The sequence below is a fragment of the Spinacia oleracea genome, chromosome 3 (assembly GCF_020520425.1).
Source record: "Spinacia oleracea cultivar Varoflay chromosome 3, BTI_SOV_V1, whole genome shotgun sequence".
In the NCBI taxonomy this organism is placed as follows: domain Eukaryota; kingdom Viridiplantae; phylum Streptophyta; class Magnoliopsida; order Caryophyllales; family Amaranthaceae; genus Spinacia; species Spinacia oleracea.
In genome coordinates, this window is record NC_079489.1 from 156,154,619 (window position 1) to 156,298,480 (window position 143,862).

The window sequence follows — 143,862 nt, forward strand, 5'->3', positions numbered from 1 at the left end:
TGAAATTTTGCCTTTGTGTACGTATAATAATACAGTATGTATATTGTATTATACTTCATACTTCGTAACATATTTAGTCTTTTTTGTCCACGCGCTAGAAGCGCGTGACGGAGTATCATTGTTGCAATTGTACGTAGTATGTGAAATATTATTCAATTTTTAAATTGTTGATGTTGAATTGTTGATATTGTTGATGTTGATATGTATTGCGATATTACACTCTCCGTTCCTGAATGTGTATAATAGTTAGACTGATACACTTATTATTAGACTAGTTTGGCCGTAATTGTATGTAATATTATTAAAAAATTGATATTAGAAAAATATACATTAGCACATCCAACAACATATGGAGTGCAAAAGGTCTTGCGCGCACAAGGTGTACAATAAATTTATTGTACACCAAGATAACTTTAATCCATTTTTTTATAACTTTAACCTAGTTTTGATTAACTTTTATATTAGTAAAAAAAGTTGATAGATAAACATTTTAATGGGTTAAATGATTAATGTTAGTGATTTTGAAGAAATAAGTTTTACTAAAATGAAAAAATTTATCACTAAAAAATAGATAACTTTTACATATATAAGCTTAACTTTTAAGCATTTTGAGTTAACTTTTACTTTGGTGTACAATATTTATTGTACGCCCATTGTAAATAAGAATTTGTGTATGGAGTATTACACAATAACATTTGAATTTTATATATTAGTAAGAAAACGTGATCAAATTTAGTGTATAAATAATGCAAAAGTCAAAACGTTGCAAGTATTTATTAATGCGGGGAGTGTTATTAGGACGCTTCCCTCAAATTAAAGTTGCTTCTAATGACCATGTCAAGACTACGGATTAGTTTTCATTGCTTATTAAGATTTAATGCATTGTGTAACACAACTTAAACAAATTGTTAGCTCTTTTCCAGCTTGAATCATCGAGGAACGTGTAAATTATTGTAAAATATTGTTTGAAGGTTAAGTAATTGTCAAATCGCATGTCATGTCGCTTATACTCCTACTTAGTTGATAAACTGCTGAGTGTAGATGGCCCCACACAACTTAAACAATTTGTTAGCTCTTTTCTAGCTTGAAGTAACAACTAACGAGGAAGTACAAATTATTGTAAAAGATTGTCTAAACGTTAAATAATTGTCAAACCACATGTCATGTCGTCTAACTCCTACTCAGTTGACATATTACTGAGTGTGGACGGCCTCAAGATATGCAATTTGCTTCTAAATACGAGTGGATAGGCAAATTTTCTCCAATCATAGAAATATATAACATAAAAAATATGAGTGGATTTTTGGGATAAGAGCATAAATAAGATTGGTGCATTTTAACAAAAAAACATAATTAAGTTTCCTAGTTGATACTCCTAAAGTTGACAATTACCTTAATCTTGAACCATCTAATATCATTATTTGGTGTATTATATATTTAGTGAATCACTGAAAAAGAAATAAGTGGAGTACCAATAATCAAAGTATCACTTTCAGCCAATAAATCAAGCTCCTTGGATTAAGATAATGTCCAACTTCAGTTTGTCATGTCTCATCTAACATTTCGTCTCTTGTTATTTTTGTGGTCTATGATGATGCACTGTTTTTATTATCCTTTTTAGTGTTTCAATTTTTTGGGTGTCCTCTCTTAGTCCAGTTCGTGGACTATGGATTATGGTGCACAATAAGCATGGTGTACCAAAAGAACACATGTGCATAAGCAAAATAACATGATACTATGACAAAAGAACATGCGATATAATATTTCACTTTTTTGTTATAAATAATAATATATTCATGTTCTTTTCACGTAACCAGATGTTCTTTTAATTATATACTAATGTTCTTAAGGTGCACCATATTCAACTTTTTTTTTGGGTGCAAACCATAGTCCACCTTCTAAATTGTGCTCTTAGTCTCTTTTCTTTTAGGCCTTGTTTAGTTTGGCGAAAAATATTAACAGTTCTTAAAAGAAAAAACGCAATTTTAAACTACTCTTTCCATTTCAAAACAGTCACAACCCTTGCACTTGCGTATAATTTTAGGAATGTTTGTGGGTAGTACATGAATATTAATAAACTAATGTGCAATTGGGGGTGATGTTTTAATTTTTTATGTGATAGAGAATTAGAGATATATAAGTAATAAAGAATTGATGTAAGTGGGGTAAAAAATAAAGGAGAGAAAAAAAACTAAGAATTAACGGTCTCATACCAAAAAGGGAAGTGTTACAATCAAGTATTTAGAAATGACCGAAATAAGTAAGTGTTTTTAATTTCGAAGAAAAAGTTGATTTATTGATGAAGATTTGTGCGGTGTTACAACGAATGTCAGTTCTATGTCTACAAACAATTAAATCGAACTTAATTCAATCCCATTACTACAACATATCGAAAGACCCTCTCGTTGAAGGTTGTATCAAACATCGATGTGAAAGAGGGTATTCATCATTGTCATCATTGTCAGATCTCATCCACACCGATCTTGGTTTTGCAGGATTAGAATTTCGTTTGATCCTAGTTGTTTTGTATTTGTTAGTTTTTATTTCTATTGTAAATGTCGTATTACTATTTTATTAAGAACTAATTTTACCTTAAAAAAAAGTTGTAGAGAAAAGGAAAATTGGAATAAATGTGTGAGGGTTAATAGGACGAGAGAGGAGAGAAGTAAGGAGGAAAAGTGGTTTCCCTTCATTTTAAATGGAAAATATTTTCCACTCATTTTTCATCGTTTGAAAATTATTTTACACTTAGGCTCCACTTGGTTTGGTGTAAAACGTATTCATAGAAAATGATTTCCCCCTTTTCAATCACTTTACGTTGTTTGTTTTGACAAATGATGACAAACAATTTTTCATAATTCTCTCAAAGGTGGAAACACTTTTTTCATTTAAAAGGAAGGGAACCCCTTTTCTACTTCCCTTCTTCATACTCCGTATCAATCTTCTCCCATTTTCTTTTTTCTATTAATTTTCTTATAAAAAATCAAACAAAGGAAAACTAGGTTAGAATTTTGTTTTTTCTTGAAAAATGCTTTCCTATAGAAAACACTTATAACGAAAAAACACAATTCCAAACTAATTTTCCTTTGTTCGGTTTCTTACAAGAAAAGCAAAGTTATAGGTAAAAGGAAAATACGAGTAGATGAGTTAGAAATTAGAATTGATATGACAGAAAAATAGGAGGAAAGTAAGGAGAAATGTGATTTCCCTTCTTTTCAAATGAAACATATAATGCGCTCGTTTTTCATTATTAGAAAATTGTTTTACACTCGAAGCCAATATAAACAACGATTTTTTTTTTCTTTTCATGTTATGTTTTCTTTTTAAAAAAAAAAAAAAATGCTTGATCAATAAACAAGTGTGTGAAAGTGAGATGTAGTTAGGTACGGAGTAAATAGGTAGGGTTGTCCCGTGTGGGGAGCCATTTAAATATGACTTTGATGCTTCATCTTTGTGACAATAACACTCTTTTCTTTCTCGATTTCAAACCAAAGAAAACAACTCTTCAAATGTTGTACTCTTTCATATTCTCTAGTCAAAGGTTGTTTATGTTTCTCTAACATCAACTACCACAACGTAAACTTTGATTCTTTCTATAATTAACTTATTAACTACTAAATATGGACTTGGTTTTGCTTGCTTAATAGCTTCATATTATGTGTCTAATCCAAAAGAAATTTGCACCCAAAATCTTAGAATGCAAACAATCTTTTAATAGTGAAAGATACAACAAACACTACAAGAAATAGTACTATTAACGACGGGAAATCCCGTCGCGAAAGGCCAATAATCGTTCATTAACGACGGGATTTCCTGTCGCGAACCCGTCATAAAAGCGGGCCGTCGTTAATAGAAATCCCGTCGTAAATCCGTCGTAAACCCGTCATAAAAGACATTTGCGACGGTTATTCCCGTCATTGTTTGGTTGTTAGCCCCGTCGCAAAAGGCTTTTGCGACGGGATTTTTAACCCGTCGTAATTAGGTTGTCGTTAAAGATACAAATTCTTGTAGTGAAATAAGTAACACAAAACTCAGTGTTTTGTTGGGCTTAATTCGACTTTATGTAATACACAATAATTTCAGATAATTAAGAGAAAACAAGTTTATTTTTCAACTATGATGTATTGTATGTATTTGTATTATGTAAGCCAACTCATGAGTAGTGGTGGACACGAATATAACTCTAACATGACTCGGCTTAGTTTGGTTAACATTTTTCATGTTTGAACTTGAACTCACCTCAAGTTTAAAAATCTTTATCAAGCTACAAGAATTCTTCGAGTTTTGAGTCTTGACTTGATGAACTGATAAACCATATTCCAATAATAAGTACAATAACATATTCATAATTTTCTTAATTAACATTATACTAACATGTTTCTTGGACAAGTTACGTAAAATATTATCCTCTCTTTGTCATTCAATTGATAGTTTTGGCATTGGTATTAAATGATAGAAGTACATAACAATCTCATTAATATGCATTGTTATTCTTAAATTAACGAGCTCGCAAGCTTTCAAGCTAAACTCCATTGAATTTGAGTTTGATTCATTTAATTAATTATCGAAACATACATTTAAGGTCAAGTTTGATTAATTAACAAAAGAATCGAGCTCGAACAAAAAATTTATCGAACCACTTATGGATATGAGGTTAGTGTCCAACCCCTACTCAGATCATGAGAAGTTTGTGCAGTGCCTAATCACTCTTACTAATTGTTAGGTTATGATACATATGACATTACATAGATCATGCGGAAACAACCATTAACCCAGGACAACATATTATTTACACATAATCATATGGCATAATTTAGATGCATACTCTTTGTTGCGTGCCCTCCCTAGCTGCGCCCGAACCAAACAAGAACAAGTCTTTAGGACTCCAAGTGTCGTCCCTCCGTAGATAGTCCACAGCACGTCCGGATCCGCCTTAAGATTGACCAACTAGAATCACCCTTAAGGTACTAGAAAATTTCGGCACTTTTATGAGCAAGATGTGTGTTTTAATTTTCTCTCAAAAAATTAACTTTTGAATACTTTGAAACTTGTTATAAATTGTGAGCCCTAGCCTCATATTTATAGGGGTATGGAAAGGGAATCGAAATCCTATTCAGATACAAATTAATTAAACCTAGAATCCTACAAGAACTCTAATTTAATTAATTTATCAAATAGAATTAGGAATTTAATCATTAACCGAACTCTGCATGTTTTAGGAAACGTGCACGAACACAAACACTTGCACACACACGCACGGCAGCCACGATGGGCCCCATGCGTGCGCGCGAGCAGCAGCCCACGCAGCGCCTGCGCGCGCTGCGCGTGCTGTGCGCGCTGTCCGCGCTGCGCAGCCTGCTGGGCCTGGCCTTGCGCTGGGCCTGGCGTGGCTGTTTGTGCGGCGCGCTTGGCTTGCTGGGCGATGGCCTGGCTTCGTGTTGGGCCTCGTCCGGCAGGCCTCGTCCGATGCTTATTCGTACGATGCGCTTCCGATTAAATTTTCCGATTCCGGAATTCATTTCCGATACGAACAATATTTAATATTTCCGATTCCGGAATTAATTTCCGTTTCAAACAAATATTTAATATTTCCGTTTCCAGAATTATTTTCCGATTCCGGTAATATTTCCGATTCTGACAATATTTCCGTTTCCGGCAATATTTCCGATTCTGGCAATATTTCCATTTCCGATAATATTTTCCGATACGTACCATGTTTCCGTTTCCGGCAACATCTACGACTTGGATAATATTTATATTTCCGATACGATCCATATTTCCGTTTCCGGCAATATCATCGTTTCCGGAGTATTCATTTCTTGCCTGTGACGATCTTAGCTCCCACTGAAACCAAGATCCGTCGGTTCCGAATATTCATAGATGGAGTATTTAATGCCATTAAATACTTGATCCGTTTACGTACTATTTGTGTGACCCTACGGGTTCAGTCAAGAGTAAGCTGTGGATTAATATCATTAATTCCACTTGAACTGAAGCGGCCTCTAGCTAGGCATTCAGCTCACTTGATCTCACTGAATTATTAACTTGTTAATTAATACTGAACCGCATTTATTAGACTTAACATAGAATGCATACTTGGACCAAGGGCATTATTTCCTTCAGTCTCCCACTTGTCCTTAGGGACAAGTGTGCATTTCCTAATTCCTTTGTCGCTCGATGCTTGCTCTTGAACATAAGGTAAGAGTTGTCATCCTTATTATGTCCAGAGGTGTTCCTCGGTTTCAGAGTTCAACTGATCAAATAAACAGATAATCATAGCCTATGATTCATCCGAGCACGGCCATGCATTTCACAGTTTCTAGCTCTCCGAGTGGCCTTGTACAACTTTTAAGCATCTCATCCCGATTTATGGGAGGACAATCCCAATCTTGCGATCTTGAGATTAGACTTCGTTTGATAGGTGATTACCTGAGCGTTGCCTTTATAGCCTCCTTTTACGGTGCGACGGTTGGTCAACGTCAAAGCAACCAGTTCTCAAACAAGTAATCTCAAATCACTCAGGTATTGAGGATTTAGTGTCTAATAATTTAATGAAATTTACTCATGACAGATTTTCATCTCTTACAGTAAAGTTTCATAGGTCTTGTCCGATACTAGTCTTCCCAAAGTAAGTATCTATGCAAATGATTATGACATTGCCATGTCCACATAGTTCAAGAAACAGAACTACTAGTCATCTTGCATTCTAATCGTCTAACGTTTTCTATGCGTCCAATTTTATAGAAAACTCCGATTAGGGACCATTTTCAACCTTTGACATTCAAGTTCACTTGATAGACATTTCTTAGTCACAGGACTGGTCCTGACAGTCTATCTTGAATATATCGTCAAATTGAAGGGACTCATCATTTAATAAACCACAAATTAAATGGAAAAATGAATTCTTTTCATTTATTGTGAATGATTAACCAATAATGTTTTACAAAGATTTAAACTCTAAAACTTTAAAACATTAAACAGAGACATCAAGGCCATTCTCCAATATGCTTGATTCCCATAGCTGCAGTGTGCGAGTTGTGCTTCGCTTGCGGCAGAGGTTTAGTTAATGGATCTGATATGTTGTCATCAGTTCCAATTTTGCTTATCTCGACTTCTTTTCTTTCAACGAACTCTCGTAGAAGGTGAAATCTACGAATTACATGCTTGACTCTCTGGTGGTGTCTAGGCTCTTTTGCCTGTGCAATAGCTCCGTTATTATCACAATACAGGGCTATTGGTCCTTTAATGGAGGGGACTACACCAAGTTCTCCTATGAACTTCCTTAGCCATATAGCTTCCTTTGCTGTTTCATGTGCAGCAATGTACTCCGCTTCAGTTGTAGAATCCGCAATGGTGCTTTGTTTAGCACTTTTCCAGCTTACTGCTCCTCCGTTGAGGCAGAAGACAAACCCAGACTGTGATCTAAAATCATCTTTGTCGGTTTGGAAACTTGCGTCCGTATAGCCTTTTAACAATTAATTCATCATCTCCACCATAGACCAGGAAGTCATCTTTGTGCCTTTTCAGGTACTTCAGAATATTCTTGGCAGCAGTTCAATGCGCCTCTCCTGGGTCTGACTGGTATCTGCTCGTAGCACTGAGTGCGTACGCAACATCCGGGCGTGTACATATCATAGCATACATTATTGAACCAATCAATGATGCATATGGAATCCCATTCATTCGTCTACGCTCATCAAGTGTTTTTGGGCACTGAGTCTTGCTTAGAGTCATTCCATGAGACATGGGTAGGTAGCCTCGCTTGGAGTCCGCCATCTTGAACCTATCAAGCACCTTATTGATATAAGTGCTTTGACTAAGTCCAATCATCCTTTTAGATCTATCTCTGTAAATCTTGATGCCCAATATGTACTGTGCTTCTCCTAGATCCTTCATCGAAAAACATTTCCCAAGCCAAATCTTGACAGAGTTCAACATAGGAATGTCATTTCCGATAAGCAATATGTCGTCGACATATAATACTAGGAAAGCAATTTTGCTCCCACTGACCTTCTTGTATACACAAGATTCGTCCGCGTTCTTGATGAAACCAAAGTCACTGACTGCTTCATCAAAACGTATATTCCAGCTCCTGGATGCCTGCTTCAATCCGTAGATTGACTTCTTTAGCTTGCATACCTTTTTAGCATTCTTTGGATCCTCAAAACCTTCAGGCTGTGTCATAAACACAGTTTCTGTTAAAACGCCGTTTAAGAAAGCAGTTTTGACATCCATCTGCCATATTTCGTAATCGTAATATGCAGCGATTGCTAACATTATTCGAATAGACTTTAGCATTGCAACTGGTGAAAAGGTTTCATCGTAATCCACACCGTGGACTTGCCTGTAACCTTTTGCGACCAATCTAGCTTTGAAAACTTCAAGTTTCCCATCCTTGTCCTTTTTCAGTTTGAAAACCCATTTGCTTCCAATGGCTTGGTAGCCATCTGGCAAATCGACCAAATGCCATACTTGGTTTTCAGACATGGAGTCTAATTCAGATTGCATGGCTTCTTGCCACTGCTTGGAGCTAGGGCTCGTCATAGCTTGCTTGTAAGTCGCAGGTTCATCACTTTCAAGTAATAGAACGTCATAGCTCTCGTTCGTCAAAATACCTAAGTACCTTTCCGGTTGAGATCTATATCTTTGCGATCTACGCGGGGTAACATTTCTAGATTGACCATGATTCTCACCAGATTCTTCTAAAGATCTCTGAGTTTCATCCTGAATGTCATCTTGAGCATTCTCTAGAGTTTGTTGTTCGACTCGAATTTCTTCGAGGTCTACTTTTCTCCCACTTGTCATTTTGGAAATGTGATCCTTCTCCAAAAAGACACCATCTCGAGCAACAAACACTTTGTTCTCAGATGTATTGTAGAAGTAATACCCCTTTGTTTCCTTTGGATAGCCCACAAGGATACATTTGTCAGATTTTGGATGAAGTTTGTCTGAAATTAATCGTTTGACGTATACTTCACATCCCCAAATCTTAAGAAAATACACATTTGGAGGCTTTCCAAACCATAATTCGTATGGAGTCTTTTCGACAGCTTTAGACGGAGCTCTATTTATAGTGAGTGCAGCTGTATTTAGTGCATGTCCCCAAAATTCTAATGGAAGTTCGGCCTGACCCATCATTGACCTGACCATGTCTAGCAAGGTTCTGTTCCTCCGTTCTGACACACCGTTCCATTGTGGTGTTCCAGGAGGAGTCAATTCTGATAGAATTCCACATTCTTTCAGATGGTCATCAAATTCATAGCTCAGATATTCACCGCCTCTATCAGACCGCAGTGCCTTAATCTTCTTGCCTAATTGATTCTCTACTTCACTCTGAAATTCCTTGAATTTGTCAAAGGATTCAGACTTATGCTTCATTAGGTAGACATAACCATACCTACTGAAGTCATCAGTGAAAGTGATAAAGTAGCTGAAACCACCTCTAGCATTTGTACTCATTGGTCCACATACATCTGTATGGATTAAACCCAATAGTTCATTTGCTCTTTCTCCAACTTTAGAGAAAGGTTGCTTTGTCATTTTGCCAAGTAAACATGATTCGCATTTACCATAATCCTCTAAGTCAAATGGTTCTAGAATTCCTTCCCTTTGAAGTCTTTCTAAGCGTTTCAAGTTTATATGGCCTAATCGACAATGCCACAGATAGGTGAGATCTGAATCATCCTTTTTGGCCTTTTTGGTATTTATGTTATATACTTGTTTGTCGTGATCTAATAAATAAAGTCCATTGACTAATCTAGCAGATCCATAAAACATCTCTTTAAAATAAAACGAACAACTATTGTCTTTTATTAAAAAGGAAAATCCCTTAGCATCTAAGCAAGAAACTGAAATGATGTTTTTAGTAAGACTTGGAACATGGAAACATTCTTCCAGTTCCAAAACTAGCCCGGAGGGCAACGACAAATAGTAAGTTCCTACGGCTAATGCAGCAATCCGTGCTCCATTTCCCACTCGTAGGTCGACTTCACCCTTGCTTAACTTTCTACTTCTTCTTAGTCCCTGTGGATTGGAACATAAGTGTGAGCCACAACCTGTATCTAATACCCAAGAAGTTGAATTAGCAAGTATACAGTCTATAACGAAAATACCTGAAGATGGAACGACTGTTCCGTTCTTCTGATCTTCCTTTAGCTTTGGACATTCTCTTTTGTAATGGCCTATTCCATCACAATAAAGACAGCTTGATGTGGACTTGTCCTGCTTTGATTTAGCATTGCCCTTGGACTTTCCACCTTTCTTGAACGGTCTCCTTCTAGCCTTGAGTAAATCTTTGGCTTCACAGTCCAGTATTATTTCAGCCTTTCTGACAAGGTGAACAAATTCTGCAACTGTTTCTTCTCTTGTTTCACTTAGGTATAGTTGCTTGAAGCGACCAAACCCACTGTGTAGTGAATTGAGCAAGATAGAGACTGCCATCCTTTCGCTTATTGGTGTTCCTAGTAGACTTAGGCGATCAAAGTATGAACGCATAAGATCCACATGGAACCTCAGTGGGACGCCTACCCTCTGTTTAGTGCGAAGGAGCTGAACATGTGTTTCTTGGACTTCCATCCTATAACACCTGTTGGGAGAACTAACCTTTAGACCAGACATTGATTCAATCAACTCATGGACGTTCAGGTCCCTGTCCTCCGTGCTTCCACGACAGATATCCCTCAGATTCTTGATGAGCGTAAAAGGTTCATAGGCTACAAACCTTTTAGCCCAATCATCAGGGATATTGTTCAGCATGAGACTCATAACCTTTTTGAGATCCGCATCCCAGGCGTAAAATCTCTCAGGGGTCATGTCTCTGGCATAGTAGCTTGGCATGGGATGAGACAGTACATACTCAAGTCGATTGAGTTTGACTATTTCAACTAGCTTAGCTTCCCATTCAAGAAAATTTGCCAGGTTCAGCTTGACCATAAGCTCAGAACCCATGATGATGTTTTGATTGTTGTTTGCCATATTAAAACTACAATTGAAAAGAATAAACAAATAAATAACCATTCACAGTTTCTCTTAATAAACTTAAATTCTAGCATACATGCATAATTCAATGTTTATTAAGCATTTTATTCAAGTTATGTGTTCCGGCAGGTGTGAATAAAATGATTCCAAGATCCTAAAATCATTGAAGAACTAAGCACAGTTTGTCGACTTAATCCTAGAACATCTTAGGTAAGCAAAAGCCTTTTGCTAATAGTCTAGAAACTATTCTTGGTTGATAGGTACGTCTAAGAACTTATTAGGTAAACCTATCGAATTTGCCACGACATAAAATGACTCCTTACTTATATCGTTGAGTTTCACCAAAACTAACATGTACTCACAATTATTTGTGTACCTTGCCCCTTTAGGACCAATAAGTAACACCTCGCTGAGCGAAAACTATTACTAGATTGATGTAAAGGATATCCAAGCAAGTGTATATTTTGGCATGGCACCTTTTAACTCAATTTTTAAGTTTGGAACTTAAGGCTCTTACTATGTTGGTTAGATTTTAAGTGAACTAAAATCCTTAATCATGCAACATAATCAAGCTTTTGATCTCATGCATTTTAAGACATATTTAAAACAATAAATAACTTAAAGCATGCATAAGATAAATGTGATCTAGTATGGTCCGACTTCATCTTGAAGCTTTGACTTCAAAGTCCGTCTTGAAAATCTCCGTGGGAGGCACCATTTTCTTCAAATAGGATAAGCTATAACTAATTACAACTATTTGATGGTTCGCAGACCATATTTGAATTGAAAAATAACTTTGGTACTTTAGACCAATTACATTCAAATTAATGGTACGCAGACCATATTTTCTATCCTATTTGGCCATACTAGTCACTTCATAACCTGCAAAACAGTACATATACAATATATATACCATTCACCCATTCATTATCATGAATGGCCCACATAGCTGGTTAGTAAAACACATTATGCATCATGTAAACATTTGCAGCAATTAATCAAGGGCACCAATAATCTACCAATTATTCAGTCCTTATTAATTCTAATCAAGTTGTTTTAACCTTAAGGATTCGTAGACCTAATCAAGAGTTTATGACTAAAAAGCGCTCCCACTTAAACCAATAAATTTATATGCTTTACTAATTTTAAACATAAAAATGTATTTCTAGTCCAACCGGAAACATACAAATTTAATTAAAATTTAATGCTCATATCAATTTATAATTGAATCCAAAAGTTTAATTTAATTTCAGTCGTATTTAAATTAATTCATGATTTTAATTTTAGTAAAATAATTAGAATAAATAAAATTTATTATAATTACAATATTCAAAATTAAAATCCAAGAAAATAATTTAAATTATTAATTTTAAAATTAATTAAAATCACGTGAACTGAAATTCTCAAATTAAACATTCAAAACGATCTTTAATCGTAACGCAAACACCCTACGCGTTGCACGCCCATGGGCCGCACGCACACAGCCATTGCTGGCCATGTGCGCGCAGCCCATGCGCTCGTCGCATAGCTGCTGCATCCCCATCGCAAGCCTCCGCACGCATTGGTGCTCGCTGCGCGCGCCAGCGCTCATCGCACGCGAGCTATCGCTCGCAGTGCGCGCGCGACATCGCTCGCTGGGCGCGCGACATCGCTCGCTGGGCGCGCGACATCGCTCGCTGGGCGCGCGACATCGCTCGCTGGGCGCGCGAGCCATCGCTCGCTGGGCGCGCGACATCGCTCGCTGGGCGCGCGACATCGCTCGCTGTGCGCGCGAGCAATGCTGGCTGTGCGCGCGAGTCCTCGCTCGTTGTGCGCGCGAGCAATGCTGGGCGCAGCGCTCGTGGCACGCGAGCTTGCGCTCGCTGCGCGCGAGGCTGCGCGCTCTTGTGCGAGGCAGCGCGCGTTGTGGCGCAGCTCGCTTGCTGCCCACACGCGACTGCCTTGGCTCGCCCTTCGCCCATGCCCATTCGTCCATTGCTCGTGGCACACGACACAAGGCAGGGCTGCTGCCTTGTGCTCGTGCACTACGCCCTTGCTCATTGCATTCGTGCCACACGGGCGACGAGCTCCCTTGCTCGTCGTCGCATGCCCGCATTATACAACACCCCTTAAGGGTAACACGAAGCGTCCATTGCTTCGTGCGTGCAAGTTTTATGAACGAATCGCATAAAAATTTAAAATTTATATTTAAAATTAATGACAAATTAATAAATAATATTAATTTCATAATTTTTAGGGCGAAAAAATCGAAAATTTATTATCCAATTGATTTCCGATTGTTATGGATTCAAGTCTAGGTCATAAAAATTTAAAATTTATCATAAATTTACAATTTTTATGGTGGTTTTTAATCATAGGTTTCTAATTAAATTACAATTAATTATGAAAATCAAATTAATTCTAAATTATTCTAATTTTCAACAAATTAATCATAATTACAAATTAGATTGCATAATTAACAAGACTAGGCATTCAAACTTGTTAAACATATGCAGTAGGTCAATCAAAAATTCAAGATTTATCAACAAGAATCGCAAATATTTAATTTAACATCTTAAATTTACGAAATTTTGCATTCGAAAAACTAAAACCTTCGAAAAGTCATAGTTAGGCTTCGAATTTGAGAATTCTGGGTTCGGCAGAAAAATAATATGTTTGTCAAAATTTTAGAATGCCTTTTACATGCGGAATTGACACAAAAATCACTCAATTCGGATGAGTAACGAAGAAACTGCCGAAAAACTGCGTACGTATAATTAAATAAACGCAATTTGCAATTAATTAACAATTACGAAAATTAATCACCCCTTTTAATTCTTGCAAATTTGTAATATTTAATCATGTTCATGCAATTTAGATTATGAAAATAATAAGGGGCTCGTGATACCACTGTTAGGTTATGATACATATGACATTACATAGATCATGCGGAAACAACCATTAACCCAGGACAACATATTATTTACACATAATCATATGGCATAATTTAGATGCATACTCTTTGTTGCGTGCCCTCCCTAGCTGCGCCCGAACCAAACAAGAACAAGTCTTTAGGACTCCAAGTGTCGTCCCTCCGTAGATAGTCCACAGCACGTCCGGATCCGCCTTAAGATTGATCAACTAGAATCGCCCTTAAGGTACTAGAAAATTTCGGCACTTTTATGAGCAAGATGTGTGTTTTAATTTTCTCTCAAAAAATTAACTTTTGAATACTTTGAAACTTGTTATAAATTGTGAGCCCTAGCCTCATATTTATAGGGGTATGGAAAGGGAATCGAAATCCTATTCAGATACAAATTAATTAAACCTAGAATCCTACAAGAACTCTAATTTAATTAATTTATCAAATAGAATTAGGAATTTAATCATTAACCGAACTCTGCATGTTTTAGGAAACGTGCACGAACACAAACACTTGCACACACACGCACGGCAGCCACGATGGGCCCCATGCGTGCGCGCGAGCAGCAGCCCACGCAGCGCCTGCGCGCGCTGCGCGTGCTGTGCGCGCTGTCCGCGCTGCGCAGCCTGCTGGGCCTGGCCTTGCGCTGGGCCTGGCGTGGCTGTTTGTGCGGCGCGCTTGGCTTGCTGGGCGATGGCCTGGCTTCGTGTTGGGCCTCGTCCGGCAGGCCTCGTCCGATGCTTATTCGTACGATGCGCTTCCGATTAAATTTTCCGATTCCGGAATTCATTTCCGATACGAACAATATTTAATATTTCCGATTCCGGAATTAATTTCCGTTTCGAACAAATATTTAATATTTCCGTTTCCGGAATTATTTTCCGATTCCGGTAATATTTCCGATTCTGACAATATTTCCGTTTCCGGCAATATTTCCGATTCTGGCAATATTTCCATTTCCGATAATATTTTCCGATACGTACCATGTTTCCGTTTCCGGCAACATCTACGACTTGGATAATATTTATATTTCCGATACGATCCATATTTCCGTTTCCGGCAATATCATCGTTTCCGGAGTATTCATTTCTTGCCTGTGACGATCTTAGCTCCCACTGAAACCAAGATCCGTCGGTTCCGAATATTCATAGATGGAGTATTTAATGCCATTAAATACTTGATCCGTTTACGTACTATTTGTGTGACCCTACGGGTTCAGTCAAGAGTAAGCTGTGGATTAATATCATTAATTCCACTTGAACTGAAGCGGCCTCTAGCTAGGCATTCAGCTCACTTGATCTCACTGAATTATTAACTTGTTAATTAATACTGAACCGCATTTATTAGACTTCACATAGAATGCATACTTGGACCAAGGACATTATTTCCTTCACTAATTTCAACATATAATCTGAACCGTCATACACGTTTTCAATTGTGAAACACGTATCGCGTGCACTTAAATCTAGTAAATTTATAAAGTACCCTCTCTAGCTGTATTTTATTAAATGGTGCACTTTGACTGCCACAAACTTTAAGGAAAGTGATTGATTTTACTAAATACTCAGTAAGATACAAGTGAGATAAAGTGGAGAATAATTAATTGCAATAAAAGATAATGGAGTACTAAATTATTCAAAGAATGTAAAAGGTAAAAAATAAATAATAAAACAGGCGAAAGTGAAGACCATGGGAGGAGAGATATATATTATAAAAAGGTAAAAGCATACCAAAAATGAAAAACACTATTTAATAAAATACGACCGTTTTAAGTAAATATACCATTTAATAAAATACGGGTGAAGACAAATTGGACTGTCAAAAACTGACCCGATCCAACCGAATTCTGACAAAAACCAAAGTGACCCGAAAAACAAAATTCACACATTCAATCCGCATAAGCACAAAAACCCCGTACAACTCTATTATCCGATTATTTCCGAACCGGTTATACCCAAACCATTACCAACCGATGACCCGATTTGACACCCTGTATGCCACCAGGGCAAGAGGAAGAGTTGCCACAATTGAAATTCATACTCTTGGTTGTAGCATGAACATGAAAACAGAGGGTTTTTATTTTATTAACTCCCCACACATATGAAAAGGGATGTTTATTCTTGGCACCTTTTGCCTTTTTGGTACGGTAATGCCCGTCTTTTGTTCAAGTCCTTGGTTGGGCTTTTCAACTTAACTTATTTATGGCAAAGAAAACGAGAAAACGTGATTGGCAAACTGCTAAAAGAAATGTGAACAATTTGACAAGTTACAGACTTACGTAAACAAAAGCCACTTTGTACATTCAAACATAACATGAACTTTTCACCAACCCGGCGAGGGCCGAGGGCCCCACGCTCGACGTCCCATCGGAGAAAATTAAATACCAAAAAGTATAACACAATGAATTAATAATGATGGATATAGCATAATACTTTGTACATTGCTACAAAAAAGTGTAACATATTCCATACTCAGTACTATGTTAAGGGAAATATATATTTCTAAAAAAAAGAAACCAAGGGAAAAAAGAGCGATTTTCTTCAATATTGCTTAAAGATCTAATAATTCTCAAAATACGCCACTTTCTAACTTATTTCCCTCCATACGGTCCACGTCAGCATGGAAGAAAGAAAAGTACTTTTTTTCCTGGTTCAGCTTACAACCGCCAATTGAAATGACGGTTTCGTTTTAAAAAAACCGCCATTTGAATTGGCGGTTCAATGGTATAAACCGCGAACTCAAATGGCGGTTTGCTCTAAAACTAAACCACGCGGTTATATAAGAGCTCTTTAACTTCTTCTGATTTGATTTTGTTGTATTATGTTTACCGCGATTTACCTCTTTAAACCGTTGTTTCAGATAGCGTTTTATTGTAGATTTTACAAAAAAAAAATTAAACCGGCTTATTTGCTGATGTGGACGATAGAGTGGAAAATAAGTGAAAAAGTAGCGTATTTTGAAAATTTACGAATCTTCGAGCATTATTAAAGGAAATCGCTTGGAAAAAAATCGAAAACAAAGCTTAGAATTAACAGTCACCGACTCATCGGCACAACCACACAACCAATACAAGGTTGTATAAGAGGTGGTCGTATTGACAAATATCATAGTTGACAAGTTATTTATGGCAAATGAAACGAGGAAACGTGATTGGCAAACTGCTAAAAGAAATGTGAACAATAATTTGACAAGTTACAAACTTGCGTCAACAAGAGCAACTTTGTACATTCAACATAACATGAACTTTTCACCAACCCGGCGAGGAGCCGAAGCCCCCACGCTCGACGTCCCACCGGAGAAATTAAATACCAAAAACTATAACATAATGAATTAATAATGATGGATATAGCATAATACTTTGTACATTGCTACAAAAAAGTGTAACATAGTGATGGATTATTCCATACTCCGTACTATGTTAAACGAAAAAAATATTTCTAAACAAGAAAATCAAGGACAAAATGAAAAGATGATGAAAAATGACAACAAAGCTTGTACTGGTTTTTTTTTTCTTTTTTTTTGTACTAATCATCAGAAATTTAATGTTTAAACAAGGGACTATCCAACATTAAATTTAAAATGCAGTAATTCTAGCCAAAGAATTAACAGTGACCGACTAACCGGCACAACCAATACAAGGTTGTATAACAGGTGGTCGTATTGACAAATATCATAGTTAAGTGAAAAATATATTTCTAAAAAAGAAAATCAAGTTAAAAAAAATGTAAAGATGATGAAAAATGAAAACAAAGCTGTAGTACAACTTTATACTAATCATCAGAAATTTTAATGTTCAAACAAGGGACTATCCAACATTAAATTTAAAATGCAGTAATTCTAGCCAAAGAATTAACAGTCGCCGACTCACAGGAACAAACCAATACAAGGCTGTATAAGATGTGGTCTTATTGACAAATATCATAGTTAAGCGAAAAAGATATCACAAATTCTTATTTACAATGGGTGTACAATAAATATTGTACACCGGAGTAAAAGTTAACTCAAAATGCTTAAAAGTTAAGCTTATATATGTAAAAGTTATCTATTTTTCAGTGATAATTTTTTTCATTTTAGTTAAACTTATTTCTTCAAAATCACTAATAATGTATAAAATTAATCATTTAACCCTTTAAAATATTTATCTAACAATTTTTTTTACTAATATAAAAGTTAATCAAAACTAGGTTAAAGTTATAAAAAAAAAAGGTTAGAGTTATCTTGGTGTACAATAAATTTATTGTACACCTTGTGCGCAGAAGACCTTTTGAAAATATATTTCTAAAAAAGAAAATCAAGGAAAAAAAATGTAAAGATGATGAAAAATGAAAACAAAGCTTGTACAACTTTATACTAATCATCAGGAATTTTAATGTTTAAACAAGGGAATATTCCAACATTAAATTTAAAATGCAGTAATTCTAGCCAAAGAATTAACAATTAACGACTCACCGGAACAACCAATACAAGGCTGTATAAGATGTGGTCGTATTGACAAATATCATAGTTAAGCGAAAAATATTTCTAAAAAAGAAAATCAAGGAAAAAAATGTAAAGATGATGAAAAATGAAAACAAAGCTTGTACAACTTTATACTAATCATCAGAAATTTTAATGTTTAAACAAGGGAATATTCCAACATTAAATTTAAAATGCAGTAATTCTAGCCAAAGAATTAACAGTCACCGACTAACCGGAACAACCAATACAAGGCTGTATAAGAGGTGGTCGTATTGACAAATATCATAGTTAAGCGAAAAATATATTTCCAGAAAAGAAATCAAGGAAAAAAAATGTAAAGATGATGAAAAATGAAAACAAAGCTTGTACAACTTTATACTAATCATCAGAAATTTTAATGTTTAAACAAGGGAATATTCCAACATTAAATTTAAAATCCAGTAATTCTAGCCAAAGAATTAACAGTTAGCGACTCACCGGAACAACCAATACAAGGTTGTATAAGAGGTGGTCGTATTGACAAATATCATAGTTACAGAAGTTGCAACAACTAAAGAATTGGTACTAGCGTAAAAGTTTACGGTGTATTTCTTTTTATACCATTTCTTCATCCCAACAGAAGTGGATAAAAAAAAACATCCACAACTGTTGCCTGTTAACCTGTTATATTTCCTTAAATTGCAGTAAATCTTGTGGAAAAACCTAATATATTTCCTTAAATCGCAGCACGAAGCAACAATACAACATGATCCAAGTTAAAAGTCACCTTGTTAAAAGACTAATGAGAGGGATATGCAGGTTGAATAGGGTGACAAACTGACCATAGATAGCTTGCTCACAACAAGATTCGCACCACAGCGAGGCCAACAGCGGAGATTGAAACAAGAGTACCTATGCAGTATTTGATCACATCATATTTTGCAGCTTCCACTTGTGCCCTTAATGCGTGAATTTCCTGAAAATGAAACAATTAAAATGTGAGCACAATAATATGTAAACACCAGTCAATCTGTGATGAGTTATCACCCCCGCTTAATCTTAGGTCCCGTTCTATTCGACTTATTTCGTATGAACTTATATTATCTGAACTTAACTAAACTTATTTTATCTGAATAAACTTACTTCTGTGTTAAAATGTCTGAAAAGAACTTATTTTTTCTAAACTTATATTATCTGAACTTATTTTGTCTGAAATGAGTCAAAATAAGTCGAACATATCTTACTAGCAATACTCACCCTATCAAGCTTATTGGTGAGATTGTTTGTTTCTGCAGTTTGATTTGCCAATTCATCCCGTATCCTCCTGCAGTATTTGGCATCAATAAGAGCGTAAACTACAGAAAAACCCCCCCAAACCAATACATATAGATGTTAGGTCAATATTATGTACCCTTTTTCAAGATTCAAATCCAATCGCTGCCCAGCAGTAACTTTGTCAATCTCATACCTACATTAGATATCAGCACATTTAGAACATGACGATCAAGGAAAATACTGGATGGTGAGAAGAAACAGAGAAAACAAACAGCCTAAAAACCACGTTCATGTTTAGGTCATAGGTGTTGCTGAAATAACAAGACAAGTTCCTTTTACCAGATGTTTCTAACCATGTAACACAACATAATTCAAAACAGATCATAAATAAAATCTTCCAATGACATACATATAACAACCCTGTAATCTGGAAGGAAAATAGGACAAGCCAGAACTGTAACTATCAAAGACTTCCTAACATAATTAAAAACAAGTATATCACACAAATCAGATCCGTAATTCTCTACATAGAAGGGAATAATTATTTTTTAAGCAGCCCAAGAAAGAAGTTTGTCAGAAGTTCTAATTGCCCAATCAACCCCACCTTATTTCTTTGAACAAGTTCATTACAATCTAGAGAGAAGGATTATCAAGATAGTATCTTGGCCTGCTCAGAAGTTGGAAGGAGATAAATCTCACAAATGCCAGGGTAAATAAGGTACCTTATCATTTACTCTACGGATCAACTCTTTAACCCGAATAATACAATTTACGATAATATTTCTTTTGAACTTAAGCTGACCTCAATTCACTACGCATCTTCTCTATGTCACTCTGGAGTTTCTCGGCCTCCCGTTGCAACAGGGAAAAATGATGTTCCTGCATTAAAAGTTGTTTCAAAAACACCACGTGAGCTTAACAAATAGTGATCATCACATGCATACAGTAGAGAAAGAACAATAAATATATATGTTAAATGAAGGTCTTGATGTTTAAATCATATAACTATGTTAATACTAAAAACGGTAACCCATGAAGTTTTTTTTTTATGTTTGATTAGACAATAGAATTATCGATTTGGTTTTGTGAAGACACAAATTGCCAAAGACTAACCAGCATAACTATAAACAAACATTTTTTTCACCTGATCTTGACAGGATTTATTAAAGTTGCCCAATACTGAAACCTCAAGAATCAAATACTTTAAAGTGAACAACAGAACAAGAACAGAAAAACCAGAGACATTATAATTCCCAACAGAATCGAGTGTGTGAATGAGCAACATGTCACACTTGTCTTCTAATCCACTGAGCATCAATTTTGGACATAAACAAGTGTTACAGATATGATAGACTCATATTAGTCATGTATCATGAGTTGAGCAGTAAGCTGCTGAGCTCCTAAAATGTCCTAATTGCAGTTAATCCTTTTAGTCAAGTTTTTTTATAGTCAGTACCCCTCTTTGGAATAAGGAATGCGAGGCAGTTAACTCTTGCTAGCCCTAGTCCAAGTGAATATACCGAGGAAGTGACAAGAGTTGGTACTCAAATTCAGTATATGGAACTGGTTCTTTGTTACATGGCTTGTATGATAAGAAAAGGTAAAATAAAAATCAACAGAAATTTAGAAGTTATCATTTGAGAAAACTCAAGGGGTCATTAGAATTTTGTAGAGAAATTTTGCGTCAGAAATCAGAATCGAGAATTTAAACAAACCAATGTCCATCCTCAATGGTGAATACGGAACAAATTAGCTGTAACCGAAGATCTAAAATGATAAGCACTCTGCACTCCAAGTACGCACTTCAAGAAGGACATTACAACAACAACCAAGCCTTAGTTCCCAAAATGATTGGGTCAGTTAACATGAACCGTTATAAGGAACCATGTACGAGACGTAAATTAAGAGAACAAAAGATTATGTTAAAAAGAGTAGACACGAGAACCAAAAAAGAAGGAACACAAAAACAAGATAGGCAAGCTTAAAGAAGAGGCAAAAATATGTTTCGAAAAAGTAATAAAAAAAAAAAGAAAACGAGAAAAGTTGCAATAAAAAAGAAAAGGAGAAAGATATGGAAAAGAAGTCATGTTGAGTCGTCTAACATGTATTTTCTCCCTCCACTCCGCCGTATCTAACACCATATTTTCCTCAATCCCCAATAAACTCATATCACTCTCAATCACCCCCCCTTCCATGTTTTCTTTAGTTTTCCCCTACCCCTTAGTCCCTTACACTATCATCCGTTTTCCACTCACCAATCCTTCTAGCTGGCGCATCAATCCTTCTAACTCGCTCCCAAAGTTTCATAGTATGACTCATTTGTTTGATCCCTCGATAGTTGGCACAATCTAGGATATCTCCTTTATTCTTGTACAAATCTATCAAATTTTCCTCCACTCCAATGGCATCTTGTTGCTTCTCCAAATCTTCTTGAAGAAAGTTGTCAACAAATCAATTCCTCTGTCCCAAATTCTCCAAGTCTCGATAGTGATGCCATCATAACTGTTTTCTTCAATCCCATCTTTTCCAATGCCATTTTGAATTCTCCGCATAAACTCACGATTGACATATCGTGAGAGATACTTATATCCCCCCCCCCCCCCCCAATCTCCATTAAATAGATTGTCAAAATACGACTTCCATCTTTCTTTTATCTTCTTATGTCCACCAAAACTCTTTGTTCCACATCCTTTACACACCTAGCTTTTCCAAGATCTCGCGTCTTCCGATCTCTCATACGAGTCAATCTACTACATCTCCCCAATATTTTATAGCATTCACGTTTGTGCTTTATCACTTGTTGCACTTCTTCGTTCCACCAAGATCTTTACTCAGTAGCATGCTTCTTTTAGATTCTCCTAGAACTTCCTTTGCTATTTCCTTTATGTTATGCTCCATTTTAGTCCACACACAATCTAAGTCCAACTTCATGCTACAAGACTAAATACCTATTGTTGCAATTTCCGCCACTTAAAATTAAGCTCCGCTCGTGGTATTCGGGTCCTTACACAAACTTCGAAATCAAGCACTACTAGTATATGTTGGGTTGGCGGCTGGCGTACTCTCACCCAGAATCACTTTACAAATTACAATCAATGTAACCCTTTCTCCAAGCACTCCTTACTAAAAAATAGTCAACTTGACTCGCATCGGCGCCACTCCTATATGTCACTAGGTGAGAGGTCCTCTTTTTAAACCAAGTGTTCATGATCCCCAAGTCGTATGCCAACGCAAAATCCAGAATACCATTTCTTGCTTCATTCCTGCCTCCAAAACCAAACCTCCATGAATGCTCTCAAGAACATCCCGCGTAGAGCCCACGTGCTCATTGAGGTCACCACCAATGATCTGGGAATAATACTACCTAATATTGATGGTTGCAACTGATTTGTAAATTTATCAAAGGAATTCCAACCGTTATAAGCCCTTTAGAAAGTTAGTCTACAAACCAGGAATAATAAGAGAATGAACTTGTGATTCTTCTATTAGTAGCAAAATCACAATTTTAGATAAGATTTAGAGATTAGATTCATAAGTAAGGGATAGGAATGAATAAGTTACTATTACCTACTCATCGATGTTGGATATAACAAAATCAAATTGGAGGATATGGTTGAAGCTAAATATGTTAGCATAATCCATCAATTCATACAAAGAAAGGGGAAATATTAAGCGGTGTGACAGTGAAGTAGATAAAAAGGGTAATGAGGAGCAAACAAAGACAAGGAGCTATGAAACTATAGAATTTGACTTAGAATAAGATCGAGTTATATAAAGTAGAATAGTGCAAATACAAACTGCAGAGAAAGGATGAGTCACGAGGTAAGCAAGGTTGAATTTTTTTTCTTTTACTAGCAAGGAGGTGGAAGCAAGGGGAAGGAGCATGAGACCAAAAAGTTTATGTAATACTTATACAGGGTACAAATATGGAGTCCTGAAGTTATCACTATTTTCCATAGGATGGCCGATATCACCCTTGGTAAAAACAAATAACACAACAAAGTAACAAACACCCCAAGTCTCCAAGAGGGCATCACTAGAAACTAACAAAAGAAAAAAAACACCTATCCTAATATAGCAAGGAACCTACAGTCCATGGTGATCACCAAATCTACGCTACCGTATGACTATAAAAGCTTGAATTAGAATTTAAATTCACATGCAATAGCCTTAAAGGATCTAGTTGCTTCACTAAATATCCTACGATTTTCCCTTGCTCTATGGTTCATAAATTGTGACAGCTAAGACACACCTCTTGTTTCTGGCCTTCATGTTACATCTCTAAGATCTTTGGAACAGTATGTTTTGTTTTATTATCTACCAGGTTTTTAGAAAGTTCATTCAAGACTGAGAGAAATTTTATCAATTTATTTTCCAGAAAACCTTATAACTTCTCCAAGTTTCATATGTTTCCTTCAAAAAAATTGCAAATAAAATAACAGCTAGTAATATAAAGTAGAGACTTCCTAAAAAAGAAACTTGTTTCAAATATTTTGTGTTGCGATTCTCCAAGAATATGGCCCATCAACACCAGTACCAAGACAAGAGGTAAGCGCCGCTTACCAAGGGCAGTGAAAACAAAAGTAAAGCCAGAATAGGCATGCATCCATCCATCCAAAATGGATTTTGACTCTCACACTACCAAGTTTATGATTCATTCTTCCTATAATTCTTACTCCAGTGGTTCTGTCATGTTTGCTGTCAATATTTTTGTTTCCGTGCTAGCTAACACTTGCTAAAATCCTTGTGCCTCTGCTGGTGACCTCAATCAGTCAGCAGGCCCCTTCTCAAACGTCAAAGCATGATGTCCTTTACATGAACTCTTTTCTATCAAATACAGTACGAAGAATTTATTCTATTGTTAGTTTCTCTTGCTGTGGTCTGATACCAATTCATCTCAAACCAATACAAATTGAAAAGTAAATCATAGAAGATTCAGTCGTAAAAGAGAATAGGTCAACAGTAAAGAAGCTCTCCTGCATTATTACTAAACTAGCATCAGATACTACCAGGCAAAACTAGCTTGCATTAAACCCAGATCATAGGAGCATCAGTCATCATTTCAAATACGTAATACACACATTTCCAATCAGATTTATATTGAAATGTATTTTTTCCTTCAATTGAAGAACAAGAGACTTCTAGAAATTTCAAGGTTCAAGGCTACTGAAATTCTCATTCTTACTAGCAATGTCAAGTGATTATTTTATAGCTCTTTTTCCCCATATTTACCAATTAATATAAATCTGTCACAGCTTCCCATTTACAATTTCTCCAGACTCTTTAACTCTTGTCATCCAAAGCAAGCAACAGCCAAGTTAGCTCCTTGAACATTTATAGCAAAGTGACTAGACAGCAAGCAAAAAGCAGTGCCTCCCGGAAACATCTTAGAACAGATAATTCAGATATTTCAGATATAGGAAACCAGTAAATGCTCCAAATAACAGAAATCTACCATGTACCTGTGAGCTCTGTACTTCAGATTTGAACTTTGCCAAGTTTGCCTCCTGCATCATCTCAAACTACAAAGAATGCGGAAACACTAGTGTCAGGATGGCCTATAGATGAACAGCACATATTATCAAAGTATTAAGAAAAAAACTTCAACTGCAAAGGTTCGACAAGAGTAAGTAACAGAAAAAAAAAATCCAGTTTTAGATTCTTTTGATTGTCATTTACAAAATTATAGCGTATATCTCTGTTCTCTTATATAGCAATCTTAACATTGTACACATCAGACATCTCACTGAAGTATCCAACTTTTATTGTTGCAAAGCAGCGAAACAAAAACTTGGCTTGTAGTCAGAGCTGCAATTGCACTTTTCATGTAATCAGTAATCACAGAGGTGATCACACCCCTTCTAATTCTCTTCTCCCTCTCACACCAACAAAAGAAGGCTCATTAGAGGCATTGGGCGGCGGCGGCAGTGGGCATTCCGGGCACGAAGTATTAACAGCATTGGAAATGCTAAGCTACTTTTTATCTCTTTTTCCTCCCCTTCCCTCCTTAATCCTCTCCTGTTTCTTAACCTCTTGTTAGATGTTCATCCCCATGAGCCCATCTTCCCCTCATACTCAGCCAAAATCTGATACAATCATACAATCATAAACTCCACAGCTCCACTGCTTCTATATCTAAAAGATTATTCAGCCATCAATCGTCCAATTCACTTACCAAACTACCGGAACAAAAGAAGCTTTTTGTTCTTTCTCTACTCCTTTAATGAAAGACACAACAACCACCCCATAAGGCCATAACTATCCGTGGTGTACAATTCTAAGTGCTTGTTTGGTTCACATAGGAATTAAATTCCCATGGAATTATTGTCATGGGAAGTTACTTCCCTTGTAAAACTCTTATGAAGTTGCTCACACTTGTTTGGTTGGCGCAAGACATTTGCTCTTCCTAGAAATTGACATGGTAATTGTGATTTACCAAGGGAAGGGTCAATGGTGGGAAAATCACTTCCCATGTCCCATGGGAAGTCCAAATTCCCAAGGAAGTTCTACTTATAACTTCTCCCATTTCATCTATTTCATGCCAACCAAACAATATGACACATGTCCAATACCTAGGAATCACACTTCCCCTCTAATTAATTGCAACCAAATATCACCTAAGATTTCCAAAGGGAAATGGTGACATTTGTCATGAGACACATGGTAAACAAGCAGCAGAAGCCTCAAAAGAAAAATTCTTATAACTAGATAGCAAATTAAGAATCAGTCTACATTAGTACATTACTTATACTCCAGTAATCGTATCAAAAGCGGGTTCCATGTCCAAGTGCTCGGCTATTTTGTAAAATATAACAATGATTTGGGCCAAAATGAAGTGTGGGGATGTCAACAATTAAACACGGGTACTTGAGCTAAAATGAAGAGTACGATTAACATTAACCAAAAAATGAAAAGGAAGAAAAGAAAACATACTCTTTGCATCTCAGCCTTAGACATAAAGGACTGAGTTACATTTTCCAGACTATCATTCAAAACTTCCGTAATTACACCTGTAATCACCTCTGCTTGCTTCGACGGTATACCTTCCGCTTCTAATTTCCTTACCTAATTACAAACACCAACACCAAATTAAACACCAATTCAACAAATTCAACACCAATTCAACAAATTAAACACCAATTCAGAAAATTAAACACTAACTCAGCAAATTAAACACTAATTCAACAAATTAACACCAATTCAACAAATTAAACACTAATTCAGAAAATTAAACACTAATTCAACAAATTAAACACCCATTCAACAAATTAAACACTAATTCAACAAAATGATTGAAATGATTATCATATAAAGAGAGGTAACTTACAAGTGCTAACGTATCAACGAGAAACAAGCGTCTACCATTAGAACTCACGAGCTGAGAAATAGATTTCGTGTCAGTATACCTAGCACCGTAACGATGATGCAGAGACAACGACGAGTACGATCGATTATCGCCATTCGCATAAACCGCGGCATTCAGAGCACATAAATCCCTAAATCTAGTCGAATTTAGAATTGAATTAGTGCCGCCGATTTGATGAATTCGCTTGCAAAATGTAGCAGCCGCCATTCAATACAAATGAATCAGTTAATCAATTTGAATTGTAGGATCTGTAATAACAGATTAAACAGCTCCAGAAACCCTAATTTCTCTCTCCAAATCTCCAGTTACAGGAAAAGGGCGAGGGAGGAAGATGAGAAAGGTGATCGAATGTTGTCTTGGAATTTGTGAGCTTTTTGGGAGTTCTCCCTAACGATGGCAGTTCCGTATTATTAACACTAATCATACAGAAATTGTCATTTGGTGTTGGGTGATGGATAAATTTGGTCAATAAAAAGGGTATTTTCGTAATAACATGAAAATGTGTGTCCTAAATAATTGAATATAGTAATATACAACCGAATTCACCTACACAATTTGGTGGAGTTAGTGAAAAAAACTCGCCAAATCCGTGAGGTATATCTTAAAAATTTTAAAATTTTGTTGAGTCCTTGAAATTTGTCATTGTGTGTGTGGATATCTTATCCGTTTCCCGTGAAAAATTGATATATTCCAAAAAAATTTATAAGCAATCTTTTGTTCCCCTTCTCCGTTAGGACAATTCGTCAATTGGGCTATTAGTACTTTAAGTGATCCACGTATCTGCTCCGATGATGCAATTGTTGTGTACATTATGAGTGAAGATCCGACTAAGAAATGAACTTCTTCAGGAATATAAAGACTTCACTTGCTAGTTTGGTCAGAAATTCTATAACTCTTGGATATTCAATTAAGTCCTCTTTCTTAACTATTGAATGCACCTCTATAGTCCCATGTTTAGTAATTCCCGAACTCTTTCTTTGGTGTCGAGGATCATCGAAATAAGAAAAAAAAAAACAATTTCCACGGAAAATAAGGTTGCGCTTATCCGTGGCATCATACTCGTATAATTTAATACTTTGTATTTGTTTTTTTTATGGCAAATATATTTTTAAATACACAGAGTACAAAGTATAATTTATTATATATAGTATTACTCTTTTTTAATATGCAACCAATAAATCTTGAGTGGTTTCATATTTCATTAAAGGAGATTGATTGCGTAGAGCTCCTAGTAAAGATGACACTGAGCTAGGCCGACTTTTGGCACAACCGAGCATGAAAAAGGCAAGGACAAGGGCATGACAAAGGCAAGGTACAACGCTTATTTGGCCATTGGCTACATTTTCTTTGGGCAAACCCGACACGATAAAGCACACAATAATAAGTGAAATTTGACTTGGTCACGTAAAAACGACATATCATGGCATGGTGACACGTGCGCAATGATCGTGCTTCACCCTCCCTAATGAGAATTTTAGCCGGACAGATACCAATATGTCATGTACTCATGTTTATCTGCCCCAAAACGCGCAGGCTCAATAAGACATACGACCCACAACCATATTTAATGCCTCATAATCACATTCGATTAGTCCCTCATTTATAAACCATTTTTGACGGTGATGTTGGTAATAAAACGTATTTAGCCCATACGCCGAACATTTTACCGGTTATCCAAAATGTATACTTCACAAAATTTAGACAAGCTAGTTAAAATAAACCTTCTTTTGAATAAAAACCCTTGAATAATGCTATGAAAAAGTACCAAAAGGGAAAACTTTTTATACCTGCAATTCATAACGGGCCAGACCTAATCTTATTTTTTTATGCAACAGGCGTAAAATGGATAACCCAAGCCCTATTTTTATTACGGGCTTGACCTTTTATCCATACCCGCCTATTAAACGGGCCGGAAAACCTGGGTTGCCAAACATGAGAAGAAAACTAACTTTCCTCCACCACTTACACAGAACCAGAAGTCAGAGATTTGGAACATTAGCTCAAATTAAGGAGCTTATTACATTTCAAGTCTAGGTTGCAAAAATTTATACATTGAATCACTTATATTACACGGCCGAGAACAGCCCGGGAACAAAATCATGCATATACACTTTCCTGACATGAAAAATAAAAATTCAGGGAAAAGGGTTACAAAACTAAACACTTAACAATTGTTGATGCAAACTTGTTTCTGCATTCCTGTAAATTAGAAGAGGCCGTTTTATTTTGGACGTCTATAGAGTATATCGTCAACACTTTCTTTCACGTAATTCCCTACTTTTCGCATGTTTCTAGCTACTCCGGAGGCAACAAGGCCTGCATTTCTTGAAAATCTGCAGTGAAGAGTAACATATAGTATTAGTGCAATAGCAACAAGAGGTTTGTGTTGAAGTTTAGAGGTTTGTCTCCAGGTTTGTAGACATCTACAAACCTCACTATTGTTGAAAAAAGTTGCAAAATCAAAGGTTACTAAAGTATACTCCCTCCGTCCCTTAATACTCGACCCGGTTTGACCGGCACAGAGTTTAAGGGACTTGAATTGACTTATTATTTATTTTAATAGGTAGTAGTTAACAGTGGGGTATTATTTTAATGTAGTTAGTGGGAAATGTATGGAGTAGGGGGTAGGTGGGTTAAAAGTGGGGGAGTGAGAAATAATATAATATTGTTAAAATCTTTCCATTTTTAGAAACAGGTCAAGTATTAAGGGACGACAGATAAGAAAAACACGTCAAGTATTAAGGGACAGAGGGAGTAAGTGGTTTGACTTTGCCATGTATGCAAAACATTTTAATTTTAATTTTCTTTTTTGTTTTGTTTTAAGTGAGATGAATGTTTTTGGGCCCTACATATAAACCTTTGTATAGGTTGGTTTATTACAATGAAGGTTTGTAAATGGATATGGCATGGAAACAAACCTCATTTAAGTTTATTCTATTGCTATTGCTATTGCCCTAAGTGCTTTTACCAAATCACACTTCAAAAAAATGACGGTAAATTGAAACTTACCGCGTAAGGAACTCCTCCCCCATAAGATGAGTTGTTTTAGGCGGCCGGGATTGAGGAATCCCGCGATCATCTGTAGGATAAAGGACATATAGACAAAGTTATTCCAAAGATCAGGCATGACTTTTGTATGATATTGTTTTTTTATTAGTGCAAATGAGCCAGAAGGGCAATACAAATTACAAATGATGGGAAGGGGGATCATTAGGTTATGACATCATTGGTTTGTGTATGATATATTGTGAATCAATGTGCAATTCAGTTTAGCCCCTAACATGTAAAGGTCTAGACACATTTACACCAGACGGGAGATCCCACTATTGAAATATTTGTGATCATCCTCATTGTGAGTCGCGACATATTCACGTATTGTCCATGAGACAAATGATGCATACACGAAACTACAGAAGTACTCATCTATATTTACCAGAGAACCGTATATAGCTATCAAAAGGCTTATAATATATTTCCTTCGTTTCTAAACGGTTGCATCACTTTGACTTTCACGTTCACCAGCGCATAACTTTAACCATCAATATTTGGAATTATGTATTACTAAAAATTATAAAAGTTGATATATATAAAATATACATTGAGACAAACCAATAATATTTTTACAAAATAATATTTGTTTTTATTTATTAGTAGAAAATTATGGTCATAATAAGACAAGTGAATAGTGCCAAAAGTCAAAATGGTGCAACTATTTAGAAACGGAGGTAGTATGTGATTGCACAATCATTTAAGTCTTACTACCCAAGTCCTCTCCTTTATTACTTGGCGTTTTGGGGGAGGGTGGAGAGGAGGAAGTTCTCTTGTCATTTTTTATCCGATAATCATGCAAATTTGCAACAGAAGATGACTACGACAATTGGCTACAACATCAAAGCTTGATAAACTTCAGACTAACACACGTAACAAAACACCATTATTCAGTAATCGCCTTTGGACTGCAGTTCATATTAAAGCAACTGATCAACTGAATACCATATAACAGCATGATTAGGCCCTAGTATAAAGGGAAATCCGAGAATATGACGAGGCGTGGTGAAATATTACACCTAACTTGGCAGCTAGCCACAAAGCTGTTGCCCAATCATAGTCCTACACCTGTCACAACTCACAAGTCACAACTGAATATTCTCCTAATATGAAAATCTATAACCACTTCACAGGTTACCTAATTCTCTAATCAGCCCACGAACCGAAAAGACGAATTATAATATGAAAATGGTACAGGTTTGGTCTAAATAAAAAAAATTAGGTAGCGAATTGTGAACCCGTACCCAATCTCGAAATAGCAAATCAGGTAACAGTGCCTCTTCATCGTCAAAAGCGAACCTCTAGAAGCCTAGAGCGAATAGAGTAACATACAAAGACCACAGCCTAGGTGTCCAAAACAAAACAAAACATCTAAATTATAATCAGTCAAATAACTTCAACCCTAGAAGGCCTAGATAGATAATGAGGCTGAGAACCACAAACTCAATGGAAGCATTTAAGGTCGAACTTAATGAGGAGTGAAAGACAAATCTAGGGGAAGCAACCTAGAGCCAATTATGGCAGCACTGAGAATGAAGAGGCATCATTCTCCGTAAAGCTATAATTCCCATACATCATAATGAAGCTCCCCAACTAAGTGAATTCAGCAGTGAAAGAGTTTCTCAAATTAGTGAAGGAGAGCTAATTCAAGGATGAAAATGCAAATCTTGAGATGAAATAGTTCTCTCCTCCTCCTTCATTGAATGAAACTAATAACTATATACTTTCTCCGTTAATTTTTTTACTTGCACCATTTTCCTTTTGAAAGTTGCACATTACTTGCACAATTTACTTTTAGGTTGTGTTTGGAAATATGTATTTCATTTCAAATAATGGGATTCAATTTCTGGAATTGAGATTTTGAATTCAATTCCTAATTTAGTGTTTGGGAAACATAAGAATTTCAAATCCAGAATTTCAAATTTTAGTAAGTTGTTTGGAAAACAAAGGAATTTTAATACCTAGAATTTTGATTACATCAAATGTTTGGCAGGTAAACAAATTATTTCATTAATGAAAAAGAATATTACATCCCAAAAAATCATAAATAGTTGCATTCAATTGAATCTGACAAACCTAGATAATACAGTCAAAACGAATGAAACTGTGACAATTCAACAACAATTAAATATGTTAGTTCTTGAAATTATTTGATTAATCAACATTTTAGAACATAAATCAAATTAACTTGCTAATTAGAACCATTAGAATTTGGGGAAACACTAAACCCTAACTTTTCAAATTTCATTGCCTAATCTTGCCATGGTGTCCGGAAACGGTGGTGACAAAGGTTGCGAATCGGCGGCGGGCAAACAATCTGATGCCTTGCGGCGAATCCCCAAAATAATCAAAACCTAATTTGACGAAGACGTCATTGTGTATGGCAGAGGAGGGGGAAAATTATACGGTTCAAGAGCTCGAAAGATTATTACGCGTGAATCGGAAAGCCATGGAAGCGTGGTTATCTTCTTTACGGTCCTCTAGGGCCTGGAAAAACAACACTTGTTGCAGCCATGGCTAATCTTCTCGACCGCGACATCTACGATATTGAATTAACAACAGTTTAGAATAACAAGGAGTTACGAAGGTTGTTGATTGACACAAAGAAGATGTCGAAGAACATTAAAAATGATGAGAGCAAGCCGATCGCAAACTTGATTACTTCATCTTCAATGACGTCCATTTGTTAATGGAGCTTGGAGAGTTTGGGGGGAGCAGAGGAGAGAAAGGGGAGAGAAAGAGAAGTTGTCTTTCTTGGATTTCAAATGACAGCAATTGTAAATGGATTTCAAATGACATCAACTTGGGCTTAATTTGCATAGGGTTGGATTTGGGCCAAATCCAATTCCAAATCCTTTTAATTCCCAGACAAAGTATTGGGCCAATTCCATCATTTCATTTGAAATGATGGTATCCAAACAGGCCATTGTGGTATGCATTCACATGCTTTTTGGTGTGTTCACACACCAAATACCCGATTTACCCTTATGGCTTGTTTGGAAACCAGAATTTTATTCTGGATTGGACCCAATTCACTTATTTGGAAAACTGTAGAATTTGGAATTGGATTTGGCCCAATTCCAAGGCTCTTAAAAAATAAGTCCAATGTAAAGAATTTGAAATACCAAATGTAATGTGTTAATTTGAAATCCATTTATTTTCTCTCTCCTCTACTCTTAGCCGACATTTCTTCTCCTTCTTTATCTCTTCACTTTCTCTCCCCTCTCCCATTGATGCCATTGATGAACTGCAAAAATCACTCGACCTTCTCTCTCTTCCCTTCATCTCAGCCTCCATCTATTCTCTCTCCTTCACCTACCACTCCTTAGCTGGCTCTCCTCAGTCACCCTCGCCCTCACAACCTTGTTATCGCCACCGCTTTGCAACCACTTCGCAACCTTGTTATGGTCGTCGGCCACCTTGTAAGTTGTAACCTTATTGCGACGCCGACGACACTTCCGTTCTCCTTAGATCAATATGATTGCGGCCCCATGAAAAGATTGAAGTGAATACAACGAAATTTCAAGAGTTAGGGTTTTGTTTTCCCCAATTTTGAAACTTGAAGCTGACTTTGATTTTGGTAGTATATTGTTGATTAATATGGTAATTCCATGACTTATCATGTTTAATTATTGTTGAATAAACACAATCGAATTTGGGATTCTATACATTGTTTATTTTTATAACACCATTATTTTCCTGATTTAAATTTGATTTAAATTTGTATTTACTAGGGTTGGTTGTATTGTTGTAATTGTTCTTCATAGTCAGTTGAAATTCAATGTATAGTTTCATTGGAATTTTTGGTGTAATATTTCTTTTTAAATAAAATGAAGTAATTAGTCTACTTGCTATACAATTAATATTCTAGTGGTGAATTGAAATGTCTTTTATTGTCAAAATAACATACCAAGAACTTCAAATTCAGGATTTCAAATTCGCATATCTCCCAAACACAAAATTTGGAATTGAATTCTCGAATTTCAATTCTAGAAATTAAAATCCCTCATTTGAAATGAATTCCATGATTCCAAACACAACCTTATACATATTTTATATTTACAATTAATACCAAACCTTATCTAACTAATTTACTTTTTATCACATAGGCATTCTTGATATTCACCTCTTTTCTTAATGTTTGTGCCCAACCCAAATGGCGAAAGTAAGAAAAACGAAGGACGTACTTTTTTTGGACCAGTAGATGATAGATAAAGAGATTCAGCCAAATATCTAGCAGACTACCGGTTTTGGTTAAAAGAGGGCAAAAACAGTTGGAGCTACAAACGGGCAGCTGAAAATAATTCTCTCTCCCTTTATAGATGTTTTTTGATAGACTTGCACAAGATATAACAGATCCGTCTCCCCTCCTGCTTCCGTACGTTTCCTAACATTCTTCCTTCCCTCTCGGAAGCCTTAGAGCAAGAAACCTTTAGCTAATGTGTGTATGAGAAATAGGTCATTGGGGGTGTTTGGCAAATGGCTTTTTGGTGGCTTTTTCACTAGCTTTTTGTTGTTGGCTTTTTATGTTGGTCAAACAGCCAAAAAAAGTGTTTGGTAAAGTGGCTTTTTGGTTAGCTGAAAAGCCAGCTTATTCGCCAAAAATGAAAAGCTAGTCTTACTGGCTTTTTTGTATGGCTTTTGGCTTTTCAATCTTCAATTACTTTTCTATCCTTAACTTTGCACTAATCAACAATGAATAATGATATTAATAAATAATTAGCAATTAAAAAATTAATACGGACAACAATTATTATTTATGCATTAGAACTATTAATTACTAACTCATTTTTTTTAATTACTACTAATTTTTTAGAGTGGGATTAATTACTACTCCCTCCGTCCCGTAATACTTGACCTGTTTTCCTTATCGGGCCGTCCCTTAATACTTGACCTGTTTCTAAAAATGGAAATATTCTAACAATATTATATTATTTCTCACTCCACCCCTATTAACCCACCTACCCCTACTCCATACAAAAAATAATTAAAAATTCAACCCATACTCTCCCCCAACCCCACCCCTTTACACATTTCCCACTAACTACATTAAAATAATACCCCACTATCAACTACTACCTATTAAATTAAATAAGTCAATTCAAGTCCCTTAAACTCTGTGCCGGTCAAACCGGGTCGAGTATTCCGGGACGGAGGGAGTACTAATTAAGAACTAATTAATTAGTGATTATTTAAAATACAACTAGTTAATTAATTTATTTAAATAGTAATTTTAATTAATATATTTTTTATTTACTAATTACATTTTTATTAATTTATTAATAGAGAGTATTCAATGATTAAGCATGCATTAACAATGATAAATTAAGAACTCATAATTTTAATTAATACTAATTAATAAATATTTAAGTTAATAATTCTTTGAACTAGAAGTAAATAACAGTTATTTTTGTTATTCATTTATTTTATTACTAGTTTATTATTTATTAATTAGATTATGTAATAATTTATTAAATAATAATTTAAATACTAATTAACTTGGTTAATTAATTACTAAGAATGTAATAAATGGTTAATAAAACATAATAGTGTCCATAAGTATCATTTTACATAGCCACAGCCAACCGCCAACAAATGAGTTTACCAAACATCTTTATAAGTCAAACAGCCAACTGAAAAGCCACAGCCAACAGCTAGTCAAACCAGCCAAGTAAAACAGCCGACAGCTAACCGCCAACAGCCAATTGCCAAACAACTCCATTATCATTCCCGTTATCAACAGAGGATAGAAATACTAACACCAAAACAGTACTGGCATGGTTCTGTGACTATTTGACATAATTGTCACCATACATTACATGATAGAAGAAACATGAAAGAACACTGAAGCACCTTAGACATACTTCTGGAATAAACTACTCAATAAGTTATGGTTAGCCTGGTTAAATCGAAAAGGCTCAAAATATAGACAATTAAAACAGAGAGTTGAAACGACGCTGCACTTAATAATCAGGTTACAGATATGCTGCATGATTTCAGGGATATAAACTACATAGGTATGGCCAGCTAAGCAATAAACATAGCATTTCCACAAAGAAAATACTTAATGCAGAGTAAATAATTACGACAATTTAGTGAACAGCTATAAAGAAAACAGGTGAAGTTTTATCAAGTACACAGACTAAGAATGACATCCAACAAAATCTGAAAAGCTATTTCATTCAAGACAAGGCAAGTAGCAGTAACTGCCTGCCATACTAGATTGATATTCCATTTACTTTGACTCTTAATATCTCAAAATATGTATTAAGTAAAATTATAAAAAAAAATTGATATTTAGAAAATATATATCGATACGAATCTAACATGACCACACATAACGACAATTTTTCTTACGTATGAATCACAAAAATGGCCAAAGTCGTGGTTTGAACAGTGAAAAATCAAGATGGTGCGATATTTAAGGAACGGGGGAAGTATAACAAATTGAGACAGTGGGATGTACTCATCTTACCTTCCTTGTTTTGCGCATGGGCGGTGGCAGGAGCAGGGGCGGTATGATCAGCAGGCCTTTTGTCCACCAAAAGCTGCCAAAACAGTAAACCTCATGAGTAAATACTAAACAAAAGAATGCCAAAGACATAGTATTGCCATAAAGCCTAGGTGGAATTCAAGTGTGATAATTCATGACAATGACCATATTATCATGTAGGCACTTAAATCATGAAGCAGCAGATTCGGGGGATATGTATGGATGCCAATTAGCAATAACAATACCGTACAAAATATTATCTATTGTTACATTTACAAGCAAGATGGTTTTCATCTTTTATACACTACTAAAATATAAGTTTAGTTTAGTTCGAATAAATTCAGTTAAGTTCAGATGATTTCAGAAAAAATAATGTGTTTTCATACATTTTGACACACAAATAAGTTTATTTTAAACAAAATAAGTTTTTTTCCGATAAATAAGTTCAGATAATATAAGTTCAGACAAAATAAGTCGAATAGAACGGAGCCTAAATACATAAGGGAAAGAAAAGACCCCACCTCAACACCAACACAAACAGGAAGCTCTGCTCGTGGATTTTGTTCGCCATTTGGAGGAGTATTTTCGTTTTTATTATTCAGATAAATGGAGTAACCAACGCAAGCATACTTGAAATCTGTGAGACTTCGTCCTTCTTTCGAGGCTTCCACTTCAGATTCACTTACAATATAGCTAGGCACTGATCAAAACAAACACTAATCACAAAAATGCCAGTTTCATTTCATTGCCATTGAATTCATTCCACCATTAGAACTAAAAAGAATGCTAAAACATCGAAAGTATCACGATTCATCACCCAATTCTGAATATCAAACACGCATAAGCCCGTATTCAGCTCGAGCACCCGCTATTACATCCAAATATCATTCTTTCAAGAAATGAGTGAACTTGCAACAAAATTATAAGCAAAAGGTACAATCTTTACAATCTAAAAATGTGGTATATAAAGGGATTATCCAGTTTCTACTTCAATTAAACACTTAACAAGCAGAAAGTCAGAAACCCAATTAAAATTCAGAAACATGAAACAAATTACTTGATCAAGAAAACCTCATCTCCCCACACCCAATTAAATTTTTTTAAAAAAACCACCTAAAAATTCACATACAGCCCTAATTAACAATAAAGATGAGACCTTAATCAACCAAAAACCCTAAAAACAGTGACCAAATACAACCCTAATTAACAATAAAAATGAGACCTTTATCAATTCAAAAAAATGAAATATACCCTAAAACATAAGGACAAATAACCTTGTTGGAGGGAACGAGTGAAGCCAACACAACGAGGATTAATGCCTTTGGATTTGAGGAGGGAAGAATAGTAGAGGGTGCCTTTGCAAGATTTGCCCCTTCTTTCTTGGTTTTGTGATGCCGTTTTATCTTCTTCTACTTCTTCTTTTTCTTCCCTTTTTCTCTTCACCTCCATTTTTTCTTCTGTGTGTTTCTGTTCTTCAATTCCGGTGGACATCGCCGGAGTTATGAAATCGAGGAATGAGGATTCCGATCAGCTGTTGAAGAACATGTGATGTAATAAGTGGAAGGAACGCTCCGCTCAAGGAAGGTTTTTTTTTTTTTTTTTTTTTTTGTTTTACTAAAATCTAATCGTGAAATTTCTGCATTTTCCAAGTACTTTTATGAATTAGTATCATTACTTAACACCTAGGCTCCATTTAGCTAGCGGTTGTTAGTTGTTAGCGGTTTGTATTAATTGGTTTGACTAATTGGTTTGGTTTGGCAACTGTTTGTGTGAAAATGTTTGGTAAATTAGTTGTTAGGCCCTGTTCCTTATTTCACTTATTTCAGGAAAAATATGTTCAGTTAAGTTCAGTTAAATTTAGATAAGTTCGGGAAAAATAAGAGTTGATCAAGTACAACTTACAACTAATTTTTTTTTTAATAAGTTCAGACAAGTTATAGATAAGATAAGTTAAGAAAAAATAAGTGAAAATATGGTGAATAGAACGCACCAGTTGTTTAATATATAAAATGATCATCAAGAATATTGGCATTATTTGTTGTTGGATACTTTGTTTCGTATTAATTAGCTTTTTTACATCTCAACCCTCTCATTGCAAAAGGCTCTTATATAGCGCTTTTCCATAATTAGCCTTTTCGCCCTAAAACTCTCTTCTAAACCTCTCATAATCAAACACTTTCATTAGCTTTTTTAAAAGGTCAAACTATTTACCTGAAAAAGCTATTTTCCCCTCAAAACTCTCCTAACCAAACACCCCCTAGTAAATTCACAATATTTTCTTTAGATGCATACTAAAAGTTATAAGTTAGATTGAACGACTTTCAACTAATGGTAGAAGACGACAAAATCTTCGAAATACGCCTCTTTTTATAGATTTTTCTAATATTATTTTTTTGCTATTATATACGATGATTCAGACTTCTATGAAAAATGGGTGTTTTGATAACAAGGGGCTAAAGGGAACTTTTTCTCTCCGATCGTTGCAAAAGCTTCACAGGTTTGGAACTAATGGAGGAGCGCTTAGGTCCACATAAGCCAATTCTGTTAAGATAATTTAAACGTCTGGAAGTCCGTCTGAAAGATTGATGCGAGGTTTGGGAAATTCGACAAAGCAAGAAAAACCATAATCCTAACACGAGAAAGGTATGAGTGTGTCGGGTTTGGGTCATGGTTTACGTTGTATGTCGCCTGCACAATCACTAAAGGAGTGATTCAAATCTTTCGAATACTAACTTTCTTTATACAAAGGAAAATTTGGTAATATTAATCCAACCTTTGACCGGTTTTCTTTAATTAAGCCTACATATGAGATATTATTTAATAATCCGAACTTTTATACCCATTTTCTTTTGTTGGTCCCAACAGGTAATACACCTGCTATAGAAGGTTACCTGTACACGTGTCACTTTCTAATTTATCCAAAAAATCCATTTTTTTCCTTATTATTCCATTGCTCTTTCCTCCAACTGTCCGTAGGTAGCCCTCCTTCCTCGTGCTGCCCAGCTAGCCAGCTCCCACAAAATCAATGCAACCATGTTCCCCATTTCTTTTCTCTCTCCTACGGGATCCCTCAATCTCCCCTTCTCATATTTGGTTGTTCTATTATCATATTCCTCTCTCCTGTAATCCCGTAGAACACCATTGTTTTTATTAACTTGAGATTTCTTTGATGTATCTCTAATTCATCATTGATCTATCTCAAGTATAATATCTCTTAAATGTATCTCTAATGGACTCCCAACGTATTCAATTTTTTTCTCAATTCATTTAAATCCAAAAATCAATTTACTCAAATTAATCCCAATGTGTGGTACTGTTCTATGGATTTCGAATAGAAGAACATCTCTCCATTTCCTCCTCGTTCTCTCTCCTTCTATGTGCGGTCAGCGAGCAACAACCACCCACGACCAAAACTACCACCGATGACCACCGGTCTTCCGTGAGCCAGCCGTTGTTGAATTCAATCCACATCGGGATATTATAAATGGTATGACAGTAATGGTTGTAGCCAAATTGGTGAGAGAACTAACAGCAAAAATTTCAAAGTAATAGCATTGTAAAAATAATTATATAAATGAAGGTTCTTGAGGAGATCAACAATGGTGTGGAGGGAGGAAAGAGGAGAATTTAAAATTAGAATTCATTGTTTTTAATTATCAAAATCATAATTTATTTCAGTTATGTTTAGTTTAATGCATATTAATTAAGTAGTAGGAGTAGCTTGGATTAGTTTTGAAAGTTGATGACTGAGAAATTGAGAAGCCATTAACGACTTGTAGCAGAGGTGAAAAAGGGAAATTAAAAAATAGAAAAAAGAAAAAGAAAACATTAATGAAGGGAAGGTGGAGGATTTGACAATTTTATCCGGTTACCGGTCAATGTGACCCATCAAAAGAAAATAGGTATAAAAGTTCGGATTATTAAATAATATCTCATATGTAGGATTAATTAAAGAAAATCGGTCAAAGGTTGGATTAATATTAACAAATTTTCCTTATACAAATTACTAGGTTTATATTCATGCTGTGTGCGTAATTGTTTGACAAGTGTAATTAGCAAAAATGAAGTTGATTTTTATAATTGTTTTTCTAATTTAAAGTAAGGGTAGATTGGATAATTGTCATTTTTGCCGCCGCCTCATGAATTGAATTATATAATAGAGTAATTTAAACTAATATTTAGGCATGTGCATTGTCCTCATATTATTGCAATTATGTTTTTGAGTGTGTCTTTTGTCAGACGGTCTAACCAAATATTATAATTCATCAAGCTAGTTAGGTTTTTACCTTCACAAAATTCTGCTCTTTGTTTAACTACTATTCGACTTGACGAATAAGAACACGTGGGACCATCTTTTATAAGAAGTTTATGCTCTTGTGTATGAATTTAATGATTGAAAATTTACCCTTTCAAAATCAATCATTGTGTACAAAGATAACCACCTAACCCTGTAAAAGGTACCCATGATTAGGGGTGTCAATTCTCAATCCGACCCAGTGAACCCGATGAGTTTGTCCGACCGTTTAGAATCCGAACCGTTTAGAACCCGCGAGTTAAAATCCGAAATCCGATCCGATCCGATTATATTCAACCCGAATCCGACCCAACCCGTTAGTATTGATCCGATTAAGATCCGAATCCGTTAACAGACCGATCCGTGACAATCCGGATCCATTTAATCCGATCCGAAGCGATCCGAAACCCGTTTATGATCCGATCCGTTTCAATCCGAATCCGTTCCAACCCGAGGAATATCCGTTTAATCCGATCCGTTTTTAACCTGTGACCCGTTTAATCCGACCCGTTTCAACCCGTGACCCGTTAGATCCGATCCGTTTTTAATCCGTGACCTGTTTAATCCGAACTAATTCCAACCCATCGATATAATAATATATTCAATAACTTATATTACTAATCTTAAATTCTTATTACTTTTAAAAGTTAGTTATTATTTTCGTCCCCGGCCTAATTAAGTCATCGATATGATAATATATAATTTGGAAACGAACTGCCCCAAATTCCAACCCGCTACCAAATAACCCGATCCGATAATTACCCGAACCAATATAAAACTGAATCCAATGTAACCAGGCTAAATTAGTTTCAATCCAACCCGTTTTAGTCTGTTACCGATTAATCCGATCCGATATGAATCCGATCCGAAATGAATCCGATCCGATATGAATCCGACCCGATATGAATCCGATCCGATATTAATCCGACCGACATGAACCCGAACCCGTTATAGTCCGACTAAACCCGTTAACAATCCGTCGTATTCCAATCCGATCCGATCCGACCCAAACCGACTACAATCCGACCCGTTTACAACCCGATCCGATATGAATCCGTGAATAAAAAATCCGACCCGATCCGGTCCGTTAAGTTTTCAATCCGATCCGATCCGACCCGTTAGCCAAATTAATCCGTTCCAATCCGATCCGTTTCAACCCGAATCCGATGAGTCCGACCCAAACCCGATCCGTTGATCCGATTTGACACCCCTACCCATGATACATAAGACCTTTTGTTTCAAATAGGACTAGTTTTATTTTGCATATTTACACTCCAAATACTACCTCAAACTGTTGTGATTTCTACTTCAAAAGTTCAAAGATATATGCAAATATTCAACTTCATATTACATTTGAGTTTGATATACTCAATACTGTACTGCATATTAGATTTGAGTTTGATGACCTAGTAATGTAGTATAGCACACTATTTGACTGAAACGAATAAACATACACTTGTATATACTCGTATGTATCTCTTATTACAGTTTCCTTGCTCTTCTAACACGTTACTTTTTTTTTATCTAGAGGTCGATCTTTTATAACAACAACATTCTTCATCGCATCTACAAGACTATACATCAGTAGAGGAAGCCAAACTTAGCCATCAATGTTCAGCAAAATACAGCCCGGAAAATTTACCAAGGCATGATGTTGAAAATCGAGCATTTGGGAGAATGATGCTCTATTTTTTAGTAGCTGAGCCTCTGAAAACTGGGAAATAGGTATCCAGCTCAAGTTGGTCCATAATCTCTTGTGTTGCCCATAAATAGGACGAATGGCCTTCGATGATATCAGTCGCGTCCACCTGTAGGGTCAAGAACTCCAAAGTCATAATAATATCAGTTGCGTCCGTCTGCAGGATTTTTTTTCATATTTACCACCTTTTAAGTTTCAGGTTTTTGTATTTACCACCTTATAGAATGTAATTTCATATTTTTAACACCTTAATTTTATGAAAAGTTTCGTATTCACCATCCTTTAATGGGTTTCATTTTTGATTTTTCATCCATGTGAGCTCCACTTAACCGACTTCTTTAATTTCCCTACACTTTCATTAGGTTTTCAATTAAAGAAGTTGGTTAAATAGGGTTCACATGGACCAAAAATTGGATGAAAACCGTTAAAAGGTGATGAATTTAAAACATTTCATAAAATTAAGATGGTAAATATGAAATTACATTTTATAAGGTGGTAAATACAAAAACATGGAACTTAAAAGGTGGTAAATATCAAATTATCCTATCAGGTATCAATAGCAACTCCCTTCAAGTGTACAAACTAAAAAGCAGAGAACCTACATTCTCGATACCCGGAGTATCAACTGCTTGGATTCCAGCTAGACCCTTTGACAGAAGGCTGTTCCATGAAAGATTATCAGCCTCAACACCAGTATCAACAAAGTTGTCTATTCATGAAAATTATGTTTTGGATGAAAACTCTACAAGTCCAACCTCAACATGCACGTGAAATTTACTAAGGTTTTGTTTTGTTCACCTTATTTTCACTTATTTTAGGAAAAATAAGGGTTGACCAAGTACAATTTATAACTAAAATAAGTTTTGATAAGTTCTAACAAGTTCAGAAAAAATAAGTGAAAATCAGGTGAATAGAACGCACCTTAAATGATATTCTCATTAAGACTAAAAACTTAGAAAGTCATGTCATGAATACAACATACACCAGCCAAAGTTGCGAAGGGAAATGATGCAGAATACATCTGACCAGTATTCACCAGTGTGCATTACCGGAATACTAGACAACCACAAGTACATTTTGCACTGGGATTCAAAGTTGAAGGAATGTGCGGTGTGACAACTACTTAAGAGAAACATATACTTTCACAAAGTTTCCTAGTTATCAACTTATCATCATATAAATCATTTTAATAGAGTGGAATGTGCAGCTTTCTTTGTGATAATGCTAGAAGTTGTATAGCATTCCCATTGATTATTTAAATGATTAAATCCATACCTTGCACGGAAGGCAACACCAAGTATCCAGTCATTTCGGGAATAAACATTGATGAATCTCCCAGCAACAACCTGCATGATGATGTGACAAAATCCAAGAAATCACCATGACTGAGAAGTAAATGGGCATCACCAATAATTGGAGGTAACTGAAAGAACTGTTATATATGCATGGAAACTTCAGATAAGCAATACAAAAGTATAATGGAAGACAAATTCGGATTACCTTTCGAGCAGTTTCCCAGTTCTCATCTTTGATTGGAATGGGAGCCCCAAGAAGAACAACTCTCTCAACAAGATTAGCTGCCAAAAAAGTGAATGCACTTTCAGAAATCAGAATGTTCAAATAAGCACTCATCAACTGACAAACGCGCTCCAAACTTGCGCATTTTGGATCCGTTTGGTTGGGAGTAAAACATTTTTCAATGTAAAATTATTTTCATGGAAAACAATTTATAATGGAAAACACAATTCCAAAATTAGTTTTACGTTGTTTGGTTCCATGTTAGAATAATGATGAAACGAAAGGAAAATGAAAGGGAATGTAAGCAGATAGTGAGAGGAGTGTACAAGAGATGTACGGAAAAGGAAAGGAAAACAGGTTTCCCTTCATTTTGAAGGGAAAATGGTTTTACATCATTGGGAGAGCGATTTTACTCCTAGGGGATATGGTTTTGCACTCCTTTGCAAACCAAACAATGTAAATTTGAAAATAGAGGAAAACTGTTTTCCAGGAAAATGTTTTACGCCCTACCAAACGGAGCCTTTGTCAACAACCATTTTGCAGTTTTGTATTCCCTTCTCTTTGGCGTTTAGGGGATAAGTTGTGAGAGCAAGGAACTGACCTTGATGTTCAGTTTTAGACAGATGCTGGAGGCACCTGAAAATTACCCTAGCTCCTAATGAGTAACCTACAAGTGTGACAGGCCTGAAGAAGATTCAGCAACCAAGTAAATAATGCAGAACGTAATTGGCCGGAAAACTACAAACAACATAGAAAAGCTTATCCTTAGATTTGATACAAGTATATAATATACCTGTTCCCTTGCAATCCTTTTAATAGAACTTCAGCAAGTAGCTTTCCAGCTTTGTCAGATCTAAAATGTCACAAAATGGACAGAGGCTATGTCATTAACCTTTTACTGATTATAACAGCTATAAGAACTGAGAAAATAGATCATATAAATTGATTCTAACAAGAAAAATGTCATTTAAAAAGAAAGATAATAAATAAAGATAGGTAGAGAGAGACTGCTATCCTTCATCAGTAACCCTGTTAGAAAGAAATCATTCATATTACTAAGTCAAAGAAAGGTGTGTTAATTGTGTATTTGTGTTCATGAAGAGGGTAAAAACTTTGACCTGAGTATTCAATTCAATTGTAAAGTTGTTATACAATCAAACTAGAGACGTAAGAGAGAATAGAAAGCAGGTAAAAAAGACTAATTTTTTGCAATGGCCAATCAGGAGAACAGCCAGTAAGCTCATTCCACAAAAGAAAAAGAAAAACTAAAATCATAAGAGCTTAATGGATTTAACCCCATAAGCTGGATTTCTAGACTGATATACAAGAGATAACAGGTAGTAGCTGCGGTCATAGGATTAGAGGTCCTACCAAAAAGAAATTGAGAATGCAGGATACATATTTTTTATAGAAACACTTTCAGATTTTTCAGTCAAAACTCAAAAGAATACCTGTCTACTGCAATTGACCACTTGCTGTCTATAAAATCGGTAAGTGCAAGCAAGGTGGCTGGCCAAGCTAACGCAGTAAGAAGCGTGCTAAGTACTGTCAACATGGCCCCTTGCTTCATCAATCCCAAAGAAATACCTAAGAAAATTAACATCAGCATATCAAAAACTCATTCAAATGGCCTTGATACACTGGAAGCAGTGAAGCACTATAAGCAAGGTCTAACATTACTTGAAGTGAGCCAATCTTGTATTGCTGTACTGACAGCAATGAGATGCTTTGACTCCCATACCAGCACATGCCTAGACATTTTCAGCATCATAGTGAGAAAACTTGGAGGAGATAATGCAGAATACCAAGCATAGGCATAAGACTTCATTAAGGATCCAAACATCAAATACATTGAAAATAATCGCAAGTGAAGCAGGGTCTAACTGTTGTTCACCACTGGAAAAGAGGAGCAATCAAGCAGATATCAGAGTTTAGGTTTACAATCTAAAATTTCAGTGTAGATACAGTTTCTCCTTTGGATGTCAGGGATCTGCCACTCACTTGCACCCATAAACACTGGGGTTGACAGAAAAGGAGTTGGAGAAAGAAGATTATCCTAGCCTTCTAAATTTTCATCATTTTAGAAAAGAATCTGAAGAATTACACACACACACAGAAACATAAACAAGAGAATAATAGATGACAGAGTATGAGCCTCTCCATATTCTCCATGGTGGCAGAGGGAAGATATTAAATGAAAAAGGTACTCCCTCCAACAGAGCTAAGTTAACACATACTTTGTACCATTTTTGTATGTCCCGGGCTAGTCCGAGCTCCCAAAGCCAAGCTAACATCCTACTTTAGGCGAGACTTTTTTGTCAATATTACCCCCTACAGGTCAGACCCACACCCAACCACCAACTTTTCTTTCTGTACTTTTTCTCCCTCCTTCATCTCTATGCTCTACTTTCCTCTCTAAAGAGCAGCATTTACTTGGTTCTGGACTTCTGGAAGCCTGGAACGGAGGGAGTACATAAATTTGGAACTCAGGTTGATAATACAAAACAACTCGACTTTATAATTCCCCAAGTATTGGAAATCCATGCTATACAGTGCTAAAAAAACAGCATTCTTCAAAGAAGCTTAAGGCAAGAAAATGGTTGCTTCAGTTTCGAATAATGATTGTTTTTTTTTGCTACGGATCATAAAGTAAAATCACTCAGCGGCTACGTAGTTTGACCTATTAGAGGTTACCATCATTGAGCGTGTTACTTTTTCTACTTAGCATACCAAACTGTAATTTCAAATTTCCAATAACAAAAGCTTTGTCATGCCAACAAACACCAGATGCACTATACCTCTCCAGGTTATTAGTTAGTCCTTCCCAAGGCATTATAAAATCTTCCTCATCAAAGACAAATCCTGAAACAAAGATTCCAACTGCCAGTCGCTGAAAACAAGAAACTTTACAAGAATATTAAAATCGTGTGAAAAATGAAATAAATATTCATCGAAAGAAAAGTAAGGACACAAGTACAAAAAGACATATTCACAACAAGAAGATCAATAAATCAAAACAAAATACTCACTCCCTGTCCATGGTTTTCTCCTACAGCTTTGAACTCAAACTCATCGATATTCCCAGTCCTCCGAGCCATCTTGGTACCACTGAGGCCAGCTCCAGCAGCTGCATAGATTGCAGCATCAAGCAAGTTTTATGAGGAAAACAAAATTTTGGTACAAACCTTGTCTGGTTTGACAGCAGATATTGTATGAAAATCAGCATTGTTTCCTCAAACTTTAAAGAAAGAAAGAAAGAAAGAGATGTGCATCACGTAGTTGAAGAGATGTGCTTCACAAACATTACACAACTTTGAAGGAAGGGAGTGTGTTGAGATTCCTTCAAAGTAGTGGTTTGTTAATTAGTCAAATAAATGTTGTTAGTGGAAGATTATGCTTCCTTATTTTTAGCTATTAGGCTTTGCATTTTGTTAATTAGTTGCTGTACCCAAGTCAGATTAGTGGGAAGTTACCCCACGTTGCTAGGCAGTAGTTGCAACATATTATGAGTTTTTTTTATTGTAGGTTAGTCTATTTAAATAGGTTTGTTTCTTTTCATATGTGAATGAGAATGCAGTAATATTATTCTTCCATCATTTCCTTTATACTCTGCTTTCTCATCTCCAACAAAGTGGTATCAGAGCCAGATTTGTTTCCTATTCTTCTTTCATCTTCTATCAATGACATCAAACAATTTTCATAGTTCCATTCCAAACTTCAAAGGAGAGAACTATCACTCATGGGCAATAAAAATGAAATCATATTTACAAGCTATGAGCCTATGGGATGTTGTTGAGAGTGATAACCCCCCTTCACCTCTTTCCCACAATCCAACACTAGCCCAATTAAAAAAATACGATGAAGAAATGGCGAGAAAGCCAAGGGCACTTTCGATCCTACATGGGGCCGTGTCGAAAGAAATTTTCACAACTATTATGGGTTGTTAATCTCCAAAAGAAGCATGAGAGAAAATTAAAGAGGAGTTTGAAGGTAATCATCAAACAAAATTAATGCAAATTTTGAACCTTAAGAGGGAGTTTGAGATGATGGGAATGAAAAGTAGTGAAGGTGTTAAGGAGTATGGGAGTCGGTTGATGTCCGTCGTCAACCAAATCAAGCTACTTGGTGGAGAATTTACTAGCCAAAGAGTGGTAGACAAACTTCTTGTCACTCTTCCGGAAAAGTACGAAGGTAAAATTTCTTCACTTGAAGATACTAAAGATTTGTCTACACTAACATTTTCATAATTGATCAATTCACTCCATGCGGTGGATCAAAGGAGAATAATGAGAAATGAAGATAGTGAAAACAAGGGTGAAAAAGCTTATCTAGTAAAGTCTCATAATCAAAAGTGGAAAGGCAAACCCCTCCAGTGCAACCATTGTCAGATGGTTGGTTTTGAAGAAAAAAATTGTTGGCATAAGGGAAAGCCAAAATGTTTCAAGTGTCACAAATTTGGGCATTTGGCACGGAATTGCAGGCTTCAAAATGTCGAGGAAGCATCTATGGCACAAGTGGCCGTAGAAGAAAATCTATTCTAGAAGATGGGTGATAATGTGCACCGAGGGAGAGAAGTGCTTCAAACACTAGAGGTTGGTGATAACGTGCATCAACAACATCGTTTCGGTGATGAGATGTGCATCACGTAGTTGAAGAGATGTGCTTCACAAACATTACACAACTTTGAAGGAAGGGAGTGTGTTGAGATTCCTTCAAAGTAGTGGTTTGTTAATTAGTCAAATAAATGTTGTTAGTGGAAGATTATGCTTCCTTATTTTTAGCTATTAGGCTTTGCATTTTGTTAATTAGTTGTTGTACCCAAGTCAGATTAGTGGGAAGTTACCCCACGTTGTTAGGCAGTAGTTGCAACATATTATGAGTTTTTTATTGTAGGTTAGTCTATTTAAATAGGTTTGTTTCTTTTCATATGTGAATGAGAATGCAGTAATATTATTCTTCCATCATTTCCTGAATACTCTGCTTTCTCATCTCCAACAGAAAGTAGTGAAATATGAAGTAGTTAGGTACAGAAATTAAACCAAGTGAATAGAATTTACCTCCAAATGAGGCAGCAATGGCAACAGAGCCGCCAACAGAACCGGCAACACTAGCAGCAGCCGCAAAACCACCAGCTCCTATCACAGGGATAATAGTGCCCAGAGTAGGAGCCAACGCACTAAATCCAGCAGCGATTGCAGGGGCAGCTAGTCCTGTTCAAGAATAATTGGGCATACTCATCATAACACGAGAAAACTATCACGTATTAACAAAGATTTTGCGCCAAATAACACAGACGCATCTCATTCAAAATCATTGCATACCTCCTGTAATGGCCAGCAAGGCTCCCCCAGTTACAGCAGCAGCTCCAATGATGCCCCCCCTCTTCCATTTGGCCCATGAAGTCTTTTCTGGATCAGTTTGTTCTTTATTTGTTTCTTCTTCCTTTACTAGAGCCATAACAGAGCAGGCGATCATAGTCTCCATTGCCTCCTGCGTATAGAAATAAAAGAAGATAACTTATTGATTTTGAGAAAGCCAAGAAAATGTGGATAAGTAAAATAAAGAACAAGACCTCGTCCTGTATCATCTAAGAGTCTATTCTTGTAAGTGATGTGACAAGAATGATAGCAGCATATGTTTAATAGTGAGAAAGGGAAGATTAAGATAACGAAAACGAAAACAAAGACGCTACTGAACTCTGCTAAACCATATCTCGTTTTTCCTAATGCCTCACATAGGTAACACATTATTAGCTAGTTATTAGAAAGATAAAAGTAAAAGTTGTTACAAAGAAAGGGTGTCTTTTAATTCCTGCAACTAAAGAAACAAAAATGTGGATCACATTAACAATCTCTTGGAAAAACATTTTTAATACATCTAAAAGCAAGTTGATCAAAGATCGAAGCCTACCACTTTCACCCACTTGACATCAAGCCAAGTTGCAAGTAATCGTAATGCGACACGATGTCGTGCATCATAGCCTTTTCTTTGCTTAGATTTTTTGCTATCTACTGACATGGATGCGAGGCTTGCTGAAAGAAGTTCATAAATAACTGTTATTTTCCTCTCATAGCCAAGTATTCTTTCCTCCTCCACCGGCTCCACATTGAATTTATATTCAGATTCGTGACTGGAACTTTCTTCAGGAACAGCTGCAACAGTTCTTTCTTGGATAGACTCGATTACTTCTCTCTCATCGGAGGTTGATGGTGTCTCAGGTGTCTCAGGGACAGAATACTTTTCTCGGCGTTCCTGCGCATACTCACGCTGTTTACCCTTCTTAGTTTCAGAATCAGTAGAAGCTTCCATGCTAGCTTTCATACCATCAACACCTTTTGCCAAACCAAGCTCTAGATCCTTCTTTTCGGAGGAGCTCTCCTCGATTTCTTCTGAAAGCAATCTCAGATACTGCCATGAGTTAAACACAAGTAGAAACAAAAATTAATTGAGATTATAATGTAGAAAATAACGCATTAATGCTTTATGAACCTAAAACTTTCACTCAAAGCTATTTCTCATCATACAATGATGATCATACAGAACTATGTAAAGTATACACTATCATCCTTGTTGCCGAATTCTTATCAAAACGGGTTAAGTAACTTCCATCTTGGGATTATACTCCTCTACTTATAGAAGTACTACTTTAACTCTTTAACAACTCAATCCCTGAATCAATACCATTTTGAAGTTTCGGTCATTTCAAATTTCTCTATAACAGACAAGTTCACTAACTAGCATAGTAGCATAACTCAAAAACAACTGGTAAAACACAAAGGGTAGTAGGCCCAAGAAAACACCATCCCCTTGTCCTTCCCATCAAGCGTCACCAAAAAAAATATAATTTCGAGATTTTCACTCTGATCAATCAAACACGAAACCACCCTTAAGAGTACTTTTAGCAACATCCAAGCATTTGAATATCAAATTATATTATACGAAGTATATTTCTTTCCTAACACCAAGCATTTGATCTTCACAAATGGTTTTGATGAAGTCATTTTCTCTTTTGGCTTCCATCTCTCTCTTCTTTTCTCTCCCCTCTCTAATTATTTTTCAATACTAATAGATTATCTCTCCTCAAGTCCAAACATTTGGATGTTACTAAACATGCTCTTAGGTACCATGACAAAGCATCCAAAACCGAAGCTGGGAGGAGAATTTTAGACCAAAAAAGACTCGAGTCGCAAGCATGATTAACCATTAAACAGTCTATGCAATGAAGAACCAATGGTTTAACACCATAACATGTTAAAGTAATCCCTTGTTTTTTTAATAATCACTATCTTGTTCTCTTACTTATTGTAATGCATGCGTTGTTTTGAAAAGCATGCATAAACATTAGGCAGTTTAAACATGCTAAACCAATTTTTTAACACCATAACATGATAAAGTGATCCCTTGTTTTTCTAATACTCACTCCGTTCCTTAATGTTCTTACCATTTGGAATCTTGACACTCACAATTGAAGATAATCTTTTGAATTTTGTTCAATATATAAGAAAAAACATAGTCATGCGGTGTCTTGCTTGATTCGTCTCATTGAATACTTGAACAATATGCAAATTTTATAATTTTTTATAACACGTAATTAGAGATATTAACGATTTAAAATGTGCATTGGAAAGTGTGCCAAAGGCAAATGGGAAGAACATTTAGGAACAAAGGGAGTAATCACTAACAACACAAATTTTGTTCTCTTACTTATTGTAATGCATGCATTCTTTTGAAAAGCTCCACAAATATAATTCAACCAGAATATTCCAACTTCAAATAAATTCACTAATCACATAACTATACTATATAAATACACAAGGGATGATTAAACATGTTAAATAGACTCGAGTCGCAAGCATGATTAAACATTAGACAGTCTATGCAATGAAAAATCAATGGTTTAACACCATAACATGTTAAAGTGATCCCTTGCTTTTCTAATAATCACTAACAAGTAACAACACAAAATTTGTTCTCTTACTCATTGTAATGCATGCATTCTTTTGAAAAGTTCCATAAATCTAATTCAACCAGAATATTCCAACTTCGAATAAATTCTCTAATCGGTTTTTTCATGAAATGCCCCTGAGGTTTGCAATAATGCACCAAATACCCCTGCGCGTTTCAAAATTCATAAAATACCCCTATAATTCTGTACTGTTCATTAAATGCACCTGGATTTAACGGACGTTAGCTTGCCGTTAGTTGTGTTTTACCAATTTGCCCTTAATTCTTATTTGGTGCGATTTAAGCAACAAATGTGACAGAAATTTCAAAAAAAAAAACCCCAACTTATCCTCTTTCTCTCTCCTCTCCCCTGTTCTTCAACCTCGTCACCGGCAATAGAACCACCGGAATGTCCACTTTGCTTACAATCCTACGACGGCGACTCTGCAATTCCACGCGTACTCGGGTACGGACATTCTAGCAACTTATGTCTTTCTCTCTCCTCGTGTCAATTGGCAATCCATCCTCTTGATCTAAGCAAGCATAATTGTTTCTGTCAAATGGATTACCATTCCCCTCTATTCAATTTCAAGTAAATTAGAAACCCATAATCATTTTGCTCAATTAAACTGAGGTGGATTCGATCAGATTCTTTGCATCTATGGAGTAGATACGGAGTACAGAGGTGGTCGTCGCTTGTGAGGGTTGAGGCGATGGTTACGACTTACGAAGGTGGTGTTCGTGAAGGCAGTTGGGGCGGTGAGTCAGTGACCAGTGGTCGGAGGAGAGAGAAAATGAAATTTGAGGATTGATAATTGATTTTGGTTGAGATGAAAGAGTGAATCGAGCTCCAATGGCAGCCAAGAAAGAGAAAGGAAAGGGTTGGTTTGTGTGGAGGAGAGAGAAAAAAAAGTAAGCAATGAATGAATTTCAAATACCAGCATTTCAATATGGATTTCAAATTCCACATACTGGGCTTATTTTTTCAAGGTCTTGGATTTGGCCACGAATATGGTCCGAGGAGCTTTATGCTGCTTGGAAGGACTGGATGGTGCAGTTTCGACGGAGGATGGATTGGGTACTACTACTGGTAGGATTAGAATTGGTTCAACTTTTATGGATATGAGTGTTGTTAGTTGGATGAATGTTGATAAAAGAAACGAAATAAGTTCCCTCCTGAGACTGTAAACGTTATGTTGGAGCTGTCACTGGCTAGTGATTATTCATCAGTACACGAAGTTTTGCTCAAATGCTTGGCCTTTGATCCAAGTACTAGACCACTTGTAATGGATGTCTGGAAGTGTATCAAAGGATTGAAATTGTACCATTCTATTAATCATGTCGTTAGCGTTAACAGTCAATCCATGACGGAGAATGCTGGCCAATGCTTGGTTTTGGGAGAGTTGTGCAATATGTCAAATGATGTAAGAAATGAATCAAGACTCTCTAAAAAAGCAGTTTTTATTAGGAACTTTTACGTATGATAAATTTGGGGTGGAAGAGGATTCGACTTTTATTAGAACTCATGGCTATTTAGGAAATGGAGGGCTAAACATGCAGCAAGGCAAGTGAACACTAGCGTTACTTATAAGCAGCAAGAACATAACGGCTATATTGTAATAAATCTAGCCGTTGGATTCAAATTCTGCTGTTTAAAAGAAGTTCGTGTATTTGGTGCAAAAAACTTTATAAATAGGTGTATACTATGCAAAAACTTTATATGTAGGTGTATTTAATGAATTATAAACATGACTTAACGGAGGACTAACGGAAAATCATAATAGGGGTATTTGGTGAACAGTAGGGAAAAAATAGGGGTATTCTATGAATTTTGAAACGCGCAGGGGTATTTGGTGCATTATTGCAAACCTCAGGGGCATTTCATGAAAAAACCGTTCTCTAATCACATAACTATACTATAAAAATACACAAATAAAAAGGATTCAAAAAAAGAAGTGGGTTACCGCTCCAACATGATGAGTAGCTAGAGAAGCACCAGCAGTTTCTTCAATCCCAGGCCACGCCCCAGAATCAATCTCCAAAAACCTAATTTTCAAAATTAATTAGTACCCTTTAAACTATAGTTAATCAAAGAAATTAAAAACCCAAGATAATTGTTGAAAAGAAGTGATTTAACTGGAGAATGGGACGGAGGAGAGAGAAATCGGGATGAACCCAAAGATGATGATCTTCAGAAACAGAATCACCGCTACTACTACTTCCATTGCTAATTCGTTGTTGATGATGATGTTCATCATTTCGATCATGATCATCGTCGGCGTTATGATTGGGTGAGCCAAGAGGATGAGACTGGTGAATCTGCGCCTGGTGAATTGCTAACCCGAATAATGTGCCAGCGGCGTATCTTTGTGTTGGGGATAATAGCGAAGACGCCATTGTTGATACTTCAATGAGGTTTAAATTTATTTTTTCTGGGGAAGGTGAGATTGTTCAGAAATTGAATTCTGTTTGAGTAAATTTCATTGTCTGAAAGTTGAATTGATCAATCAATGATTTCAATGCGTATTGAATTTGGGTATTTCAAATTTGTAGTTGTGTCAATTCAAAAATGAGCTTGGATCATTTTTGGATTTCTTTTAGGATGGAAAGGAAAAAGCGTTGCTATAGTACGGACTACGGAATATATAAATATCTACAGGACCGCTAATTGACCAAATTAGTAATAAAAATAAAAATTAAAAAGGAAAAGAAAAAAAAAGAGTGAAGTTTGACAGAGTATTTTTTATTATTTTATTACTTTTGTGAGAGGATGATTAAGCCGTCAACGAATCATCATATTAAATCAAAAATCCAAGATTTATCAAAATTTGAATATTTTGGGGGAAGGAGTTCACGAAGTTTGGTAGAGTATATAAATAACTTTTACGTAGGTATATTGCATGATATTTAAGCATTTTGAGGTAATTTGCAATCGTCTAACAATACATATTGTATAGTGATGTACTTAAGAATTTGTGTCTTTTGATATCTATAACGTCAGCGATTGGACTAATTAATAATACTGGTTTAGATGCCCTAATAACATGTCCAAAATCTATAATACTAGAAATTCAATTGATCATTATTTACACAATATCTAATCGCGGGATTTTATTTAGTATTAGCAAGAAAAAGGGTGTGTAAAGAGATATATTAAGTTCACGTTCTTATCACAGCCACAGTTGCTAGCACGGGTTGGTTCTGAGCATGTGCAAGGTCGCACCTGGAAAAAAAACTATTATCAAAATTAGTACTACGTTATTCTATTTTCAGTTTTTCATACAAAGAGAAAACATGCATATGTGTGGTTTACTTGTTGAATTTTGCAATGCAGTGTGAACTTGCTCGTTTAATCTTCAATTTTGTCATAAAATTGATTACTTATCGTAGTTTACTTGTTAATAAAATTTATGTATTTCTTTAAAACAATGAAGTAATGACCAAATTTCAGAAACTTGCACATGACCTTTTTTTGTTGTTGTCAGCGTGCTTAATACTCCTATTTCGAAACGAAAATATTTGTTACGCAAAAGATTTTGCGCACACCGGATATGCAATAAGTTTATTGTACATCAAGGTAACTTTCACCAGTTTTTTGTTGCTTTTAACCTGAGTACTCGGTAATGATTTTAAATGGATAGCTTTTGCTAAAAAATAATAACTTTTAAGCACTTTGGAGTAACTTTTACATCCGTCTTACAATATTTATTTCGTGGACATGGTGGTTATGCAAAACATTATATGATAACCGTAGTACTATTGAATTTCCTAGGACACTAAATTTTGAATTTCCTCCACCTCTAAAGATCTTCAATTTATGAAACAAGTATCCTTATACAACAATTACAATCTACAGAGATTTTAATTGATACAAATCGATTTTAGGGTATATACCTTAAAACACTAAGGGTGCAAATACTTACAGGATGCACCCTTCTTACAATACCCACTCTCATAAAATTTACAAACACGTGGCCCTCCTCGAGGTGGCGGCGGCAGCGGCCTTGACGGCCCTCCTCCTCCCCCTCCACCACCACCAAAAGAAGACTGTCTGCTCCATGAATTAGGCCTACTACTCTTACTAACCCCTGAATCTACACCACCATGTTGATGGTTATTACTCCTGTCCTTTGAACCAGAGTGTCTCCCACCACCACCACTATGATTATTATATCTTGGTGAAGTCTGACTCGAACCTCTGGTTCCCTGGCTAACCACTGAAGTGCTCCAATGTGTGTTCACGGCAGGTATTCCGGGCCCGGAAATATGCCAGTGCATGTTCGGTGTTCCTAAAATGGAACCTGTATTTCCGGAAAGTTTACCACCCGGATGCCCGGGTGGTTCCCAATTTGTTCTGGTGTTTTCGGAACCCTGTTTCCGAGTGTCTGCAGATGGTGCTACTTTTATGGTAGGAGTCTTTGGAGAAGGTTGGCGATGATGACGTGGTTTTGGATGGTGAACTGAAAGAGAAGCAGGGTCTACCTCTCCCTCCTCACGTGGGCTTGATGGGCTGTTGAGGCTCAAGGCGGAAGGTCGTTTTTGAGGTGGTGAAGGTGGTTTTTCTTCTGGTGGTGGTGGTGGTGGCGATGGTAAGGATGGTGGTGGCGGTGGTAAGGATTGTGGTGGTGATGGTAAGGATGGTGGTGGTGGTGGTGGTGGTGATGGTAAGGATGCTGGAGGTGGTGGTAAGGATTGTGGTGGCGATGGTAAGGATGGTGGTGGCGGTGGTGGTGGTGATGGTAAGGATGCTGGAGGTGGTGGTGGCGGTGGCGGTGGTGGTGGTAGAGGCAACTGTAAGGATGGTGGTGGTGGTGGCAGCGGTAAGGATGCTGGTGGTGGTGAAGGTGATGGTAAGGATACTTGTGGCAAGGATGATAGTGATGGTGGTGGAAATAGCGGTAGTGGTAAGGATGCTTCTGGTGGTGGTGGTGGTGGTGAATGCGACGAGGACACTGCTGCTCCTACTGGTGGTAGCAGCACTGCAGACACGGGACCTTTAGAAACAAAATCCAGGAAAGGCATCAAAGCAATAGTTTGCTTATCGGCGGCTTCTACTTGAACGCTTCCGGTGGTGGTGGTGGTGGTGGTTGTAGATAGAATACATGACGATGTTCTCTCGAGATCACGCATAACCGTAAAAGCCCCATGATGTGGTTGTTGATGATGATGGTTGATACTAGGCTGCTGAATATGGAATCCCATATTATTATTCTTTCCCGGATCGAGATTCGGGCTCAACCCACCAAGAGGACTAAAACAATCATCATCTACTGAGTCAATCGAGTCAGGTCCACAGTTCATCCTAGAAGTTGGGGACGACATACCTCTTAAAGACTCCATCGCCTCAACCTCCGACAACAGATCAGAAACCGATTCATCGCCTAACGTGCTAAGCTCGATCGGCTGCCAACTTGAAATATCACAATGTAGATTAAGCAACTGACAACTTTGAGATGCTGGTGTAGCAATAGCATCAGGTTTAGCATGTACTACTGTGGAATATGGGCCCCACTCATTCGCAACATCATCGGGTAGATGAACTTCCTCGCCTACTAGGCTAGAAGAAGTGCTCCAATTAATACACGAATCTTGTCCACGGATATTCGTGATTTCAGAACTTTTATTTCCCAGTTTCAGTGAGGTAGTTGGAAGATCAGGAAATCTCATTCCACCTGATATAGAAGAAGAAGTCCAGGTAGTAGAAGTAGTGTTGCTCTCTAACTTTGGGGGATCAGAAAACACAATACCACCAGAAATCGGATTCCAACTGGTACCAGAAACTAGCTCAGGAACACTAGAAGTGTTATTATAATGTTTGTTGTTTTCAATAGCATGTGCTTTCATGGACTCTGTGTTTAAATGATTGTTTGCCAGTAAAGAGAGGTCGGTTTCAGCAGAAATAGTACTGCTCCAGATTGCTTCTTTATCTCGACCAGGAACATTTGACGAGATGGATTGCCTATTTTCTATAGTTTGCGGTTTTAGGCCGTCATTTTTCTCCACTTTTACAGCAGCAATTGGCAGCATAGAGAGACAAATTCCGCCAGAAACTGCATCTGTACCTGAATCCTGCTCATAGCCACCTGAAACAACCAAATTTTTGTTTATTGTATCATGATGATCATTGACATCCTTATTTTCCGCCTTTGGCGTAAGATTTGGCAGATGAGAAGACTTGGTTGGACTAGAACCTGTTCCACAAGTAGCATCAAAGTCTCTAGAAACATCTGAAGCGACATGAATCTCCAAATTAAGGCCATTCAAGTCCGGTGGATTGGATTTTTGTGTTACACATGGAAGATCAGAAGTCCCAAATCCATTAGAAGTGCCCCAACAAATTTCAGAATCTGGTTGACCAGCATTCGGACTAGAAGGTTGACTTTTCACTACCACCTGACATTCCAAGTCGGGATTACCAGATTTTGATGTTGAAGTGGAAGGATGAGAGGACTCAAAAGTCAGAGGAACTTGCATTGTTTCAGAAGAACCAGTAGGAGTAGCAGTTGAACTGGGTTCTTCAGTGTCAAACAAACTCTCGATTAGTCGTGCTTTTATATCAAACCCAGAAGGTTGATCTATGCCACCTTGATTTTCATAAGCGTCTGAAGAAGCATTTACGTCAGTCAAGTTTTTGTTGCTTCCTTCTTCGTTTGGATTATAGGCCACGAAAGGTGCATCAGAGTTACTGCTAAACTCTTCAAGAGGGTTAACTTTTCTATCATCAGATTCGACCCCACAATAAGACTGAGAGCATGAAAGCTGCTCCACATCGGGCTCAGTCTCAGGCTCATTAGATTGCTGCTTTTTTAACGCGTCAGTCAAAAGGATGGACCGATCTAGACTTTCGTTAATCTTCCACACTCTTAAATCGGTAGGGAAAAAATCCTTTGAACACCACTTGCGCAGCTGCAACATGCAGAATGGTCCTTGAACTTTTCCTGAAGGATCCCGATAATGCCAAATCTTCTCGAGTTCATTCATATCAGAAACGAGGAGCATCCGCGAGGAAAGAGCCGTTGTTACTGAATCAGAAACAAATCCAGGTTTCGTTACACCACGATCACCAGAAACAACAACGAAATCTGCTCGACTATTGAAATCTTCTTCCGGGATCTTAGATGCAGCATCAACTTTTTCGGAATTGTGAGAGGGCTCGAGGGGTCTTGTGGTACTTTCAACTTTCCCGACATGAAATTTAGCAGAGTTTTTCCTCCTGCGCTCCCCATTAGCGAAAGAGATTTTTATCGGCTTGATCGTCCTGTCATCCTTCAACATATCCCCTGATCTTACAGGAGAAATCAACTCCACTCTTGCATTGGAATTGGAGTATTTTGGTGTCATAGACCCATCTGATCACATTTATCATCATCATCAGTAACTAACTTTCAGAAGAAAAAACAAACGTATTTACCAAAAAATTTATTTTAACATAAATCAGCACGAGAGTGAAGCATACCTTGCTTCTTAATGTCTGACTCACCAGAATCATCATCAGACCCATAACTAGGATCCATTCTTGGATCAGCATGGACGTCTGGAATTTCTTGAATCCTGCGTAGACGTTCTTCGGGTGCCTTCAGCAGCTCGATTTTCTCCACACATTCTCTAAGCGTTCAAACAGTCAAGAATATTACAAAAGTGAGAATTATCATGCCTATACAGATAACTTAGTTTTATGTGGTTGATATCATACGCACAAAGGCCACAAACTACCCTGAAAGAAAACCATTTTGTGTGTAAAGCATAACAAGGACAGCATAACGAGGACAATCAATACAAGGCTTAATATAATATCCTGAAGAAATAATGGAGGCAAATAATGAAGTGTCCCTGCATAGCAACCTAATAGTGAACCCTGACAACAAAATCACCCGAAAAAACCTGAAATAAATAAATAAGGCCCTGATCCCTTTAGTAAAACTAAGTTTTTATAAGTTTCAATCAGTGAAAATAAGTCGATCAGTAAATATCAGTTTTAGTCCTTAAAAGCTGGAACTTCAGAGTAAAAATCAGTTCCTTCAGGGGACCACTTGACCGTTCAGTTAAGGGATGTGAAGGATTCCAGGGTATGGATAGGGGAACCAACAGGAGATTTTTCTTGAATGTTTGATTAAAACCCCTAAATATCCAACCTTCCAGATAGCAAATTTTATCTGGAAAGCAAAAGCTCCTCTAAAGGTTAGAGCTGTCATGTTGACGTTAGCTTTGGGAAGAATTAACCAAATGACATGCTCTAGAAGCGGAGGCAGGGAATGGCAATCTCACCTGATATTTTTTCCTTTGTCGAACTAATAGTGAGTTTGCTTCACAGATTTTCCTTTATTGTGATTTGGCATGTTATCTACGAAGGAGAATCATTGCAGAGTATGGAGAAGAGTTACTTGAGTGGTTGCTAATTCGATTTGTGGGTGACGAAAAGGCGAGGGAACTATGGCTGTTGTTTTGGCAATCCTTTGGACAATTTGGTTGGAATGGAATGCCGGGTTTTTAAAGGAGCATCTCTTTCACGTAATTTACTATGAGATAAAGCAACTTTGTTCACATCCTTATGGACTAAGGCAGCTGGATATTAAAAACTTACCCAATTGGGGAGCTAAAACGGAACTGGGCTAATTTGTATCTAGTTTCTTATGTTTCCCTATGAGGACACCTTGTCCTCTTGTTGTACTTATCTCTTTTTCTTAATAAAAAAAACTATAAAAGGAATGCAACAGTGAATTATTAAGAATCGGTTTCAATCAATTAGAATAGGTAAACTAAAAAAAAGAATCAGTTTTAAATCAATAAAAAGTTACAGTAAAAATCAGTTTCAAACTTTCTATCAGTAAAGATAAGTTTCAATCAGTAAAAAATAAGGTAATAGAACGGGGCCTAAGTGAAAGGTAGTACAAGCACACAACATCTGCACCGAAATCTTCTTTTGCATTTTTGTAAATCACAACCACAAAACAACATCACCCAGAGAGTTAAATAGAAAACAGGAAAAATATCAACAAATATCAGACGGACAAAAAGGATATTCCTTGCGGTGCCCCATCTCACTAGCTCGATCCCTAAGATGATTAAGCCTCCTTATCTCCGTTTCAAGCCACTACAACAAACAACATATTTTTAGCAGCAAATACCATCAATGTCCATATATTGATCATTAATACTAAATTATTAAAATAACAAAGTAAACTCAAAAACAACTGAATTCCTGCAAGCTTTTCCATTGTTTCACAACCAGGACAAAATGCCAAATACAGAGCAAAAGTTTGATTAAGTGGAATGCATCATCTTGATTGGGAAGGTAAAGTACTTACATCATTTACCCTCATTGTCTGTAGTGAAACTGCTTTTTCCTGAATTTCCCCCTGGAAACAGAAAATTTTTCTCACAAAATTCAACAACTGCGTCAAAAGTGACAAGAAAGCCAATAAATTTGACACTTACCACAGTCATCCTCTCAACAAGCCCCAACTTAATACTTTGGCGTAAACGCCTGCATTCATCCTAGGATTTCAATTGAACACGAGTTCAGTAAATAAATATACAGATTTCCAACAGCAACCACCACATAATAAAAATTTCAGACTTATATATTTTAACGAAGAACACAAAGGGCACTTAAGCACCACGGTACAGTTTTGATCATCCTCTTAGACTGAATCAAGAATGATGATCAGATAAATGCAACTTTATCTATTCCCAACAAGGATGCCTAATACACCAGTTCCACACGGAAATTGCATATTAGGAAAACGCGTATTGGAACGCACATACTCGTACCGCGGGACACTTTTGGGCTAATTAACATAATTAGGTAGCAAATTGCGCCTGCGTACCCGTTCTGCGTATTAACGTGCACCGCGTATTAGGTAACACTGGCAATGGACTATAGATAGCTACATGCCAGTTACGACTAAGGAATGGCAATATCGATTTCTTAAAAGTGAAATAACATGAGAACTTTTGACCAATAAGTCAAAGAAGAATTTGATAACGAAGGTCCTATCTATTGACGGTATTCTTTTTGGTCTAAATTTCAGATGAACATAATAAACTAGGGGCGTCTCCAAATATGAATGTATCTTCCTAAAACAATCATTAATCAAGATTAAGATGAGCGAAAAAGAAAAGAAAAAGGTACAAAGAAAAGTTTAAATCACCTCAGAGAACTCTTGGTCTGAAATTGCACCAATGGCCACATCTTCTATCTTGTTTAGATTTAATATTTTAAGCATGAAGCTCTCTGTCTTAACACCAATTTTATATGGTTCAGTTTCTTTGCTAGTACCTGTCCAAAAATTGTGGACATGTTAATTTTGCTGAAACAGTGGGTAGCCATAGTGGAAACTTTTGAGAAGTTAGTATCAACAACTTCACACCTATAATTCGGACCAACCGATGCATATCTTGCTTTTGATCATTGCTGGATATTCTAATTCGAACAACTGAACCAACAACCTTATCATGAAAATTTTCTGCATCTACCATGAGATTTTCCAACAAACTCCGCTTCAGATAAATTAAATTGATGTTGTGAACGTCAATTGCTGCATAACTATCCAGTTTGATTTGCCGGCCTTTTTCTTCAGCCTTTTTACGGCTTTGCCGCCTAGTTTCTCTACTTGGAATCTGAAAATCATCACTTATCCCCTCATTCTCCAGCTGTGAAGCAAGAGGGTCAACAGCTGCACCCCTAATAACACCATTGGTACGAGATTCTTCTTTGAAGTGATATTCAAGCAGCTTAAGCATTTCGAAATGACCAACTCGTTCTTTACCAAACAAATCCTCCAATCTTCTATCACAGATAATTTGACATTTCTGACGAGGATCGCGGAGATTGTTTTTCCTTATATAATCAAGTAGAAGAGCCTGAACATCAAACTGAGACAGGACTGATGTTTCACCATTTTTCATATGTGCAACAAAATCCAAAAGTTCTTTAGATGCCCAATCAGCTGCTGCATGCAAACCTGTTACCTTGTTCCCATCTGAGTTGTCAACATTTTGTGAATTCAGATTCAATAACTGCTGCTGTCTTCTGGTTTTTCTTCTTTTTAAATTATTTGTTTCCAATTGTACATTGCTACTGCTTAGCTCAGAAACATTACTAGGACATGTCTCGGCTCTTTTCTGCTGAAAGTTATTGTTTTCAAGTCCAGAAACTTTCCAGGGATTAGTAGCCCGAGTCAGCTCATCTAAAGTTAGAGCTTCTTTTTCTTTCAAATATATCCAATATACCTTAAAGAGGTATTCCCAGCTAGTAGTATCATCAAAATCTACTTGAACCTGCATGGGTGAACACAAATGATGATTTCAAAGTTGCAGAGAATAAGAAAACTATACTAAAGGTCAATCAGCTATATTAGACATAAAAGAGTTGAGAAACAAGACGATTAAGCATGCTAACAAAAAAAAAAAAAAAATCTTCATAAATTTCCCAATATCAATATACACACACACATCAATATACATCAGGATCAAATAAACACACACACACACCAATATACATAAATCCCCCCCCCCCCACCCACCCACCCACACATCAATATACATCAGGATCAAACATTTTCCAAATCCATGTTCAAAAATAGCACTCGTGACCTCTACTTGAATACCAGTCTAATTGACCATAAAAGAGTGCCAGATACAATGGAGAAAAAGCCCATCTTTTAGCCACAAATGCTTTGGAAGTTTAGGTTAGAGCAAGCAGCAAATTTAAATATCGCACCAGAGATTTATCAGCTATACCTGCTCCTTTGTCTCTTGTGGAATATTTTCGACTAACTTAATAGTTGTCATGCACGTTCTACAGAATCCTTTGTTCCTTCTGATGCACAAAACATCTGCCTGTTTGACGCACCGCTTGCATAAAGAGTAAGGGCACGTGTAGCACATAAAGAGAGCATTCTTTTGACAGAAGTTACATAAATGCCAACCTGAAATGCACCATGAGTAGACCAGACAAAACTTTCTTAGTTATTGCCACTGAGATCAAAAGGTATGGGGGCTGGGTAACAGATACAATACCTAGTAAAAATATCATGACATGATTAAAAATGCAGTAAAAGAATAAGTGTTCTATTGAACCTTACAAAACTATATTATTATATTGGAAATCCTAAATAGAAAATTTGACAAACAGCGGAGAACGGGTGTAAAGTTCCTCATAGGATGATAGTGAAACAATATGCATACTGCAATTTTGATATAGGATTCTTTGGATTAAATATGGTGGATTAAATATGCAAATATGGAAAGCTACTAAAAAATCAGCTTAATTTTCTAACGCCCAAAACTTTTCCTAATTAATTTATCATAGTTTATATGATAGTGTTTAGTAATTCTCTTCGCTGAATTAGTTGAGTTGTGTTTTCCTAAAGATGATTATTTGAGACCAAATGACATTTACTTACACAGTTTCTTTCTTCAAAAACATCGTGGACTTCAATAACAGTTTCTTTCTTCAAAAACAACGTGGACTTCAATAATTCATCAACCACTATCCAATATCCATCTCCCTCTATAAACACATCATCATAACTTCACCCTCGTACTATTCCCTCTTCTGCATCACCTGGCTCAACCTTTGGCTTTGGCAGCTACCATAGCACCTATTGACTACTCAAAACAGAGGCAAATAACCACCCACCACCACCACCACCCAAACCGCCGCAATTGAACTTTCTACCAGCTCTTATATTTGGCTATTTGGTGTTTAGGTTGATGTTAATAGAGAGAACAACAGTGAGCTTGTATGATATAATTGACTTAATATTAATTGGATAATACTCCCTCCGTTTCTTTTTGTTTGTTACGTATTCCTTTTAGGATGTTTCATAATGTTTGTTACATGGGAGAATCTTTCCTTTTATAAACTTATTAAACTATCATTTTTTGTGCCAACTTTTAATTTTAATTGGTCCAATTTTTTCAACTCATTAAATTTCTTTACAATTTCCCAAGTATGTTAAGTTAGCAATCTTTGTGTTTTTCCATTATTGGTTCATTTTGATAAACAAAACAATCTTATTGGTTGTTGTAATGATTAGTGGATTGAGGTTTTACTTGGGTTTATTTTTTTAATAAAAAAAAGAATCTTTATTATACGTTAATAAACGTGCAAAAGTCCAAACGTAACAAACAAAAAGAAACGGAGGGAGTATCTTGTACTGCATTTCATACATTTTATAGATGTGAATAATTCTCTACATTGTTCTACCTAGATATTTCCCATTGCTCTTTTTAGAGAATTCTATTTGATTCTCTTAGTAGATTATATTCTAGTTACTTTTCTTGCTGGATTTTTCTACTCACTATCAAGAATTACAATAGATATTTATCCAGATTTTGCTAGATTGACATTGTAACAGTTACACCATATGACCATACACGTCTAACAGAAGCACAAAGCTTAACCGATCTAGTGAGGTTTGTACAAAGATATCCGAAAATAATAGTAACTCATACGGATATTCTATTTTGTGATGTCCATACAAAATTCTAATAATACTTTCACACATACACACAAAAACAAAAGAGAGAGAGAGAGAGAGAGAGAGAAACACCGAGTAGTTACTACTACACTGCTACTAATCAGAACTCCCATGAAGGGAAAAGCATCCTAAGGCACCGATTTCACAAGAAGGGATCTCCATTCAATCACAAGCGATAATTGGAAGCTGCTTGCATATCTTATCTTAATTACTAGACGAACTCTTAGTTCGTCCATAAAAATTTGAACAACAGACTATCAGTTCACTGTTGAACTAAATATCTGCATACAAGAACCTGCATTCTACAAAAACTATAATTGGAACCTGTTTGAATATCTTATCTTAATTACTAGACGAACTCTTAACTCGTCCATAAAAATGTGAACAACAGACTAGCAGTTCACTCTTGAACTAAATATCTGCATGCAAGAGCCTGCATTCTACAAAAGCTAAAATTGGAAACTGCTTGAATATCTTATCTTAATTACTAGATAAACTCTTAACTCGTCCATAAAAATTTGAACAACAGACTAGCAGTTCACTCTTGAACTAAATATCTGCAGGCAAGAACCTGCATTCTACAAAATCTATAATTGGAAACTGCTTGAATATCTTATCTTAATTACTAGACGAACTCTTAACTCGGCCATAAAATTTGAGCAACAGACTAGCAGTTCACTCTTGAACTAAATATCTGCATGCAAGAACCTGCATTCTACAAAAGCTATAATTGGAAACTGTTTGAATAGTTGAATATCTTATCTTAATTACTAGACGATCTCTTAACTCATCCATAAAAATATGAACAACAGACTAGCAGTTCATTCTTGAACTAAATATCTGCATACAACAACCTGCATTCTACAAAAGCTGTAATTGGAAACTGTTTGAATAGTTTAATATCTTATCTTAATTACTAGACGAATTCTTAACTCGGCCATAAATTTGAGCAACAGACTAGCAGTTCACTCTTGAACTAAATATCTGCATACAACAACCTGCATTCTACAAAAGCTATAATTGGAAACTGTTTGAATAGTTGAATATCTTATCTTAATTACTAGACGAACTCCTAACCCGGCCATAAAATTTGAGCAACAGACTAGCAGTTCACTCTTGAACTAAATATCTGCATGCAAGAACCTGCATTCTACAAAATCTATAATTGGAAACTGCTTGCATATCTTACCTTAATTACTAAACAAACTCTTAACTACTAGCAGTTCACAATTGAACTAAATATCTGCATACAAGAACCTGCATTCTACCAAAATTCATATACTAATTGGAAAACTGGTGATTATAACAGCTTAACAACTTATCCAAAACCAAAACCTAACCCTAAACCTAAACCTAAACCTAAACCTCATTATAACTCCAGTAATTCAATGCAAAGCAAGAGTAGAGCTTAATTAACTAGCACAAAAACAATTCCATCTTCTGCGTCGCGAAAAAACCACTCATCCAAAACCAAAACCTCATTGTACCTAGTAGTTGAAACTCCAGTAATTCAATGCAAAGCCAGAGTAGAGCTTAATTAACTAACAAAAAAAACATACCACAGTTCCATCGAATGCTTCGGCGAAAGAACGACTCGTCTCGTTTAACACAAGCAGGATGGTACGCCTTAGGGCAATCCCTATTACAACACCAAATTAAACAAAATTGAACTAAAAATGGAGAAAGTAAAACCCTAAAACAGCGCGCAGAAGAAGAAAAATGAAAGAAGCAAGCTCACCGGTAGTCACAAAGCACGAGGTTACCGCCATCAAAGCAAATGAAGCAAACATCCTCATCCTCCTTCTTACTCTTCTTAGCCACCGGAATCGGCGGAGCACCACCAGCAGCAGCACCACCGATATTCCTCGGCGGTCGACCGCGCCTCTTCTTAACTACTACAACCTCCTCCATTGGAACTTCAGGGAGCTGAGAATCGGGAAGTTGGACAATATCGTGGCTCCGATCAACAGTAATTGAGGCGGGAGATAGTACAGGTTTGTCAACGCTAGGTAAAGCTTGAACTGTAATTCGAGTGAGTCGTGTTTCCGCCATTGAAGGTTGAAGAAAAAGGTGGTGAGAGATCGAAGTAGAGCTCAGATGAAAAACCCTAGATTAGGCGCCATGGGAGGGAAACGATGAAGAAGAAGAGGAGGAATAAGGAAGGTGGTCGGCACATGGGACGGCACAGTAGGAGAGAGAAAAACAGAAGGACGGAGAGGAGAGAGAAAGAGAGGGGATGGTGCGCGTTGTTTTGGGTCGTTTTCGAGGTAGGAAACTCAGACCAAAGTATGGATGACTCAATGACTTTTGTTTCAAATTTTTACTCCGTTTCTTTTTGTTTTTTAAGTTTGATTTTACACGTTTATTAACGACTACTCCCGCAGTTTCTTTTTGATGGTTATATTTGAACTTTTGCACGTTTATTAACGTATAACAAAGATTTTTTTTATTAAAAAAATAAACTCAAGTAAAACCTCAATTCACTAATCATTACAACAACCAATAAGATTATTTTATTTATAAAATGAATCGATAATGGAAAAGCACAAAGATTGCTAACTCAACATACTTGGGGAAATTGTAAAGAAATTTAATGAGTTGAAAAAATTAGACCAAATTAAAATTAAAATATGGCACACAAAATGATAGTATAATAAATTTATAAAAGAAAAGATGCTCCCAAGTAACAAACATTGTGAAACACCTTAAAATGAATACGTAACAAACAAAAAGAAACGGAGTGAGTACTTAGGGGCCGTTTGGTTGGAGAAGGGGAAAGGGAATGAGAATGAGAATGGGAATCAAGGATAATGGAATGAAAACCCTTTGTTTAAGAATGTTGTTTGGTTTGTCCATTCTTCTCCCCTCTCTCTCTCTCCTAAGTAAGATAATAAATAATAAATAATAAATAAATAAATAATAAATAATAAATATTTTTTATTTTTTACTTATTTTTTATTATTTATTATTTTTTACTAATTATTTATTCTTCATTATTGATTATTAATTATTACTTATTCATTATTTATTATTAATTTTTTATTATTAATTACTAATTATTTATTATTTATTATTCATTGTTTATATTTATTATTAATTAATAATTAGTAATTAATAATTAGTAATTAATAATTACTAATTACTAATTAATAATTACTAATTACTAATTACTAATTATTAATTATTAATTTTAATTATTAATTATTAATTATTAATTATTAATTATTAATTATTAATTATTCATTATTAACTATTAATTATTAACTATTAACTATTAACTATTAACTATTTACTATTTACTATTAACTATTAATTATTAATTATTAATTATTAATTATTAATTATTAATTATTAATTATTAATTATTAATTATTAATTATTAATTATTAATTATTAATTATTAATTATTAATTATTAATTATTAATTATTAATTATTAATTATTATTTATAGAGAGTGGTCAAGGGAAAGGGAATGGCAAACCTTGGGGGGTGGTAGGGTATCAATGTAGAGGGATTTGGGGGTAAGTGAAAAAGAAAATAGGGTAAAGGGAATGACAAAAACCACCAAACAAACAACAACAAATGGAATGAAACCCCATCATTCCCTTTCCCTTTCCTGAAAACCCCCAACCAAACGCCCCCTTAATGTACATTGAGATTTCTCTATTTTTTTATTTAAATAAGCCAACTTACGTTTATTTATAATGTTCTCACTTTTATCAAAATTCTGATATTGGGAAAATGAGAAAAATTTATGTTCCAATGGAAAAGTGTGAACGTTTAAATGACTCAATGAATTTAATTGGTTAAAATAATTATTTGACACAAATTTTAATAGAATATTAAATCATTTATGTGATAATATAAAAGGGAGTGTAAAGAACATTTTAAAACACCCAACAAGGAAAACGTAAAGAAAAAAAGAAACGGAGGGAGTACAACACTCCCACTTTATACACTATTTATATTCACTTTGACTCTCTTTTTACTTATATATAAAAAATACTCCGTTCCATAAATATTTTCTCCATTTCATAATACTCTTTTTGAGTCAAAGTTAATATTTCCTCTGTTCCATAAATATCGCACCATGGTTGATTTTTACTCTTTTAACACGTTACTTTGACTCTTAATATTTCAAATTGTGTGTAAATAAAAAATGTAAAATATTGATATTTAGAAAATATATATCGATATGAATCTAACATGACCTCATGACTACAATTTTCTTATGTATAAATACAAAAAATGGTCAAAGTCATAGTGTGAATAGTGTAAAAAAAAATAGTGCGATATTTACAGAACGACAAAAGTACTAACTTTGACTCTCTTTTTACTCATATAAAAAAAACATATTATCATATGAAAAACAGTTAAATTGTTCAAATTTCTTTTACTAATAGATACTCCCTCCGTCCCTTAATACTTGCACCGTTTCTATTGGGCACGTTTGCCAATGCACAACTTTGACCACCAATATCTCTAACTACCTATTATAGAAACTTATAAAAATATTAATATTTTGAAAATATATATTAAGATGAATCCAACAATATATTATATACTAACATTTGTTTTCATATACTAGAAATAAAATAGGGTCAAAGTGAATTATGTGAATAGTGCAAAAAGTCAAAACGGTGCGAGTATTAAGGGACAGAGGGAGTAATTATAGATATTAACGATCAAAGGTATGTAATACATTAACAAACATAAAAGTTAAAATGGTACAACTATTTCTAAACAGATTAAGTATTTTTTTAGTCCTTGGAAAATGAATTACGTTTTGCAATAATATCTTTTGAGTTTTGACTATTGAAGCTTTTTTCAATTTTGGGTTTCGTTTATTTTAAAAAAAGGTTAATGCACACGTGGATATTGTTAAGCATTTTTAGTGGAATTTGTCCTCTTCTCGTCTCACTTGTGTTTATTGCTGCTTAATTCAAATTAAGACCAATCATGCACCTTTTCTTTTTTTCTTTCCGTCTTCCAAAAGAAATCCTTTTTCGTCCACTTTTTTTCTAACATTACTTTTTTTTTTTCACAAAATGGTCGTTTGGTTGTGCACTTGTGCATTTAAATTTATCCCCACCAACTTAAATTTCATTAAATATTTTAATACTTTCAAGAGATATTGAAATACGTTATACGGGTAGTCTGTTTGGGAATAAGGATTTCATTTGAGATTTGAATTTGTCTCAATTACCTTGTTTTGATGCTTTTGGAATTTGTAATTGGATTTGACCCAAATTCAAGATTTTTGTGAAAATTGGTTCACTTTAATGAATTTTGATATTCAACCTCAAATCTAATCATTTCAGTTCCTTATGTTATCTCAAACACACTCTCAAGTCTCACCCCTCTCTCTTCAAAAAGACATAATTTTCTATCTCCTCTCCCAAACATACTCTCCTCCTCCGCCTCAACCACCAATCCCCCACCACCTCAACCACTGGCCAATCATCCACCATTGCAGTCCCCCCCCCCCCCCACTCTCACCTTTCTTTCAATCATTTTTATCTTTATTCATCCCCTTAGCTCCTCGTACCTCCACCGGCCCTCCAGATTGTCGACCAATCCATCATCGTTGGTCGCCTTCATTGTTGTGAGACTGGCCCGGATCGGTCTCTTAGTTTTGAAGGTCAACTGCCAAATGTATGTAGGCAATCGTACAAATGCGTGTAGAAAAAACCTCAACAACATTCTTTCTATCATGACATCCAACACTGCCGAGATTGGCAATGGATTCTACAACTTCTCCTTAGGGTAGGAACCGAACAAAGTTTATGTTATGGTCGTATGCTGGAGGGACCTCTCAGTGGGTGACTGCCGTATTAATATTTATGGCGCAACGAACAATTTTCAGCAGATATGTCTTTCAAGTAATGAGTATGTTGGATATTAACAATAGTTTTAGAAAATTGTTTTATTAATTTAATCATGTCATATTTATTTACTTTTGGCTTTGATTTTTGTAAAAAGTTGGGATGCTAAAGATTGTAGAAGAAGATGATGGCCCTGTTTGGTTAGTGCTTGTTAGCTGTGTGACTAGCTGTTATATGTTATCTATTTATATTACCTGGTTTGACTAGCTGGTTGAATTAGTTGTTTGTGTAAAAGTGTTTAGTAAATTAGCTGTTAGATGTTAGTTGTTTAATATGTAAAATGACCATTAAGGACAGTGACATAGTTTGTTGTTTGATACTTTGTTTCTTATTAATATTAGACAAATAGTTTATTGTGTTGATTATTTTCTTTTTATTTCTTGAATAAGCATTAAATAAATAAAACAAGTTTGTTTTAAAAAATAAATTATTTTTAATTTAAAATTTTAAATATACAAATTCTTGATTTGCAAATAGAAAAATACTACTCATAATATTACAAGCGTGATTGCAATAGTTTTCAAGTATTTCAAAGTTCAAATATGTAATTTAATACAATACGAGTCTAGTATAACAAATATATTGAAAATTCAAACATCAACTTAGACGAAAAATGGAGGTCAGATGAAGGAGGCTAATGTAAAACCAAAATTATGAATTTAAATTGTAAAAAACATAAAAATTCTATACTCAATTAGAATTAGAGAGTAAAAAAAATATAGTTTACATGAATACAAAGTTGTGGATAGAAAGAAGAAAATAAAGGTCAGATGAAGGAGGCTAATGTGTGAATATGTTTTTAGAGGAAGATATTAGAGGTTGGCAAGGGTTGTAATAATTTTAGGCAATGTTAGGACAAGGTGGTAATTTGACATTTACCCTCTCAAACCTATAATTACAAAAAGCTCCTATAGTGATCTTTTTCAAAATTAGCCTTTTCACCCCAAAACTCTCTTCTAACCCTCTCCTAGCCAAACACTCCCAAATAGCTTTTTTCAGAGGTCAAACCTCTAATTCACTTCAAAAAGCCCTTTCCCCTCAAACCTCTCCTTACCAAACACCCCCGATGATTGATGAATAGTTGTATCTTTTAATTTGGCCTTTTTTTTAAAACAGATTATATTTTTGAGTAAAGGCATGAGATTTCAGAAGACCATATACTACACTATAAGAGAATTTCAAATTATGGATTTGTAATTCTTGTTTTTCTCCAAAAAATGATTTGGTATTCAATGTTACTATTTGAAATGAATAATTTGAAGTGAATAATTTGAAATGAAATGTCAATATCCAAACACTAACTTTAGCATATAATTGGTCGATCATTTTGCTCACGTGAAAGTATGTCCTCAATAGGCAGAGGTTAGGGGTTGATTCCTCATTTAAAAAAAAAAAATTATAAGTAAAATCAATTCATTGATAAAATGTCATACTACATGTACAATAGAAATAGACTTTAACAAACATAAAACAAATTGAACCAAAAATAAGATATTCCTGCACCAAAACTATAATAGTCAAAGAGTCTTGTATCATGGGATATCTCTCGCACATATCGATGAAATATATAACATTTTCGAAGAGACGGTCTAACTATTTATTGTAGTCGCGAGAACCATCTTATTTGACTTGCCTAAGTCAATATGAAAATATAATGGTTGTTGCGATCTCACATAATTCTTTACCAACGAACCACATTCATAACGACTACTCAATTGAAGATATACTAAACAAATGATTTTTCCAAATAGCTTTTTCCAGAGGTCAAACCTCTAATTCACTTCAAAAAGCCCTTTCCCCTCAAACCTCTCCTTATCAAACACCCCTGATGATTGATGAATAGTTGTATCTTAATTTGGCCTTTTTTTTCAAACAGATTATATTTTGAGTAAAGGCATGAGATTTCAGAAGACCATATACTACACTATAAGAGAATTTCAAATGATGGATTTGTAATTCTGGTTTTTCTCAAACAAATGATTTGGTATTCAATGTTACTATTTGAAATGAATAATTTGAAGTGAATAATTTGAAATGAAATGTCAATATCCAAACATTAACTTTAGCATATAATTGGTCGATCATTTTGCTCGCGTGAAAGTATGTCCTCAATAGGCAGAGGTTAGGGGTGGATTCCTCATTTAAAAAAAAAAAATATAAGTAAAATCAATTCATTGATAAAATGTCATACTACATGTACAATAGAAATAGACTTTAACAAACATAAAACAAATTGAACCAAAAATAAGATATTCCTGCATCAAAACTATAATCGTCAAAGAGTCTTGTATCGTGGGATATCTCTCGCACATATCGATGAAATATATAACATTTTTGAAGAGACGGTCTAACTATTTATTGTAGTCGCGACAACCATCTTATTTGACTTGCCTAAGTCAATATGAAAATATAATGGTTGTTGCGATCTCACATAATTCTTTACCAACGAACCACATTCATGACGACTACTCAACTGAAGATATACTCCCTCCGATCCTTAATACTCGCACCGCTTTCGTTTTCGGGTCGTCCCTTAATACTTGAACCGCTTCTATAAATGGAAATTTATACCAATATTATAGTATTTCTCACACTTACTTACTAACCCCACCTATACCCCTATTCCCTATAAAAAATCATTTAAAAATTCACACCCCCAATCACCACTCCCCACCTCTTACACATTACCACTAATTATATTAAAAAAATACCCCATTATCAACTAAGTACCCATTAAATTAATAAGTCAATTCAAATGTCTTAAACTCCGCACCGGTCAAACCGGTGCGAGTATTAAGGGACGAAGGGAGTACTAAACACCAGATACTGAACTAATCCTGCCACAGGGGGACACACTCTAACAATATAGTCTTATTGTATGTAACAACGTAAGCATGAAAAAGTTAAAACAACAGGGTCGAAAATAGGCAAAAGCACAGTCACAACTGTCTCATGTTTAATGGATTTCGGGATACTTGCTTTATTTTTTACGTCTTTCCTTCTTCCCTTCCTTGCTCAGGAAAACTGTCCAACCTACCTAAAATGACTAACCAATCCAAAAACTTCGCTTTAGCGAGCAAACAAATGTTTCACACTAAGCGAGTAAACAAACAAAGAGTTTTAGCGTGTCAACTTTCACTAGTTGAAGAGTAATAGGACGACAAAGATTAGCGGCCTCCGTGTTGGCAGAATGGCAGAGGCCCATTCCCGGCTAGGAAACCGTGAGATTTGGAAAATGTAGAGAGAAAAAAGGGAGGATAACGCCTAGGATTTTTGTGGTATTTTCAGTTGCCACCTACTCTCACCTAACTACCTAAAGTAATAATAAGCTATAAACGTATTAAGTTGGGATTTCTTATACTTAAACAGTAAAAAAAAAAAAAAAAAAACAAAAAAAACTTAACTCGATATTTATTTAATTTCCTTAAAAATATTGAATTTATTTATATTTGTCCTTGACCCTCCTCATACCAAATTATGGTTCTGCAATTGTCTCACCCCTTCTTATTTTTGTAAGAACTACTACCTCTCATTCAGAGGGGGCCAATAGTTGTCACTTATAAACTACGAATAAGAGTTGCTCTTAAATTTCCACTCTCCTTAGGAGAAGGATAAGATATCGCAGTTACTGGTGTTGTAATGTCGAAACGAATAGAGTCAAAGAAACAATAAAAAATTAATTTTCATCATATAAAAAAATCAAAAAAACAAACAAAAAACGATATCGCCGTTACTGGTGTTGTAACGTCGAAACGAATAGAGTCAAAGAAACAATCTAATATAAATATATAAAGGAGGCGTATTTGCTGAAATATTAGAGCGCCACCTAGGATTACTAATGGTTTCGGCCAATGAAAAATAAGATTTCTAATTTATTTTTGAATTAAAAAAATCAAGTGCCACGCAGATAATTAATTAGGTGCCATGTAGATATTTTAATTAATTAATTACTAATATATACAACTCCATCTAAAATCAAACATTCTAATAATTAAAAAAATAATCTATTGCCACGTAGATAATTAATTAGGTGCCACGTAGATATTTTAATTAATTAATTACTAATATATACAACTCCATCTAAAATCAAACACTCAAATAATTAAAAAATAAATCTAAAATAAAATTCATCCAAAATCAAACACTAATCTAAAATAAAATAAATAAAATTCAATTTAAAATCAAAACATTAATCCAATATTAGAGCGCCACGTAGAAAAATCTAATGGTTTCGACCAATGAAAAATAATATTTCAAAATTAATTTTGAATTAAAAAAGTCGAGTGCCACGTAGATAAATAATTAAGTGACACGTAGATATTTTTTATTAATTAATTATTAATATTACGCATATACAATTTCATCCAAAAACAAACACTCTCATAATAAAATAAAATAAAAATATAAAATGAAATTCAATGCAAAATAAAAAACTAATTTAATCTAATATATAAAAGTGGTATATACATATGATATTTATTTAAACATAACAATTTAATAGAATCCGAAAAAATCGATTGCCATGTAGATAATTAATTAGGTGCCACGTAGATATTTTAATTAATTAATTACTAATCTATACAACTCCATCTAAAATCAAACACTATAATAATTAAAAAAAAATCTAAAATAAAACTCATTCAAAATCAAACACTAATCTAAAATAAAATAAATAAAATTCATTATCCAATATTAGAGCGCCATGTAGGGAATCTAATGGTTTCGGCCAATGAAAAATAAGATTTCAAAATTAATTTTGTATTAAAAAAGTCGAGTGCCACGTAGATAAATAATTAAACGCCACGTAGATATTTTCATTAATTAATTAAAAATATTACGCATATATACAATTTCATCCAAAAACAAACACTCTCATAATTTTTTTTTTAAATCTAAAATAAAATTTAATACAAAATCAAAAACTGATTTAATCTAATACGAAGTATATAAAATTGGTATAACAAATTTTACTAAGTTGGTATTCATTTACCAAAAAAATAATTCCATTGACAACAATGTCATGCGATACACCTTTTATAGAATATGATGTGGGTTCTATTGTAGTCGTTAGGCTCGATAATATAATAACATTTTCTATATAAATTAAGCTCCTCCAAATCTGTTAGCTAAACAATTGAATTGTTTAAAAAACTTTTAACAAATATGTTGGTGCCGAGCACTATATTAACAGAGAGGAAAATCGATGTGGAGTTGACAAATCTCTCTCTTATTTTCCTCTCTTATAATATAAATAACTAAACTATGATAAAATAATTAATTAATTAATATAGTTCATATATATTTTACCTAACATTTTCTAATTATGGTAATAACCGATTAAACTACGAATTAATTATTTACTTATGCCAATAAATTTCTTGATTTAAATCTATGTCTATATCTATATACTCCATACTATACTTAAAGAGAGACAAATCGATGTCAAGATGACAAATGTCGCTATTTGATTTGCCTCTATTATACATAAATAAATAATGACTAATGTACATATGTACTATCAAGTTTTGTTTAGAAATTTGGTCATATACTGGATGTGGATATGTAAAATAAACCTTTACTTTTGATTGTTTGTTAATTTTAATCCAATAAAAAATCTTTGCATACAATTTCTGATAACCGACCGGTATACAAAATTAAATCTTATAATAGTTGAACTTATACTGAATTAAGACTTTAATCTGTTCGACTTATTTTGACTTATTTCTGACAGCTAAGTTCAGTTAATCTCAGATAATATACGTTCATAAAAAATTCGTTTTTCAGACATTTTCGCACACAAATAAGTCTATTTCAGACCAATTCAATTTTTTGAGATAAAATAAGTTTGATAAGTTCAGTTAAGTTCATATAAGTTCAGCTAAACTCAGATGAAATAAGTTTAGAAAAAATAAGTTTTTTCAGATATTTTCAGAAACAAATAAGTTTATTTCAGATAAAATAAATTTAGATAAGTTCAGTTAAGTTCAAATAAGTTCGGATAATATAAGTTCAGAGAAAATAAGTCGAATAGAACGAAACCTAAATTATTGTAATGCTATCAATTTTCAAGAAATTGTGTCATATAATGAATATGGATATGAATAGAAACCTTTAACTCTTTATAGGTGTTGTCACAAACATTTTATAGGCCCGATGTTAACTAACAAAATGAGACCCCTAGCCATATAAATAAGTACTTTTTAATAACGGGCCCTATCCTATGTTTAATCTTAAATATCAAAGAAGGATTTTTCCACATTCTCATTACCGTAATATTTTTATACGGAGCACGAATAATAATTTTTTCGCTCTTATTATTGCAGTCTTAAGGGCATGTTGATTGAAATTTTGACCAATATATCGTAATCAAATACATCCAATATGCACCAAAATATATTTGGATAAGGGAACAAATGAAATTAACAACCTAATTACTAAATCATTTAAGTAAAATAGTGTAGTATGTAAGTATGTGCAAAGTTTTGATATTTGAAGTCAATAAATTCACAATCCCAAAAAATCAATCGTACCCAAAATTGTCTTTGTAAAATTAATTACACAAAAGTCAATCAACAATAATTATTGATTAACGAAGGAAAATTCAGATCTTTTAAACTGGAGTGTAGGTTTTTGGATTAAGAAAAATCTAAGATTATTATAAAATTGCATAAGTAACCTAAAATAATAACAATCTATAATGTAATGAGAATATAATTGACATACAAGTATAATGCAAAACTTAAATGTAGGAACATCATAAATTAGTGTTGCGATATGACATCTATATCTATGTATATTGTACTAAACCTAAGGTCCATAGAACCAAAACTAATATATATGGAGCTCTGTGGTTAAAAGTTTTCCCCCTATTAACTGAATAAATACTTAAAAAAAATATTATTTCCCATTATAAACTAATCCTCTACACAAGTCATAGTCTTTATAATTGTTATATCTTATAAGGGTTTATATTGTACAAAGTAGTATCTTATATTATAAATTACTATTAATATGTTAGCAACAAAAAGAAAAATATATGTATATGTTAATGCAGAGGATAGCAATATCACTTATATATATATATATATATATATATATATATATATATATATATATATATATATATATATATATATATATATATATATATATATATATATATATAATTTCGTGCAAAATTAACATTTTGATGTGTAAATCGTGCATCACACTTGATGATGGAGCGAGTTTTGATTTTAAATTGGATCGACGGCGAAGATAAACAAAGATGATTGACTAATATTGATTAAATAAATACATATTTGGTGTTGGTGAGCGGGTATAAAGATGACATGTACCCATCTTCGAGATCGGGCGAGTTTGAATTTATTGAAATTGAGAATACTTACCTAATTTAATTATGTATATCACTTTTAAATATTTTATCAATATATAGCTAATACAATAAATTTTAATAATAAACTTATGTCAATAAATTCAAAGTTAGCTGAAAGACAAAGTTAATTATTTACTGAATATAGGGATATCAAATTGTCAGTGGGACAAGTTTTAGGGATATCCCCGAGTCATCCGCCTCAAGTGGGTGAGGATGAAGGGCAGTTTTGTGGGTGATAAGGTTAATAAATGTATTCGTCGCGGGTGAAGAGGCGAGGATGTATTTTATATTGTTGGGTGACAGTGTTAAAAATGTATTCGCCGTACAACTGTCCGCCTTGCTTATCTTTCATATAATGATTATAAATATATCAACATTCTTTTTACTACTAACCTGCATATTGTAATGTATTTCTTATTTTACTCAATTACTCTAATTAGACAACCGAATTTTCAAAGACTCTAGAATAGAGTTTTAAAATTCAAAACTCTAATACAAAAAAAATACGTTGAGTACAGGGGTAGGTTTAAGAGTGGTGTGGATACACTGGTGGGTGATAGGGCGGGGATGAATTTTATTTTTCACCCCTCGAGATGGATATTGGGAGGGGTTGGTACCGTTCCTATATATCATGGGTTTGTATTGTTCCTATATATCATGGGTGGGTATTGTTCCTATATATCATGGGTGGTGGGGATGAGATGCGAATTTTAGGCGGGTACGCGCGGGTGTGGATGCTCCGCCCCGACTCAAAGTCATATCTAGACGAATAAAGTAAATGGTGGTGGTAGGTGGTAAATGATCGGGTAATAAGGTAGATAGAGTGAGTATTGAGTGGGTGTGACTAACTATCAGGTGTGTATGGTAGATGATCGAGAATAATTTTATATTTAACACAAGTGATTAATGAGGATGGAATCAATGTTTTCTATGTACTTTTATTGATTTTTTTTTTTAATATTGAAGACACCCCAAAATGAGACAATAACAAATTTGTACATAATTGATTATTATTCATTAGGAGCATCCAAGCTCTATTTTGATGATAATTGTCTACCAATAAGCTTAGTTTTCCTTTTTATATTTAGATAATATATAAAGGAGGCGTATTTGCTGAAATATTAGAGCGCCACCTAGGATTACTAATGGTTTCGGCCAATGAAAAGTAAGTTTTCTAATTTATTTTAGAATTAAAAAAATCGAGTGCCACATAGATAATTAAATAGGTGCCACGTAGATATTTTAATTAAGTAATTATTAATACATACAACTCCATCTAAAATCAAACACACTAATAATTAAAAACTAAATCTAAAATAAAATTCATCCAAAATCAAACACTAATCTAAAATAAAATAAAATAAAATTCAATCCAAAATCAAACATTAATCCAACATTAGAGCGCCACGTAGGAGATACAATCGTTTCAGCCAATGGAAAATAAGATTTCAAAATTAATTTTGAATTAAAAAAAGCCGAGTGTGCCACGTAGATATTTTTTTTTTTGAAGGTATATTTGTTTTATTAATTAATTATTAATATTACGCATATACAATTTCATCCAAAATCAAACACTCTCATAATTAAAAAAAAAAAATCTAAAATGAAATACAATCCAAAATAAATTATTAATCTAATCTAATATATAAAATTGGTATATATAAGGGTTTGATTTTAACTTAAAAATTTAATAGAATCCGTGCATCGCACGGGCTAAAATCTAGTAAAATTAATTTGCATCATTAAAAAAAAAACTAAAAAACAAACAACAAAACACATCTATATCCAAAGTCTTCACTTTAGATACCTTGCACAACATCATTAACTTCATTTCCCCTTTTCTACACAAAACACAAAAAACTTCCCATCACAACACCGATCGTCTCGGAAAAACTCAGGAGTCAGCCGGAAAAAAAAACCAGCAAATAGTTTAGAGAGAGAAAATAAATTTCGGTGGAAGAAATGTTGCATCAGCCGCAGCCACCGCCGCAGCAACACCAGCGAGAGAGAGCTCGCCGCCGCTGCGAAGGCACCGCCATGGGAGCCATCGCCCTCGATCTTCGTCCCGGCCTCGGCCTTGGTCCTTTCACTCTAGGTTTTTTCTTCTCTCTCTCTTCCGTCTTTTTTATCTCCGATCGTCTTAATTTGTTGATCAATTTTGGAATTATTCTCCTTCACTTCTAATTGGAATTTTGCTACTGTGATCAATTTTGTTTTTTAAAATTTTTAAATTTGGGCAATTTTAATTTTGCAGGAATGCCAATTTGTGAAGCGTTTGCGCAAATTGAGCAGCAGCCTAACATATATGATGTGGTGCACGTCAAGTATTTTGACGAGGTTTGTTTTCATTTTTCATAATTTTGATTACTTATTTGTTTATTTTATCTGGATAAATTGCTGCAAAATCACTTTTAGTATTTTTTATTGGTTTTAGCCAAATTATCCTGGGCGATTCATTACATTAGAGTACATTTAGCTTTTGCTGGTTTTGGTAGTGAAAATAGTTGTTAAATGGTTAGTGCTGTTGATGTAGAAGAATTAGATGATTTCTTCAATTGTAAATGCTGCTACAGGTAGCCAAGTCCCCACTTACCCATCTAGGAAATTAGAAAAAGCTTATGTGTTGATGGAGGTTGACGATCTCAGTGGATAAAATCTTGGTTCATGTTGACGACCCATCATTGGGATTAAGGCTTCGTTATTACTGTTGTTATGTATTTACTTACTCCGTTTCACAATGGATGCGTCATATTGACTTTGGGCGCTATTTATAGAGTACTAACGTTGACCATCACTATCTTTTGTATTACGTATTAATAAATGATGAAAGTTAGATATTTTGAAAATATATATTGAGATTAACCTAATGACTATTAAATATACAAAATTTGTCTTCACGTGTTAGTAGTAGACGAGGTCAAAGTTAGTCAATGGATAATATAAAAAGTCAATATGATGCATCTATTAAGAAACGAATGAAATATTGATGGAGGTCTTCGGGTGGTGCTGACTGCTGAGCACTGAAATGTGGTTGCATTATAATTAAACCTATTTGTTGGTCAACTCTGTGCAGATAATTGTCGCTACTTGAGACTCTTGAGAGTGACTATTGTTTCCAGAAAGAGGGGTTAGATTTTAAGTTGCTAGAAGTGTAAAAGTCTGAGCTGAATGTTAGTGGTATCTAAATGTTTTGCTATATTTCTCGTTAATATGGATAATACCTGATGACTGTTTTTAATATATCTTGAACTCACTGGAGTTGGGCAAACTCTGACTGCAGGAACCCCTAAAGTTGGATATGGTCATCAGCTTTCCAGATCATGGGTTTCACCTCCGATTTGATCCTTGGTCCCAGGTTTGACTTCCCTAGTAATTTGAAACTCTCCAATTGACATTGAATCTAATCTGTACTATTGTTTGATAAATGTCACTTACGTGGGAGAATTGGAATATTGGGGGGAAAGGACGGTGGAAATAGAAAATATAAGGGGCACATCCACACATGAGAGTCAACGCCTGAAAAGGCGTGGTTGAGGTTGAAAAATAGGATAAGCTTGTTTCTCGCAAAGAAAATAGTTTGAAGGTCTGAAGTTGCCAGAAACCTTTTATGAAGCTGTTTTTCTTAAAACGTGGTATATAAAATGTCTGTTCTGACAAAATTTTCAAAATGACATTTTTGTTATGTGTTCTGCGCATTTATACTGAGGATAAAAATCTGTTTGTACGAGTACATAAAGTTGTTTCCCTTTCTTTTTAGCTGTATTACACGGGGCTTTTGTAGATACTCTTTACTGTGTGCTGAGGTATTATCACCAATGTTACTTGTGGGAATTGACGGATCTATTTTTAAGTTGAATATGCCATTGTGTTGGCCTGGTGGATGTGCTCCTGCAAGATCTACCTATTTATTTCAGTTCTGAATGCCTACATATGTATATATATATCCACATTATTTTTGTTGAATGACCCTCTATTTTGTTTGGTAGAGGTTGCGGCTTATTGAAATTTTTGATGTTAAAAGGCTTCAGATGCGATATGCCACCTCTCTGATAGGGTAAGTCGTCTTAGAGACACTGTAACACCCCCCCTCCTCCTCCTCCTACTCCTTATAACTTGTCATTCACTTATTATCAAAAGTTTTTACTTTCAGAGGACAGACCACTCTTGCAACCTTTGTAGCTGTATATCAGCTTTTTGGTCCTACATATCCAGGGATTTACGACAAAGAAAGAGGCATTTATAATCTGTTATATCCAGTAGGTTTTCTGGAGAAATCACCACTGTTCTTGGTTCCTTCCACTTGAAGCTATTTTTGTACTAGTTTCTTGAGTTGTTTGGTTCTGGAAATTTTCAGGGACTGTCCTTTGCTTTTCCGATTCCTACACAGTATACAGACTGTTGCAATGATGGGGAAGGTAGCATGCTCTCCTTATGTGTGTCCTTTAACAAATGTTTTATTTTACCGTCTTATTTGTTCTCACCATTTTGTTTAATATCAGCGGAATTGCCTCTTGAATTTCCTGATGGTACTACTCCAGTTACTTGCCGTGTCTGCATATATGATAGTTCAATGGGTAAGAAGGTAGGAGTTGGATCACTAATGGACAAGGCTACTGTTCCTCCGCTTCCTGCTGGTAGCCTGTACATGGAAGAAGTGCATGTTAAGGTTGGCAGTTACAGAAGCAGAATGCTGCAATCTGTTTGATTTTTTCCATTTAGTTTATAATCTCTCGCAAGAGAGGTATTGTAGCAGATTTCTGATCTTATTTGCATGTACTATTCAGTTAGGAGATGAATTGCGGTTTTCTATTGGTGATCAGCATGTACCTTTTGGTGCATCTCCACAGGTATCTCTTTTACGCTTCCCTCTTTGACGATGTAGTAATTTTCATATGCTTTCAGTTTGAGCAAGATTGTTTTCTTCTCTTTGTTCAAGCTGATGTTATGCTTTTATTTACTGGTAACTTACTGCCAATCATAAAACTCTCAAATTCCATTATTAGTTAGTATAGTCTTCGTATTTACTTGTAAGATACTTCCTTTTGCAATTTGAGGTAAAGAAGTGTTGATTTGGGTCATTTTTAAATTTTTTATGCTAGTTTCTGTTTATAACTTTGTAGTCCGTACTGCTTGTCTTCTCTATTTTCATATGAAGATGAAAACGGCGTTGCTTTTGAGTACTATGGTGTATTGATGTTGCTCTATTGTAGTATTATGCCTAGTAGCGATAATTAGATATTGATTTTGCAGGATGTTTGGACTGAATTAGGCCGTCCTTGTGGAATACATCAGAAGCAGGTACAATCTAGTCTATGTTATCATTTTTAGAAATTACTCCTAGCACATATAGTTATTTTTCAAGAATTGTTTACAAAGTTGAAAAACATTCAATGCTGTTATACTAAGATACCAAACATGAGCTGAGACTCATCCTAAGAATGAAGTCATAATAATAAAGCTTTTGTGTGATAGATGGTTAAGGTTGTATTTGAATTTTGGAACTATATAACTGTATATAAATATTAAATATTAAATAAGATATAAGTGAGAGGTATAACTAGAGTTCCATGGAATAGGGGAGTTGATTTTAGAATTTCTGTCACCATTCTTCTGTCTCTTCTCGTAGGTTCTGATTTATGATTAGTTAAATCAAATGTTTCTTTTTTTTTGTCATTTTTTTTGTATTGCCTCCTTATTTAAGCATACGTGGCAATTCAGAGCTCTGGACTTCACTTTCTTTGTAACTGCCGAATGATGTTTTAAGCGTATGATGCTTGCACTGTTGCACAGGTTGACCAAATGGTAATTCATTCAGCCTCAGATCCGCGTCCACGAACAACCCTTTGTGGAGATTACTTTTATAATTACTTCACACGTGGCTTGGACATATTGTTTGATGGGCAGGTATGCTTCTTGGACAACCTTCTGTTTGGCCTTCGTGTGTGTATTTTTCATTTACACTTCTTAGACTGGTCGTTAATATTTCAGACACATAAAATCAAAAAGTTTGTTCTGCACACAAACTATCCCGGGCATCCTGATTTTAACTCGTACATAAAGTGCAATTTCGTCATCCATTCATCTGACTGTAAGTTCCACTTTTTTTGTGGGTAATTTTAGTTCTTCGAAGCACATTAACTTGACGTGGCCTATCTTATGTTGTGTGTAGTTGATGGATCTTTCCCAGATGAAAATAGTTTGAAACACTGCATTACTGCGAGCACGAAGTGGGAACAGGTCAAGGTAATATTTTGTAATTGAGTTAAGGTGCTTATTTTCTCGTTGACATATTCGAATGAGGATAATGTACCATGAGAATGAGAAAGTGAGCTCTGATTGGAAAGTGGAAGTGTTGTGATACATTCTGAAAGAGAAAGTGCGACTCCAATTGCGGATGTATCTTTATAATTGCTTTACTTATTCTCTGTTTTCATAACCTTTTTATTCCGACGCTAGTTGTTTACTACTCCCTCCGCCCCAAAATTGTAGTCCTGTTTGACTAAAAACACGGGTTTTAAGAAAAGTGGAATATATTGTATGAGAAAGTGGGAAAGTGGAATATAGTGTATGTGAAAGTGTAAAAAAGGAATATAGTGTATGGGGGAAGTGGGAAAATGTTTGAGAAAGTGGGAAAGTAGAATATAGTGTATGGGAAAGTGGGAAAAGTAATGTCCAAATAAGGAAGGAAACATGACTATAAATTTGGGACGCCCGAAATAGAAAACAGTACTATAATTTTGGGACGGAGGGAGTAACGATTATCTATGGTTACTGTTGGACATTATTAGCACTAGTTCCTTCTGGGCTACTTGTCGTTTTATTTTTTATTTGATTGGTTAACAGTAAAGAGCTATTTCTGAACTGCAGGAAATTCTCGGAGATTGTGGTCGTGCTGCCATCCAAACTCAAGGGTCTACAAACAATCCTTTTGGATCCACCTTTGTGTATGGTTATCAAAATGTTGCATTTGAGGTGAGTTTCTGTGGTTTGGGACTTCAGCTGATTTCTGCTCATCCTTGAGCTTCTTATGTATGGCTTTGACTCTGTGGTGCAGGTTATGAAGAATGGTTATATTGCCACGGTGACTCTGTTTCAGTCCTGATAAATGTATGATTACGTAGCATAACTCGTTATATCAGTCAGTGTCCATCTGCTTTGTTTTATTTGGCTAGCCCCATTCATGAATTGCTGTTCCTGCTCCCATCCGCTTACTGTCTTTTGGCTTTCGTTGATATATTACTTGTTTCTTACTTATGTCTTCATTCCTTAACAGTACTGATGTTGCTGTGCAGAATTGGAGAATGGTCAGATTGATGGTGCGATACATCCGTTGCTAAAATGTGTATGGTTCACTGATTTCAACTTTTTTTTGGGGGGGTTATTTCCATCCTTTTGGAACCCACTTTGACTGTGCATTTCCCCGTCAGTTGGGTCACATTATGATCATATTTGAAGCTGTCTACTTGTAGCTTAAGAACCTTGAATATCTTTGGTTAACTGTAGTATAATGAATAATCAGAACGCTGCTGAAATTACTATGGTATTAGTTATTACTAACTATACCTTTAAAGCCTGAGTCATAGTAGAATCATGGTAGTGCATGTAGATCATATTTATATGCTTCATCCTTTCATCCTACTTAGGTACCGTTTGACTTACCTGGATTTCACTTATCTCATCTTATTGGCATTATTGGAAGTTATAAAAAGATGTCATTTGAAGAACTTATTGACCGTTATCTTATACCCCCCGTCCCAAAATTATAGTCTTGTTTTCTATTTCGGACATGTCAAATTTATAGTCCCGTTTCCTTATTTGGACATACTTTTCCACTTTCCCATGTACTATATTCCACTTTCCCTCTTTTTACACTTTCCCAAACACTATATTCAATTTTTCCACTTTCCCACTTTTTTATACACTAAAATTCTACTTTTCTTAAAACCTAGAATATAATTCTAGGACGGAGGGAGTATTATCTTATCTCACCTGAACTTATATCATCTTGAACTTATCAGCCCTTATTTTATCTTAAACTTCGTATTATCTTATCTTATTAGTCCCTGAAATCAGTGAAAATAAGGTGAATAGAACAAAGCCTTAATATTGCTCCAACTGCATTTGGTTTGTTGGTAGCTATACTATGATAATAATATTGTTTCCAATTGTTTCAAGTTGATTTACTTATTCTTGTGCACTTGCAGTGGAAGTGTATAGCCACATCTAAGCCAACAGCCTGCTTTTCCCCAGACGAAAGGTCGGGAAATGAGCAATCACAACGTTAAACGTACAGTTGCATGTAGTATTATGTACAGTTCTGCTTACAGTGACTGGAATTTCCGAGAAGCAAATACGTGGAGGAAATTGTGGCACATAAATTCGTTTCATCATGTATATAACTAATTCTTAACTTGGAGAGGCGTATAGATCGCCTAGCTCCTTCTGTAACCGTTGTTTTAACTGGTTATGTAGTTCATGTTGCTTACACTTTCTGTTTCAAATTCTAAAATTATGATCTGTATATAATTATCCCAATAATTGCATTGGATATGTCATGTCTTTTGTTTTGCCTAGACATATGTATCTGTTGTTAATTTCAGCTTTTCAGGGAGTAAGAAAATGAATCTTTATCTGACTATATTCTTTCCTGGAATCTGTCTTGTGTTCTACAACTGTTACTTGCAAAGGCAATACAAGGTGGAGTAATTTTTGCTCAGTTTTTGGTAACTTTTTTTGTTTTTTTTGACAGACGTAAAAGGAGAGTTAATCCCTCTCAAGGGTATTCTTAGCTACTAAATACAACTTCCTCTACAAGCAGGTAACTTTTAACATGTTTTGATTAAATTTTATAGCGCGACTGCTATTAAAGGCCACAAGGGGGTGAATTGTGTTATGTAATGTCAATCATAGGGGTGTTCATCGGTCCAAACCCGGACCGGACTAAAGACTGAAATTTTGGTAATTTAAGACCCGATGACTGAACCGATTATGTTTGGATCGTACCCGTACTGGACTGGTTTGAACCGGTTGTAGACCTATTTCTATATTTTTTTTACTTTTCTAAAAATTATGGTAAAAAAGAAAAAATATAGAGTATAAAAATTCCATTTGTTTAAGGCTTTTTTGGAAGCTAAAATAAAACATATCACAATACATGAAGTAATAGTTACAACATATTAAAGTATAGAATTAAAATTTTAAATAGTTTATATTACATTGTTAAGGAAAAATCGACCCGGTCCAAAATCGAATCAGACCGGATCGAAGACCGAAAATTGATATTTCTCGATTTGGAGACTGGACCGATTGCCTTTGGTCCAATCCGGTTTGGGTCGGTCTGGTTCGATCCATTTTTTTCGGTCCGGACTAATTTTTGCACACCCCTAGTCAATCGTGCGTAAATTGATGAAGATGAAAAAGGATAAACATCAAAAATTACAATGTAGCTAGAGAAGACAAGACTAAAGAGGAAAATGAATGGTTCTCAAATCCATGTTAAATTAAATTAAGTTCTTAAGCCATTCATAGCCATCTATGAAATCATAGGAAATGAATGGTTGAGCTTCTTGTGATGTTAATTCCCTCGACCATGATACCCTTCCTCCATAGTTAGCTCCCGGTCCTGAGCACTTGTATTGTCCGTAAAATACCGTCCTGCACATTAAACCAAAACTATCATGATGTCTTCATTAGTGTTTTCTATAAAGATGGCCGTGGGCCAGGGCCAAACTAAAAAAGGGCGACAAGAGAAAAACTCGGTATGGCACAAACACAAAAAAGCACTGCACAAGCACGAAATCGTGGCCAGGTGCTGCATTTCTTTTGGAAAAAGCACGACAAGACGTGCCCTGCTCGTCACCACAATGCCATAGTAAAAGTAGGCATATGTACGATGGCTCATCCCGACTCGAGGGATTAAGCCACATTTAAAAAAAAAAATTGCCCGCCTCAGCTCAGCCCGGGCCCGTTACAAGTGAATTGACACAGGGCTAGACACGTTCATGTCACAATTCGTGGGCTCGGCCTGACCTACAACCATCTTTATTTTCTATTATTGTACTAATATTAGCACTTTCTAATAAAGATAGTTGTGGGCTATGGCCCAACCCGACACGAAAAAAGCCCGCCCGACTTGGGCACGAAGTCGTGGGACATGGACCAGGCCTGTGTCGCATTTTTTAAAGACAAGACATGTCACGACCCATCCAGACACAGCAAAACACACTAAATTTAGCAAAATTAAGCTTGCACATGACATCCCACCCCGACACAATGGCACGTGGGCCTGAGCCACATTTTTGAAAATTTTGTCCCGGCCCATCCTTTTACAAACGGGTTTTGGCAAGGGTCGGGCCATTCAGGCCCATGGACTCGACCCGAAGTCCAACTCAGCCCACAACCATTTTTTCCCTATTGCTGTTACTAATATTATTGAGAATGTAGTTTAAGAGGAAGGAGACATACATATCCCTATTTTTGTCACCCCAATCATACCATCCCCCCGGGGCAATGATCTTGTCCATGTAAGTGTACGCAAACACAACCCTTGAGAAGGTACCCCAAGCCCGACCAAGGTAAAGCCCGCCCGACCCGGTAACCCTACAATTCACAAAAGAAAACCCAGTTTTCTCCGTGAAACTCTCCCTCTTTTGAGCAGTAAGAGCTCCATAGTGGTTTGACACGGCGTGTAGATGGCACGCATCGTATAGGGAGAGTCCGTTTCCAAACACGAAATCCACAGATCCTTCGATATAGCAATCCTTGAAGTAATGTCTTCCTATGTGATCAAACAAAGTGTCTTGTGTCCCTATGAATTTGCACCCTATGAATGCTGCTTTGTCTGCTGATATCCGAAGTGCTACTGCTTGTTTCCCTAGTGCTCCTGTTTGCGGCAATGGCGCTACATTCTGTTTTTAAATGAACATAAAAAAAAAAGGGGTGATTCCAAATCAATAACGGTTATTGATTAACATTACATATCACATGGCATAATCGTAAATAAATAGACTTCGAAGATATACGTTTAATTTCAATTTTTATTCATTTAAGCTCTCATTTTATTCATTTAACCTAAAAGTTTGTTCTATTAATGCACTATTTTCATTTTTTTTTTGTTTCCACCTTTTTTTTTGTTTCCAGTTTTTCTAACGATTTAATTACGAAAATTCCATGTTATTTGCACTATTTATAATCCTCACTACTAAGGTATACACATTCTAATTGAAGAAACATGGAGACTACAGAAGAAAAAAAAAATGCATGGTTTTCAGTTGATGACTGAGTTTAATAGCGTTTTCTAAACACATAATGATGGATTGATAGAACTAATCAAATAGTTCAAATATCATTGATTTTAAGTTGAGTAAGGATTTGTTTGTTTTAATTTATCCCAGCAAAAATAAGTTTAAACAAGTAGATAAGTTCAGTTTAGTCAAGATAAGTTAATATCAGTTGAACCAAACAGAGGTTAAGAGACTCTTACCTTATTTAAACTTAACACCATTTTCATTTACATTCAATCATCTATAAATAAAGGTCTTCATTTTTCAAGACTAATAAAATAGTTCAAATATCATTGATTTTAAGTTGATTAAGGGTTTGTTTGTTTATTTCAACTTATTCCAACAAAAATAAGTTTAGATAAGTAGATAAGTTCAGTTTAGTCTGGATAAGTTAATTTATGTCAAATTCAGTTGAACCAAACAGAGCAAGAGAGACTCTTACCTCATAGAACTCAACACTATTTCCATTTACATTCAATCATCAATAAATAAAGGTCTTCATTTCAAGACTAATCAAATAGTTCAAATGTCATTGATTTTAAGTTGATTAAGGGTTTGTTTGAACTCATATTGACTTATTTCATCAAAAATAAGTTTAGATAAGTAGATAGGCTAATTTCAAATCAAATTCAGTTGAACCAAACAGAGGCTCATAGACTCTTATCTCATACTATGTAGAACTCAACACTATTTTAATTTACATCCAATCATGTTCTCAAGGCTAATCAAATAGTTCAAATAGTTCAAATATCATTGATTTTGAGTTGATTAAGGTTTATTGTTTCAACTTATTTCAACAAAAATAAGTTCAGTTCAGTCTAGATAAGTTAATTTCAGTCAAATTCAGTTGAACCAAACAGAGCCTAATTAAAGACTCTTACCTCATGGAACTTATCACTATTTTCTTTACATTCAATCATCCATACATACATGTCTCCATTTCTCAAGAACTAAGAAGAAGTAAAACCGAAAATGGCGAAAGAAAACGAAGATCAATCTGATAATTAAGCTTATATATATGTTAAGAAGACATGGTTGAAAAAAAACTGACCTTGAAAGTGATATTTTTGGCAACAAAGAAAGGAGAATTAACAGCAAAAGTAGCAGAGCCATAAGTCCCTAATGGCTGACCACTCTGCCCTAATCTGTCAGCAGTATCATCCCATTCAATTATGGTCTTATCTGCTCCTGCTCCTTTTATTTTTATGTAAGCCATTGTTCTTGGAATTTCCACCTTTTCCCTGTTTATTTCATAATAATTAGTATCAAATTAAGTCTATAATTAGTATCAGAATGGAAGCAAAACAAATTAAACAGCATTTTTGTAGACAGACAAAAGTAAGCTTGATTAAAAGACGGGCTTGGCCGGGTTCGGGCCAAATGTGTAACTAAAAGCCATTCTCATAGGAATTTCCACCTTTTCCCTGTTTATTCATAATTTAGAATCAAATTAAGTCTATAATTAGTATCAGAATGGAAGCAAAACAAATTAAACAGCATTTTTGTAGACAGACAAAAGTAAGCTTGATTAAAAGACGGGCATGGTTGGGTTCGGGTCGGGCTATGACCAAAATTTATGACCATTATGTCGGTTTGGGCCTAATTCCGGGCTGAAATTTTCTGCCAAAACCCCGTTATTTTGGGTCAAATTCGGGTCGGGACATAATTCTATAGCTAAATTTCCAATTCTAAGTTGCCCAAAACCCATCAAAAAAAATAAAACCGGGTCAAGTCGGGGGCCAAAAAGCTGAATTTTCCTGCTCAAAACTCGCTATTTTGGGCCAAACTTCAGGCAGAATTTCCCTGCCCAATACCTGCTATTTCAGGCTTGGGCCAAATTCGTAACTAAAATTTCACTTTTTAGTTGCCAAAACCCACCCAAAATTTTTTAAACCATGTGTTGGGTGGGGCCAAACTTCGGGCTGAATCTTCCTGCCCAAAACAAGGGATTCAGGCCGTGCCAAAGTTATAAGTAAAGTTCCAATTTTTAGTTTCCCAAAAACCCAAAAAGAAGATTTAATCGGGTCGGGATGGGCCGGGCCCAAAATACGGGCCCCGCCAAATTTATAACTAAAATTTCCGATTTCGAGTTGCACAAAAGCCCCCATTTTTTAAAAAAAATCGGATCGGGGTGGGCCAGGCCCAAATACAACCCTTCAAATTCTGCCCAAAATCGCTATTTGGGCCGGGCCGGGCCGGTCCAGCGGGTCGAGCTCACAAGACAACCAACCTTAGTCAAAAGATAAGCTAGCTCTGCAATGAAGCACTACTGACCTGTATGTTCCTGGACCAACAGAGATAACCACACGACACGAGTTAAGAATTGGGAGTGAACTTATAGCCTTCTGCACACTACCAAAATGCTTCGACGACGGTTTCGGGTTTTCCCTCACTTTAATGGTTTTGCAAGGCTTCATTTTCTTCTTCTGTTGTTGTTTGTGTTGCTCAAATTTCATTCTGTTGTTGTTGTTGTTGTTGTTGTTGTTGTTGTTGTTAGACCTGGATTTGGTCTTAAACCCAATTTTGTTAACCCATTCAAAAAACTCTTTCTCACCAACTCTCAACTTCACATTAGTAGTAGTAATTGATGCATCATTTTGGTTAGCCTCAGCTAAGGGAACACATAGAACACACAAAGAAAACACAACTACTCTGAGTATTATCATACTTGAGTTTTTCTAAGTGATCAGAGTTAGGAGAATGTGGTTTCTAAACAAGAAAAATGGAATGTGGAAATGGAATCCTATATAACGTTCATAATATAGTTAGGATTTTTAGAGAAATCGGTGAAAATAAAGGCAGCTCTATATGGACCTGTGACTTCAGGACCTACCATATATTAATTCTACAAATATTGACTTTTAGAAATTTGTTTTTAATCTAATTATGTTTGTTTTGTTTTGTTTAGCTGTGTATAAATTGCCCTTGTTTTCACGAAACTGTATCAATAATCACTATCTCTGTTATATAAAGGAACAACTGAGGCGAGGTTGTTTTTTGGATATCAGATATGTGAGGTAACATACATATCAGCTAAAAGACAAATGTAGGCCCGGTCCTGACATTTTAAGGGCCCTAGGCGAAATAAGGGATTTGGGCCCCTTCTAACATAATACGTCTTTAACTGAAAAAATATCTTTTTTTGTGAAATCCATTATATTGTTAAATTCAAATCAATAAAAACTTACTATATCTCCTTTGCAGGATCCTAGAATTTCAAAATCCGGCTCTAGTCGATTTCTTGAAATATTTCAATAAAATAAACGGTTTTTTCATGAAATACCCCCGATGTTTGCAAAAACGCACCAAATACCCTCGCTTGTTTCGATTCACATAATATACCCTTATTTTTTTCCAAGTTTGCACCAAATACCCCTAAACCGACCTTCCGTTAGTCCTCCGTTAAGTCGTGTTTATAATTCACAGAATACCCCTATTTATAAACCTATTGCACAATATACACCTATTTGGAAACTAAGTTGCACCAAATACTCAAACTGGTTTTAAACTGCAGAATTTGATTTCCACAAATTGTTCACCTAATTAATCAAATTAATCAACCTAAAAGTTAAACATAAAACAAAAATAGAAGTAATAATCAAAGAAAATTGAAATGATCAAACAACAAATCCAATAAGAAATTGATTGAATTGAATTATATTGTTGGTGTACATATCGATCAGTGCATTAGTCAAGTTTAAAACTCCACCACCAAATCAGTGCGATTTTTTGGTGTAGTATTTACAGGTCAGGCGCTTAGAATGAATGATTTACTTCATTCGTATTAACCTTTTAAACTTATAGGAGCTACCTGTCGTCAATCCTAATCTTCTAGCTCTTTCCCAAAACTCCACCAAATCAGTTGCAATGCTACCGATCAAATTCCATGTCAAGTTCCCAATTTTACCACTTCAATATTTATGAAACAAATGGGTCCCAAGTACTATACCAGCAAGTCAGCAACATCTAAGTACACTCTACAGTCTACACCAACAAAATAATGGCAACAACCAATTTTTCAAATGACAGATTAGTTAATTCCTCTGAATCTCTGGTTGTTTGTCACCAAATTTTTTATCAGGACTTGGTGCCATGTATCCCAGTTACGCTTATAAAGGAACAGATTGAAGTGTGGAGAGGACCGAACCATGAACCTGTGGGGAATGGAACTTTTCTTTCAGCGCGGGAGTCCGTTGAGAATTCCATAAAAAATTTGGTTTGGGATTCTTGAGGACACGAGCTTGTGTACGGAGTTGCTACAAGTTCAAGGGAGATCTGGGAGCAGTTTAGTATTTGCTTAATGTCACAGAAACTCAAGTGGTGGATCGAGCTGGGCTAAAATACCCGACCCAGCCAACACAAGAGCAACCACCCGCGCCAGCAAACCTATCCGTGGATGCGAAAGACCACCCAGATTCCACCACCCCCGTCGCATCCATCAGCAACCACCACCCTACTGTCGCAGCCATCAACAACCCCCTCCCAGCCAACACACCGCCGCGAAACTTCCGCGCCACCGGAGAATCGACAACCTTCCCAATGCGGCCACCGGAAAACGACCACCCTCCGCGAAGCCAAGTCGACCACCATCAGCATCTGATTTAAGTGATCCTCCGGATCACTGCCGGCGACCAGAGATCGGCCTCCGCCGGCGAGGAGAGAGAAATAAAAAAATATGAGATCGGACGGATCTACCCAGAATTACTGGGTTTCGAGTAGGTTGAAGCTTGAAGAACAGGGGAGAGGAGAGAGAAATAGAAGAATATGAGATTTTTTTTTTTGAGTTTCTGCCAAAGGGAAGGTAAGTAAATGGGGGTCATAACACAATTAAGGGCAAAATAGTAAAACTCCACTAACGGTAGACTAACGCCGTTAACTGTTAGGTGCATCTCATGAACAGTACGGATAAATAGGGGTATATTATGTGAATCGAAACACGCGAGGGTATTTGGTGCGTTTTTGTAAAGCTCGGGGGTATTTCATGAAAAAACCGTAAAATAAATACTCACTTAATTATAAGATAATTAATATACGTAAAGAGATATTTTTTGAAAATAAAGGTTCATTTTGAGCACATAAAAATATCAGTTAATTTTGTCTTTATTAAAATGCTTATCTATTTTAAAACTTATAAACTCATAGTCCATCAAATAAGCATTTTTTTGCTCACATATAGTTATATCAATTAGAATTGAGTATTAAAATTCAAATACTACGTACATAAACTCAACGTAAAACACAAAAATAAAAATATTGACAAAGTTTAAAAAGAAAAGAGAAGAGTTAGTAAGGGGAGTCGAACCCTAGACCTCTAAGTAGATATCAAAACTTTAGAACCTTCTTTCTACCAATGAGCCAAGGAAATAACATGTGTAGTTAATGCGTTGTTTATTACTAGTACTAAATTACTGGATAGACAATTATTTTGGGCCCCTCTCCGCCTTGGGCCCTAGGCGGTCGCACCCCTCGCCTACCAAATGGCCAAAATACAAAATAAAAAAAAGTACCATTTAATTTATGTTTTGTCATTTTTCCTATTTTGTCTTTTGCTATGATATGTATTTGAAAATACTTCCTCCGTTTGAGGCGGCGTAAAAAATGGAGCGATTTCCTTCAATATTGCTTAAAGATCCAATAATTACGAAAATACGCCACTTTCTAACTTATTTCCCTCCATACCGTCCACGTCATGATGGAAGAAAGAATGGTTTTTTTTGTTTTTTTTTTTTTTCTGGTTCAGCTTAGAACCGCCAATTGAAATGGCGGTTTTGTTTTAAAACAAACCGCCATTTGAATTGGCGATTCAACGGTATAAACCGCGAACTCAAATGACGATTTTCTTAAGAGCTCTCTAACTTCTTCTGATATACATAAGCCGCTATTTCAGATAGCGGTTTATCCCTTTAAACCGTTGTTTCAGATAACATTTTATTGTAGATTTTATAAAAAAAATTAGATCGGCTTTCTTGCTGATGTGGACGATAGAGTGGGAAATAAGTGAAAAAGTAACGTATTTTGAAAATTTACGAATATTCAAGCATTATTGAAGGAAATCGCTCTAAAAACTGAACTACCTTTTATACCCTCTTCTTGATTTGAGTTTTATTAACTTAAAAAGCCTTTTTTTTATATATATATTTTGCTAACCATAAACTGATATTGAATAACTATTTAATAATTTATATGAAGTTCTTTTGTTAACCTATATACGAAATTACTCATAGGACTAGAGAAATCAATAAGTGAATAAGTCAGCTCTATAATTCTACAAATATTGACTATCAGAAATTTGTTTTTATCTAATTATGTTTTTTTTGTTTGTTTTGCTGTGTATAAGTAGCCGTTGTTTCAATGAAAACGGTATCAATAATTATTATTGTCTTATACTCCGTAATAAAACAAGGCAACAACGAACAAATAGATCGAGAGTATTGTAATGGGATCATGTTGTAAAGAGACTAATCACAAGGTTATAAATGCAAGAAATTAAGAATTAGCATATACGGAGTAGTTAGGGTACGTTCTGTTCACCTTAAAAAAAAAAATCAGGTCCAATAAGTTTAGATAAGTTCCAATAAGTTCAGATAAGTTCCAATAAGTTTCAATAAGTTTCAATATTAATAATAATATTATTATTTATTATTTATTATTTATTATTTATTAAGTTTCAAGAAGTTTCAAGAAGTTTCAAGAAGTTCCAATAAGTTTCAATAAGTTCAGATAAGTTCCAATAAGTTCAGATAAGTTCCAATAAGTTCAGATAAGTTCCAATAAGTTCAGATAAGTTCCAATAAGTTCAGATAAGTTCAGATCAGATAAGTTCAGATAAGTTCAGATAAGTTCAGGTCAAATAAGTTGAACAGAACGCACCCTTAGTGTATATAGGCATTAACGGTATCAATAATCATTATTGTTCTAATGAAAAAGAACGTAATAACGAACAAATGGAGAATGTTGTAATGGGATTATGTTGTAATGAGACTAATCACAAGTTATAAATGCGCGGATGAAGCATATATATGTATATAGGCATTAACGGTATCAAATAATCATTATTGTCTAATAGTAAAAGAAAGCAACAACAATCAAATTGATCGAGAATGTTGTAATGGGATTATGTTGCAATGAGACTAATCACAAGTTTATTAATGCTCGGATGAAGCATATACGAGTAGTACATGTATATAACCATTAATTAAAGGCATCTATATATAATCATCGTCTAATGTTAAAAGAAGGCTACAACAAACAAATGAATTGAGAATGTTGTAACGGGATTATGTTGTAATGAGACTAATCACAAGTTTATAAATGCCCGGATGAAGTATATATTAGTAGTGTATATATGCATTAACGATAACAATAATCATTATTGTCTAATGGTAAACGAACGCAACAACAATCAGATGGATCGAGAATGTTGTAACGAGATTATGGTGTAATGAGACTAATCACAATTGACGGTATCAATAATCATCGTCTAATGGTAAAAGAAGGCAACAACGAACAGATCGAGAATGTTGTACTATTGTCTAATAGTAAAAGAACACAACAATAAACAGATGGATCGAGAATGTTGTAACGGGATTATGCTGTAATGAGACTAATCACAATTGACGGTATCAATAATCATCATATCGTCTAATGGTAAAAGAAGGCAACAATGAACAGATCGAGAATGTTGTAATGAGACTAATCTCACAGGTTAATTTATAAATGCCCGCATACAGCATACACAGAATAGTACGTGTATCGATTTATATCGGCATTAACTAACAGTAACAATAATTATTCATCGTCTAATGGTAAAAAATGGCACAAACAGATGGATCGAAAATGTCGTAACGAAATTATATATATGTTGTAATGAGAATAATTTAACGACTATAATTCTATAAATTGTGCTCCATAAATGGGTTGAAAATAAGACAAGTAATAGTAGCAGTGTATGGCATTGTTAGTTGGATTTTTGTAGAGAATGTGGGTCAGGGATTCAGGGTAAGGTTAGAGTCATTTCCAGTGCAAAAAATGTCATGTAGTTTCGAAAACACACACATGTGATATTATGATACCTATTTTCTGGGTAAAATCAAATTTACATATCCATGGATATGTGGACTGTGGTACGGTGTTGTGCCCACTATTTTGGATCATACGAAATTATTACGAATGTAATAATAATCGTATGGTTTGCATAACGTAACGTACAACTAAAAAACAATCAAGTATGGCTTTTATTCTTATTGTTTATATAGTGGAGCGTTAAAAGCCTTCCTAATATACTCAAAAAGTGAAAAGTACTCGTAGAAATATTCAGACCAAATCAGAGTAGGAGTGAGCATAACATGATACCATATCAATATTTTAGAACTCGGAAGCGGAAGTTGTTGCAACCAAAAGCTCTTGCGCGCACAAGGTGTACAATAAATTTATTGTACACCAAGATAACTTTTATGCAGTTTTTTGTAACTTTAACCTATTTTTCTATAATTTTTATATTATAAAATTAAAAAGTTGTTAGATAAACATTTTAAAGGGTTAAATGATTAATGTATACATTATTAGTGCTTTTGAAGAAATAATTTTTATTCAAATGAAAAAAAATTATCATTAAAAAATAGATAACTTTTACATATATAAATGTAACTTTTAAGCATTTTGAGTCAACTTTTACTTCGGTGTACAATATTTATTGTACACCCATTATAAATAAGAATTTGTGTGTTGCAACATGTTCCTGAAAATCGGAACCGGAACCTGTTACAACATGTTCCTAAAAATGGGAACTGGAACTGGAACTTGTTGCAACTTGCAACAAGTTCCGGGGGTTCAGGACTTCAGGGTAGCGTGTCATTTTTAAAAAATTTAATAAAATTATTGCTAATTAGAAAGGGGGAAAAAAAAAATCTAATTTATGGTTTGGGATTTATTGTTTATGGTGTGACCTTAAATTTTAATTCTATATTTTCTAAAAACGAGCTTGAATTGTTTTATATTTTGGGCATAGGAAGGATGTTTTTTTGTTTAAGGTTCCTGATTTTAGGTACTCAGTCATTGGTGTGTACAGGGTACTCGTTCCTAAAAATTGAGAATTGGAACCGAATCTTTTTGCATAAGGTTCCCAATTTTGTTACCTGGAACAAGAACTTGAACAACATGTTACAATTTCGTAGCCGCGAGTTCTTAACAGGTTCCATATTTGCCGAATTATTAGAGCGCCATGTAGGATTACTACTGATTTCGGCCAATGAAAAATAAGATTTCTAATTTATTTTTGAATTAAAATGATCGATTGCCACGTAGATACTTAGTTAGGTGCCACATAGGTATTTTAATTAATTAATTACTAATATATACAACTTCCATCTAAAATCAAACACTCTAATAATAATAAAAAAATCTAAAATAAAATTCATCCAAAAACAAACAATAATCTAATATGTATATATATACTATGTATATAAATAAAAGAGACATATTTGCTGAGCTATTAGAGCGCCACGTAGGAAATCTCATGGTTTTAACCAATGAAAAATAAGATTTTCAATTTATTTTTGAATTAAGAAAATCGAGTGCTATGTAGATAATTAATTATGTACCACGTAGATATTTAATTTAATTAATTAATTAATTACTAATATATTCAACTCCATCCAAAATCAAACGCTCTAATAATTAAAAAATCTAAAATAAAATTCATCAAATCAAACGCTAATCTAAAAAAATTCAATCCAAAATCAAACACTAATCCAATACTAGAGCGCCACGTAGGAAATCTAATGGTTTCGGCCAATAAAAAATAAGATTTCGAAATTATTTTTGAATTGCAAAAGTCGAATGACACGTAGATAAATAATTAGGTGCCACATATATATTTTTATCAATTAATTACTAATATTACGCATATACAACTTCATCCAAAATCAAACACTCTAATAGTAAAAAAAAAAAAAAAATCTAAAACGAAATTCAATCCAAAATAAAAAACTAATCTAATCTAATATATAAAATATAGTTGTTGGTATATATAGAAGTTTTATTTTAACTTAACAATTTAATATAATCCGTGTATCGCACGGGTTAAAATCTAGTAAATAATGAAAAAAGGCTATATAGTAAAAGCACCGACGTAACCTCTATTATGCACCCGAACGATATATATACTCAGGGGCGGATGCATAGTGTAAACTGGGTAGACAAATATCTACCCAGTTTTTTAATTGAAAAATCAGTTTAATAGGTTGAGTTTAAAAAAGTAAACAAAACATGAATTTGTATAATGTAAGGAGTCGAACCCATGACCAAAGGTGGCAATATCATACCTAAATTTCCTTGCTAATCACTCTAGCATCTTACCTTTATGTTTCTATGTTGCAGATTAAATATATAAACCTTACTTTTAGTTTGCCAAGTATTTAAAATTCCAGCTTTTTTCCCCTTTTTCGGGGATGAGACGTCATATTCTCATATGATTTTTAATTTCTACTTCGTATATTTTTAAAGTTTTGTTGTTATTTGATTATGTAACACGGAGTACTCCGAACCGTATACATTTATCTTGTATAATCTTTAAAATCTTACAATTTATAAAATAAAAGTGAACGGTGAGATTGGTAAATTTTATGTAATCATTGTAATTAGTACTCCGCAAATTGTCATGTTCATTGTATCCTTTTGAAAAAAAAATGTAGTTTTTATTTCTTTTAAAAGTGTCTATCCTGTTTTAAAATCCTGGATACGCCACTGAGTATACTGATATAATAAAAAATGGTAACGTTTTCAAGATCGAGGGAAAGGAGCATGCTGTGGAACTACCAGAGTTGGTTGGTTTTGTTATGATGAGCATGACTTTAGCCAAGTTATACACAAAATGATGGCACATATATAATTGGCACTACAAATTATTTACTTGTACTATTCTCATATACGAAGTGTATAATTACTATATAAGCATTTTGCAATGGAGTGCAATTTGTTTCTCATCTTTTGCTTGGTTATTTGTAGTATTATCAAAACTATAAATAATAATGTATGACATAATGCACTAATGACACTTATCAATCTTATGTATGGCTAATGATGAAAAACTTACAACTATAGTTATCACTTGTTTTGTTATTTATAGCACTATCACACGTACATTTTTCAAATCTAGTAAGGGTGCACTATTTGCACAAATATTAAGGGTCTGTTTTATTCGACTTATTTTGACTTATTTCAGACAAATTTTTTTATGAGCACTTTTTTCATCCAATTAGAAATGGGGACGACCTTGATGTTGTGTTGGCTTTGCCAACTTCTTGGGGCAGGAAGTTCGCCCTTGCAACTTATCTTCTTAGCAACAATCTTTTTGGCTCGACGAAATCCGTAAGTATGGAGAGACAAGATATATCCGTTTATGAAGCAGGAGATTCTTTTATGGGTGTTCTACTAACTTGCGCCATCATCATTAATGGTTAAAGTAGCATCGAGTTGCGCTTGGAAACCGACAAGTTTTTAGCTGCAATAAGTTTAGATAAGTTCGATTGAGTTTAGATAAAATTGGGTTCAGAAAAAATAGTTCTTTCAGATATTTTCACAAACAAATAAGTTTATTTCAGGCAAAATAAGTTAAGATAAGTCCAGTTAAGTTCATATAATATAAGTTAAGACAAAACAAGTAGAATAAAACGGAACCTAAGACAATTAAGACAACGTGGGTATAAAGGTGGGTGTATATAATAAAATATGAATAAAGTAAGAGCTAGTGCAAAATGGTGGATGACTATACGAAAAAAATGAATAAAATAAGAGAAAGTGAGTGCAAAGATTTAAATTTTATAGGGGCAAAAATAAAGTAAAACACAATGTAAAGAACATTAATTATAAAACGAAACAAAAAGGAAAGCGTAAACTTGTCAATTCCATGAGAGGATACTCCTTCATTGAGAATTGTTCAACATATTCCTTTGGATCGTACTCTTGAGCTTAAGGGATGGCTATCGTATGACACATGTAAGCAATGACAGTTCATATTTTCCTTTTTCGTACCAAAGTATAACATATGATTATGAAACACCAACTTCTTGGTACTCTTACGAGTAAAGTTTAAATGCATTAGTAATTAACACACTTATTAAAAAAAAAAAAATTTGGTGCATTCTTCTTAGAAAATACCAATAAATCATACGACGTAGATTTTGTCTATAAAATGAGCTAATTTCGTGATCCATTGATTTTCACAAAGGGGGGGAAGAAAAAACAATTCCGTTGCCGGGACTTGAACCCGGGTCTCTCGGGTGAGAGCCGAGTATCCTGACCAACTAGACTACAACGGAATGATGCTACATATTGCATATAAAACATTAATAATAAATACAAAAGAAAACCTTGTCTGGTCTCTTGTTTCGTCACTGACTCACTGCGGTTGCCTCTTCTCCTATCTGTTGTGCACTTGCGCTCGGAACTCAGCTGAAACAAGGGCGAACTACAACTGATAAACCCATCTCCATTTTCTATCTCCAGGTTCCTTCTCTCTCTCTCTTTCTCTCACCTCTCTATGCTTTAAAAATACAACTAATCATCGGTTTTGTGATTGCCATTTTTTGTTTGCCCCAATTTTGTTGATCTTATACATTGCCGAGAAATTTGGCGTTCTGGGTGTATAATTCTTGATAATTTAGTATTACCCCCCTTTTTTTGAGTGGGATTGTTGGTAATTATGTGAGTTTTCCTTAAATGGGGTTTCTTTGTTAATGCATGTTAATTGTTCGACGAAATGCCGCACCGAAAAGGGTCATTCAATTATGTGTTTTTTTTCTTCTGTGCTAGCATATTAGAATTTTGGTACTGTTTGTTGTTGAGTAAATGGGGATTCTTTGTTAATGAATGTTTAATGTTCGACGAAATGTCCCACTGAAAAGGGTCATTCAATTATGTGTTTTCTTTTCTCTGCTAGCATATTATAATTTTGGTACTGTTTGTTGTTGAGTAAATGGGGATTCTTTGTTAATGAATGTTTAATGTTCGACGAAATGTCCCACTGAAAAGGGTCATTCAATTATGTGTTTTCTTTTCTCTGCTAGCATATTATAATTTTGGTACTGTTTGTTGTTGATTCAATGGGGTTCTTTGTTGATGCATGTTGTTTGTTCTACGAAATGCCCCATTGAAAAGGGTCATTCAATTGTGTGTTTTCTTTTCTCTGCTAGCATTGAAATTTTGGTACTGTTTGTTGTGAGTTATTGGGGTTTATGAATTTGTTGGGAATTTTTGTTCTACCGTGATTTTGCAGGTGTTGTGAGTTGCTTCCTAATTTCAGTAAATTGAAGATAGTTTGATTGTGGTTTTGACATCAGGGCTGTTGTACATTGGTTAAAATGTCTGTTTCGGGTTTAGCTGGTAGTCCTTCGGGTTATTGTGTTCACTTGCCTGCTCGATCCTCAAGAGCATTAGATGGACGACTTTGTGCCTTACCTCAGCTTACAATATCTGGGAGGCTCATTCGACTTGAAGGGTATTATCCTAATTATCCTCAATATTATTTGAATCTCTAGCTCTTGGCATAATAATAATGACATGGACTGTGTCTAATACGCTCTCACTTAACAGAAATTGCCTGGGTCAACTTAAGAGTAGATATTCCCGGCCTCGGACTCACTTGATCAAGTGTGCTATGGATGCTTCTTTTGGTGATTCTATGAATAACCAATCTGGTAATCCTTAGTACTATATTTGAGATTCTTAGTTGGTTTGAGTGGTTAATAATTCTTTTACTTGATATCATCTTTAGCTTTTGTCCGTAACATGTAATTAACGTCCCTATTATCATCATGAAACACAACATTCACTGGGTTGCAGTACATGAGAATGACCTACCTTTTTTCTCCAATCTAGGAGTTCGAGTACCTTTGGTGTTGTTACTTATGTTCATATGTTATTTTTTAGGTCTTGTTGAAGTACAATAGTTGTTGTTTTTGTTCCTTTACTGGGGAAATCTCAAATGTGGAGGCCGTTGGTGTTATTGCATGAGGATTTTGACATTTAAAAGTGATAGCTAAATTACATTTAGCTTTTCATAGTTTTATTTTGAATGATATTTGAATATAAATGGTATGGTTTCTGGACACTCAAAGTAGGATCCACATTACAACTTACAGTTGAGATATTGATTTGCATGGGTTAAAACAGACTTGGAAGGAAAAAAGGATTGTCGAAAGGTTACTGTCCTTCTTCAGGGAGGATGTAGAGTTATGTTTTAGAGAATTTTAGAATATAAGAAGGTGGCTTTAGGTGTATCAATACATGGCATTGGCTTATGGAGGCAATATAACATGGTATTGCAAATGGAGAGAGGTTTCAACTGTGGAGAATCTCACTCCTTACTCATCCCTCAGAGTTGAAAAGTCAGTTTGAAAGCTTTGTCATCAGTAGTTTTATACTTAGTTTTTCTAAGTATCTAAGGAGATGTAGCTTTTTGAAGTTTGTGTTATTCCAGCGGAAAACATGGGCACTTATCTTTGCCAACATAGTTGTGTCGTGCCCTTGCGTGAAGACACCTATGTTAATTGTTACCTTTGTGCCCATACTGGGTCTACAGCTATACATGCTCGCTGCACCTTGAGGGAGGCCAGAGAATGTCTCAACTTCCCTTGCTAGCCAGTACTCAGCTTCTTACAAGCAGTCTGAGCCTCTGATTTCTTAATTTAATGGCTAGGATAAACCATGCAGGGTTTTGTTTAATGCTTCTCTATGAATAGCCCCTCTCTGCGGAAGTTGTAATCAGGTTTTTGTGTTTGAATGGAGTTTTCGCAAGCTATGTTACCCTAACTCAGGTACCCATGTCGGACATGGTTACGTGTCCAAGTGTCCGACTCGGTTATTTTGTGATTTTTTTAAATGATTTTGGTCCAAAATGAAGTGTCCAGTGTCCGATTGTCGAGGATCCGACACGAGTACTTAAGGTAAAATGAAGAGTTTAAGTAAAATAGTTGGCAAAAGTTGGCCAACAGAGCCTTGTCAAAGTTGTCATGTCAATTGAACATCATTTGATCCTTGTTTTATAAATTTCATAATTCGTTTTAAAAAATAATAAAAATGTAAGAGATATGTTTATGGAGTCTATGAGTCATATGTAGGATACAATATATTCTCCCTTTGTCCACAAATATTTGTCATGTTTTGGGAAAGAAAAAGACCGAGCAAAGATCTTTTACAGCGACATCTGCCTTTAAAGAGGTAATCTACCTAAAATTACATTTAGAATTGACACTCATTTTATAATTTATTGCATGTACAAAATTATACTTCCTCCGTTCTTTTTTTAAATGACACAATTATTTAGACACGTTTGCCAATGCACAATTTCAAACATTAATATCTCCAATTATGGATAAGAAAAAATTATAAAAAGGTGATATTTAAAAAATATTTATTGAGACGAATCTAATAAGACCTCACGCGACTATGTTTTTTCTTAAGTATAAACCACAAAAGAAAGTTAAAGGAGCTTATGTGAATAGTGTCCAAAACTCAATTGTGTCATTTAAATAAGAATAGAGGAAGTACTGCGTAGTATTTGCTTATTTTAGATCATTTCCAATGGGCCTTAGGCAAACTAGAGTTTCACTCCAATCCTGTGCACATAATAATTAGCATTTTTATCGCAATTTAATGATAATACATATTTCCCTAGTTTATGCAACATTTAACGTTTAATGAAGTGTTTCGATATCCATGTTATTTAAAATAACATAATCTATTACAACTTTTTTTTGTAGGAATGGATTGGATGGAAAAAGGAAAGAATAACTTTCTAACATTTGTTTTAAAGGCACCAATTAAGATAAGTAAAAACTCTATAGTGTTTTTTTAAAAAGAATTGTGTGGGTATGGAAAGAAAATGACAGGAAATTCTCTTTTTTTATTTCACTCTTACTTTTTCTTTTAACCAAATTTCACATTTTCGACAGAAACTTATGTGTTTTAGACTTTGAATTTATCTTATATTAGCTTATTTGAACTTATTGCCATTATTTTATCTTATCGTATCTTATTAAACCTAAATAAGTGAAAATAAGGTGAACACAACAGAGCCCAACTAAGCTCAAAAACATGCTAGTTTATTTCTTCTTTTTCTTTACTTCTCACCCTTTCTCTTTTGTTCCTTTTCAAGTACTTTTAGAACCAAGCAAGCTGTTAATTGGTTTAATTGATATTATCATACTCCATAAGAAATATATAAATTCATGTACAGCAGATATTGCTTGTTACAGTAAAAAAAACTGACACGACTCTTAGAAGGAACAGATATACCTCATCTGCTCATCAGAAAAGAGCGTGATGCGAGTTATTTTATATGAGAAATGGAGCACTAGTAAATGAATCACTATAGGGCTAATCAGGAATGTACCTTAACAAAAATATCACCAAATAAAGCGATACTTGTTTTGATTTATCATACAGAGTAGATATTCAGTTAATAACTGGGCCACTTAGATAGTTAGATTCTTTAGAAACATCCCTTGCAAGGGAATCAGTTTTCTGCTTTGCTAATTATTTTGTATCTTGGGTGACTTTTAAATAGTTGTTGGCGATTATTAAACAACATTACTTTCTTTTGTTAATAGAGTGGTGCAAAAGTGATAAAAGCACGTGATATGCTTATCATTCTTCTTCCCTGAGCATGACGATGATCTTAAGCTTTGGTAGAAAATCTGAAGAATATCATGTCATGTGTCAGAACTCAGAACATTCAGAAGTTCCTCTTTACCGATTCCGGTTAAACATGTAATTTGTGTATTCTAATACAACAATGCGATTGTCACACCCTAGGCATTTTGAATTGCATAAACTCTAAGAACTTCATAGAAGGGTCATTGGGTTATTCATTATGCTTTTAGGAACATTGCTGGGTAGATAATTTTAGTCTAAAACAAGTTTTTGCTGTTTTTTCATCATTCTCTTTCAAAATGAAGTACCTTGTAAATCTTTCTAGGTTTCTATTATGCTTAGTTGTAAGTGTGTGCTAAAAAATCTTGTCTGATACGTAGTAGAAAGGTACAAGGCCCCAAGAACTTACATAATGTCACCCAAGGATAGTAAATTTTTATTATGCTGTTGTGCAAGTATCACAAAAATGTGTACATGATACTTGAAATTGATAAAATTTGCCATCATTTATTTCTGAAAGAACTTTGCACAAATTTCCATTTTCTAAATTATTGGGGTCTTGCATACAGTAGGATAGGTCAGAACTAGCTGTAGAAGGGGGATAATCCTTGTATTTGTTTGAGATGGCATTAAGAACCCAAATTTGAATCCCTGAATGTTATGTGGAAGTGTCGTTTTGACACCATCACTTCATGCAGATGTCTTTCCAAGAATCAATATAAAAGACCCACACAAACGACTTGGTATAAGCACCGATGCCTCGGAGGGAGAAATTCAAGCAGCAAGAAACTTTCTAATACAAAGATACGCCGGGCACAAACCAAGTGTAGATGCAATTGAAGAAGCTCATGACAAAATAATCATGCAGACATTCTATGAGAGAAAAAGGCCGAAGCTGAATATTAAAAAAAAGGTAAACGGTATTACACAGTCTCGGTATGTGCAGGCGGTGACAAACAGGTTCCGGACTCCTTCAGATAGCAAATTCATTGTAAAGACGTCTGTTGCGTTCTTGTTACTTGGAGTTCTAACCGTCCTCTTCCCCACTGAAGAAGGCCCTACTCTTCAGGTTGCCCTTTCTCTAGTGGCCACCATATACTTCATTTATAGCCGGCTGAAAAGCAAAGTTCGAGCTTTTCTTTATGGGTAAGTGCTATGCTTCTAATCTCTTATCTTCTATCCCGGTGTCACCATGCATGCTTTCATCTCTCTCCCATCATTCTTAAACCTCATAATGAACTTGTAGATGGCCTTTTGTTAAGCAATATATTCAGGTTAGGTCTTTTTGTTTAATACAGATATGAATTTATATGATTCTTGATGTGTTAAAATGCTTGGTTTAGTATCATTTCCTTGGTTTCTTATAAGCTTCGATTACTAATACTTGAATTTAGCTGAGAGAATAAATTGAACTTACACTAGGATGAAGATTTTATAGCCGAAACTGATCAAAGTTTCCACCTGGACCATCAATAGATTGTTCTTTATTGCCACTAGCCACAGCTGTGTTTCGTTTGTCCTGTTTATCTGACCCTAGAGAAACCCTTTGGAGATAATAGCATGCTGAGTGAGCCTTATAATGAATGAAACTTACATAAGCAAGCATATGACTGGTTGAGTTGTTGGCTTATTTTCATTTGAACTTTGTAAGATATTACTCCCCCTGTCCAGAATGAGTCCCTCTTATTATTTTTGGATGTTCGGAAAAAAAGAAAAAAAAAACACTTACCTGAAATGTTAATGAAATATGACTGCCTTTCCAAAAGCCTCCCCTCTATAATAGTTACGAGTGTTACTCTTATGATATACATGAATCTGCACAATCCAATGCATACCCAGCCAAATGCTACACATTTTCTCATGCCCCGCCTCTCTGCTTGTCTAGTCCAGTTCCATCTAGCAAACCTAAACAATAGCCCTGTTGGGCTAGACCGGTTAGTACCAGAAGAGGTTGATGGAACCCAAGTGCAGTACAAATGAACATAACTTCACGACCCGTTTGGTAGCCGGTAGAAAATGGTGGGAATGAGAATGAATGTAAGTGTTATTTGGCAAAAAAATAACATCATAATGTCCTTGGTAATGAAATTTTGTCTCAAACTTGGTGTTTTTCTTGATAAATTTGCATTCCCACCTAATTCCACTCCTCAAATGGTAATGGAAATTTATAAAGAAAAAGAGATAATTTTGAGTAAACTAGCATTACCATGGGACTGGATATTGATTTTTCTTACAAATTTACATACAAATTCATTCCCATTGACACCATTTATGGCCGGCTACCAAACGAGCCCGTGAAGGTATTTCGGTCAAGTCATTTGAATCCTTGACTAAAAAGGTTCGGGAAATGTGACTATTTTCTTCCGGACAGAAGGAGTAGGTTTAGTAAGATCAGTCAATTGTTGTTCTTTATTTAGTCTTGAAAATTGCTTACCTTTGTGCAGGGGTGGAGCTTTTATTTTCTCATGGCTCTTGGGGACGTTTCTGATGGTATCTGTCGTTCCGCCTATACTAAAAGGACCAACGAGTTTGGAAGTGACTACTTCTTTGTTAAGTTATGTGCTTCTCTGGGTTGCTTCTACATATCTGAAATAGCATTAATTTCCCAGTTATCCATGTTTTTGCAGGCTGATTTTTTCCATTAGGGTTTGTTATATGAGAGCATTATTTTCAGTAGATTATTTATTGAAGGGTGTTTATTTTTCTATTGAAACAAATGTAATGTTGATTAGGATCATACTTTTTTCCCCTTAACTTGTTATTATAGGGATATCAAAGGCTTAAATTGGCCATTCTTTTGTGGTCTGTGCATTGTGTTTGCCATTGGAATTATTTATATGGATTGTACAACAGAATTGGTGATGGCCTCATCATAATGTCATATGAACTGATAGATGTGAACCAGTTATTAGCATTTACAACTTGCATTGATTGAATGCGAAGAACTCCTGAGATTTGGGATGTTTTGGTCCCTACAATAGATCTTGTTCACAGAGTGTTCTGTATTGTACAATCTGCAATACAGCATCACAAGTTGCAACAGTGGTGTTTTTGGCCTCTACAATCGAGCTCGGCGAGGGACACTTAGATATGTGCGAGCAAAAATAAAATATATCAGTGGGCAATTTGGTCATTTCAGAGAAATAAGACCACCATTTTTCACATAAAAACGTCATTTCTCACATAAAAACACCATTTGATTGATGTGTTTTGTCCTTTAGTGCTTGCTCTTTCCCTATTTTGTCTTGTCGTCGGCTGATATGTAAGTATTTGCTAATATATACTCCCTCCGTCCCTTAATACTCGACCTTTTTTGACTTTTTGCACTATTCACATACTCCCTCCGTCCCTTAATACTCGCACCGTTTTCCTTTACGGGCCGTCCCTTAATACTTGCACCGCTTCTATAAATGAAATTTTTTATCAATATTATATAATTTCTCACACTTACCTATTACCCCACCTACACTCCTATTCTTTACAAAAAATTATTTAAAAATTCACATCCTCCACTCACCACTCCCCACCCCTTACACATTTCCCACTAACTATATTAAAAAATACCCCACTATCAACTAACACCATTAAATTAGTAAGTCAATTCAAATGTCTTTAACTCCACACCGGTCAAACCGATGCGAGTATTAAGGGACGGAGGGAGTAATTCACTTTGACCCTATTTTATTTCTAGTATATGAAAACAAATGTTAGTATATAATATATTGTTGGCTTCATCTTAATATATTAATATCTTTATAAGTTTTTATAATATTTAGTTACAGAAATTGGTGGTCAAAGTTGTGCATCGGCAAGCGTGTCCGGTCAAAACATGTCGAGTATTATGGGACGGAGGGAGTATCTGATATTAAAATTTACTTTCTCTATACAATTTGCATCTGCTTGCCTTTCCATTCTGTATTTTGTTTTGCAGATTTTTTTTGTTTTCTTAACAGCAATATGGCATCACAAGTTGCAGTAACGGGGTATTAACCTAGTGGTTAAGACTGAGGGTCTGTCTATAATAGGTCACATGTTTGCGAGCATTATTTGTAGGGTCACTACCCTAAATATTATCATCTTACTACACTTCCAAAGAAGGGGAATTGAATTTCTGGTGGCTGTCCTCTGTAGTGTTTGGGACCTTAAACTAGGAATAGGACACAATTTGGTTTTGAGACCAGAAAGTCCAACTCTTTTAAGGGAGAACCACAAACTCACCACAAATATACCCTTTGAAAATCTTCTACCAAATATTTCACCTCCACCTCAAATAAATGAACCAATATTTGTCACTATCTTGTCTATTTTGAACATGTGTGCTGGGTTAAATGTAAAGACAATTGGATGTATTCCCACAAATTAGGTATTTTGGTGAATTTAGGAAAGATTGTGGGTATATGGTGAAGTTTCTGAAATCTTAGAGGTAATTCATGAAAAAACCGTTAATTTGTTCTCTTCGAAAAAGAAAATTATTGATTCAACTTTAGTTAACCATTGTTTTTAATTTTCTCTATCGATTACGGTTAACTTTTGAGAGATGAGATCCTTAACATTTTATTTATGAAAAAGAAAGGTTACTCCATACTTCGTAATAAATAAATAAAAAGTAAAACCTACTTTTTCAATGATGGAAAAGGAAGGAAACTAGAAAAATATGTTTTATATATTGTATCCTTGTATTTCTTTGAGTTGTACTCATGCATTTAAAATCTTTCGTATTGTGTCCCTATACTTGTAAAATATACGAAGTAGTAAATCTTATCGTTGTTAATCCAACTTTTAAAAATTTCGTTACTTTTTAAACAAACTAAGGTTTTTCTATATTATAATCAATCTTATGTTTGTTTTTAACCAATCGTTAACGTAGAAAATCTTGATTTTTTAAAAAATATAACGGAACTTGTTAACCATGGGTTGAAGACATGAATAAAAATGATTAACTTTTGCAACTAAAAGAGTACAATGTGTAAAATTTAAAACTTTTAATTACAATGTAAAAAATCAATGAACGACAGGGATACAATGTAGAAAAACCGAAAAAAATGTCTATCCAAGTTGAGATTTCCATGTCATATCCAACTAAGCAAAACAATCCAACATGTCAAACTCCAATTGGGTGGATTGTAGCAACCTCAAAGGAGATATCCCATGGTAGTAACACAAATGAATTATAAAAAGCACAGAATGCTAAGAAAAGTTAGTAATCACTCAATTAATCAATTAATTAGTAGCTAATTAATAGTAATCACTCAATTAATCAATCAATGGCAACAGCAACAGCAACAGCAACAACAACATCAACTTCTCTTCTGAAATCATCCTCAGCCGAAGGATTAGACAAGAGTGATTGGATTAAGGGTCAATCCATCCGCCACGTGGCCGTTGTTAAGTGCAACCCTTCTGTTAATTCTTCTCTTTCTGTTAAAGCCAGTTCTTATGCTGATGAGCTTGTCAAAACAGCGGTATGTTAATGTTAATCTCCTCTTAATTACGGATTATCATCTCTGTTTTAATCATTATTATCTGTCACTTTAACATTTGAATGTTACATCATTGGTATATTATGGTATGTTCATTTTAAGTTAGTATCTTTATTCTATAAGGGAACGCATGAGTTTCTGTTGGAATGACAATTCAAGTCTCACACCGAAATAATATGGGTTGATTAAAGTGTCCATTTAAGTAAATTAGCATGAGAACTTTTGGTAAGGTGCCAAAAAACTAATCCGTGGGGATATATAGGTCAAAAAGCGGACAATATCATACTAATGTGAAATAAATGTGGCATTACGGCCCAACAAGTTGGAAGTTCAGGGCCTCACATTGTCTTTGACTTTGGTATCCCCAATTCCCCATTACACACTCCTAACAAAAATTACAATATTCATATAAAATGTAACGCAATATCACGTGCATAAATTTAAGTTATCTCTATTGTACTCCCTCTGTATTTTTTTAAGAGATACACTTGCCTTTTCCGGCCGTATTTATTTAAGAGATACACTTGCCATTTTTAGTAACTTATCAACCCCACCATCTAATTAAATAATACATCTAATATACCCTATCACCACCATCCTATTAAACAAATATTTTCATAAACTCACCCCACCCTCCACCCACCAAAATGACATGGTCCCCACATATTTAATTATTAAAATATCTATCCAATCCCACTTGCTTTATTATTTTATTTCATTCAATTATTCTTCTTAATACTCGTGTCCGGCCAAGTATATATCTCTTAAAAAAATACGGAGGGAGTATAAGGGAACACATGAGTGTCTGTTGGAATGACAACCCAAGTCCTACATTTGAGATTTATTTTTATTTTATTTTTGGTGTGGAGAGAGCCACTAAGGGGAAGGTGACATATGATGTTGACGAGATTCGATCTCAAGTCTTGAGTACCAGTACCACCCCTCGAAACTTTACCAACTAAATTATTTGACTTTCACACACCGGAAGAATATGCGTTGATCAAAAGTAGGGATGGCAATGGATCGGATTCGGGTCGGATGTAGTAAAATCTAAATCCGATCCATTTAAAATTCGGACTCTAAAATTGCATCCATATCCAAATCCATTTAAAATCCGGACTCCAAAATTGCATCCATATCTATATCCACATCCAAATCCAAATCCAAATCCATTTAAAATTCGGACTCAAAAAACTGCATCCATATCCAAATCCGAATCCATATCCATATACATATCCAAATCCGAATCATGCGTTAACTTTACTTACATAGAACTAGTATTTCTTAATTTTAAAATAAATTAGAAATCACATTTCTCATTTACTAAAATCTAATGAGTTTCTAATAAATTAATAATTTACAAATATATGCGCTTTAATTAAATATATTAGAATAAATTAGGAACATCCTTTTTTAAAAAAGTTATGTACGAAAAATAATTCACTTTGAAATAATTTCTGGTCTGATTTGGACTTGGATTCGGACTCGGGTCGGATTCGGATCGGAGTCTCTATAGACTCCATATCCGATCCATATCCATTCGGGTTCGAATGTTTTTTATCTGATTCGGATCGGATTTTTCCCTTCGGATCGACTCGGACTCGGTTCGGATTCGAATGTGATTGTCATCCCTAATCAAAAGTGTCCATTTAACTCAATCAACATGAGACCTTTTGGTAAGGTGACAAAAAATCAATCCATGGGGGATATATAGGCCCAAAATCATACTAATGTGAGAGGAATGTGGCATTGTGGCCCAACAAGTTGGAAGTTTAGGGCCTCACACTGTCTTTGACTTTTTGGTATCCCCTGCATACTCCTTATAACAAAGTTACAATATTCATATAAAATGTAACGCAATATCGTGTGCATAAATTTAAGCTTTAAGAGAAAAGTAAGCTAAGAACATTAATTGAAGTTTTAAAGAAAATTAAGTTGAGAACAGTTTTATGTTACCATGATGGTCCATAGACATGATTGAAGTTGAAATGATTTGAACTTAATGTACTGAACATGACTTCACAAGTTGTTTAATAGATGAGAATGTGAGATTCCTCAATCTAAAATGACCCAGTTTTATAACTAGTACTCCCTCCATTCCTAAATGATCTTCCTATTTGGTGTTTGGGGTGGAAATTAAGAAAATAGAATCTTGTAATGATTGGGTGTAAGAGTAATAATTGGGTGTAAGAGAAAATAATAAATAAATAAATAAAAGTAATAAAGAAATGAAGGAGAGAGAAGATATTTTTATTAAAGTAATAAAAAATCATAAAAGTGGGGTTGGATGGGTGAATGAGGAAGTGTGAATGAATTAAATAAGGGATGGTGGGGAAATTTATGGTAAAAAGTCATATCCAAAAATAGAAACAGGAAGATCAAATAGGAACGACATTTATAGAAACGGGAAAATAAAAAAGGAAGGGAGGGAGTAGTAAATACAAATATGTGAAATATTTTTCGTAGAAGAAAAAAAGAAATGTTTAATCAAGATTTTTCTTAAGTCTCCGTTCTATTGGACTTATTTTGACTGAATTAACGCTGTCTAAACTTTTTTGAAAACTTATTTTGTCTGAAATAAAAATTTTGTGCGTGAAAATATCTGAAAATTTTTATTTTTGCTGATCTTATATTATCTGAACTTATCAAACTTAACTGAACTTAACTGAACTTAGTTTGTATAAAATAAGTCAAAATAAGTCGAACAGAACAGAGCCTAAGTTGTATATATGTGTGCAGAAATCAATAGCATCACCAGGCCGCGGAATCCTTGCCATGGACGAGTCGAATGCAACATGTGGGAAGCGACTAGACTCCATCGGACTAGAGAACACTGAGGCTAACCGTCAGGCTTACAGAACACTGCTTGTTTCAGCTCCTGGACTTGGTCAGTACGTCTCTGGTGCCATCCTTTTTGAGGAGACACTCTATCAGTCTACTAGTGATGGTAAAAAGATGGTTGATGTGCTTGTTGAGCAGAATATTATGCCTGGTATTAAGGTCGATAAGGTAATTATAGCAACTAAAATACTGCATCGGTTTCACAATACTTGTGTCGTTTTTTTGCACATTAACCAATGAATTGGGTAAATGGTTGATGTTAGACAATTTTTGCCCATGTGATTAGAAGAAAGAGAAATTTTGAAAAGGAAAATATTTTTTATTAAATGAAAAAAGAAAGAGTAAAGAGCGATTTCCTTCAATATTGCTTAAAGATCCAATAATTCCCTAAATACGTTACTTTTTAAGTTATTTCCGACCATACCGTCCACGTAAGCAAGGGAGAAAAAGAAGTAATTTTTTTTTTCCGGTTCAGCATTGAACCGCCATATGAGATAGCGGTTTCGTTTTAAAGCAAACCGCCATCTCAGATGGCGGTTCAATGTTATAAACCGCTATCTCAGATAGCGGTTTGCATTAAAACATAACCGATATCTCAGATGGCGGTTTACTTACTTGTAAATTATTTTTAACATGAATTACAGTTTAAATAGAAATATAATTTAGAAGTAACCTTTTGTGACATCAATTGTGTCTGTAGCTCAGTGGATAGAGTGGGTTATTTCTATGCAGGAGGTCGTGGGTTCGAATCCTACCTTAATGTGTTTATTTCTTTTTAACCATTTATTAATATTAATTATAAACATTTCCAATTTTACCTTATCAAACATTAGTGTTTGTAGCTCAGTGGATAGAGCATTTGTTTCCTAAGTAGAAGGTCGTGGGTTCGACCCCTAGCTAATGCGGTTTTTTTTTTTTTACCATTTATAAATAGTACGTGATTATAAACCGCTATCTCAGATAGCGGTTTACTTAAGTCAACCGCTACCTGAGATAGAGGTTTAGTGTCGCTTCGTTAAAAAAAAAAAGACCGGTTTTAATGCTGACGTGGACGGTATGGTGGGAATTAAGTTAAAAAGTGGCGCATTTTGGGAATTTGACGTTCTTTAAACAATATTGAAGGAAATCGCTCAAGAGTAAATATGACATTTCAAACAAAAAAAAAAGTTATTATAAGGGAAAGGATGCAAATATTGTGAAACATTCCAAGATGGAATACGATGCAAGTATTGTGAAATGGAGTACAATTTACTGAAACTATTTCTTCAGTATTTTATTACCCCCTCCTATATTTCCTGTTTGGTGAAAAACACGAGTATTAGAAGAAAAACAAACAAGTGTGTAAGAAAAAAAATCAATCATTGTTTTGTACTTGTATTGCGAATGTATAAAATTTAATTATTGTTTAATGAAAAATGACAAAAAAAAAAAAAGTTGGATGTATGGATTCTTGGGTGGAAAAAAAACAGGTGTGTGTAAGAAAAAACAATCATTTTTTATTTCTTTATTGTTTTTTTTACACAAATTTCTGAAAAAGTGGAAAGAATTGTATGGCTTAAAACAGAAATAGAGTGCAGACGGAAATGTTTTTTGGGATATCAGATTAGGAAAACAAGAAAAGTAACAAGAAACGGATGAAATATTGTTTTCTGGTTAGTTTTCGCTAATATTATGAGCTGAAAGTATGTGTGCGTTATTGTATTGTAGGGTTTGGTTCCTTTGGCCGGGTCGAACAATGAGTCATGGTGCCAAGGTCTTGATGGGCTAGCTACGCGCTCTGCTGCCTACTACCAGCAGGGTGCTCGTTTTGCCAAATGGTATGTTTTGAGTAGCCATTGTGTAATAGCTAATAGGGTCCAATGTATCTTTGCTAAACTTTTAGTTACGTTGTAATTCTGTTTTTATTAATGTAAAATTCAACCTCATCATTATCATTACCCCATTGCCTCAAAGAGGCTCCCGCAAGAAGCGGGGTAAGGGGGGGTCGGACGTACGCAATCTTACCCCTGCAATTGCAAAGAGGTTGTTTCCAATTGACCCAAAAGCGATAACAGGACAACAACGATAGTTGTAAAATTCAGCCTATGTCAAAAAAAAAAAAAAAAAAAACCAAAAGTTGTTTTGATTTAAATATGATCTAATAATCATGTAACCCGGTTGATGATGAAGGCGTACAGTTGTGAGCATTCCCAATGGACCATCTGCACTTGCTGTGAAGGAAGCAGCATGGGGTCTTGCTCGCTATGCTTCCATCTCTCAGGTAATTTTATTGTATTGCGAGTTTGTGTCATATGGAGCTGGCAAATGTGTCGTGTCGTGTTGTGTTTGAGTGAAATATAAACGGGTTGGAAAATCTCAATAGTAACCCGGCCCATTTAATAAACGTGTCATGCCGTGTTGACCCGTTTAATTAATCGTGTCAGAAGCTCCTGACACTAACACGTTTTTTTCGTGTCCGGATCGTGTCGTGTTTGTTCAATAAAGCTGGTTCCATTATAAAGGTTCATCACCAAATACATTGAATTACTAGTTATTTTTCTTAGGCGGTTTAAGTCGTGTCAGTTTAGTGTTTAGAATCTCAACACTATCCTGACCCATTTCATTAAACGTGTCGTGTGGTGTTGACCCATTTAATTAAATGAGTCGTAAACTCTTGACACTAACCCGCTTTTTCGTCTCCGTTTCGTGTCAAATATAAACGGGTTGGGAAACCTCAACATTAACCCGACCCGCTTAATGAATGTGTCATGTCGTGTTGACCTGCTTAACTAATCGTGTTAGAAACCCCTGACATTAACCCGTTTTTTTCGTGTCCAGTTTATGTCGTGTTATCGTATTTGTTCGATAAAGGTGGTTCCATTATAAAAGGTTATCACCAAATACATTGAATTAACTAGTTATTTTTTCTTAGGCGGGGTTTAAGTCGTGTCAGTTTCATGGTGTTGACCCATTTAATTAACCAGGTCGTATACCCTCGACACTAACCCGCTTTTTTCATGTCCGATTCGTGTTGTATTATCGTGTCGTGTCAGATTTTGCCAACTATAATGTCAAACTATCTGGAACACGAATTTGAAACAGAGGATCCAGACTCCTGACAATATGGTTGCCCTAAATATGCAGGACAATGGATTGGTGCCAATAGTGGAGCCAGAGATTTTGTTGGATGGTGAACATGGAATTGATAGGACATTTGAGGTAGCAAACAAAGTATGGGCTGAAGTTTTTTACTACTTGACTGAAAACAATGTCATGTTTGAAGGTATCCTCCTTAAGCCTAGCATGGTTACTCCTGGTGCTGAGTGCAGGGATCGAGCCTCCCCTCAACAGGTTGCCGGCTACACTCTCCGCCTCCTACGCCAACGAATTCCCCCTGCTGTCCCCGGAATCATGGTAAGTACTCCTTCATTTCACCCAGTATTTACCGGCTTAACTGTACTCCATCCGTCCCTAAAAGATTGTCTCATATATTTTTATTCAGTTTTTAAGGATTGATTATAGCCAAACGCAGATGAGTAGGTAGATTTGTCTTTTAGTTAGATTAAATACTCTGTAATAGTGTGTGAGGTGAGACATGGGGACCGCAAACCAAATCAGTTATGGGGTAAACAAATAGGGATATCTATTTATAGTACTTCCTCCGTTCCGTAAATATTGCACCATTTAGTTTCTTACACTATTCACATTACGTCTTTGGCTATTCTTTGTGATTCATACGTAAGAAAAGTGTATTTATGTGGGGTCATGTTAGATTCATATCGATATATTTTTCTTAAATATTAATTTTTTACAATTTTTACTTACAATTTGAGATATTAAGAGTCAAAGTACTCTGTAATGTGTTATAGGAGTAAAAGTCAACCATGGTGTAATATTTAAGGAACGGAGGAAGTATATGGGTCAATCTTTTAAAGATGAAGGAAGTATAAACTTTTTTTTTGGGAAGCCTGTCTATAACCTAGCAAAGCTTTTTTTGGTATCATTTTGGAGCGATTTTTAGTGGAAAATGCTTAAAGATTTCAAAATTTTCAAAATCCGCCCATTTTTTACGTAATTCTCAAACTACTAGCCACGTCATCAATTGTCTTGAAAAATGTAGTTTTTTTTTTACTCAGATTCAACAATGAACCGCCAACCGAATTGGCGGTCTATGACAGAACTGCCAATTCAGTTGGCGGTTTCCCTTGTTTCTACATGGAAAGTGAAGTGTAGCCCACCTCATATACTTACATTGCCAATTGAATTAGCGGTTTATATAGGTAAATGGCCAATTTAATTGACGGTTTTCTACCTACCAATAATGAAAAAAATTGATTTGCTTGTTGGCATGGACGTCAAATTGAGAATTATGTTAAAAATTGACGTATTTTAGGGAATTTCAACATATTTAACCATTTTTTAAAGAAATCGCTCCGTTTGAGTTATCGGGTTATTCAGAATCAAAGTTAGGAAGTGCGCAAATAACCTTGTTATACTCAACAAATTAAGGTTTCAAATTTAATAGTTTTATGTTTGTATTTGTGATGCAGTTTTTATCTGGGGGGCAATCTGAAGTTGAAGCAACCCTAAACTTGAACGCGATGAACCAAGCTCCGAACCCATGGCACGTATCATTTTCCTATGCACGAGCCCTCCAAAACACCTGCCTCAAAACATGGGGAGGAAGACCCGAGAATGTGCAGGCCGCTCAAGAGACCTTGCTTCTCCGGGCAAAGTCCAATTCCCTTGCGCAGCTCGGGAAATACACCGAGGAAGGAGAGTCCGAGGAGGCGAAGCAAGGAATGTTTGTCAAGGGATACACTTATTAAGCTGGGTGCAAAATCAAACTTCTGTACCAATGTTTAAAGGGTGTTATTCTTGTTTGTACCTTAAAACAGTTTTTGAACTATTACAAACTCAAATGTTGCTAGTCTTCTTACCTTTTGACCATGATTTTGTGGAACAAAGCTATAAACCCTACCATTAATTGATCATAGTTTGGAATGTTTCATCTTCAAAAATAAGAAGACCAACTCTCATTGTTCATTCAAATGAAGAAGAGAAGTTGCCTTCCATTATTCAAACTCCGAAATATTAATGCCATCAACTATTTAATATATGGTGAGCGGTACCCTGAATCAGAACCAGAAGTGGAAACTGTTATATATATAGAACGTCAACCTAAATGTCATCAACTATTAATATTTATATATTAATATACGTACTTCATTATGAAGTAAATGAGTTCTTACAAGCATTTGAAGAGTAATCTTTGTCATCTTCGTTTTACAGATTTTCTACAGGAGGTGATTCTTCCAAGAAATAATTTCAGTTCTTCCAAGGAACTCATCATTTTCTCAAAGGTTATTTCCTTGGAAGAAGTGAATTTATCCTTGGAGCATTATTTCAGGGGATGAAGAGAAGTCGTGTTCTTCCTGCCAAATATTAGTAGCTTAAGATGGGTAAAACCGTAAAACCACGTATCTTCGGACAAGTTAAATACTTCCAGCTATATAAGGCTATAAGCATCCACACATTATGCAGAGCTCCAACCCCTAGCATCATTTCTGCACTCAGATAACCAAAGATCAATGTGCTCTGAAACCTGTTGTCTCACTTTGTTGACAGCATCAGGAGAGCTACATCTTTTGGCATCGCCTGATTCAGAAAATTGTGAGTATGTTGAGTAAAAGAAAAAAGAAGTCTCATTCTTAATTTCTTATATAGGATACCGAATTAATTTACTCCTTGCATAAACCCTAATTCATACATATAAGTTATAACCCCTACGGCCTGTTTGGTAGCCGGCCATAAAATGGTGTCAATGGGAAATGAATTTGTATGTAAATTTGTAAGGAAATTCAATATTCATTCTCATGGTAATGTTAGTTCACTCAATATTATCTCTTTTTCTTTATAATTTTCTATTACCATTTTGGGAGTGGTATTAGATATGAATGCAATTTATGAAGAAAAACACCAAGTTTGTGACAAATTTCATTACCATGGACATCATGATATTATTTTCTTGTCAAATAACACTTGGCTTTATTCTCTTTCCCACCATTTATTACTAGCTACCAAACGGGCCGCTAATGTAGTTTAGATTTTAGGGAATGAAGCAACATATGCAGTACTATCATTTTTGGATAATGGAATTTAGGACTGAAAAAAAGAGATGAATATATAGCATCTTTGTGCAGTACACACCTTCGATACTCAATGGTGATTGAGGGCAGCCCCGCAAGTCAGTCCCATGGCCGCAATTGTCACAAGTGACGATATAAGAAGGCACTGAAAGATTCGGAATAGATCATTAGAGAAAACAAAACATGGTGGTGAACTGTATCACAATATCTACCACTTTTTTTTTGGGATAATTAAAGAAGGGCCTGGTACCTATATCAGGAAATTCAAATTACAAATGGAAAGTAAACAAATTTCGTTACAGATGTATTGAACTTTTGAAACAAAGTAATTCTGGATTGTGTGAGGACAATTCATATTTAAGACAGTAGTACGCCTATAAAACCAGTCAGATTCGACTTCTACTACACACTACTCCCTCCGTCCCTAAAAGATTTCCCGTATACTATAAATGGATGTCCCCATTTGTTTGCCCCATACCTTATTTGGTATATGGTCCCCACATGTTTCTCCTCACACACAATTATTTAATCTAACTAAAAAACAAATCTACCTACCAATTTGCTTTTGAGTATGCACAATTCTTTAAAAAGTGAACAAACGCACTTTTGTTTTTTGGTGGCTAGCTCCAAAACAAAACTTTCTCTCTCTACACAAATCCTCTGCCCTCTCTCTACAAAAAAAAAACCCAAAAAACCCTAAACCACCGTTGTCTGCGGCCTGAGTTTGGTGGCTAGCTCGGGTCGCCGGCCAACGGATTTCGTGTTTTTTGTATCTCGTCTTCGTATCTAGTTCATCAGCGGTAGTTATAGAGGAATTTTCTTTCCAAATCACAAAACCTAGGTTTTTTAATTTGGATCCTCTAGTTAATATATAAGGTTTTTCCGGGAGAGAAGAAGAAGGAGCCAAGCGCCGCCGCCGGTAGCTTCCACCTCCTCTAAAGTGGGCGTTCTTCTCATCGGGAATCATCTGATCTGTTCATGCGTATCCATTTTTTTGGGTACGGAGTCATCTGTGGTGGCTCAGTTTGTGTGTGAGTTTTTGCTCACAGTATCGGGTCAACCAGTTCGTGTTTTTACCACCCTTCTGTCTCTTTCTTCGTCTTATAAGTTCCACAAGGTTAAAGGGTCTTCGAGGTGTTATTTGCCCAAGCCGCAACACAAGTGGAAAAGGGAATGGGAATGTGCAAGATGAGGCCATCATTCAACGGCCAACGGATAAGGAGGCTACTATCTCCGTAGTTTATTTTGGTACTTGCAAGCAGTTTGTATTACATAATAGAACTCATATGGGAAGCTTTGAATGTATGTGGGTCTTCTTTGGCCCCAAAGCTTTGCTAATGAGTTTTAGGTTGTAATTTGTTTACTCTTGTTTTATGTAAGTTAAGCATATGTCAAAAAAAAAAAAAAAGAACAAACGCACTTGGCACAATCTTTTAGGGACGGAAGGAGTATATGTCTGCCCGTCTGGTGATCGTTTTAAAAATAAATAAAATCATAATGATAAAAAATGAAAAACAATTCTGACATCCACAGTTATACCTAAAACCAGCCTACTCTGTTGCCAAGTATGTAAACATAGGTGACCTCTTAAAGAAAAGGCAACTCACTTTCAGTAGATGAAGTCTGTTTGGATGCATGTCGCCAAGGGTCTTGTGAGCCATTTGTAAATACTATCTTGGTACCTGTCAATGAAAGAAACGGAAAACCTAAATGATTTAACTTAAGAATTAACAAGTTATCTTCTCTTTTTATCATATTACTAATGAATAAGGTTTTCAATATCCAGGCCCGAGTTCTGTGAAGTAGGCCACAGGATCTTTTTAAGAGCTTCAAGCATGAATTTCAACCAACACTTCGCCAGATTTAATGTACACGATTGTTTAACTTAACAATGCAAATTACGTTTATTAACAACATTTTCACTTTTTTCAAAAATCTGACATTGGAAAAATGAGAAAGATTTAATGTTTCAATGGGAAAGTGCGAGAGATTTAATGGTCAAAATGACCCAATGAATTTGATTGGTTAAAATAATCATTTGACACGATTTTGACAAATATGATGGACTTTTATGCTACAATATAAAAGGAAAGATTCTAAGTGTAAATATTAAAATGGGACACTAGAAACGGAAACCGTAAAGAATAAATTGGGGCGGAGAGAGTACAAGTTACGAACCGACAAGATGTCTATGAAGCATCAGATCCACACAGTTGACCTTATGGAATAAATTATATCATTGAGAAAGAAAGGTATACAAACCAGCTATTTTTGTGCCTCCATAGTACAGATTAGTTTCATCAACTTCAGGGTATACATCATCTCCAAAGACATTCTTGCAAAGGTCCAAATGGTAACTGTACATAGAAGTATATAACCACGCAAATAATGATAAATAGGCAATACCATAATCCCCTTAGTTAATGACTAAAAATCATTCATAAACCAATAGAGAACAAGAGAAGGGAAAAATAATAATAATGACAGTTAGAAGATAGGTGGTACTATGGTAGACCTGTAATGGAACATGCAGTTAAAAGAAAGAAAAAATAAAACAAACCTGGTGTCGACTTTGGATGACCGAATGCTATCGTTTGCTGGTGCTACCTGGAAATATGCAACTTCACTGCACACTTGGAACCACCACAATCTATCAGAACTACCAGAAGCAGTGTTCTTCAAGTTTTCTTGATTATATGTACCAACACTATTAAAATGGTCTTTCACATATGCGGCATAAGCATCCTGCATGAAGGATCCAGCTCAATATAGCAGAAACTCAGAAACAGAGACTGACAAAAGCAATGACCAAGACTTAAACTAACTACATTTGCTTACTTTGACCTGTAACTGAAGTTGGAAAACTGGAGAAAGTATGTCACCAAGATATTCACAAAAAATAAAGAAAAGAATTTTTTTTATGGTAGAAATGACAAAATACACGAAGATAGAGCACCAGAATATGCTCGGTGAAAGGAAAGGGGGAAAGCATACCACTAAATCTTGACCCGCGTTCTTTGCTTCAACGAGAGGAGAACACAACTTGTCAGGATTTCCATACTGAAACTGCAGGGTTCTAAAACTAATGAGCCACTGACAACATAACAAGGTATGATAGGAAAACGTAATTAGCGTATTTAATAGGTTGTAGAATATCCTTACAGCAGTAACGGCAGCATCAGCCAGAAAATACAGGAAGTCCCCGTCAATGGTTAGCTACAAGAAAATTAAGGAGAGATTTCAAATTAAAACCAGCAATACCCAACCCAACTACCCAAGTCAGGTGATAAAAATAAAAATAAAGTGAATTTAGCATATATGATAATCAACCCATTGTCAAGAAAATTATAAGCTCTTACCTCAGAAGCGCCAAAGGCTGACTTTACTGCTGTCCGGTTTGAGTTCAATCCTTCTTCAACAAGTTGTGTAACTTCTTGTAATGCAGCTTTACATTCTGGGCCAGCTGAGATGCCTATCTGCATACAGATGCATATGGAATTAAACTTATTCAAGCATGCTGCTTCGTCAGAGACAAGATCCATAAAATGAGAGTAGTGAAATAAAGATCCACAGAGATTGGTGAAACACAAACCAAGAATACCCACCTGTTGATCAAATTCTGTAAAGTTGTGAACAGCAAGAACCACACCAGAACTTGAAAGACTTCCGCAAGTCAAATGAGGAAACTTCAGGCGGAACCAAGCACTAAGAGCTCCCGAGTACGAGATACCGAACACAAACCATGGATTTTCAACATTCGACCTATTGAGCTTCTTGTTCAGGGATTCCTTAAAATCAAGAAAATCAATTTGTGAGAAAAAGTTCCGGATAAATGCAGAAAACAGAAATTAAGACATAAGCTCCCAACTCCCGACCATCGGAAACAAGACTTTGTAACAAACACCTACACTGACAAAGGAGTATCATAAGAACACGGAACAAATAGCACAAAGAATAAACCGGGTCCTCGGTATGTTGCAGACATACATAAAGTGACTACTGTTAAACCTTGAGACAGACATTAAGAGCAATTCACAACATTGAGACGAACATGAATCAGAGTCTAAAATAAAACTTCAGCAGAACATTGAAAGATTTTCTGAGCAGCTTAAAGAGCTGTCAAATTACAACCACCCAACAGTAGCCTCATTAATGACAATGATAACTCGAATTATCAAGGACATAAGAAAGAAGACACAGTTCATCACCATCATCCAAAAATAAACCAAAGGCTGTAGAGAACCTAGTGCCCTAGAATGACATCACCTTTCTTTTCAGCATTTGAAATTCACTTGACCAATAAGCACGAATAAGAGGATAACATCAGGTCAGGCTGAAGGATGTAATTTATCAGAGAGACAGTAGGATACTAGCATACCAAGGATGCATGTTGGCATACTGGTCAATGAGAAGACTAGGATACATGCTGGGATATCTTCAATAAGAGTCATTAAGGTTATGCACACAAAATCTCATTGGATTCCTTTTGATGTAAATTTTCTAAATATCAAAAATTTATAATTTTTACTAATTCAAAATTAAAAGCTATTAATGGTCAAAGTAATGCATTGGAGACCGCGCATAATGGAAAAGAGAGGAGCAGTATGGAATAGATGGAGTACTTTGTATTTAAGGTTCTGATAATTAGTTTTTCAAACTAATATGCGTCGATTTTGAAAGCCTCCACCCCACAGGTCAACCCAAAAGGAGTTGGGTTTGACTTTGACCCATTATTTACCGGTTAATTTCAAGTTTGGTTTGCAATTTCTTGTACAAACTCAAATTTTCAGGTCATTTGTTTTCACTTTTTGCGAGGTGGCCCATGTATTACCGTGATCGTATATATTCGTCTTAAAGGTACTATCATAAATTCATAGTATTATCTTTTTAAGTTATTGATATATTTTGGTGGAAACTGAAAATTAAGGCAAAAGTTGAATCTCATGGGTACCCTTATTGGAAATAGATAATAATAATTAACTAAATGCAATCAAACTCTTGGAGTCTTGGAAACAGCTGTCTTATTGCATGGAATAAGGCATAAGGCTCAGTACATCTTAACATCCCTAGCCTGATGTCATCAGAATCGACTAGTTTGCCATTGATATTAATGTTAAATAAGTCTCTAAATCATCGAATCTGAACTACTTCTAGTTACTTCCTCCGTTCTTTTTCACTTCATATAGTCTCATGGAACGTAGTTTAAGGAAGAGATTAGAGAAAGTAAACGGACAATTAATGTTAAAAATAAATAAATAAATAAATAAGAGGGGTGAATTAAGATTTTAGGGAATTAATTTAGTGTTTGTTTACCTTCTCTAATCTCTTTCTCAAACAGTGTGCCAAGGGGTTATGTGTCACGTAAATAAAACAAAGTATGTCAGAACTATAAGTCTACAAGCTACCACGCACAATAATTACTAAAATTAAAATAACATAAAAAGTGGAATAAATATCTGACCTGGTAAAATTGGCGGAAAGCAGCCAAATCAAAAAGCGCCTGCTTAGAAGAAAGATATCTAAGATTTTCTGTAGTATGTAATTCAAAGGGAGAGCTTTTTCCATAGTACCGATGCTCCGGGGAAACAATAGCAGCTCCAAACTTCTTAGCTAAAACCTGAAGCCGATAACAAATATTGATTTTAAACTGATACTGAAAGAAAGAAGGTGACTTACACTTAGAATAGAGCATTCCAAATTTTGTCTTTTTGGCATAACAAGAAAGATACTACTACGCACATAATAACTTTTAGAAATCCGTGATTAGATAAATCAGAGGGGGTCACTAAACAGAATTTTGAAAGCACATGGGTTATATATTTGATGCAAACATAGGCAAATTGTTCAAAAGATAAGTAAGGCTTAATAGCAATACGCAGAGCCAGAAGAAACCATATCTAAGAATGCGCTAGACTTTCAAAGAAAGGAAAAAACTATGGACATCAAAAAAATGCTTCATGCAGAGCTATACCAAAATAAAGTCATATATTGTCAGATTCCTAAAGAAAACAACCCTCCCCCCCCCCCCCCCCCCTATAAACTGTATGCTATATTCTTGTAATGGTTGCTCACATCCAGCCGATCCAGGAGTCCAAGATGGAAGCATCACAGCAGTATAAATATAAACCATCTACCTCTCTCTCCCCTTGTAAACTAATCTTGAGCTTTCCCCTCATAAGTATGCCTTTACACAGCCTGATTGTATTTTCTGCACTTGTTACATACCAACAGAACAGTTCCTGAGCTCGATTGCAATAAGAGTGCATCTCATGCAGGTTTAAAAATAGCATGCAGATAAAATGAATTGAAATAGTTAAGTATGAACTCACACTTAGATAGTCATTGGCTATCCCATTGCATGAAGATTCACCACAAATATTCAAGAATATTGGTCCATTGGGGGATCGGAAGTGGTCCAGATATTCGAAGTATCTCTGCTGGAACTGCCGATGGTCCTGTACAATCAATGTCAAAGAAGGTTAAGCACCAATATCTTTGAAAACACACAAGCACGGAGCACCTGCTTTTATAAAATAAAAGTACTACAAAACTGTTAACAAATTCTATAACTTGTTTCAAGATAGAATAGAACTGAATAGCTAACCCAAGGACCAGGGTGTAAAAGCAGAACAGAATAAAAGTTAACACTTTGCATCTCAAGATTTTTAGAGTACCATAATTTAAATGGCAAGAAGAATTTGTAAAGTGAAACAAATTAACCCAATATCAAAACAGCAAAGCCTAGATACAGTCATTATGAATAAAGGAAATAAAAAAGGTACTGTAATGGCCTCTACCACAAATCAGCAGTACAGGTGTCATTTCCATTTATAAAATGTAGGAATGACTAATACGTCAAAAAGAGCTCCTTTATTGGGGCTTGAGCCAAACCAAGAAAACGAACCCTAAAAGTTCTGTTACTTCCTCTCAATATATTGTCAGCTTCTTAAGGTCATGAGTACAGATTCATAAATCAACTCCCTTAGAGTGTGAGGTCATTCGAATTGTAAAACCTACATGTTGACATACTTGATCCAGCAAGACGGAATGGGGTGTGGTGTTTGGGGAAGATAGTGGCAGTATGGCGCATTTATGATACATGTTACTCCAACTCTTCATATGACCTTAAGTACTCATGTTGAATACCCCACATTCAGACATTGATTTGGTATGACTCTTAGACACTTCATTTTGGTCATAAATTAGGCAAAACAAAGTGGCCATGTCTGACACTTCTTGTCGAGTACGAGTAACATAGGTTATGACTCAAGATACTGTTATTGCAGAAGGAGAAGCCTTATAGTTCCCGAAATAAAGGGAGGGGGGGTAGCATCCTAGACTATTGACTTCATTAATATTTATTAGTTTGCTATTTCCTAGAGGAAAATCTCCATTTTCGAACTTCTTTGACAATAGACGGAAAAGGCCTAGTTTTCCCAGGCTAGTCAATGAATGGAGAGTAGAGCCAAGATGTGAAACATAACAATGTAGTAGTTACCTTACCAGTACATACTCCCATACTCATACCGGTCTCAGAACCCTAGTGGCCTTAGTGCGACTGGTGAACATATACCACAACTCCAACTTACAAATACAGCCCTTTTTTTCAATGTTGCATGGTAATGAATAATGATTTGTAGATAGAGAGGAAGCAAGATAAGCTTTTCACTCCCATTTGAAATTTTGGATTAAAATACTTGGAGACATTTACACTTAGACACTGAATGATGATGCCAAGTACTTCTGTAACCAACAATGCATCCTCTAGGGGCTCAACAAACCCACAAGTTAGCTTCAAACTCACACAAAATTGAGAATCTTATGTATACTTTGCTCTTAATATTTGTCTTTATGGCTTATTTTTGGGTTACTGAGATGATTTTAAATCAAAGCGATCATGGTGTGTAATGACTAGTGTAAATGGCTGTTATAACAGAGCTAGTAAGATGATCATAGTACTTCCAGGCTCTAGCTCTCGTAAGTTAATGACTCTCTTTTGAATCCAAGGATCTCCATCACTGCAAGCCACGTATGAAGGCAAAACTAGACCACGGGACAAATCATAAGTGCTCAGTGACAGAGTACACTGTGATTTATTATAGTTACTAGACTAAAGTATGCATCATACACCCCCACAGGCCCAATGTAAAGAAATCATTCTCCATCTCTTCTAATTTTCAATTCTCTCGGTACACGTTCTAGCTGTTTACGCTTACTTATTCTCTTGGACATCAAATCATTCAAGACGAGTAAATAGCGAATTGCAACTTCAGGTGAGTTATTAGAAAGTTCCTAAAGGAGTTCATTGCAACTGCCAACTGAAATGTATATTGAAGGTCAAATACCAAAACAACTTAGCCAGGTTATGTAAATGGCTTATGGCATTACTATAAGGTATTGAGGTACAACATTGCCTTAATACCTTATCAAGTATATGCAACTTCACAACCAATCTGAGCTTGTGCTTCAAAAACATCTTACCATGCCTCATTTTTTAGTAGTAGGCTAATAGGGATCGTAATAAATCATGTCTAAATTTGTACTTACAAAAGTGTCTCTATGGAATCAAGGTGGTCTAATATCAAGTCTTGCAGTGGCACAGTGAATGATGATATGTTCTTGGGTTCAAGGGCTAGTTTTAGCTAGTTGGGTGTACATACGTTAAATTACTTTATTCAATAACTTATATGGTTTTATATGGTTTTACCTGCCTCCTTAAGCATAGGGCTTGTGTTGGGTTCAAGGGCCATTGTGAGCTTCCAGGTTGTTATTTTTTTGTTGGACTCTTAATTACAGTGTAGCTGTGTTATAGTTCTAATTAGGTTAGGACTAAACAAAAGAAAGGCACCTAGTTTGCCTATATGCTTGTTACATTACAGGTTTTAGTGTGTGTTATTGAAGATTGCGTTTGCATACTTGTTTACACACAACATTATAGCAGATCATACACTTGTGTTTCTTGAGTACTATCCAACACTACTAAAAATTCTAAAAGAAACCCAAATATCCGCGAAAACTTCACCAAAAAGGGTCTTAGATCCTTTCATCCTTATCACAAAGGGTTTTTCCTCTAGCCCCCATTACTACTTATTTAGGAAATTTCGAGTACGATTTAAATGGCAAGAAGAATTTTTAAACAAGTTAACACTTTGCATCTCAAGATTTTTAGAGTACCATAATTTAAATGGCAAGAAGAATTTTTAAAGTGAAACAAATTAACCCAATATCAAAACAGCAAAGCCTAGATACAGTCATTATGAATAAAGGAAATAAAAAAGGGACTGTAACGGCCTCTACCACACATCAGCAGTACAGGTGTCATTTCCATTTATAAAACGTAGGAATGACTAATACGTCAAAAAGAGCTCCTTTATTGGGGATTGAGCCAAACCAAGAAAACGAACCCTAAAAGTTCTGTCACTTCCTCTCAATATGTTGTCAGCTGCTTAAGGTCATGAGTACAGAATCATAAATCAACTCCCTTAGAGTGTGAGGTCATTCCAATTGTAAAACCTACATGTTGACATACTTGATCCAGCAAGACGGAATGGGGTGTGGTGTTTGGGGAAGATAGTAGCAGTATGGCGCATTTATGATATATGTTACTCCTACTCCTCATCTGACCTCAAGTACCCATGTTGAATACCCCACATTCAGACATTGGTAATTTGATATGACTCTTAGACACTTTATTTTGGTCCAAAATTAGGCAAACAAAGTGGCCATGTCTGATACTTCTTGTCGAGTACGAGTAACATAGCTTATGACTCAAGATACTGGTATTGCAGAAGGAGAAGCCTCATAGTTCCCGAAATAAAGGGAAGGGGGTAGTATCCTAGATTATTGACTTCATTAATATTTATTAGTTTGCTACATAACCTAGAGGAAAATCTCCGTTTTCGAACTTCTTAGACAACAGACGGGTAAAAGGCTTAGTTTTCCCAGGCTAGTCAGTGAATGGAGAATAGAGCCAATATATGAAACATAACAATGTATTTACTCATACCGGTCTCAGAACCCTAGTGGCCTTAGTGCCACTAGTGAACATATACCACATCAAATTATTCTCTTGGACATCAAATCATTCAAGACAAGTAAATAGGGAACTGCAACCTCAGATGAGTAGAAAGTTTCTAAAAGAAGTTCATTGTAACTGCCAACTGAAATGTCTATTGAAGGTCAAATGCCAAAACAACTTAGCCAGGTTATGTAAATGGCATTACTATAAAGTATTGAGGTACAACATTGCCTTAATAACTTATCAAGTATATGCAACTTCACAACCAATCTGAGCTCGTGCTTCAAAAACATTTTACCTTGCCTCGTTTTTGGCTTGTAGTAGTAGGCATGTATGGAAATAAATCATGTCTAAATTTGTACTTACAAAAGTGTCTCTATGGAATCAAGGTGGCTTAATATCAAGGCTTGCAGTGGCACAGTGGGTGATGTTATGTTCTTGGTTCCAAGGGCTAGTTTTAGCTAGTTGGGTGTACATACGTTAATTTACTTTATTCAAGAACTTATATGGTTTTACCTGCCTCCTTAAGCATAGGGCTTCTGTTGGGTTAAAGGGCCATCGTGAGCTTCCAGGTTGTTATTGTTTTGTTGGACTCGTAATTACAGTGTAGCTGCATTATAGTTCTAAATTCCTAATTAGGTTAGCACTAAACAAGAAAAGGCATGTAGTTTCCCTATATGCTTGTTACATTACAGGTTTTAGTGTGTGTTGTTGAGATTGAAGATTGAGTTTGTTTGCTTCTTTGCACACATTATTGCGCGATCATAGACTAGTGTGTCTTGAGTACTATCCAACACTACCAAAAATTCTAAAAGAAACCCAAATATCCGCGAAAACTTCACCAAAAAGGGTCTTAGATCCTGGGTTTTTCCTCTAGCCCCCATTACTACTTATTTAGGAAATTTGGAGTAAGATTCATCTAAAATAACCTTTTATTTTTCTTACTTCACCATCCTCAGACGGTTCATGTTAGCCGACCCCAATCATTTTGGGACTAAGGCTTGGTTGTTGGTTTGTTGTTGTGGAGTAAGATTTATCTTTTCACATTTAGCTTATACAAAACAGTATTCAAATGACAATCAAACAGCAACTATACTTGATCATACTTTTTTACGCATAAAATCATAATATAATAAAATTGCTTCCTGCAGACAAATTGGAAAATCTGGAAAACTTACCTAATCCATGAAAAATTGCAATAAAAATGACTAGATAACTCTTTTATATAACATCAATTTCACAATTACAAACATAATAATCATATTATGAAGGCAAGAAATTTAAAAAATAGAATCGAGGAAAGAGAATCATACATAAGGAGAGAAATGATCGAGAGTCTGGTTGAACCAGTGGGGTTCTGTGGTCAAGTAATTGTTGTTTCCGGTGGAAGATTGGTGAAGAAGACGGGGGTTTAGGTATGAAGAGGAGAAGGAAATTTGAGCGAACAAGAATACGAAGATTAACAGCGGCGCCGCCGTAACTGACACCGTTGCCACCAAACTAGTTCCACCCGACACCATCGGAAGTTCAACAATCAACACTGGATAACGATGTTTAACCGGGTATTCAATTGTTCGAAGGGTTGAAGCTCAAATTTTTTTCCTTTTTGAAAGAAACATGAATTATACTTTATTTTTTATTTTTTGACATGGGATTATGATTTATGATACGACAACGACAAAATAAAAATACCTTTAGTTTTCGGACACGGGATTATGATACGACAACAACAAAGAAAAAGAAACAAATTACAAAACTAATCATATGTTAATAGATGACACGCAAAGTTGACGTTATGGACTCATGATATCATCAATGAATGTTGATTGAGTAAGTGAGTTAGGTTGTTGGACCTGTGATCGCTTTAATTTGTCGATTACATACTTATAGAATACTTATTTTAACGGTTTTTTCATGAAATGCCCACGAGGTTTAACGAAATGCACCAAATACACCCGCGTGTTTCAAATTACATAATATACCCCTATTTAAACTTATTTGCACCAAATGCCCCTAGACTTAACGGAAGTCTAACACCGTTAGTCATTAGTTCGAATTAGCCCTTAATTAACTTAATTAATTAATAATTAACTAATTAACTCCATTTTTCATTTTCTTTAATTTTTTTTTCCTCTTTTCAATCACCTATTCCTTCTCTTCTGGTTCGAGAATCTCAACACCATTAGAAACTGAATTTGAAAATCCCTTAAATCCTCATCCATTGACAAATCCTCAAAAAATTGAAACCTTGAAAACCCAGATTCAATCTTCAAGAACAAAAACCAAGAAGAAGTCGAAACCAGCCTTAAAGACGCAAGCCAAGATCTCTCACTCTTCAAGTTCAAATCCAGTGTCGTCGTTGTGCTCGTTCTCTTCATGGTTTTTGGATTGCTCAATTCATTGTTCGATGGTAAAGCCGTGGCTAAAATCCCATTCGTAACACAATTTATGGAAATTGAAGAACAGACTCAAGAACAATAGAAAATGAATTCGAAATTTCTGAATTCTAATCCTATGATCGAAAATCTAAAAACCAAAATAGAATTACTAGGTTCTCTAATCTCTACTAATCGCTGCTGCTATATCTCATAATTACGATGTTGCTGCTGCTATGTGCGAACAGAATCAAAACAAAAAAAAAATCCAGAAAGAAGGCAAGGAAAAACGAAGAAGAAGAAGAAGAAAACTGAAGAACGAAAAACTGAAATTCTAGCTACAAAATTAACTTTTTCCTCTTCTCTTCTCTAATTCTATGTGTTGCTGTCCTATACTTCCACCAACATATAATTCGCATTTCTAGAAATCGAATTGAGACAATTTGGGGAAAAAAATGAGAATTTAGATTGAAGATTTTTTGTACAGGAGTTAGATTGAAGCGGAGCTCGGTGGTGGTGTGGGCGGAGGTCGGTGGGGCGGAGGTCGGTGGGGCGGAAGTCGGTGGTCGGTGGGACGGAAGTCGGTGGTCGATGGTGGTGGAACCAGGAGGGAAGGGGATGGATTGTTGTTGAGCTTGTTGAACCAGAAGAGAAGGAAGGGGGTGAGTGAAAATAAAGAAAAAAGAGAAAAAAAATTAAATTAAAGAAAATGCATAATGGAGTAAATTATTAATTAGGGGTTAATTATTAATCAATTAGGTTGATTAAGGGATAATTCAAACTAATAACTAACGGTGTTAGACTTCCGTTAAGTCTAAGGGCATTTGGTTCAAATAAGTTTAAATAGGGGTATATTATGTAATTTGAAACACGCGAGTGTATTTGGTGCATTTCGTTAAACCTCAGGGGCATTTCATGAAAAACCAGTTATTTTAACTATGAATACTGTAAAAATATTTTAGTCTTTAACTATAATCCGAAATGGAAGATTTTATCTGGAAAATCATGGTGGAGATGATTGATGTGAAGTTGAATTTATTGCTCAAGGAGTCAAAGGGAATACCATACGACACTATGTAACAAATATATGGATTATAGGAGATTAGGAGGAGAACATCCAACATTTGTTTTGCACAATAAGTATGGCGGAGTGGAATGTTGGATATCACTAAATTATAATGACAACGTTTCTATCAAAAGTTGGATTTTTCTTATACATCTGGCTTCTTTTAAGAGTGGATGGCATGGGGATATGTTGCCTTAGAAAAATGGGCATATTGTCACGAGCGACCCTTTTGACTGCTCGTGCGACACCTGAATCTCAGAGGCTTGATCCAAGTCAACCTAACACATATACGCAACAAGTATCGAACACATCAATAGTGGAGGAAACAACACGTAATGATAATTAGCAGCAGCAAGATAAATGCATCAGTAAAGGCACACGGGTTCATGGGAGTTGCCCCATATGGGACACGCTGGACCTTAGCATCGTGAAAATGTCAACATGTGACAAGCTCCCCCACCTAAACCGCAAACACCCTCGTGTGTCGCTCTGAGGCTCACCGCTCGTCGCTTCTCAAGGCACATATCACCCATGCGACTCTCGTATAACACAAGTGACATGCATCCACCGCGCACGCCCAACGATCATGAAGGATGCTAGCACAGTGAATCCCAATCCTTAGAACCACAACACATCTCTCTTTAGACACCTTGTTTGTTGCACGCATTTGTCCCTGGTCACTCAACAGTCAACATGTCTCCTTCAATAACAGGTCCCTGTTAGGTTATGATACATATGACAATTCATAAATCATGCGGAAAAACCATAAACCCAGGAAAACATATTATTTACACATAATCATTTAGCATAGTTTAGATGCATACTCTTTGTTGCGTGCCTTCCCTAGCTGCGCCCGAACCGAACAAGAACAAGTCTTTAGGACTCCAAGCGTCGTCCCTCCGTAGATAGTCCACAGCACGTCCGGATCCGCCTTAAGATTGACCAACTAGAATCGCCCTTAAGGTACTACTTATTTTCGGCACTTTTAGGCAATTGTGTGACTGAATTTTTCTCTCAAAAACTCACTTTGAATACTTAAAAAACTCGTTGTAAATATGTGACCCTAGGCACCTATTTATAGAGTTATGGAAAAGGATTTGGAATCCTATTAGGATACTAATTTATTTAATTATAATCCTACTAGGACTCTAATTAAATAAACTAAATCTTTTAGGATTAGATTTAATCATATGACGAATCCCGGTAGCCTTAGGATTCGAGTAACACACTTCGAGTAATACGCTAACACCGCACGCAGGCCTTGCGGCCCACGCACAGCGCCAGCCCACTCGTCGCAGCCCCGCGCGCGCGCCCAAGCTTCGGCTGGGCCTGGCTTTTGCGCTGGGCCTGGTCGCATGCTTGGCGTGTGGTTGTTGCGCTTGGCTTGTTGGGCGATGGCCCGGCTTCGTGCTGGGCCTTCGTCTGGCAGGCCTCGTCCGATGCTAATTCGTACGATACGCTTTCCGATTAAATTCTCGATTCCGGAATTCATTTCCGATACGAACAATATTTAATATTTCCGATTCCGGAATTAATTTCCGTTTCGAACAAATATTTAATATTTCCGTTTCCGGAACTATTTTCCGATTCCGATAATATTTCCGATTCTGACAATATTTCCGTTTCCGGCAATATTTCCGATTCCGGCAATATTTCCATTTCCGATAATATTTTCCGATACGTACCATGTTTCCGTTTCCGGCAACATCTACGACTTGGATAATATTTATATTTCCGATACGATCCATATTTCCGTTTCCGGCAATATCATCGTTTCCGGAGTATTCATTTCTTGCCTGTGACGATCTCAGCTCCCACTGAAACCAAGATCCGTCGATTCCGAATATCCATAGATGGAGTATTTAATGCCATTAAATACTTGATCCGTTTACGTACTATTTGTGTGACCCTACGGGTTCAGTCAAGAGTAAGCTGTGGATTAATATCATTAATTCCACTCGAACTGAAGCGGCCTCTAGCTAGGCATTCAGCTCACTTGATCTCACTGAATTATTAACTTGTTAATTAATACTGAACCGTATTTATTAGACTTAACATTGAATGCATACTTGGACCAAGGGCATTATTTCCTTCAGTCTCCCACTTGTCCTTAGGGACAAGTGTGCATTTCCTAATTCCTTTGTCGCTCGATGCTTGCTCTTGAACATAAGGTAAGAGTTGTCATCCTTATTATGTCCAGAGGTGTTTCTCGGTTTCAGAGTTCAACTGTCAAATAAACAGATAATCATAGCCTATGATTCATCCGAGCACGGCCATGCATTTCACAGTTTCTAGCTCTCCGAGTGGCCTTGTACAACTTTTAAGCATCTCATCCCGATTTATGGGAGGACAATCCCAATCTTGCGATCTTGAGATTAGACTTCGTTTGATAGGTGATTACCTGAGCGTTGCCTTTATAGCCTCCTTTTACGGTGCGACGGTTGGTCAACGTCAAAGCAACTAGTTCTCAAACAAGTAATCTCAAATCACTCAGGTATTGAGGATTTAGTGTCTAATAATTTTAATGAAATTTACTTATGACAGATTTTCATCTCTTACAGTAAAGTTTCATAGGTCTTGTCCGATACTAGTCTTCCCAAAGTAAGTATCTATGCAAATGATTATGACATTCCCATGTCCACATAGTTCAAGAAACAGAACTACTAGTCATCTTGCATTCTAGTCGTCTAACGTTTTCTATGCGTCCAATTTTATAGAAAACTCCGACTAGGGACCATTTTCAACCTTTGATATTCAAGTTCACTTGATAGACATTTCTTAGTCACAGGACTGGTCCTGACAGTCTATCTTGAATATATCGTCAAATTGAAGGGACTCATCATTTTAATACTAAACCAAGATTAAATGGAATATGAAAATACATTTCATATATGATAAATGTTCAACCCCATTGTTTTACAACCATGGGCCTCAAACCCATCTTTAAAACAGTTCATGGAATTCAAAGCTATGCTTGATTTCCAGTGCTACAACGTGAGTGTTGCTTCTCACTTGTTGCATAGGTTTAGTTATCATGCTTTGCCAATCTTAATATCCTTTTCATCGAATGTTCTTCGAGATATGATGATAAGATCTTTTCGAGTTTGTTTATTATGTGATCTAGTCTTTCTTACTTTGATGGTGGTTTTACTCATTTTGCAATGAAGAACCATCAAGTTAGCAGACGTTTTTCTTGCTTCAAGAGTGGTTCTACGCATTTTTCAATGAAGAACCATCAAGCCAGCAGATAGGTGATCTACCCAAACAACCCTGTTTTATTGTTTCTCAGGCAATAATTACTTTTACTTCAACTGTATAGGTTGCTAGTGATGCTTTGTTTGGATTTACCTATCCAAGCAGTTCATAGATATGTGGAAGACTCTCCAACTCTATCTTAGAACATAGAAATTATTATTTTAATTTCCCACGCAACAACTCATGGTCTCCAATCCATGTTGCCATTTCAAAACACGATGCTCTATAGCTCGTCCTTATCAATGGTTAACTCCAAAGGGTCTTGCTTGATCCTTTGCCAGTGTTTATGCGTGTAGCATCAATATCTAGCATATCTTTATTTCCTTGAATCAAGAACTGTTCCTATGTACCTTTTCAAGTACCATAAGTATTCTTGATCTCAATCTAGTTGATCTTCACTTAGATCAATAGAGATTGGTATATGTTCGTCATGCCTAAAGTCATACGATACGTTTTTGGCGATCCTCATATTATATCATACATGATAAATTCTTTTGTAGAATAATTCCCAATTGAATTCTATTCATGTAACTTTAGCTTATCTAGTTTCAGTAGATACTAAATTCAGCTAAATTCTTTGACATATAATATAGGTTAAGAATCTCATTTAGACTCTTTGATGTTTAACTTAGTAAATGCTTATACATAGTTCAAACATCCTTTACTTAGATTTATTCACATGGGTCGAATATCTCCAATGGAGACTTTCGTGTTTGATTTAGTAAATGCCATTACTTAATCCAAAACAATATCATAAGATCTTTGTAAATAGATCTTAATACCCAGTATGTACTAAGTTTCGCCATGGTCCATCATTGATGAATAATCTCAAATCTAAGTCATTAGCATTTGAATGTTATTTTACAATAGAGAGATATGTGTATGATACACATAGGACCAATTAAGTTTTTATGTACTCCCACTAAACTTCTTATATATCTATAAGAATCATGTATATTTTATGAAACTAAAATACTTATTAGCTTCATTAAAATATAATTCCAATTCTCAATTGCTTGCTTAAATCTGTACTTAGATTTTATAAGCTAGCTTTCTCTTTCAAGCATTTATTTGGATCCAAAAATCCTATGACATACCATGTACATATTATATTCCAACATTTGATTGAGGAATACGTTTTGTCATCCAATTGCTATATGTACCAATATGCAATCATTGCTTGAGTTATAGACTTGAGCATTACGATTATGCATGAGGTTTCAACACAATCCATGCCATGAATTTGCTTGTAACCTTTAGCAACTAATCTAGCTTTGTGTGTGAACACAATTCCATGTTTGATGGTTTTTATCCTTAAAACAAACTTGCAACCAATAGGTGTGAAACTATTCTTGCAAATCAACAAAATTTCAATTTTGTCATCAAAACATTGGTTATGTTTTATGGCCTTTAACCATCTAAAACATTTGAGTCTATATATGGCCTCTAACCATTTTAGGGAATCTGGGTTTCGTCATAGCTTTCTTACAGGTCACAAACTCATTAATAGTTTGACTGCAAGTTGTAGGTTTCTTCACTATTAATAGAAGAATCTCATAGTTTCATTGACCTGAACTCTATGCCTACTTGGGTATCAAACAATAGAATATCAACAGGCACTTTGAGAGTCCTTTGAATATGCTGTTCTCCTTGAAGCACTTGTAAAGTCTTCTAAGAGATGTCTATTCTTTAAAGCCACTTCTAAAGTCCTTAAAGAATACGAGTTCGGATTTTCTAAAGAACTTCGAAAATCCTCCGGAATGTCCGTCTATGTTTGTTGTTCGCCTCGAAGACTTTCGAGGTCTATTTTCTCCCACTTGTCATTTTGGAAACGAATCTCCAAAAGGACATTATTTCGAGCAAACAAACATTATGTTCTCAAAATTCGTGGTAGAAACAATACCCTTGTGTCTCATTTGAATAAATCACAATGAAACATATATCTATACTTGGGCCTTAGTTTGTCGAATGACAAACACTAAGCTCCCACTGAGTTTAGCAACTCTCTAGATATATTTTATGAAAAGTTATTCTGAAATTACTTTTCAATAGCTTTGACGAATTTGGTTTAGTTTGGTGGTAGTTGAGCATTTTGTTTTAGAAATTATAGGAAAAGTCTTTATGATTCATCATTAATCGAATCAAGTACTAATTGACTTCGATTATTCCAACTAAGATATGCCATATCTTATGGACCTAGATTGTGAAATTACAACACACAATCATTGATGATCATATTTGGTCTCAAGTAATCATCAACATGATCTAACCTAGATCTTTATGATTTCTTGCCAAGTGGATTTTATACTTCTTAATCTTTGAACTAGCCAAACAGATTCAACTTATATCACATTTGAGTAAATAAACCTATATTCACTCAAATCCATGTGAAATAATAAAGTCATAAAACCTTTCTTTAGCTTTGAACTCTATCGTCTAGGCGTTCTAACAATAGTTCATATTCTTTGTTACTTTCAACAAGTAAGACTAGCTTGTCTTAATTTGATCTAGAAATCAACCAACTTTCAAAAGTCCATTAAAATAGAGCTTGTGAATGTTAACTTGTTGACATGGTCTAAGCAATAATGCCAAAGATTAGTGGAACTCAAATCAAGGGTTTGATTTGAACCTAGTAAAGTTTTTATTGTTAAAGAGTTGTTTGTTTTAATCAAGCATATTGACTCACCCCGTAAATGACCATTTCATTCAAATAAACAAACAAACATTTGTTTTTGTTTTTCTTGAATGTGAGTCTTTCTGTGTTTGAAGCAGAAATTTAGGTATGCTGATTATGGAACAAAAAAGCCATTTAGTTCCAGCCTTGAAAGGACTTAAAACAAACTAGATGACCCTACAACTAATGTAGCATTGCCATGCTTCATTTCCCACTTGTAGGTCATTAGTGTATCCTAGCTTCCATTGTTTGAGTTATTACCGAAGTAAGAACCTCAAGCGGTATATGATACCAAGGAAGTTTGATTGCTAGGTCACTTCTCTTTAAACATAAACTTATAGGTAGAAACGGAATCGTAAATTCCTTTCATTTGTTCCTCGTTTTCCTATTTCTTGTACCCTTTCTTATAGTCTTAAGAATTGATTTCTTTAGTGTTGACTTTTATACTTTGTTAGACATGTCCAATGTCACCAACAAGGTTTTTACCATTTTAATTTATGTTGAATATTTTGCTTCAACTAGATGATCTTACCAGAAGCTTCTAAAGTTCTCTAAGCATCGATCTATTCGAATGTCTAGGGACTAGACTCATTCGAGAATTAAATGGAAAAAAGATTTTTAGGTTGTTAACCATTGGTAAAGCTGAGCGTTTAAACTCAATGCTTTATGATCTCAAAACTACATTGTATTTTGAATTCACAAGCACCAATTGGTTTGTCATTCGATTTTGATATTCGAAAACAACCATAAAAGTCGCTAAAAGAAACGTACATTTTAAATTGCTCATTTTCTCTCATTTCCGTGAATCGTTCTTGGATTCACTACCAATCGAGGAAATTTACTGTTACCTTTCCAAAAGGATTTACTGCAGTGCAAGATATTTAATTATAAACAATAATTAAAACATACATTGAAGCATGCAAAGTCTAAACATTTATCATGAATAATAACTTGAAAATGAAAGCAATCATGCAATTTCAACAAGTCATTGGCATTTTATTCGAATTATGTGTTCCGGCAGGTGTGAATAAAATGATTCCAAGACCCTAAAACCATTGAAGAATTAAGCACAGTTTGTCGACTCAATTCTAAAACATTTTAGGTAAGCAAAAGCCTTTTGCTAATAGTCTAGAAACTACTCTTGGTTGATAGGTACGTCTAAGAACTTATTAGGTAAACCTATCGATTTTGCCACGACATAAAAGGACTCCTTAATTATATCGTTGAGTTTCACCAAAACTAACATGTACTCACAATTATTTATGTACCTTGCCCCTTTAGGACCAATAAGTAACACCTCGCTGAGCGAAAACTATTACTAGATTGATGTAAAGGATATCCAAGCAAGTGTATATTTTGGCATGGCACCTTATAACTCAATTTTTAAGTTTGGAACTTAAGGCTCTTACTATGTTGGTTAGATTTTAAGTGAACTAAAATCCTTAATCATGCAACATAATCAAGCCACAATCTCATGCATAATTAAGACATATTTAAAGCAATAAATAACTTAAAGCATGCATAAGATAAATGTGATCTAGTATGGCCCGACTTCATCTTGAAGCTTTAACTTCAAAGTCCGTCTTGAAAATCTCCGTGGGAGGCACCATTTTCTTCAAATAGGATAAGCTATAATTAAAACTAATTACAACTATTTGATGGTACGCAGACCATATTTGAATTGAAAAACAACTTTGGTACTTTAGACCAATTACATTCAAATTAATGGTACGCAGACCATATTTTCTATCCTATTTGGGCCATACTAGTCACTTCATAACCTGCAAAACAGTACATATACAATATATATATACCATTCACCCATTCATTATCATGAATGGCCCACATAGCTGGTTAGTAAAACACATTATGCATCACATAAACATTTGCAGCAATTAATCAAGGGCACCAATAATCTACAAATTATTCAGTCCTTATTAATTCTAATCAAGTTGTTTTAACCTTAAGGATTTGTAGGCCTAATCAAAAGTATATGACTAAAAAGGGCTCCCACTTAAACCAATAAATTCATATGCTTTACTAATTTTAAACATAAAATTGTATTTCTAGCCTAACCGGAAACATACAAATTTAATTAAAATTTAAAGCTTATATAAATTTATAATTGAATCCAAAAAATTTAATTTAATTTCAGTCGAATTTAAATTAATTAATGATTTTAATTTTAGTAAAATAATTAGAATAAATAAAATTTATTATAATTACAATATTCAAAATTAAAATCCAAGAAAATAATTTAAATTATTAATTTTAAAATTGATTAAAATTACGTAAACTGAAAATTTCAAATTAAAATTTCAAAACGATCTAATCGCAACGCAACAATCCCACGCAACGCACGCCCATGGGCCACACGCACACAGCCATCGCTGGTCATGTGCGCGCAGCCCTTGCGCTGCCTCGCATTGCTGCTGCTCACCATCGCAAGGCATCACGCGAGCTGGTGCTCGCTGCGCGCGTCAGCGCTCGACGCACGAGCATGCTGCCGCAGCCCATCGCTGGGCGCAACACTCGTCGCACGTCGCAACACGCACTCGCACGCCATCGCTGGGCGCAGCGCTCGTCGCACGCGCAACAAGCGCTCGCACGCCATCGCTGGGCGCAGCGCTCGTCGCATGCACAACAAGCACTTGCTGCGCGCGAGCGATCGATGCTTGGCGCAGCACGCGCGCTTGCGCTCGCTGCGCGCGAGGCTCCGCACGCTTGCGCGAGGCAGTGCGCGCTGTGGCGCAGCTCGCTTGCTGCCCACACGCGACTGCTCGTGCCTTGCTCTCGCCCTCGCCCATTCGCCCATTGCACACAGCCCACGACACAAGGCAGGGTTGCTGCCTTGTGCTCGTGCACCATGGCCTTGCTCATTGCATTCGTACCGCATGGGCGACGAGCTCCCTTGCTCGTCGTCACATGCCCGCACTATACAACACCCCTTAAGGGTAACACGTAGCGTCCATTGCTTTGTGCGTGCAAGTTATATGAGCGAATCGCATAAAAAATTTAAAATTTATATTAAAAATTAATGACAAATTAATAAATAATATTAATTTCATAATTTTAGGGCGAAAAAATCGAAAATTTATTATTCAATTGATTTCCGATTAACATGGATTCAAGTCTAGGTCATAAAAATTTAAAATTTAACATAAATTTACAATTTTTATGGTGGTTTTTAATCATAGGTATCTAATTAAATTATAACTAATTATGAAAATCAAATTAATTCTAAATTTATTCCAATTTTCAACAAATTAATCATAATTACAAATTAGATTGCATAATTAACAAGGTTAGGCATTCAAACTTGTTAAACATATACAGTAGGTCAATCAAAAATTCAAGATTTATCAACAAGAATCGCAAATATTTAATTTAAC

The 143,862-nt window shown here is 35.3% G+C and overlaps 10 protein-coding genes and 1 non-coding gene across 18 annotated transcripts in view; 4 read left to right on the plus strand and 7 right to left on the minus strand.

Moving 5' to 3' along the window:
* LOC110789712 (cytochrome P450 84A1) overlaps window positions 1–194 on the plus strand; it is a 4,447-nt gene extending 4,253 nt beyond the window's left edge. Inside the window, exon 2 of the mRNA XM_021994418.2 lies at window positions 1–194. This exon is cut by the window's left edge and continues 675 nt beyond it. The gene's annotated coding sequence lies outside the window, so the exon portion shown is untranslated.
* Window positions 195–18,688: 18,494 nt separating this feature from the next.
* Window positions 18,689–27,518, minus strand: LOC110789713 (protein FMP32, mitochondrial). The gene is made up of 7 exons (XM_021994419.2): window positions 26,919–27,518; window positions 26,525–26,656; window positions 25,054–25,113; window positions 20,394–20,470; window positions 19,728–19,784; window positions 19,574–19,640; window positions 18,689–19,292 (listed from the first exon to the last, which is right to left on the minus strand). Exons 1-7 carry the CDS (start codon window positions 27,162–27,164, stop codon window positions 19,173–19,175), a joined length of 759 nt encoding a protein of 252 aa, XP_021850111.1. The 5' UTR covers window positions 27,165–27,518; the 3' UTR covers window positions 18,689–19,172.
* Window positions 27,519–28,943: 1,425 nt separating this feature from the next.
* LOC110789714 (uncharacterized) lies at window positions 28,944–38,127 on the minus strand. Its single transcript, XM_021994420.2, has 5 exons — window positions 37,773–38,127; window positions 37,020–37,198; window positions 36,481–36,553; window positions 29,967–30,036; window positions 28,944–29,290 (listed from the first exon to the last, which is right to left on the minus strand). Exons 1-5 carry the CDS (start codon window positions 37,987–37,989, stop codon window positions 29,179–29,181), a joined length of 651 nt encoding a protein of 216 aa, XP_021850112.1. The 5' UTR covers window positions 37,990–38,127; the 3' UTR covers window positions 28,944–29,178.
* Window positions 38,128–42,071: 3,944 nt separating this feature from the next.
* Window positions 42,072–54,595, minus strand: LOC110789715 (uncharacterized). The gene is made up of 15 exons (XM_021994421.2): window positions 54,091–54,595; window positions 53,918–53,999; window positions 49,920–50,417; window positions 49,331–49,499; window positions 49,067–49,219; window positions 47,039–47,136; window positions 46,808–46,899; window positions 45,690–45,760; window positions 45,461–45,596; window positions 44,803–44,862; window positions 44,611–44,693; window positions 43,992–44,068; window positions 43,767–43,837; window positions 43,094–43,151; window positions 42,072–42,600 (listed from the first exon to the last, which is right to left on the minus strand). Exons 1-15 carry the CDS (start codon window positions 54,348–54,350, stop codon window positions 42,478–42,480), a joined length of 2,031 nt encoding a protein of 676 aa, XP_021850113.2. The 5' UTR covers window positions 54,351–54,595; the 3' UTR covers window positions 42,072–42,477.
* Window positions 54,596–55,734: 1,139 nt separating this feature from the next.
* LOC110789716 (zinc finger CCCH domain-containing protein 44) lies at window positions 55,735–67,720 on the minus strand. 3 transcript variants are annotated; one of them, XM_021994425.2, is made up of 11 exons: window positions 67,179–67,719; window positions 67,000–67,079; window positions 63,696–63,883; window positions 62,324–63,233; window positions 62,105–62,232; window positions 61,389–61,448; window positions 61,259–61,309; window positions 60,974–61,044; window positions 59,410–59,564; window positions 58,145–59,302; window positions 55,735–58,036 (listed from the first exon to the last, which is right to left on the minus strand). In XM_021994425.2, the coding sequence occupies exons 1-11, from the start codon at window positions 67,490–67,492 to the stop codon at window positions 55,857–55,859; spliced, it is 5,295 nt and encodes a 1,764-aa protein (XP_021850117.1). In that variant the 5' UTR covers window positions 67,493–67,719; the 3' UTR covers window positions 55,735–55,856. The 3 variants fall into 3 exon arrangements, with proteins under 3 accessions (XP_021850117.1, XP_021850116.1, XP_021850114.1); XM_021994424.2 differs by having other exon boundaries at window positions 55,735–59,302; window positions 59,434–59,564; window positions 67,179–67,720; XM_021994422.2 differs by having other exon boundaries at window positions 55,735–59,302.
* A 12,783-nt stretch (window positions 67,721–80,503) lies between these two features.
* LOC110789717 (PHAF1 protein At3g51130) lies at window positions 80,504–87,274 on the plus strand. Of its 4 annotated transcripts, none has more exons than XR_008931297.1 (16): window positions 80,504–80,796; window positions 80,956–81,038; window positions 81,982–82,056; window positions 82,688–82,755; window positions 82,852–82,957; window positions 83,056–83,116; window positions 83,201–83,367; window positions 83,486–83,548; window positions 83,952–83,999; window positions 84,492–84,605; window positions 84,690–84,789; window positions 84,871–84,944; window positions 85,569–85,673; window positions 85,756–85,808; window positions 85,975–86,043; window positions 86,906–87,274. XR_008931297.1 is itself a non-coding variant. In XM_056841012.1 (16 exons), exons 1-14 carry the CDS (start codon window positions 80,664–80,666, stop codon window positions 85,801–85,803), a joined length of 1,245 nt encoding a protein of 414 aa, XP_056696990.1. In that variant the 5' UTR covers window positions 80,504–80,663; the 3' UTR covers window positions 85,804–85,808; window positions 85,975–86,017; window positions 86,906–87,274. The 4 variants fall into 4 exon arrangements, 2 of the variants coding, with proteins under 2 accessions (XP_056696990.1, XP_021850118.2); XM_056841012.1 differs by having other exon boundaries at window positions 85,975–86,017; XR_002533654.2 differs by having other exon boundaries at window positions 80,505–80,796; window positions 85,994–86,043.
* A 587-nt stretch (window positions 87,275–87,861) lies between these two features.
* LOC110789718 (probable pectinesterase 53) lies at window positions 87,862–92,777 on the minus strand. 2 transcript variants are annotated; one of them, XM_021994427.2, is made up of 4 exons: window positions 92,258–92,777; window positions 91,035–91,224; window positions 89,166–89,608; window positions 87,862–88,355 (listed from the first exon to the last, which is right to left on the minus strand). In XM_021994427.2, the coding sequence occupies exons 1-4, from the start codon at window positions 92,647–92,649 to the stop codon at window positions 88,202–88,204; spliced, it is 1,179 nt and encodes a 392-aa protein (XP_021850119.2). In that variant the 5' UTR covers window positions 92,650–92,777; the 3' UTR covers window positions 87,862–88,201. The 2 variants fall into 2 exon arrangements, with proteins under 2 accessions (XP_021850119.2, XP_056696992.1); XM_056841014.1 differs by having other exon boundaries at window positions 87,862–88,373; window positions 92,258–92,767.
* A 9,450-nt stretch (window positions 92,778–102,227) lies between these two features.
* On the minus strand, window positions 102,228–102,300 carry TRNAE-CUC (transfer RNA glutamic acid (anticodon CUC)). Its single transcript has one exon. It is a non-coding gene; the product is annotated as a tRNA-Glu (tRNA).
* Window positions 102,301–102,333: 33 nt separating this feature from the next.
* LOC110789719 (protein CHAPERONE-LIKE PROTEIN OF POR1, chloroplastic) lies at window positions 102,334–109,427 on the plus strand. Of its 2 annotated transcripts, none has more exons than XM_021994428.2 (5): window positions 102,334–102,487; window positions 103,257–103,478; window positions 103,574–103,677; window positions 107,332–107,779; window positions 109,078–109,427. In XM_021994428.2, exons 2-5 carry the CDS (start codon window positions 103,342–103,344, stop codon window positions 109,226–109,228), a joined length of 840 nt encoding a protein of 279 aa, XP_021850120.1. In that variant the 5' UTR covers window positions 102,334–102,487; window positions 103,257–103,341; the 3' UTR covers window positions 109,229–109,427. The 2 variants fall into 2 exon arrangements, with proteins under 2 accessions (XP_021850120.1, XP_021850121.1); XM_021994429.2 differs by having other exon boundaries at window positions 102,336–102,487; window positions 103,321–103,478.
* A 2,393-nt stretch (window positions 109,428–111,820) lies between these two features.
* Window positions 111,821–119,927, plus strand: LOC110789721 (fructose-bisphosphate aldolase 1, chloroplastic). The gene is made up of 6 exons (XM_021994431.2): window positions 111,821–112,095; window positions 114,853–115,122; window positions 116,662–116,771; window positions 117,124–117,214; window positions 118,078–118,347; window positions 119,484–119,927. The coding sequence occupies exons 1-6, from the start codon at window positions 111,898–111,900 to the stop codon at window positions 119,760–119,762; spliced, it is 1,218 nt and encodes a 405-aa protein (XP_021850123.1). The 5' UTR covers window positions 111,821–111,897; the 3' UTR covers window positions 119,763–119,927.
* Window positions 119,928–120,119: 192 nt separating this feature from the next.
* LOC110789720 (probable serine protease EDA2) lies at window positions 120,120–132,747 on the minus strand. The gene is made up of 12 exons (XM_021994430.2): window positions 132,414–132,747; window positions 127,412–127,537; window positions 126,544–126,699; window positions 124,688–124,870; window positions 124,442–124,558; window positions 124,245–124,298; window positions 124,077–124,148; window positions 123,643–123,827; window positions 123,345–123,439; window positions 122,690–122,764; window positions 121,144–121,227; window positions 120,120–120,591 (listed from the first exon to the last, which is right to left on the minus strand). Exons 1-12 carry the CDS (start codon window positions 132,618–132,620, stop codon window positions 120,470–120,472), a joined length of 1,476 nt encoding a protein of 491 aa, XP_021850122.1. The 5' UTR covers window positions 132,621–132,747; the 3' UTR covers window positions 120,120–120,469.
* Window positions 132,748–143,862: the final 11,115 nt, after the last annotated feature.

What these genes read in the sequence shown, in the direction of transcription:
- LOC110789717 (XM_056841012.1), top strand. Translation starts at nt 80,664, where the DNA reads ATGTTGCATCAGCCGCAGCCACCGCCGCAGCAACACCAGCGAGAGAGA. An exon ending in ACGTCAAGTATTTTGACGAG is followed by an intron (nt 81,039 to 81,981) that starts GTTTGTTTTCAT and finishes CTCTGACTGCAG; the next exon opens with GAACCCCTAAAGTTGGATAT. An exon ending in CGTCATCCATTCATCTGACT is followed by an intron (nt 84,790 to 84,870) that starts GTAAGTTCCACT and finishes TGTTGTGTGTAG; the next exon opens with TTGATGGATCTTTCCCAGAT.
- LOC110789721 (XM_021994431.2), top strand. Translation starts at nt 111,898, where the DNA reads ATGGCAACAGCAACAGCAACAGCAACAACAACATCAACTTCTCTTCTG. An exon ending in CTGGTATTAAGGTCGATAAG is followed by an intron (nt 115,123 to 116,661) that starts GTAATTATAGCA and finishes ATTGTATTGTAG; the next exon opens with GGTTTGGTTCCTTTGGCCGG. An exon ending in GCTATGCTTCCATCTCTCAG is followed by an intron (nt 117,215 to 118,077) that starts GTAATTTTATTG and finishes CTAAATATGCAG; the next exon opens with GACAATGGATTGGTGCCAAT.
- LOC110789718 (XM_056841014.1), bottom strand. Translation starts at nt 92,649, where the DNA reads ATGATAATACTCAGAGTAGTTGTGTTTTCTTTGTGTGTTCTATGTGTT. An exon ending in CCAAAAATATCACTTTCAAG is followed by an intron (nt 89,609 to 91,034) that starts GTCAGTTTTTTT and finishes ATTTAAAAACAG; the next exon opens with AATGTAGCGCCATTGCCGCA. An exon ending in GGTGACAAAAATAGGGATAT is followed by an intron (nt 88,374 to 89,165) that starts GTATGTCTCCTT and finishes ACATCATGATAG; the next exon opens with TTTTGGTTTAATGTGCAGGA.
- LOC110789720 (XM_021994430.2), bottom strand. Translation starts at nt 132,620, where the DNA reads ATGGTGTCGGGTGGAACTAGTTTGGTGGCAACGGTGTCAGTTACGGCG. An exon ending in CTGATGCTGCCGTTACTGCT is followed by an intron (nt 124,149 to 124,244) that starts GTAAGGATATTC and finishes AGAACCCTGCAG; the next exon opens with TTTCAGTATGGAAATCCTGA. An exon ending in ACAGACTTCATCTACTGAAA is followed by an intron (nt 121,228 to 122,689) that starts GTGAGTTGCCTT and finishes CGAATCTTTCAG; the next exon opens with TGCCTTCTTATATCGTCACT.
- LOC110789713 (XM_021994419.2), bottom strand. Translation starts at nt 27,164, where the DNA reads ATGGCGGCTGCTACATTTTGCAAGCGAATTCATCAAATCGGCGGCACT. An exon ending in AAGATGCGTAGTGAATTGAG is followed by an intron (nt 19,785 to 20,393) that starts GTCAGCTTAAGT and finishes TATCTAATGTAG; the next exon opens with GTATGAGATTGACAAAGTTA. An exon ending in GATTTGAATCTTGAAAAAGG is followed by an intron (nt 19,641 to 19,727) that starts GTACATAATATT and finishes CAAATACTGCAG; the next exon opens with GAGGATACGGGATGAATTGG.
- LOC110789715 (XM_021994421.2), bottom strand. Translation starts at nt 54,350, where the DNA reads ATGGCGTCTTCGCTATTATCCCCAACACAAAGATACGCCGCTGGCACA. An exon ending in TGGTCAATTGCAGTAGACAG is followed by an intron (nt 44,863 to 45,460) that starts GTATTCTTTTGA and finishes GTGACATTTTAG; the next exon opens with ATCTGACAAAGCTGGAAAGC. An exon ending in GTCTAAAACTGAACATCAAG is followed by an intron (nt 44,069 to 44,610) that starts GTCAGTTCCTTG and finishes CTTTTTTGGCAG; the next exon opens with CTAATCTTGTTGAGAGAGTT.
- LOC110789719 (XM_021994428.2), top strand. Translation starts at nt 103,342, where the DNA reads ATGTCTGTTTCGGGTTTAGCTGGTAGTCCTTCGGGTTATTGTGTTCAC. An exon ending in AGGCTCATTCGACTTGAAGG is followed by an intron (nt 103,479 to 103,573) that starts GTATTATCCTAA and finishes CTCACTTAACAG; the next exon opens with AAATTGCCTGGGTCAACTTA. An exon ending in TTCTATGAATAACCAATCTG is followed by an intron (nt 103,678 to 107,331) that starts GTAATCCTTAGT and finishes CACTTCATGCAG; the next exon opens with ATGTCTTTCCAAGAATCAAT.
- LOC110789714 (XM_021994420.2), bottom strand. Translation starts at nt 37,989, where the DNA reads ATGTCCACCGGAATTGAAGAACAGAAACACACAGAAGAAAAAATGGAG. An exon ending in CACTCGTTCCCTCCAACAAG is followed by an intron (nt 37,199 to 37,772) that starts GTTATTTGTCCT and finishes TGTTTTGATCAG; the next exon opens with TGCCTAGCTATATTGTAAGT. An exon ending in CCATGCGCAAAACAAGGAAG is followed by an intron (nt 30,037 to 36,480) that starts GTAAGATGAGTA and finishes TTTATCCTACAG; the next exon opens with ATGATCGCGGGATTCCTCAA.
- LOC110789716 (XM_021994422.2), bottom strand. Translation starts at nt 67,492, where the DNA reads ATGGCGGAAACACGACTCACTCGAATTACAGTTCAAGCTTTACCTAGC. An exon ending in CTCGTGCTTTGTGACTACCG is followed by an intron (nt 67,080 to 67,178) that starts GTGAGCTTGCTT and finishes GTGTTGTAATAG; the next exon opens with GGATTGCCCTAAGGCGTACC. An exon ending in GAGATGGGGCACCGCAAGGA is followed by an intron (nt 59,565 to 60,973) that starts ATATCCTTTTTG and finishes GACTGTTTGAAC; the next exon opens with GCTTAGAGAATGTGTGGAGA.